The sequence below is a fragment of the Carex rostrata genome, chromosome 26, assembly GCF_964058835.1.
Source record: "Carex rostrata chromosome 26, lpCarRost1.2, whole genome shotgun sequence".
Taxonomy (NCBI): domain Eukaryota; kingdom Viridiplantae; phylum Streptophyta; class Magnoliopsida; order Poales; family Cyperaceae; genus Carex; species Carex rostrata.
Genome location: NC_135943.1, coordinates 3,263,413 through 3,407,591, shown reverse-complemented (window position 1 = coordinate 3,407,591; position 144,179 = coordinate 3,263,413). Strand labels below are relative to the sequence as shown.

Below are 144,179 nucleotides of genomic sequence, written 5' to 3'. Positions count from 1 at the left end.
TGTTAGATTTATTTTTAAATTGGTTAGATTTATTTTAAAAATAGTTAGGTATGTTAGTTTTATTTCTAATTGGTTATATTTATTTTAAAAATAGGTTATATTTATTTTTAATATATTTTTTTTAGATTTATTTGTTAGATTCAGTTTATGTTAAATTTATTTTTATTAGATTTTGTTGAGTAATTTAAATTGCATTAGATTTAGTTTATATTCGATCTCAATTTTGTTATGAAGGCATTAATATTGACCTGTTAAATTAAGTAATTAGTAGATTATGTACAAACTTTGAACGTTAATTATAAATAATAAAATAATGTATAAATTTTAATTTTGCAGGATTCATTTTTTCACTATTTTATTTGTATTAAATGTTATTAAGTTTAAATTTATGCAGAACCGACACTTTTGTTAAATATTTAATTATAAGTGGAAATAATGTACATTTTTTTTTCTTATAAATCATAAATCATAGACAATTTTAAATTTATATCAAGTTTACACTTTTTTGCCATTTCGTGTATGCGTATCAATATTTTTGGTCGGCAATGGGGTGATGGGTTCTTTTTATATGTTTAATTATCAAAATAAAAAAAAACAAATATCAAACTATTATGTCAATATTGAGAATGATGTTTATTCGTGCAATTTTTTTCTTCTTTTAAAGTATGTTTAGATTTTTTTTTCCACCATTTTTTATGCACCGTCAGATCCTTCGAAACCAACAAATTAATTTGAAACAAAAAAAAAGTTTGATGGAATAATAGTAAATTGAATAACTAAGAATCCGGTTTTGAGCTCTCCCACTATTCTATTACTATTAAACTAAATTTTACTGTTTAAAAAACGCTTTTAATGCTAATAGGCTATTTCTTAAATTTTGTTAAGATTTTAGTGCTCTTAATCTGATTGTAATCAAATATACTGAAAAAATGACATCTAAACTTGAAGCAATTAAAAATTGAAGTACAATAACTTGGACTTTTGCTTTGTCCTCATACATCGCACTGGCTACCTTCCAATATACCATCACTTGACTTTGACATTGGAAGGCAGCCAGAGCGGTGTATGACATATTTAACATAACTATCAATTGTGAAGATGGAATAAACTTTCTCCTAAAAAGATATTTTTAGAAAAAGTAAAAGATTTTTTAATGAACTAGAAAGATGGATTTTTTTTTAGTTCCATAGAAGTTAGTTAATGAAAATTGCTTCCATAAATTTTTTTTAATTCCATAGAATGGAGCTTTTTTTTAATTCCATAGAAATTATACAGATGCTCTTTTAAGTATGCGATTATGCTCGTTTGTTGTGATTCAGCGAGTGCTGGGCTGACAACAGGGGAAGCTATTGCGACTGTTATTTTGGAGGTGGGGTTTGGTTGTTATTTTTAATTTTTTTGAGGTTTGGTGGTGATGTTTGATTCTATTGCATTTTTTTTTCCAGTGGTTTCGGTTGAGGTTGGGATTGGGTATGGTAAAGGTGCAGAAGAGAAGTTAGAGGATGGTAAATATCATACTAAATATTTGCGCCATACGCTCATTTATGAAAACATGACTGAAGTTGGTAAATAATTAACTTCAGTTAATTTAAAAGGGACATGTGAATAAATAATAAAAAAGATAAGACATAATTTTACTACATTTCTCTCTTCTTCTTTCAAGATGGTATTACTTTTTACTGTTTTAACTTCTATAATTTGGATGGTCAGTGAAGTAATCACATGAATATGATTTTTTTGCAAATTTGATAAGGTTATATATAATGTCAGAGATTAGTTGCTAGAGTATGTGTTTAGTGCACATTATAATGAAATGTGCACTTGTGAAATACAGAGAAATTTGATAAGGTTATATATAATATCAGAGATTAATTGCTAGAGTATATGTTTACTGCACATTATAATGAAATGTGCACTTGTGAAATACTGAGGAAGCTTATTTAATTTGCTCCAAAAGAACAGTGCTCGGTTGGATTGGAGTATGTGTTCTTAAATGTTAACTATATGCGCAGGTTGCAGATTTTGGGATGTCACGGCTAAAGCGGGACACCTTTCTGACAGCCAAAACGGGGAATGGAATTGTGAGTACTTCCTTCAAACATTCCATCAAATTTATCTTCTACTAACATAAATTTTTATTTTTGTTGTTTATCTTTCTGTATATAATTTCTCATTTTATTTTTAAAATATATAGCCTCAATGGATGGTTCCAGAAGTACTTCGCAATGAACCCGCAGATGAAAAGTAGGTCCATTATCTCTGTTGTATTAATAGTTACAGATAAAAAGTTATAAATTATTGCTCTAATATAATTTTAATTTGTTTGGGAAATTGAAGGTCAGATGTGTATAGTTACGGTGTTATACTGTGGGAGCTTGTAACTCAGAAAATACCTTGGGAAAATCTCAATTTCATACAGGTACCCTTTTGCTGTAATTTTAAACATTGTGTTTTCTGAAGAAATAAACTAGATTTCTAAAGCATCCAAATTGATATTTTCCATACAGGTGATAGGAGCAGTAGGTTTTATGAACCAGAGACTGGAACTCCCAACTGATGTATTATTGATTGGTTTTACCTCCCGAATTTAGATCCGGCACAACAGCTGTTAGTGGTGTAAATTGTAAAAAACAGGGGTTAGAAATCTGTTAGTGCTGCTGTTGTATGGCAGTAGAATCGACATGTTTTTGTTTTCAACCTTTACAGGATTTTTTTTTTTTTCTGTTTTTGAGGTGTTTAACTGATAAATAACTGTTTCTTGGTACTGTTTTATGTGAAGTATTTTAATGCAATTTGGTGGAATTCAACAGTAAAAGAATATTCGTCTGGTCCCGGGAAGGGGATGAAGCACAATTCTCTTTAATTTTGCAGGAAACTAATTGAAATCTATAGATTTGAGATCCATATTGTATACTATGCACCTCTCAAAATTTATTTGCACTTATCATTGATTTATAGCTATATATAAGCCCTTAATTTGTATTATATTACAAAGAACTTTAATGACTGCACTCTGCCATTTGGTCTCATTTTCTGATTTTCATCCATTGTTCATCACATTATGTTAACGTTTGCTCTCTAACAGTGGTGGGTTCGGGTCTCGGGACGAAGAAAAAGAGAGGTAGGCCAAGGAAATATGGGCAAGATCACAGCTTGATAAGACCACTAAACTCCCATCTCAGCCTCGGTCCCAACTGGAGGGTTTGAGTATACCCAACAACACATGTAGTGGCTGCCATGAAACGGGTAGAGCGCAACCACTGGACTTCACTAGTCGACAGCAGTATAGCAGTGGTGGTGGTGGTGGTGGTGGTGGTGGTTTCTGACAGGAAGGCCTAGGTATGTTTATTCAAACTCTGGAAGCTTTGATCGTTGAAATTTCGAATTTAGTGTATATTTTGGATTTTCATTGAGAATGTATGGTGGCTTTTGGATATTAGAATGGAAGTTTCGGTGGGACCGACCAATTGTTGATTTGGTGCCATGTGAGATCTGATTTAGCGTCTTTTATTTGTTTCATTCTTAGTTTTTTTTTACTGTGGTAGGTTCCCTATGTTTCATTTTTGATTCAGAAAGAATAGTGGTTGATGGTGGTATGATTAGTTAGATACTATGTCCAGTTACTCTATTATTAGGTGTTCCATTTCTTAGTCTAACTTTGTAATTCTATTCCTAATTTTATGTGGTTCAGCTAGTATTGGTGTTACTCAACTGCTATGAGTAACAAGTGGTCCTGTAATTTACCAAGGCAGATTGAGCTTGTATTAGTCCTTATTTGCTAGCTGACGTGGCTGAGTGGTTTGTTTACCAAGTGTATATCAATTTGCATCTATTTCTATTCATTTTGTGACATTTCTAGCTTAAGTATTATGTTTGTGCAGTAAATTTGTCATGTAAGTACAGAGGAGGAAGAAGACAATTAGCATGATATCTCCGTTTAAAATTAAAGGGCATCTGGACTAGTGCATATTAGTCAATTTAATTTTTGAAATAATTAAAAATAAAAAGTTAAATAAAAAAGAATGTTAGGTTTTTGTGAGGATATTGGATATTATGGTGTTTTTATGGGGAAGTTGACTATTTCAAAAGTTTATATGGGCACACTGTAATTTTTTTTCATTTTTCTATGTTTTTAAAATCACTTGAGACATTGAAAAAATTTGGCGGTCCACATATGCAATGCACCAAAAAAAAAAAATTGATTGATTCCTTCAAGGCTTCAAGTTAGTTTTCAAAAAGCTTTATGTGGCTATGCTTATAATCTTTTGCTCTAAAGACATTTGATTGACAGCATACGAGTAGATCGGCACAGCATATTATCCATATTTTCTCTGAGGCAATAACTTATTTAACTAAATGGGTCAGTATGCTGAAAATTTCTATGACATAAGTATACTTTTTTTAATAAGATGACATTGATAGACATAATTTTGTGTTTCATTTACTGCAGGACCAGTGCAGGCAAACCCTTCCAAGTAAATTTTCCTGATAACTGTGTACAAAAGAGAGCTCTAAAGCTGCAGAGAGATGGACGTATTGAGCAATTTGCCTGATCCATTACTCCATCACATGATGTCCTTCCTTGGGGCAAGGGAGGCGGCCCGTCTTAGCATACTGTCAAAGCGATGGAAGACCCATCTGGCTCACTTTGCTGTTTCTGAACTTCGACCAATCGGAGTTCTTTTGTCAAGTGTCGCAGGAATATGAAATTGACAAGTTAAAGAATTTTGTGACCGAAACATTGTTCCAACATTCCCATGTCCCCAATCTGCACACGTTTCGGCTTTCATGTTCGTTTTTGCAAAACCAACTCTTTTGTGCACGCATCAAGTCGTGGCCTCATGGGTTTGCTGTGTTCTGGAGTGCAATCCACGAGTTCTCCAAATCTCCATTGATTCTCCTGTTCAAAGCATCTTGCCTCACTATATTTCTTACCCTGCACCTTTTGACTTGTTCATCCCTAGGTAATTTTGAGTTATTGACAGTCTCTCCTCAAATTTTGAGAGAGAAATGAGGCTCCACGAGCCTAATTCTGCCTGATGGATTTAATCAAATAATTATTTTGACATATGTAAAGTCCAAAGGGAATATGTTAGATCATAAAGGTCAAGGGAAAGAAAGGGAGGCCAAACCAACTCTTTGGATTGAACTAGAAGCAAAAATAGCATGCTGAAACTTGATTATATATAAGACCATAACCAAAAAATCACGGTTAATCCAAATTCGCATCCTATAGATATCTCAAACTTTGAGTTGATCTGTGAAAATCCAGGCCGTTTAAAGCTTTTCTGCACGAATATGTTGAGCAGCCTCTGGGGCAGTCAAGAAGGACATAATATGATGAAGTAAAACAATCCGGAAATTACTTATCATGTCTCCGTCGCCTCTCCTCGAGTTCTCAGATCTTTCATGATAAATGGTTCTCAGGAGAATTTAGTCGAACACTTGGTGTGCACTGGTCCTGTACCCAACAAAATCGCCAATTAAAACAGTTTTTTCAGAATTCGTATCCCCTCAGGTTACCTGACTGAGTAGAATTGAATCGGACGGTCCGAAAATGGATTGGCACACATCTCAAAGCACAAATAATCCTGCCCCTCTGTCATTCCGAATCCCGACCGGCTGAGAGTAAATCTCAGCCGTCCGTTTTAATTGTGTTGAGTCAGGTACCTGGGAGGATACGGATCCGTTTTTTCAAGTATTTTCTGAGTTCGCATAATGAGAGAACTGGCATTTTGTTAATGTTAATATATATTTTTAATTGATTAATCAAAAAATATAATATTGATAAAATAAGTGAATTTAGTTGAGAAAATAATTAATTTTTAAAATTTTAATCAATAATTATCTAAATTATGAAATATAGCGCGTGTGTACATACATATAGAGTATGGTGTTTGGTGAGCTTAATTCCAAAATTTGTTGTATCGGATTCAAACGACAAATTCAAACCGTTGAAATCTATTTATTTCACAAGTGATAAATTTGCATGCAAAGTTTTATTTTTTTTTTAATTATTTTTGTATAAAGTCAAGCGGTCAAAATAAAATATTTAAAAATTAATTTTAGTGCATTTATTTTTTGAATATTTTTTATCACTTGACTTTATATAAAAATAACTCGAAAATTTTATAAACTTTTTATATAAATTTATCACTCGTAAAATGTATTGGTTTCAACAGTTTGAATTCATTCTTTAAAATTAATCTAATATTTAAGCTCAAACTAACTCCTTAGTAAACTCAAGAATATATAAATATAGAAAACAAAACGCAAGAACCGTAGCGTAGTAACAACTTTTTATCATTTTTGTCAAACTGAAAGTATGGCCCATTAATTGAAAATCAGATGAGTGATCTGATAAAGGTATTTTTAAACTTCAGCAATACAAAGAGAAGCCCAGTTCTTCTTAAAAAAACACAGAGAAGCCCAGAAAACCCTTGATTGAAGACCTCTGCTTTCATACAAATAAAAAGCGAATGCAGAACCTACAAAATTGAATTTTTGTTACATTATATTTGTGACCATTAAAGACTTCGGTGTCTAAAGTGATTATAGAAACAAAAAGATAAATATATATGCATCTTAATTAGAACGAAAAGCAATTTTAAGAGTAAACATAAATATGATGAACAACGGGAAGAAAAACAGAAAGTGGGACCAAATGGCAGAGTGCAATCGATAAAGCTCTTTGGAATATTATAATTTAAGATATACATATAAGAGTTTGGCTATTATGATATCAGTGTCATTTCAGCCTATATAACACTAACTCTAAAACATATCAAATTGACTTTGAATGACTAATCCAAACCGTTCAAACCAATTTACATTATGAGTGATGCGTTTACATACAATTTTTTTTTTTATATTTTTGAGTTATTTTAGTATCAAATCAAGCGGTAAAAATATTAAAAAATTAATGTATTAAAATTAACTTAAAAAATCACACATTTGACCGCTTGACTTAATACTAAATAAATTCGAAAAGTTATAAATTTTACATGTAAATACACAACTAATGAAGTAGATTAGTTTGAACGGTTTGGATTCACTATTTGAAGTCGATTTGATAGGTTTTAGAGTTGGTGTTATATAAGTTGAAATGACACTGATGTTATACTAGCCAATCTCTACATATAGATATGAATAATTGATTAGTACAAATAAATTTTGTGAGGTACAATGTACATAATATTAACCTCAAATCTATAAGTTTAATTAGTTTCCCTACAAAATTAAAGAGCATCGCACCTTTGTCTCCATTCAATTGGAAATATACCAGCAGAAAAGATCAACTAAATCGCGCTCTACTGCTTAAATATGTTAACAACACGTCAAAGAAATCGGGTAAAGATATTGACAGAGTAGTTTTTACTTCATTCAGCGTACGAGTAATAAGCACGTTGTTTGAACTCTATTATTTGTGCGCTGTATGAAGAAAAAACTGCTTTGTCAAGGAATCCTCAAGGTGAATGCAATTATGCAATGACGACTTCAGTGGCATTTGAGCTTTGAGAGTTGGTTTTTTGTTATTTGGAAAAGTAATAATTTGGTTATATTATTATGTGTTTTACAGAAAACTATAGAGAACTTTGTTCACAGAAAGCTGCATTAATTTAGAGAAACATTTTTTCTTTTTTTTGTGAATTCCACCTAAAATGAATGAAAAACCAACATTTCAGTCTCGTTTATATACTGAGTTGGAACTGTATAAAAATTTTAAAGAAATAAAAGGGAGGTGAAATTTTAAGATTGTTTGAAACAAAATTTCCAGAATCTTTATTGATTCTTTCAGTGAGCAAATTGAAATAGAAGCTGCCAACAAACTTAACTATCTTAATTTTATTATATGTTAATTGTTAGACTTTAGATTATTAGAATTTGATAAAAAAAAATTATTAATAACTACTAGTCAAAAATTATATTGATAACAACTCTTTCAAAAGTAAAAATATAATTTTTTATACATATATTTCTCAAATAAAAAAATTCACAATTGTTTTTACGGTACAATTAATTAACCATTTCATTCAATACATTATCATAAATAATTTTAGTCATCATTCATAAATATAGGTTCCAGAAATTAATTTACGAGATCTCATAACAAGACCTTATTTTATTACGGAGCTGATTAGACTTTTTTTTAGAAATCATAAATAAAAAAATAAATTTTACTAAACCAATTAACTTGATTGCTTTATTTTTTACAATAATCATAAGAACTGAGATGTCATTTCGGTGCCTTTTATTTTGGAGACTAAATTGTCATTTTGGTCCCAGCCGTTTTCACAAATTTTAAGAAAAAAAAATGCATTGAAAAATTGTGAAAATATCTGGAACTAAATTGTCATTTCAGTCCCAAATTTTTTTTTTCATTTCTTATGTTTTTTTTAAAAAAAGAATAATGATGTTGGTTTCATAAAAATATTTTTTTAATTATGGTTTATAAAAAAAAAATCAGCTGATTAGGCCGAAAAGTTTGACAAGGCATCTGTTGAGACTTGAGAGAGATGCTTTCCTCGAGAATGACTGGTTCAACTTGTTTGAAGTATCAGCATCTATTTTTTATGTCAAAGAAATGTGAGTTGTACATATGGCACGATCCGACAGAGATCCGAATATCCGATTCGTATCTGATTCGATCTCTTTTAATATTCATCATGGATAAATTGAGTTTATAACAAATGTTAGGGAATGATTTGGTTTCCAGTCCGTACGTATCTGATCCCACAAAATAGGTTCTTAATCCCAACTTCCAAAGAACTGGAATAATATATAGAGGCCACTATGCTATCCATAGCAACCCAGCCTAACTCTATATATATATATATATATATATATTTTAGTAGAAACCCGTACGAACTGGAATACCCTTAATTAGGGGAATTTGTATCTGCATTAACTCAAAAGGGAATCTTTTGAGTTAATGAAGTTCAACCATCCGATCTATTTTAAGATTTGTGCATACTAGATTCGCACTAATATTAAAGGGTCCACTAAGTTATAAACAGGAGCCGAATTGGCTCCGTTTAAAATTAGACGGTTGAGATTTATTAACTCAAAAGATTCTTTTTTGAGTTAATGCAGAGGATACGCATTCTAATTAGGGGTGTTCAAACAGTTCGGTTTGTTCAGTTTTTAACCGAACTGTCACACCCCCGATTGGAGGTGCGACGATACAGCCGCGTCTATTTACCATTCAATTATATATAACACTAGGCATGGATCTTTTTATGCATTGCCAATAGCATCCATTAATTTTTGCCACATCCCAATTTATTTACAATTATTATCTGACATTTTATAGTGGATGATGCTAGAGATATATTCTCTGCACCTTGTCAGATATAATAAACCAAAATCCCATACCTTTAGGTGGCCCTGCTGTCAATTACCCGGAAGCGCTCTTTATCTTCGTATAATAAACCTGTAACCCACAAGGGGAAATGAGTGAGAAATAATAAATTATTTCTCAGTGCTGATTGCCACTCAGATTATTGGATTCGAAGGAAATCCATATTCAGAATGAAATCACCGCACGAGAAACAACCAGTTCATTATATAATGACGAATGAAAATGCTCAATAACAATATCCAATTGAATAACAAATATTTCAGTAGTAAATAAGAACTCTAAGAATCTTATCAGCATAAATGGTTTGGGTCAAAATCTTTTAAACCATAAAGTCAGGTAATGTTTGGAACCTAATCTTTAGAACCATTAAGTCTGGTAACGTACGGTTTCTTAACTTTACAATATCTAGTCTGGTAGCACTGAAAGATATCATACATGTATCTGTCGTGTCATGGCTTATACCATTCTAAATATCCTGACACCTGATTAACGGAAACAATACGAAATCAATATCACAGTACTGTCATTATCGGAAAGAAAATCAATGATAAGACAATTACCACAGTTCATTAGTCTTACAGTCACAATTCACATTTATTCAATATCCCCTATCCAACCGGTACTGGATTCAGTTGGGGCCATTCACCATATGCGCATAAGGGTCCTGGAGTAAAGTCTAGTAGCTAGCTAGACTTTATGTATAATAATCATTTTTCTCCACTATATGGAGGTTCAAGGATTTCATTATTCAATATTCATTCAATTCAATCACTGTGGTCTCAATCAATCATTTGCAATAAGGATCAACCAATCGATAAACAATATCAACATGACAATCAACAGACTTACCTGTAATTCAGTTTCAATTGTATTGGTCTATGCATATGATGCAACAGTTCAATCAATGCAGTCAATCAAATATTCAAAATGCACAGCGAGTTACGATTTAATTCCTAATTATGAATCTCAGACTAATCCAATAACCTCGCACCTGATATCGTAGGGCAACAGGTGAGGTCGCTAGCAGTCTAATCTTTCTTGACAGTCTCGTCAACCTTTGTCATAATTATGCCTACGTTAACAACACATTCTAATCAATACTTATATTTAATTTCAATGCAACCCAATTAAAATTGTATACATATAATTAGATATTTTCACCTTAACCCATTTTAAATGCTCATTAATTATTTAAATTCAATTTCAGTCCAATAGTTCATATTGGGTCCAATTTCATTATTATAAATCCAACGGTCCAATTATCCAAATAAATCAAGGTTCAAGTCTGAATCCAATTCTAATTTCACATAATAATATCATTTCACAAATTTTCATAATATACATCATTTCACAAATCAAATTCGAACATCAGCCCCGCTATCCCATTAAATATACCCTCATAATACACTACTCAATTCAAACATCCAATTTGACCACACAACTCAAAAACACAGATTATAGAGAAATTCGATTACCTTATAGCAGTCAGTACAGAAATCCAATTCGAGTTACCACAATTATTCAAAATCAATGCAACGTAGTCAGAATTCCAATCGAATTACAAACACTCGAATAAATTTTTTTATGAGAATATATCTCTTTCTCTTTCTTTCTTTCTCTCTCTTTTTCTTCGGTTTTACACTTTGATTTTAAGTAATCATTTCTTTTCCTAATCAAATAAAGAGAGATAAATATGCTTTTATGGAATTTCTAACGGTGGTAAAAATTCAAGATGGCAAGACATACATAAGCCGCGTGGCCATAGTGTGCCACGTTATCAAATTTTACTTTTTACACTTTAAACCCTAAACTTTATAAATATTATATAAAGATCCAAAATAATTTTTAGAAAAAGAAAAAAAATATTTATCGGATGTTACACGAACCGAAAAATTTCAGTTTAAATGGTTCGGTTTTTCGATTTTAATGGATTAGTTCGGTTGAATTTTTGAATTATTTAGGTTTAAATGGATCGGTTCGGTTTATACTTTTCAAAACCGACTAAACCGAACTAACCGAATTATATTAATTCAAGTATGGTTTATCTGTTGTGTGGTTTAATCATTGCTTTCTTTTTTTCATTTTAGTTTAAATAGTTTGTAACATCTACATATTTTGTATGGAATTGAACAACTTGTGTATGAACATGTGTAATTTTTGTTAATAATAACATCAATAGGTTTACTTTGGTTTGCACCGAACAAACCGAAATTTATTTCGGTTCGGTTCTTAATCGGTTTATAAGTTAAATCGGTTTCGTTCAATTTTATTTTTGTTCGATTTCAACTGAAAATGACACCTGACAAGTGCAGAGGTGAATTAAAACTAATTTCTTTTTTTGGAAATAGATCACATATCCGGCCATTTTTATTAATAACCCAAAAAAAAACGTTTTTACCAAAATAACCTCAATTTTTTTTTTTTTAAATCTAACCAGACCGCCAGGATCACTGGCGGTCCACTTCCATACCAGACCGCCAGGGATCTAGGCAGTCCACTATGGACCAGACCGCCAGTGATCCTGGCGGTCTAGTATGCTGGCATATAACAACTCTGTCTCTCTCTCTCCAGCACACAGTATCATTTATTAAACCACAGAGAAGAAAGAGAGAGCGATTTTGGCGATTTTGAAGCGATTTTAGGCGATTTAGAGGCGATTGCTACAGGTATTTTATTTTTTATTTAATTATTTTCTGTTTACTTTTTAATTAATAATTATTATATCCGCAGTCTGTAAATACTATAAATTAGTCTTTAATTAATATTATAATTAACTTTTAAATTGCAAAAAATAATGAATCTATTATACTGTAATTCTTATGAATGTTTTTTTTAAATGTAGTTTGTTAAGGACAAAATGCTGGTTGCACTGTACATGGGCGGTAAGCTAACTAAGGGTCTAGAGGGCGTGTATTACTCGAAAGATGTCTCATTCGGCTTGCAGGTTAATGAAAGAACCACATTTATTGAACTTAAGCAACTAGTATACGAAAAGACTGGTATAAACCCCAACCGGTATGACTTAGAATTGGCTACCCGAATTGACACACAACGGGCTGGGGCGGGTAGACCTTACTTTGTGAGTTTTCCTATAACAGATGAGGAGTTGTGGAAGGTTGTGTACCAACAATTTGAGTCTAGGGGGGTCGCGATGATAGACTTATATTCCAGGAGGGTTCCCCAGGCCGGGGCTAGACCTTTTAGTGCGGCTGGGGCTGGACCTTCTAGGGCTCCCCCCTGCTGGACCTTCAGGTTATGACAATTCGGCTCATGACAGCCAGGGGTACCACCACTCCCCTCATGATAGCCAGGGGTACCACCACTCCCCTCATGACAGCTAGGGGTACCACCACTCCCCTCATGACAGCCAGGGGTACCACAGTCCCTGTTATGACAACCCGGGGTACCATAACTCCCGTGAGTTTACTGAAGTTGTACCCCCACCACCACCACCCAGACAGGCACCCATAATCCCTACATTTCCAGCTATACCAGAGTCAGTACCGATACAGTTATCCGTTAATCGAAATGATACTAATATTGATGTTGATACTATTGATGCCATACCGGAAAGAGAAATGGAAACTGGAGATGAATACCAAGGAATTTGGGAATCTGATGACTTATCAGATGGTGATGCAAATGTACCAGGTTTGTCCAGGGAAGAAAAATTCCCAATCAGGGGTCGGGGGAATCAGGGGTCGGGGGAATAGGCATCCTGTGGCCACATTGAACTAAGTTATGAATATTGGTGAACTTCAGTTGTATAATTGAACTTTAATTGTATTCGTGAACTTTACTTGTTAGACTATGTTAGACTACTTTAGAACTACAGTTATATTATCTAGCATATTCAATAATTAATTCAGAGATAAATGATAAATTGTCTGACAAGATGATAAAATACATTAAGAAACATCTCACAACGAAAAAACTAAATTGACGAATACAATTAAAGTCCTATTTCTTAGCAGTCGGCTTCTTACCAACTGACTTCTTAGCAGCCGGATTCTTAACAGCAGTATTCTTAGCCGCCGACTTCTGATTCGTGACACCCGACGATGTGCTCGCCTTACTAGTATGAGTACATGGAACAAAGTCTAGGGTTGGAGGGTCTTCATGAATTTTTTTTTTCAGACCATATCCATATGGATTTTCGGCAAAGTCATCGTCTGAAAGGGGTGGATTTTCAATGGGATATGGAAGTGGACCGCCAAGATCACTGGAACAAAGTCTGGGGCCGGATTAATGCCTAGTGGACCGCCAGGTTCACTGGCGGTCTGGTCCATAGTGGACCGCCCAGATTCCTGGCGGTCTGCTATGGAAGTGGACCGCCAGTGATCCTGGCGGTCTGGTTAGATTTTAAAAAAAAAAATTTGAGGTTATTTTGGTAAAAATGTTTTTTTTTGGGTATTAATAAAAATGGCCGTCACATATCATCATTCTACTAAAAAGAGAAGATGACACCGTACAATAAAAAATCAGATGACACCGCAAGACACGGAGCTGCCTTGGAGCGTTGTTACTATTTTTCGAATTCGTGTCATCTGAGATATCTCAAACTTTGCGTGACTTTATGGAAAATCCCAACCGTTTAAATACGTTCTGCACGAATCTCAAAGAACACGTAATACTGACCCCTACATCACCCCCGAATAGTGTTTGGTAAATGCCCCCGGGGGCTCAACCCGGACCGGTTCGCCCGTGCCTGTGCCCGAACCGGACCGTGCCCGTGCCACGGGTATGCATGAGTACACGGGCACGGGTATTAAACGGGCCGGACCAGGTTTTTTGAAAAAAAAAACCGTGAGAACCCGGACCCCCCATACCCTTGAACCATACCCGTGAGTCCGTGCCTGTGAACCCGTGCGCCCGTGCCCGTGCCCCTGGCCCTACCCGTGGCAGAATTTTTTATTTTTTTTTACTTTTGGTTTAAAATTCAAATTTTAAACTCAAATTCCCCCATGTCAAATGAATAGAGTTCAAATATAAGAAATTTAAGAAATCTATTGATTTAAGAAATTTATTGATTTAAATATTATTTTTTAATCTATATTTTAATCTATTGATTTAAGAAATTTTTTATTTATATTTTATTATAACAAAAATTATTGAGTTCAAATATACAACCATGTCAAATGAATTTTAATTGGTATGAATTTGGATTTATAATTTATTGGTTTTCAAAGAAAAAAAAATCGAAAAAAAAATCGGATCCGGACCGCCCGGCCCCCCGTACCCGAACCGTCCTGCTCCTGAACTTGTGACGGACACGGGTATTAAACGGGCAGGCAGGATTTTTGAAAAAAAAACCCGTGATGCCTGGCCCGTTGTACCCGTGTGCCCGTGACCGTGGCTACCCGTGCCGGTGCCCGGGTTTTGCCCGGACCGCTCAGCCCGGCCCGTTTACCAAACCCCGAATAGGCACCGGACACGTCAGTCCCGCAAAAGTTGAGATATCTCAGAGAATACGCACTTCTATTTTTCGGCCTTGGTACAAAGGGATCAAAATCTGCTGTTATTCTCGTGCATGAACAGTGTTCCTGCTATCTCTGATTTTTCAAATCCAGTCATTGAATTGTTTTGAGATACGTTCACAGAAAAGTTTTGAAAAAAATTGCTTTGAGATTCGTTCCGAAAAAAAATTGAACGGTTGAATTCGAAAAAGTAGAAAAAGCAGAGTTACTATTTACGAGAAGAGAATAACAGCGGATTTCATTATGGTACAAAGAACACAAGCCCAACTAGGGGTGTTCATCGGTTCGGTTCGGTTGAAACCGAACCGAACTTGGCAAACCAAAGTTATAATTCGGTTTTAAAAATAGAACCGAACCGAAGTTTTATTTCGGTTTGTTCGGTTCAAACCGAAATATATTATTATTTTTATTTAAAACAATTGATTTATAATAAATCAAAGTATATTAAGAAATAAACTGGAGTATTAAGAAATAAACTAAGATATTTAGAAATAAACCAAGTATTTAAAACAATTGATTAAGAAATAAACTGGAGTATTAAAAAATAAACCGGGTGGTTCCGATCAAATTCATATTATATGATAGTTCGGTCGGTTCGGTTATTTCGGTTTTGAAAATTTTCAAACCGAACCGAACCGAAGTTATAATTCGGATTTGAAAAACCAACCGAACCGATCCAATAAACCGAAATAACCGAACCGTTTAAACCGAACTAATTCAGTTCGGTCCAAAACCGATTAAACCGAACCGTTTGAACACCCCCAAGCCCAACGACAACAAAAATAAGAATAATAGTCACACGACACTATTTATGCGGTAACAACAAGATTCAAGCATAGTCATTGTACCAATAATTCGGTGTGATTCTAGTGGCAACCGATCCACCATTCCACCTCCACGGATTATTAGATGCCATTTGTCGCGAATAAACGTACCCCAGAGGGTTTTCTAAATGAATGGTATCAGATCCGCTGTTCACACAAAGAAGGATTGATTTGTAGGGTTACTTTTTTCAACGACAATTATTGCTTTTATGAACTTTGTCTCGTTCAATAACGAAGCTTGGATGTGATTTTGGAACTGGTCAATGTATCGAATCAGAATTTTGATTTATAAAAAACCGAGACTGACATGAAACTATAGTGACAAGTTCGATGTATTTATAAAAAATAAAAAAATTATAAATATATAAATAGTACATAAATAAACTTGTCAAAGTTGGATAGTAAAGCGTTTAATTAATCTTGCTCAGTTGTTATACTTGAAAAAAAAAATTCAACAAAAAAGCAGTTACCCCCCTTGCCACACACCAAAATTTTTAAAAGTACTATTTTTAAAAAAAAATGATAAACTAAAAGACCACGATTATGTGAAATTTTGAAAAATAGCATGGCCGCATCTAGAAAATGCAACCACTTTTCTGGTGGCCGCATCTAGGGGATGCATCCACCTTTTTTTTTTTTTTTTTGCCTTCTCGTACTGTAGTTCAACCTGAAGAAGAAAAAAAGAAAAGAAAAAAGGGTGGCCGCATTTAGGGGATGTAGTCCGAAAAAAAGGTGGCTGCATCTAGGGGATGCGGTCCGAAAAAAAAGGTGGTCGCACCTAGGAAATGCTGTCATGCTATTTTTCGAAATTTCATAGAATCGTGATCTTTTAATTTATCATTTTTGAAAAAAATGATACTTTTGAAAATTTCGGTGCCACACATTATACAAACGGCCACATCATTTATGTAGCATTTATTTGGTAACTGGATTAAAATCTCAGTTATGGATTTTTTTTTTTTTTCATTTTTTTAGTTGTATCCGAGATTAATTTCTGGTTATGGGCATCTTTTTTCATTTTTTTTTTCTTTGTTTTTGTTGGAATTTGTACTTCATAAAGCAATTAATCAAGATTGAAAACATCCTCTAACTTTCCACGAATTCAGATCCAGTGTGATACCAACAAAAACTAAGGTACAGATTCTAACAAAAACAAAAAATATTGAAAAAATAAATAAATAATATATATATATATATATATATATGAAGGTAGAAATTGCTTAATAGAACAAAGGTTCAAATCACACTGTATCACTACCTCATTTAATTGCTTAATAAAGGTACTGATTATAAAAAAAAATGACAAAAAAATGCCCATAACCGGAAATTAATCTCGGTTACAACAAAAAAAAAATTGGAAAAAAAAAACATAACCGATATTTTAATCCGGTTATCAAATAAATGGTGAATAAATGATGTGGCCATTTGTATAATGGTGGTAAGGGGATAACCGAAATTGTTGTTTAGTTTTTATGATTTTTATAATTTGTGAAATAATCAATCGGTTTTGTGATATTTTATTTACGAGGAGAGTTCAAATGTCTCCATTTTTTGTGCCTCTACCAATGCTTCCATTTTAAAAAAATTTAATAATTCAAAATTTAAAACTTAAAAGTCAAAATAAAACCGTTGGATATGATCTACATCATTTTCTTTATGCATGTGTAAAAAATTATGACATTTTAATTTTATTTTGATTGTCATCAAGAGCTTGTAAAAACGAACTAATGTGGATGATTTCTAGACGTTGATTTTTGAACTTATTGATTCACATATAATCAAAATTAAAATGTAATAGTTTTTTACGAGCACATACATAAAATAACATAAATCACATCTAACGGTTTTATTTTAACTTTTAAATTTTAAATTATTAAAGTTTTAAAAAATAGTAGCACATTGAAAGTACAAAAAAATAAAAGCATTTGAACCATCCTCTCTATTCATTTACGTTTTATAAAAAGAAATCCAACATTTTATCCGCAGCACATTGCGAGAAAATGATTGATTGATTTGATAAATTATTCAAAAAAAGAGACAAGGATGGACAAAAAAGCAAACACTACATCACTACTATGGAAAGTAGCGCATTAAATGAAGTACATATGTTCTCTTTCCTGGAGAAGCTCGTCGCGTGAAGGCAAGTAAACAAATTAATTAGATTACTCCGCAAAGTACGCTATTGGCGAATAAAACGCGTTTTATACGTACATTTTGCTCTATTCGGCGATTAATTCGTGTACTAAACAAATAATCGCCGTATTATTCATCTATTGCTAAAAATAGAATATTCGCGAATAAAAGGCGAATTTCGTATTATTCGCGCACCTTGTCATGAAACAACTTGTTAATTCTGTTTTCAGCAGAAAATTATGACAGTTTTTATTTTGGGGGGAATTTGATGTATATCCTTAAAAATTATCAAAATTACATATTTTCTACTCTAAAATTATTAATATCATATTTATTCTTGTAGATTTAAAAAAGAGAAAAGGTAACGTCCCCCGGGCTACAGTCCCCTGAAAATCCCCGCGTATAAAAGTATTTCCTTTTTAGCTTAGTTCTGACGTGCTTTTAACTGCCATAATTTCAAGTACAATATGTATGTTTACAGGATAATATGTGTATGTTCACAGGATACTATGTGTATGTTCACAGAAGGTGATCCCCAACAGCTGTAACGCGTTTTCAACAGCTGTCACGCATTTTCAACAGCCGTCACGCATTTTCATTTGGGACCACGCAGTTTCATCTGCAGAACATCCATTGAACTTGTTTATAGGATTGTTTTCATAGTATTACAGGATCTAATGAACTTGTTTATAGGATTAGTGTAAAAAGTCCGGGAATTTTCGGGGGACTGAGGGCCGGAGACTGTTAGATACTTCCTTTAAAAAACTCACAAATATATCCAATTTATTTGACTTCTCCATTAAAATTTATTTTGAATTTATAAAGTATCTATTTTATCATTTATTAAAAATATTGTAGTTTTTTAAAGAAAAGTATTTATCTTCTAATTGATCGATTGTGAGAGCAAATAATGCATTTTCTTACTTGTGAGTTGTGATGCACTCACAAGCGTATGCCTAAATGCTACTATGCATTCGTTACGAGTAGAAAAACGAACCATATATCTTGAAAATGAACAAGTTAGAAGACATGATATTTATCTTATACATACTACATTATTTTTTTTTTTAAAAAGGTAATTTTTTACTTTATATGAAAAAGTAAATAAATTGGATAAATTTGTGTGTTTTTAAATTTTAAAAGTGTAAATATGATATGAGGTACATACTACATTATTTTTTTTTTAAAAAGGTAATTTTTTACTTTATATGAAAAAGTAAATAAATTGGATAAATTTGTGTGTTTTTAAAATTTAAAAGTGTAAATATGATATGAGGAAAGCTAGGGTGTCTTGTGCTTACCAAAGGATTTGATGAGCATAATAACTTCAACAATCTATCATATTGACTTCAAACGAGATGAATCCAAACCGTTGAAACTCATATACTTTACGAGTAATGTGTGTTGTATATGCAAAACTTTGAAATTTTCGAATTTATTTAGTATAAAGTCAAGCGGTAAAAAAATATGACTTTCTATATGTAACAAATGAAGTTTTACAAGTTATTTTGATGCATTCATTTTTAATCAATTTTTCACCGCTTGACTTTATACTAAACGAATTTCAAAATTTCAAAAAAAAATTTAGAAATAAATCTGAATTTGTATACTTTAGATATAAATCGGTTTTAACGGTTTGAATTTGTATTTTTTTTAGAAATAAATCTGATATATTTTAGAGTTATACTCACCAAATTCTTTGATGAGCACAACACATCCTAACTTTGTTCAATATGATATTATCAATTAGAGGATAAATACGTAATTTCAAGTTTTTGAGTTGTAGACATGAAATTCCCCCTTTATTTTTCCGGAGAAAATGACAATAGCGAACTAGCGGTTGATCATATTTCGCCTAAGGATGAACTTTTGTAATTTAGCCCTTCGTTTATGAATTATTTTCTTCAACTTTAAGCAATGAGAGGAGACGCCAAAAAAAATGTTGAAGAAGATATAAAGTGACGTGACGTAATCCATCCTCTTAAGATGTCAATAATGTGAGTTAACTGTTCTGCACTTTTTTTTTAGAAAATCACGTTTAAAATTGTAAATGCTATTTCAATGTTACTAAAATTATACGTATCGTCAATAGACAAGATCCAGTTACATATAAATAATGAAATTCTACTTCTTTATTATATTATATTTATGTAAATTTATTTTCTAATTCAAGTTAACCATGAATATTTAAATTTTTGGTGTCTATTCACTCATTTAAAAAAAAATAATACAAATATCTTAATAAAATGTCTTAAAGTGAATGCATGCAACAATGAGACAATGACTAGCTGAATGCATGAATTTAGGACTGTTTAAATCTCCAAATACCCAATATCACGCGTTCACTGTTTATCAGGAACGCATGCATTTAAATAATTCTAGATGGAAGCGAATAAATTTACTCTCTCAACTAAGCACTTATGACTTTTTTTTTTTATACTTTAACAATTTAACACGTGTTAAGATAGAGATGAGAGGGAAGGATATCGCTATGCCGAAGAAGAAAAAATAGAAGTTGGACAAGTAAAATGGAGAGAGATGGAGGAAGAAGAAAACGACGACAGTTCGAGTTTCTTCTTTTTTTCTTCTTGAGTGAAAAGAGCCGACTCTAAAAAACTATTCTTGATTGAATATCATAATAAGTATCATGCATTACAAAAAGAAATGAAAACTCCAACTTCTTGTGAAATTCCAAAATTTTTGTTAAGATTACAAACACCACCTATTACAAAGATCAGCTTTTTATAAATTATCTGATAAAAAAAAGTACTTCCATACAAATACACAATTATAATAAGTAGAAAAAAAAAAGGAAGGTTGATGATCGACTATCACCATGATAGAACTTGGAAAATAAATCTGCTGTGATTTCAATGGAATAACATAGTCCTGTTGTTCCAATCTCAATCATTAAAAAAAATTATGTGCGAATTTCAATAAATTTTGTTTTTTCATACACAAATTTCAACGAAGTTGAATAGTTAAAGATCAGAATAACAGTACCTGTTATTCCATTGGAATCATAGCAGATTTATTTCCCAGAACTTGTCATCTTCAATAGATTAGCACTGACACATAAAAATAAAAAAATAGGAAGAAGAAAAAATGATCGACTTGCAAAATAAGAAAATTGAAAATAGTTCTTCAAAATTATATTTTATGAAGAAAAGGGGTACAGACTAAAATTTCTGAGATGTAAGACGTAGCATTACAGACATGGGAGAACAAGGGTACATTTTGGGTTTATACAAGGGCGCTCTTGCTCTGCTTGCCTCCGCCTCTCTTCCTCTTTCTTCCCCACAAAACCCTCCAAGCCTCCACAAAGCACTGATTAAAGCATCAAAACCCTGCTTGTCTACTCGCTTACTTCGTGATATGAACAAATTATAGCAATTTACTGGAAACCCTACTTCTCTCTCTCTCTCTCTCTTTCCCATCGCTCCAAATTGGCTCCTCCAGTCTCGTCTCTCTTCCGGAAAAGAACCCGAGGAGCACCATGGATAGAGATCCGAGCGAGGGACCCGTACTAAGAGACAGAGTCGAAGAAGAAGAAGATGACGATAGTGATGACGAAGAAGAGCTGCTAGTAGAGGAGCGAGAGGCTGAGATGGTTTCATTTCTCAATCCAGACAAAGTTACGAAGAGGAAAGCTTGGTTTCTCGTGTCCACTGGTAATGTCTCAAAAACCACGCCTCTCGTCCCTTCCAATTACAGTAACCCCTCTATTGTCGCCATTGAAGATCCCAAATTTCAATTCAAAGGCTGGTGCAGCTCCCCGCGCCAGTGGGAGCAGTGGGTCGCTAAGCTCCTGCCTAAATTCGGTCAAATCTGGAAAAAGGTTGGGATCTTTGACGCAATTCTGATCTCTACTTACCGAATTAGACGGGACCCATCTTCAATCTTTGCCCTAGTTTCCTACTGGTGTGAAGAAACCAACACCTTCCTCTTCCCCTGGGGTGAGGTAACTATAACCCTAGAGGACATCATAATTCTTAGCGGGTTATCAGTCCTGGGAGAACCTGTTAAATCCCCAATGGCTGAAGAGATGAAGGAGGTCGACTCGAGATTAAATGAAGAAAGGCTAAAATTTAACCGAAGTACGAGCAAGAAAGCACACCATTCGGCCTGGATGAAGGTTTTCATGGAGAGAGATAGTGATGAATTGGAGCATGCAGCATTTCTCTCTCTGTGGCTGTCTCGGTTTGTGTTCCCTTGCCATCCTGAGATGACGATCAGGCCACATGTATTCCCCATTGCCATTCGGTTGAGCTACGGTCAGAGAATAGCACTTGCTCCATCGGTCTTAGCGAGCATTTATCGTGATTTAAGAGAGATGAAAAGGTGTTTGGTAAACAGAATCGGTGGTATGAAGGATGGGCCTCTGGTTGTTTGGGCCCCATTTCACATACTGCAAGTCTGGATCTGGGAGCGGTTCCCTGGCTTGAGACCCGAGACCCAAAATCTGGTAAAGGACGGTGAGCCTCGTGCTGCCAGGTGGCATGATGTTGGTAAAAAGCTCGACCTCGGACTGGTACAGTCAGTCTTTAGCAATCCAAACTCATTTAAATACCGACCTTATGCAATAAGCTCCTCAAACTGGTACAAGGAGGGGTGTGATGAGCTAATTAGAGATGACGAGTTGAGATCATTTGCCCAGTGTTTGTGCACATGCGAATTGGTTGGAGTTGAAACAATTGAGCTATATTTACCGAATCGGGTTGCAATGCAATTCGGGTTTGACCAGGATTTACCTGACCCATTTTCTAGGGTCTGTAATATGGGCTGGGAGGCTGCTTGGAGAACTTATGAAATTACTGCAGATAACATTGGTCTTTATGTGCCACCTCAGCCATTTGAACCTGGAGTTACTGTAAATTATTTTAGCTGGTGGAGAGAGTATATGCTGGCATGTTGTAATGCCGGTATTGGCGATATGGGAGCTGGTATGCCTCAGGTGATGGTAACAAGGGAGAATAGTAGAGGAAAGAGTAAGAGTGGGAGTAAAAAGGCTAGGGTTTCATCACCCGGTGATAAAAAGAGGAAGATTCAGGATTGTTATGACTCGACAGTGTCAGATTGGGTAGGAAGTAAAGTACGTGATATTCGTGAAATTGGGGCTAAAGGTGTGAAAGGCACAAAAGGAGGTAAGAGTCTTAATCACCATCTTTCATTTGAGGAGATGAATAATATGGTTTTGGATGGTAGTGGATCGGGTCCAGACCTGTTAACCCCAGCAGATGTAATCATGGAAAGAGCAGATGATTTGCCGAGTCAAGTGTCTGGTTCCGTTGGAGATGGAAGAGGTGTTGGTTTTCTGGAGATGAAAAGTATCACGGGAGATATTTTGAAAAAGGTGATCAAAGAAGATACTGCTATTAAGCAAGAGAAGGTATTTTATAAATCATTACTTTGTCCTATGCCAGGTTGTATTATACTAACTGGTTAGTTTCTGTCCAGGTGCCACTTGTATGGTAAAGTGACTTGGTTTCTTTTACTGGTACCAGACTGACTGATTCCTCCAATATTATCTGCTGGTCTCATTTGTACCAGATTTGTAAAGAAAAACGTATGTATAAGAATAGAAGCACCAAGCGGGAATTTGATAATTATCTTTACTTGGTCATCTTCTTTTTTTCTTCTAAAATTTATTAATTAATAAACTTCTTGCTATATATGCAAAATTACAAACTACTGTTCATTTGGCAAGGCACAATTCCCTATTGATATTCTAAAAAAGAAATAATTTACCCTCTAAAATTAATTATTTTTATTCTTACCATATAAAACTCGTATCTTGTAATAGAGCACATGTGGTTAGGTTAGGCATGGTTGGATGCAATTACTCTCATGTCAACTGCATGTCAATAATTACTTGACATGCGAAGAAAATTACAAACGAGGAACACAATCCTCATCATTTAATTGATTGTGTGAGAAGCTGTTTTAGGTAAAATCTCATGTACTTCATACACTTTTTTTCTAAAGAAGGACACAGAAAATATACAGAATCAGGCAACTTACTGTTTTTCACCCCTACATAATGCCATATTGTTTGTTAACTGTAGGAAATAGAAAATACCCAGAGTCTTGTAATGCAAAATTATCAGCTGCACATGCCCCTTCAATCATATTAGGTTAAGTTGGCTGGTTGAATATTGCAAGTATTATATCTAATACTATATCTAGTACTTATTACATAAGATGGATGCAATTTAATTTGAACTAATGTTTGGAGGGAAATGGTTATCGAGATTCAAGACTATTACAAGAGTTGTATACTAAGAAATAAGGTTCAATTTCTTTTTTTTTTTGCAACTTTATATACTGATTGAATTACCTAAACTCATTATTCATTTGCCTTAAGGTAACTGTTGAGGTTGGTGAAAGAAGCCAAGAGCAAGCTGTTACTGACAGGCGTGAAGGATGCTATCCCTCACAACAGGAGACTGTGACAACCCTGCCTGTTAGCACAGTCACCAATGCAGGGCCAAAAATGATGCCCATTTTGTCTGATTCAAATCTGCAACCCAATAAGGGTGCAAATATCAAGGTTGATAAGGGAGTGTTAGGGAATCTGAATTTGAGAACAGGGGGTGATAATACCGGGGCAAGAAATCTAAATTTTAAATTGGATGGCATGGTCCCTGACGGAGAGGCAAGAGTTAAGCTGACATCTATTCAAGAGAAAAATAGTGAAGAATGGGTAAAGATGGCCAGTGGTGGGTTGATTCAAGTGGCAATTGAGGGGTTGCCCAATCATGCCAGGACGGCTGTCGAAACACAGGTCGAGGCAGGAAAGGAATCTGAGGGAGGAGAGAAGATACAATTGGATGGGAGAGAGCAAGTACAGGGTTCACATCATAATGTAGATAAAGAAACAACTGTTAGTGAGTCTTCAAATGCTGAGTTAACATGGAAGGAAGGAGAAGAACAAAGAAAGGCTGGAGAAAATGAAGTGCTTATGGAAGGTCTGGTACCAGTTGTACCAACTGAAGCTTCTGAAGAGAAAAACAGCAGCAATCCTGAGAAGGTTGTACAAACTGATGGGTCAGTTGCGCCAGTGGTCCCAACTGAAACTTCCACAGTGAGGAATACTGATGTGTCAATGAATGAAGAGAGAGAGGGACCTGTCGAGCCTGCTGTACCAATGCATCCTTCTAGAGTGCCAGAGGATTCTAGGGAGAGGAACCCTAGTGCAATACCTCACAATGAAAGAGAACTGCTCTCTCCCCATACTGTGCCGGTGCAAGTGTCTAGAGAGAGACTCTCAAGCAGAGAGCCACCCCTTGCACCAGCTGATGCTGCTGTGCTGTCACCCCAGGGAGGGGTTTCTAGAGATAGGAGCAGTACACCTGCAGTGCATGGCCGTGTTAGCATGGGGGTAAGTAGCATGGACCGATATGCGGCAGAACTGCGCACACAAAGGGCCAATAAAGAGGCAAAGGAATTAGCAGAGATTAAAAAATTAAAACAGGAAATTAAGGATATGAAGCAAAGTATCATGATGTTAGAGGGGGGTCCTAGTCTGTCTTAGTTGGTGGTTTGGAGGGTCCCGCAAGCCAGTCATAGTCACTAATCTTCTGTAATAACTTCTTCTGGGTGTTGAGAGATGGTATTTAACATTAAATGTGCGCAACCTTTTTTCACTTGTTTGGCAATTGAAGGGGTGGGAAGAGGGGGGTTGTTAGTTGTAGTGTTGTTATTTTTTAGGCTAAAATGTCGGTAACTTTATTATTGTTTTTCTTGGGTCCTATGTTTACTGTGTCATTTGTAGATGAAATTGGTGTGGTTTGTTGTAGGTGATCCTTGTGTTAGTGGAGGTATTTGTAGAATACATTGGTGTGGTGTAGTATTATTAGGGAGGAGTTAATCATGTATCTCATGTGTCTTTTAATATTAGAAAGGAAAAACTTGTCCCAATTTATAAGTTGTTCATATTCCATCGTTGTTAGATGTTATTAGAAATTTAGAATCATCTGCATCACTGAATTTGTGCAGCAAGTATTAACAATTTTTCTTTTTTTGTTTTTCCTTTTGAGAAAACCTGAAGCATATCCAAGAAAGGGATGGTTTAGTTTAGCCTGGCACTGGCTTAACCGCATGCAACTTGTAATATTGGGATGTTCATTTTTTTTTTTTTGGTTGTAATAGGTCATGTTTTTGGTTTGAGATAGTCCAAAGGGACAAAAAGGATTTATTCAAATTTCAAAACAATCAACCCATTTAGCGCGTTGTAGCTTGGATATTACAGTAATCGATGTCTTTAACTAGATTAAACTTTTTTGTATCTAATTTTCAATTAAAACCTTTGCTCAATTCAAGCCATTTTATATTGAGTCCCAATAATGCTGATTTGGAGTGAATTCCTTCTATTCAGTGACCAATAGAAAAACACAAAATGTTTCTCCTTGCAATGTAAATTTTTCCATTTGAAAGCAACAAAATAATATTATACCATAGATAAGCTCATAAGCATGAACACATGATGAACATCAATCGAAGTTACCAGGTATGTGATTGATAGACAAAAGTCATCATAATTACCATTTTTTACACTTGTATATTGAATTACGCCATAAATTATTGGCATAAGCGAGTTGAGACTCGAATATAAGAACCCAAAAAAAATTAAAAATAGTTTCTATAAAAACCTGAGAAATGAAAAATGACAGACTGACAGTATCAAAACTAAGAAAGAAAGAAATGATAAATAGCTTTTGTTTGGATCCTCTTCTGGGGACTCCAGCTCTCATTTCCCATAGTGAAGCCACCTGTACCCTTCGGTTCCTCTGCCATACCAGAAACCTGGTTACAACATTTGATTAAGATGTTTTCTTGAGCCTCAGTATATTAGAGATTACTGTTTCCTAATTTGTATCATACCTCCATATTTTTTTCTGAGTGGTGGTTTTTCAGTGAGTCCTCTCCTCTTCCTCGGATTCCTCATCTCGTCGCTCTGTTCGACAAAAGTATCTTTTGCAAATTAGCTAATATGTGGCGACTTACCACACAATTTCATCTAGGAAAGGTGCTTACTGTTACACTGTCTACCAGTCATAGAGAAATTATCTAGATCAATACAATCATTTCTTAATTTGAATAATTCTTGACTTTTCTTTGCTTTTCTTATAAATTTGTTTTGTGTAGTTTTGTACAGTAAATATGGATTTGATTGAATATATGATCAAAATGACCTGAAACAGATTTGATTTCTCCGACCCTGAATTTGTTTTGGGTGTAAATGTGCAAATGATTTATTTTATTGAACTAATTACTAACAATTGAGTAAAAGGGTAAATAAAAAAATTAAAAGGTCAAGCAAGAATCGAACCATATCAGAATCCATGTCACTCCTTGTGCATTGGTCCTTTTCTGATGCAATAGAGTAGTCTCTCCTAGAACGAACACGGAATCCACCTTTCTGACGCGGGTATTGATCAAAATATCTGATCTAATAAAACAAACAAGCAAAATTTCTTCCTTAAATTTTCTTGTATATAATTGCATGCTAATCATAACTCATAACTAAACCTGAGTTCCATTGCTAGAATTAGAAAGGCAACTTACTGTTCTGTACGCTGCACTTTCTGTTCCATATTCGACAATTGCATGAAGACCTGACAGTGTTCTCTCAGAACTCCAAAAGCTCTAAAAGGGAAATAAATTTATGTTTTATGAAACAATAACATAAATTTCATTGCCTAGCTATTTTCAATGGCATTAAATAGATCAAAATTGGTACCTCTTTAATTGTTAAGACATCGCTTGAGCAACCAGCAAGATTCGGGTCCTGTGGATTTCTTAGTCTAAAACTCTTTACACTGCATACATATTGTTGAGAAACACGATTATTAAGGGACTAATTAGGCCTCAGACCCGTTAGGGTTATTTTCGTCATTGGCTTTTTTAGGAAAAGGAGATGTCTTAACCTTCCAAGACAACGAAATAGTTTTTCTAGGTCTTCCAACTGATAGTCTACCGGAATGTTCTCAGCAATGACGGTACGAGCCTGTCAGAATATTAAAAAAAAAAAATCATATTTTGATGCCATAACTTATATGACAAAAAATAATCATCAAAATGATAACCTGAAGTTCATCTTCGGTAGGTTGGTCGTCAATGGCCAGCAGGTTTCTCATCTATATTTAGCCAAATTATATCAACTAATTACCTTGATAAAATATATCTTAGTTTGTTAGGTTCAGTAGCTGCAATATACATAATCAGTTACTGACAAGTCGGAAGTATCAGCAATAAAAACAATGAAGAAAAAAAAAAAAAAGAAAAAGAAAAGAAACAATGAAGTGATAATGAAAGTTGAAAACTATTTCAAACGCCATTGATAAAATAGAACATTGAAAAGAGAAACTTACAGTCATGAGATTAATAACATTTTTTCCAGGAAATAATGGATTTTCTGAAATATCAGGCTTTCTTTTTGACAGAGTTAGCATTTTTCTTGCTCTTCTCTTTTCTATTGGGACATAAGATTATTAAAATATAGTCGTATATATTCTCATTTTTAATTTAGCAAATATAGGTCTCCTATATATTACATAAAAATGCAAAAATAGGTTGTGTTTATAATATTCTCATTTTTCTTTTTTTCTTTTTTTCTTTTTCCTTGTTCGCTGTTGAAATATTCTATTTTTTTATTTAGTTGCTTCTCCTATATAAACGAGCATCTCTCTAAATAGAGTTGGCTTAAATAAAGTACCAAATTTGGTTTGCTTTTAATAGTTTATCTTTTCCGTTGAACAATTGTCTTCCCCTTTCTTCCGAATTTTTTTTAAATACCATAATTAAAAAAAAAAATCAAAACAATCTAGATTTGAGAGATTCCACATTTACCCTAGCTGCACAGTCAATCTGCAGCCCATTTATGGGAGGCCGCAGATTAGCTTAGAGGTCCTTCAAAACTTAAATATATTTAACAGCGTATTTTTTGTGCTTTTGGGAACCTCTAAGCCCAAAAATATGGAAATATGGAAATTCCAAAAATTTAAGATGTTCTGGTTTATTTTTTTTTTATGATTATGGTAAAAATAAAAATTTCGGCTCTTTCTCAAATCTTAATTGGAGTAATATTGTCATGAGACATTAATCAACTTTTCGCTTGTTGCAAATAGTTCTTAATTTTCTATTTATGATAATTATCTCCATTAGTCTTAATTTTAATTAACATTATATGTTCTTATTTGATTTTTGTATGAATTTTATCTCTATATTTAGTTCAATATTGATTTCAAATTAAGAACACATACTTGTTTATATTTTCATATTAATTATAACATAATAATAATTTTATGTTTTTGTTCTCATTAGTTAGAATCTTTCTATGAAAAAATTATAAAAATATAAAGTGAAATATAGAAAGTACTTATCACAAGCAAAAATTCCAGGATTTAAAGGCTAGTGGCAGTACCGTAATTAAAAATTACGAGCTATTTTCGTTATGCAATTTTAGAAATATTAAAAGCCTAATATTATATTTTATCCTTATGATTTTTATATGAATTTTAAGATTGGTTACGGACTGAAGCGCCTAAATAGCAAATGTATTAAAGCATTATAATTCTTTTTTATTTATATTTAGGAAGCATTATTTTTTATTTGATTAAAAAGGAAGTTGTTGGTAACACACATCACATGAATATAAATAATCAGCAATTGTTAGCTTAGGTATTGGATGAATTTTTGAAAATAGAGACTTCAGGTTCAAGAATTCATATCACCTAAGTTAACAAAATATTTCTGTTTGAATCTGAACTGTTCAATCAAAATCCGCGTGCATTCTATCTAAGGTCAGATTGGTCCAAATTTTGATCGGACAGCCTGGATCTAATCAGAAATATTATGTTTCCTCAGAGGATTTGACTATCAGTTCAAGCCCTCTCTCAAATAAAAGATAGTAATATAAGATATTAATCGTTTATGATTTAAATTTTAAATCATTTATTGTAAATATTGTGATTATGATTTGACTATCTAGTTAAATTGTTTGGACAATCATTTCTCAATTCACATGTGAATCTATTGTCTATAATTTGATTAGACTAAACATTTTCTATACCGTCAGATCTCTGTCAATATTCGTGCCAGATGTGGTCGCTTATGAAATGACGACTTTATTACTTCGTCAACGAAGCGAAGGGTTTATCGGGTAAAAGTTTTAAAGTAGTTTTGGCTTCATACAGCGCACAAACCATATGTAGTGTTCTTTTGATTCTGTAGTTTGTGCGCTTCATGAAGTCGAACCCACTCTGTTAAAATGTTTACACTGTTTATTGATAGAGAACTATTTCTTCGTGCTCTCTCCGGCACCTCTTGTTTCGGAAAATCCAGTGCTCTCTTTCGGAAAATCCAGTGCTCTCCTTTCGCTTTTTCTGCGTTGGATCTATCGATCTGCCTATTTGCACATCAGCACATGTAATGAGAATAAATTTCTATATTTGTATTATCTTTAAATTTAATAATTTCAAAAAAAATTGTCAAGTACAAATTACTTTGCAAGTATACAAGTTTGTGAGTGCTTATCTTAAGCATTCAATATTATTATTTCAAGTAAGTGTTATGCTGCTCGTATGTAGCCTAGTTTATTGCTTTAGCTTCTATTATGAGAAATCATTTCGTCTGACAAAATGATGAGAAATGATTTCGTCTGACAAAATTCATTTTGTTAGAGAAAATTATTATTTTTTTAAAAATAGAAGGATCACAATATTTTCTGTATTTATCTAGAAAAAACTTTTGAACCGGAATCAATAACTCAGATTTAACATCTTTTTTTTTCCAATAATATACAAAGAAATATTTTAATTTTTCTTATAGCTGCAAAAAATCCGGCCTAAAAAATATTGATCCGAGTTATTTGTCACAATCTTTCTAATAAATCAAATTATATAATATTCCATCTATTTTCCAAGAAAATATATAAGATATTTATAATATTTCAATATAAAAAATAAATAAATCATAACATTTTCTATTTAATTTTAAAAAAAAAAACACATTCAGAAAATAAGTTTTCCGGAAAGTAGGCCTGAATTCAAAAATTTATTCTCCGAATTGAACATAATTCGAATTTTTCCGAATTTAATTGTAGAATGTTAAATTCTATATTATTTTTGAATATTAATAAAAATTTCGGAATATGCAGGTTTTGTATTAATAGTTTTACTTAATTGATATCTGGCATAAATAAATAATATTTGGACGCAACAACAGTTCGCGCGCTACTTTTTTTTTTTTTTTTTTTTGAAAAATAGTGGTATTTACCACCGATTTTATTGAAATAAAAAACCATAACATATTTGACCAAGTACCTAAAATTGGTATCAAATATGGCAAGTCTGTACAATTATTCAAAACATAAGCAGAAACAATAGAAAAAACCAGAACATCATAACATGCCCACAACAAAGCTAGGCAACAACATAAGAAAACACCAAAACATCATAACATACATAAAACTAAGTATTACAAATCTAATAAGTCTTCATCATCTTCCTCGTTGTCAAACATTGGATATGGGGGTATGCCATCCCCAGAACCCTGCTCTAGGAGGTCCAAAGCTTGGGTCGTATCTGGGCTTCTTTCTTCCTCCAACAGAAGGAAGGAGATCTGGAAGATTCTTAATATCGAAAGGCATTATAAGATTTAATTTAAAGAATGAATCATCCTCCCTAGATTTACACCAAAATTGAATCAAATAAATAATCTTAGCACCAATAACCTTAATAGAATAAGGAGAACTAACATTAAAACATAATCTATTGCGTTCTAACCAAATAGTCCATAGAACAACACATCGTAATAATTTAATTAATAGTCTATCTTTTAAAGAAATAGAAGCATCAATCATCCAAGTTCGCGCGCTACTTGAGACGAGACGCATTTAATCTGTTTTCATCCTCAACTTTTAAAAAATATATATATATATGAAAATTAAACGTTTTAAATTTAAGTGTTCATTGTGGAACCTCTTATTTAGATTTTGAACTTACTATTTTTCACCAAAAAAAGTTTTTTTTTTTGCTACTATATTAAAAAGCTGATTTTATTTTCACCTTCAATTTTATTCTTAAATTATTTCAGTTAGGATATGAATTCTGTCTGTAAAGAGTCAGTGGTGTGGCAGGCAGCCTACGATTTGAATAATTTTATTTTATAAATTTGTGAGATGTTGCTTTAGGTACAAGAAGTACAATCAAGGTTTTGAACTTTTCTCTTCATTGTCTGAAGAATTAAAATTTACTAACTGTATTTCTATTTTCTCAAATGCATTTAGTTTTTTCTATAACATTTGTAATAATAATATATTAAGATGGATTTAATTTGGCAATGCAGACAATGTCCATAATTAATCCCTAAATTTATAATCGACCATTTCCATACAATCTATGTAATATACATATCCTGCGCAACAAAAACGATGAAATGAAATATAAATTATGCATGTTTAATTTCATGTAATACAAGAGATAAACTCAAAATAGGGGCCATACATAGTCTTAATTCCAATGAATGGGCACCAAAGCTGTTAAACTTGCACATATGTGAAACTAAGCTTAAAACCTCTAACTGAGTGAGGGAATTAGATATTTACATTTGGTGCATGGTTTCTTGGTTTTTTGAAGTACTTGGCACAGAATGACTCGCCGTGCTCCGGGTTACTTTGCTTAACAAAGTTCTCCAAGCATTTTATGTATGAGAAGTCGATTACGGTCCCATCAGATGACACTGCAAAAAAGCACCTGGTCATCTGGTACTCCTTGTGCTTGTTAACCTGCCAAAGTTCAAAATGTTAAGCTTTCTGGTAAAGTACATTCAATCTCTGGCATCAATATTTAATAGTTACTTTGGAGAGTGTATCTTACCATGATGTGGTCCATCTTGTCAGTGATTTTGGACTGCTTATCTGGGTGAAACTCAAAGACATTCTCAGTTACAAACTTGAAATCTTCATCAGCTAGTTTCTCACCGTCACTATATATTTTACCAAAAAACAACAGACTTTATTAGTTAATACAGACTTTATGCACAGGTCCAATATCAGACAGTTTTATGAGCCCATCTATCAGTGGGGTTCTGATCCCACAAGTCCCACACGAGTGAGAGAGAGAGAGAGAGGGGTTGGAGGTGCTGAGAGTACCAACTGGTACAGTACTGGTAAGACAATCGGACGGGACCGTAATTTCAGGGCTGTATTCAGGGTGTAGTTGGTACCGGTAGGTGGCTCAAGTAGGGAATATACCAGTTTTAAACTTACTGGTGAGCTGCTGGTATGTAACTGGTACGGCAGGACCCGCATGAGGTGTTCAAGGAGAAGATGAATTGGTCTGCTAAATTTTTGTTTAGAGATCAAATTGTTGTAATTCTTAGTAAGTCAGGGGGCTAGATGTAATTTTTGTTCTTTCGAGCTATGCTGGCTGGTTTGGGGAGTTTCTTTGATGTTTTGGGTGATCTTTTATGGTTCTGATGAATAGTTTGAGAATTTAGATTAGAGATTGATGAATGAACACTACTTCTATTTTTCAATAAAATGTGTCGAAGCCTCTGTCAACTTTCAGAAAAAAAAAAAAAACAGAGAGAGAGAGACATCATACATGGCTTCACGCAAGATTCTCCTGATGTTCTGGACCATTAGCTCAATTTCTAGAAAAATCTTTTCCTCTTCAGGAGTCCAGGGGTCTGGTGGAGGCCTACTGAAACCGCGTTCTCTCCCCTCTGGCCTCCTAGGCTGCCGCCCACCACGGGTACCACGTCCACGACCACGGCCAGGGCCACTTCCACCACTGTCGTTCGGGTCATTATTCCATTTTGTTGATTTTGGCCCACCCCAACCATCATTACTTCCTCTTACACCAGGAGTGCTTCTATTGCTAACTAAGTGTGCGCTCCACCCATCATTCCCAGCCGTAGATACAGCCTCCTTGCCCCAATCACCACCCTCCGCATTACCAGCCAAGGGGGTTGCACCACTTGTTCCTGCGGGTACCTTGGCAGCTTCATTTCCACCCCAAGGTATGTTTTTCTCCTTTGGAGTCCCTGAATTACCCCAAGGATCATCTGACCCAATTTTGACTTTTTCTTTGCTCTTATCTTTGGCTCCTCCATTACCCCATCTACCCCAACTGTCTCCACCAGAGTCAGCAATGGGCACTTCATTCATGTCCCAGCTGTTATCCTTCCCCTTTCCCCAATCAGTTTCTTTGACAGAATCCTCAAACGTTGGTTTCTCACCAAGCACATCAAACTCAGGGGAGGGGCAATAATTGTCATTGTTATATCCATTTGGTTCATAGAGGTCATCAACATCTTGTAAGCATGAACCATTGGCGTCTTTTTTGGTTGTGGTGCGAACCAGTGAGAGGAAGTCATATAGACCATTCTCAGCACATTTGTCAGAAACCAACTGGAAATATAATGGGTATGGGTTAGGAAAAGGAAATAGTTAGAGGCAAATTACAAGAAATAGGAATTGAAGATAAGTACATAGCCAACCTAAGGGTATTTGCAGAAAATTGGATACTACTGATCACTATTAGAACAAAGAAAAGAAAGTGCAAAATGTATCACTCTTAGGTATCCTTGATAGTATTAGTCAGGTATGCTGTTTGATTAGAAACCGTACTCCGATACTAATCAGGGCTTAAGTGGCCATGAAAAGTGTATGCAAAAAGTTTGAACTAGTGATTCGCCTATGTAAAAGTTAGGGCTTCGACAATTCTAATAAACCGTACAAAGTGACAAACCTGCTTTTTATCCCACAGAACTTGAAATGCTGATCCAGTGCCAAGCGCCACATGCTTACCCCATGAGCATGACGAGACCACACTGTCTAATGTATCAGAGTAGCATTTCTCAGCTGCCCAATCAAAGCATTTCATCGGAGTCTGCATTATAAAGAACAAAAAAAATGTAATTAGTAAAATCATCATTGCTACTATATTAAGTCCTCAACAAGCATTTAATTAACATTATGCCAGGCTTTTATTGGCGGGTTTTCTTGGACAAATTAAGACAGCATGGGTTATTATTGGAATGTGAAGTTGAGCAGAAAAAAATAAATCACAGCAAAAAGGAATATTACTGACATATAGAGTTGCTTCAGTGAAAGGCACTTGAATTTTCAGCGATTGGAGCATCGTTTTATATCCAGCGATGTTGAAGCCATTAAGATTACCAGTGAATGTCATGTTGTTGGCAACCACAATCAAGTGATCTTTCATCACACCTTTTGCAACACCGCTGACCGCGATGAATAATCGCTGAAAAGAAAAATGAACGGTACAAGAAGAGGAAAGTCAGTAAATTTACCCGCATCCAAAATGTATGTACCATTTTGTAAACCAGTCAAGACTCCCAACTGAACAGATGATATGGTCATAGTCAGATTTCAACTGGGTTTTCAAAATGGTTATGGTGCCAATAAGCGAACATATCTAAATAACAGTAGAGAGGGGAAAGATTAGTCAAACCTGAACGACTTGCTCAAAGGCACAGGAGATTCCAAGGAGTTCTTCCGCCTGTGGGATCCCATAAGGAGTAGACCGCCTTATGTCTATGAGGTCTATCACTGGAAGGCAAGCATCTATTGTGATTCCCAATGCATCCCCACTTGTCAATGATGTGTCTTTCTCTATAACAACCTCTACCGTCACTTCCCCATTTATGACCCGGTTGTAATTCCTCACCCAGGATATTTCTTCGGGTCCCATCCATACAATTTTGGCATCACCGACTCTTGGATCGCCTGCATGTACAATCAATCAAGTTGAAAATATGCAAATATCTTTCTAGAATTTAGTGTTTGACTATCAACCATCTTCTCTAGTTTTGATTATCTCCTAATTCTCTTCTGTTTACATTAGGACCATTTATTACATGAATAATTTAGGATTCCAAATTCCAAGTAAAAAAAACTGATTGACGAGCACAGTAAGCCGTAATCTGAAAGTGCTTTAAATTAACTTGATTTGCTCATGAAATTGCTTTGGGTCAGCTTTGCGATACATACAAAAGACAGAACTATAAAGGAAAAATATGGTATGGTAAACAGAATATGATCACACCTTTAATAATAGTGTCCAGGAGTATCGGGGAGATGCTGTTGGACATAGCACGCACTAATTGCTCAAATGTTTCACAAGTAGAAGTTGAGCTCACCTCAGAGAGACAAAATTGCAAGCATGGTTCATTTGCATTCTCCAGACCACAACATTTGCTACAAAATAAAATAGTAACAATAAAATCTTGTTCAAAATATATTAAAAATATCACAGAATAACACAATGGACTCTAGTCCAGAATAACACATGGTGATGTTATTTAAATGTATAACACAAGGTTTTATTGTAGTATTATAAGGTCCATGTTCATAAAATATGAAGTTAAAAGCATATCGGATACAATAGAGCTGGTTTGCTTAATAAGGTACTATAAAATTTTATCATAACAATAACAAAGAATTATGCATCTACATAAGGCCAGCAAGAAATAAAATATCCTAAACACTATAATCAGTCATCATCAGTCTTACTATGTAAGATAGCTTGTAAGTGAGAGAGAGAATTTCTTATATTTTATTTGTTTTCTGTGTGTGGTTGGTACCTGGCAAAAAGAGATAGCTTTCTAACTAATTGGCCAAGTGTACCCTTCTTTTTGTTCTTCTCAATAGTTTCCTGGCACCTCTCAAGAACATCATCTATACTTATGTTTAACCTCTGAAGCTGGACCTGTCTTAAGCTGAGTATTAATACAACCAATCTAGCAGAACGATGCTTTAGGCCATGTAATTCGCACTTAAATTACAACAACAAATTTAACAACCTTGTCAAGATGGAAATGACCCACAAGAGATGGAGTTGTTTTTGCAATCTTGTCCACTGTGGTCTCCTGATGATACCTGAAAACATTGTGGGATAGAAATAGAATACAAATATAAGATTGGTTAAGAAGATATATGTAGTGGGGCCCATTCTAAATGCCACTTGCATAATAGAAATATGATCTTTGTTGGGGTGCAAATAGAATACAAATTGAAAAATAAAGACAAGGTATCATAGTGGGGCAAATTGAAAAATAAATACTTAATCATCTTTAGTACATGTTATTTGCATAATAGAAATATGATCTTTGTTGGGGTGGGTATAATATTGCAAATACGACATCATTTTATTATTTTATTAACCGTCATCATGGGGAAAAAAATCTTCGCTACTTTTCTTAAGCAAGGGTAGGGTGAATGCATTACCCCGGCTCTGCTCCACCCCTGTTGGTATCAATTAGGTTATCTATTGAGTCTTGCACATCTTCCAAAAATTTTAAAAAGGAATAGCAGAAAAAATTAAAAGCATACTCTATTGATAAATTTGTAGCGCAATCCTTCAATTTTACTTTTTTGAGGCAACTTTGAACCACGAGTGCCGCCCTTTCCTTGCAGAACTTCTTTCCGCAGAAGCAATCATTCATGAAAAGTATTACACGCCTACCATTATCCTCATTCTTGTAAGCTACATTGGTCAAAAGCACTTCCTGTTTTCATTCAAAAGAAATAGCAAATTAATCATTTTGTTGTTCTTTGATTATGTGAACTTTATTAATTTTTTTAGTACTCTTATATTAAAAGACCTTCACAGAAGATCTCATAAATCTGTACACATCTAACAGTGTAGTTTTGATGCTTACTAAGAAAAGATAAAATAAAAGAAGTTTCACCTTCATCAGTTCCCAAGAGGTGTTGTAGCTTTGGGATGAGTCGAGCACTGCATCATACGCCGGTTTTGAAATCGCTGTAGCTGCAAGCACACCGACAGGTTCACCAGGTGGTGAAAGCTTAATCTGAGCCTCATCTGTCCCCTCGCTGTAGGCAAACTGAATTATAGAATTGCTACACATGTTTCGCACGGTTCCATCATAGCAGATCACTACATCCCGCATCACCGCCATGAGATTCTTAAAAAGTGTCCCTGGCTCAGTCAGGCCACGTGACGACCGAGCTATCACCTCCCTGGTTGAGATAGCATGCACCAGTTCCTCAAAAGGATTCAAACCCTCGTAGAATGAGCTGCTCACTAACCCATATGCCTCTGATGGATACTTACTGGGATCATCAACAGAGGGAGCAAAGCGGTTTGCATAAGTGGACAGACAATCTTCTACCAGGTCTCTTGAGTAAAGCCGGTCCTGGCGATAAAGTTGAAGGCCAAGGAATCCAAGCTGCTGAATGACCTTTGTTATAGATGAATCTGACTTTGTGTCCATTAGGTAAGCAAGCGGTGAACTGATGATTGCGTCCAAAATTGCTTGCTTGCATAACCGCAAGCAACCCTCCACGCCAACCATTGGTTGGTTGGGGTTGGGACTTTTCTTCGATAACAGGTATGCTTGTCTCCCAATGCTGTTCTTGACAGATTGAAGGGTTCCCTTTGGCATGTTGTAATCCCTCAAGCCAACACTAAACCCTTCAAGATTTAGGAGCTCCATCATCATTAGCTGGACAATGTCCATGAACTGCAATGCCTCTTTAGAACCTCTGGAGAATACAGAGGCAACAATTTCTGAAAATGCCCCATGGACGTAATCTCGGTCGAGGTCCAGCCTGGTGATTTCTCCTCTTACAACCTCATGTCTGTCGCCATTCGACTCAAAAAAGCTAGGCAAGGCACTCTGTATCAGCTGTTCCATTTTATAAAGGGGCCCACTTTGACCTTTAGGTGATTTGAGAACAGCTGGGGGTTGCAGCCGCAAGGGGGAAGAGTGCATAGCAAGTTGTTGAGCCATGGGCTTGCTCAGGAAGGAATGTTTCATGAGAAACTTCAATCCGAGGAGAGAATCATGTGTCACTTGAAGGCTGAGGGTCCCATTGTACGAATTAATCAACTGCTTCTCAACACTAAAGAGTTCAAGTGCCTCAGCTTTTGCGGGGAGGGATTGTGGATAGAATATGTGAATGCAGTCCCCATCAAAATCTGCACCAAATGGAGAGCAGATTAACGGGTTAATCTTCACCGTATGGTCGTCGTGCACATAGACATAGAATGCTTGAAGAGAGTGCTTGTGAGTACATGGGGGACGGTTAACAAAAATCAGATCCCCATCCATGATTCTCCTGTTGACTATATGGCCAACTCTAAGATTTTTATAGCCCCTAGCACCAGCTGATATTGCATAGCTGGTGGATCCTTTCTGGTAGGTGAAATATAGCCGCTTGTCAACTATGTCTTGCAACCGAGCAATGTTGTGCGCCGTGACCAGCTCTGGAAAAGTGACATGTTTTGCGATCTCTGATGGGAGACCAATAACATTTACGCCAATGTAGGGATCACCAGTGATGACACTGCGGGAAGAGAAGCTAGAAGCCTTGCTGAGGAAGAGAGTCTTCATCTTCCCAAGCCATTGTTTGGTAGACGATCTTTCACCAGCTTTGTCAGTATTTTTCCCAAGTACATATCGCCTCCTGTCTTGGGGTCCCTGCATGGTGTCATAGATGAAGATTTTCACAAAGAAAGTTAAAATAAATGCTTAAAAAGATCAACTGCCAGAAAAAATCAGAGTAAGGAATTAAGCTACAATGGAGTTCTACAAACTAATCTAGCACATTACTGTAAATGCAATTATGTTGCAACTATGACACCATGTATCAGTCAAGCAATGTTGTGCTAAGATAGCTGACAGAAGACTGGCAAAAATACTGAAGTAAGAAAATTAAATAACTACACGAAACAAGCCATACCAGATGCATAAAGCACCAGAATTAGCAAAATGTGACCAAATACCAAATACCAAAACTTGTTCAATAGTACCAAAAATGCAACCTCCACTTATCTAGAGATGAAATAACATTGAAAGTGAATTGGGGCAGGAAAAGGGGTACATTTGATTCCTTTCATGAATTTTAGTGGTATATGACTATATGTTTTGCATCACATGATTTGGAGGGACATATGTTATATATTGCATTTTGCAGAGATGTGTGTGATATTTTTGAAAATTATACTATTATAGGACTGCACATGGAGACGGGCGTAAACTACAATAATACAATCCACAAAATAAGCAGTGACTGGCGATTAAGACACAACTAAGCAAAAATGCAAGCCACAAAGAAAACTGTTACATCACTGACCCTCATACTCTAACAACCAGTACCAAGAATTAACGCTATGATCCTTAAATACAAGATAAACCCTCAAATACTGGTTACCAGATAAGCAATATTTGAACATCATCAGGAAACATACTGTAGTGCTTCCTCTAAGATTCAAATATTGCGTGATTGCTAGTTGAAGATCACTCGATTCAGCTTCATGCGACTCAAAATTAGGGGTTCCTGACCTCGACCTCTTTATCGATTTAATCTTGTTAAGAACTATCTTAAGCAATGTATGTGACACATCCTGTGAAAAGTAGTAGTGACAGAATAAGGATCATGTGAAGTTGGGTACTTTTTCTAAGAAAATTTCTATTGAGTGAAAACAAAAGATAATTCGTAATACACTAAAATTAAACCAGATGTGCCAAATATATATGATGGGTTCCTGCTCAACTTCCAGCTCCGGCTAATAGTATACATCCGTGCTGCAAACGAATCAAACTTAACCCAGTTTGAGTTCGAGTTCGTGAAACTTCGAACCGAACTGGTTTGAAATTGAAGCAGGGTTTCGAAACTGAAAAGAAGAGTTCGAGTTTGATTCCATGTGATTTGAACTTTTTACCTCTTCCAAGTTCCAACAAAGGAGGAGATAGTCAGACCCAGTTCGAGTTCAAGTTCGAACCAATTTCGAACCGAGTTGGTTTGATTCATTTCCAAACAAACTTCAATCAAGCGTGTTAATTGCAATTTTTTTTCAAATCGAACTCAATCGAATCACGAGCTATGAGCTTTTTTGCCAACCCTAGTATACATCTTTATAAATTTCAGTTTTACTTGGAAAATATTGAAAATGCAATCAAAATATGTCCCAACCTACATATATCACAAATATCCAAACATATTTCTAACAAATAGAAGAAAAGCACAACTAGCATAAAATAGAACCAACCACTCACATTGGAAATTATGCTTGGCCCATCTGAGAACTCAGGGATCACACGTAGACAATTGGGAGGCACTGGAAGATGCAACATTATTGCGCCAGGTTGAGGGAAAAAGCCCATTGCAGCGATTTTCTTCTTGGTTTCTTCTGGGATTGCTCTCAGGATATTCAAAACCTAAAGAAAAGAAGTATGTAATACTATCGGAGATTAGAAGCCATTTAATAACAAAAATATTGGCCACAATTAACAGATTACAAGGGTACTGAACTCCGGTGGATTTTTTTATATATAAAGAGAGATGGAGAGAGAGAGAAAGACCTCAATTGAAAGGAGGGGGCGGGAAGTGCCCGTACCATATTGGAACCCATATCTATCAAGGAAGTTCCAATATCCAGATGATATATTTTTTTCGGATGTTCTCAGCTCAAGAGACACAGCACCATATGAATTTTTTACCTCAACACCAAGATCCTACTACGCATATAAAAAGAATTTCAGAATACAACCATTTGTCCGGCAATACCAATAAGATTTGACAATATACACGAGGATCAGCAGTAACACAGCTCACATAGATTAATATGTTGCCTTATTATTTACAATGTTCTAGATGAACTTCTTTTTGAATAATTACCAAAATTTACAAACTATAAAGAACTTTGAATTTTTCAACACGCCAAATCATACGGAATGATGAATTTGTTACAATGCATATTTAACCGGTATAGTGCAAACTAAATAGGGCTCTTTCGTAGAGGTTGGGTTTACACAATTCAACCATAAACTAAAAACTATGTCAAAATAATTCACAAATGAAAAATTATGAAACAAAGCAAAAACATAAAAAAAAATAGGTTCTAAGGTTCAAAAGGGGACATCTTGTTACCTTACAGTAAAAACATGGTATAGTTGAGACGCTCTCTCCTCCTTTGTTGACATTAACCTGAAATTTGCCAGAACGGAAAAGAAAAGTATGATAATAGGAACTAGTAGTTACAGAATGATCAAAATCAACTATTCAAGAAAGCATTGAACAATGCCAGCAACAGGCACTAGACCTGATCAGCATGCAGCATTTCAGGTTATAGCAAGCTTTAACGGTGCAAAGGATCTTGCCATAACCTGAAATGCTGCATGCTGAAATATCCCCAAAATAAGCATAAAAAATATGCTGAAATATTTGTTTAAAGTACCTTTCCCTTCTTCACACGGAGACATTTTAGACAAATGACACTGAGAAGATGCCTCAGCTCGGAAACATGCATTGGGTGAAATACTGGCACTGGCAACTCTATACACCCAAAATGACCTAATTGCCAGTAAAAATAGAGGAGGGTTCAATTGCCTCCATTTTTTGTGCCTCCACTATGCCCCCGTTAGATGTGATCTATATTATTTTTTCTATGTGCTCATAAAAAATTATCACATTTTAATTTTATTTTCATGTTAATCAATAAGTTGAAAAATCAACATCTAGAAATTATTCACATTAGTACGTTTTTTATAAGCTCTTGATGATAATCAAAACAAAATTGAAATGTCATAATTTTTTACACGTGCATAAATAAAATGATGTATATCATATCCAATAGTTTTATTTTAATTTCTAAGTTTTAAATTTTGAGTCATTAAAATTTTTAAAAATTGAGACATAGTGGAAGCACAAAAAATGGAGGCATTTGAATCCTCCTCTTAAAAATATTATATGTTGGTCAATACCAGATAAACTGCAAAAATCCAGATGATTGCCTAAAAAAACCCAATGATATAAAACTGTGACAACAATAATTCAAAAAAAAAAAAAATATTCTAGCTGCACCAACTGAGACCATGATGATCAAATTAGAGCTGAAACTTCAGAAAATTTGTTTGATTCACCTTAAATTAACCTTTTGCCCTTACTCTGTCAACCAATAGCATGCAATAAAAGCAACCTTTTGGGGGTGAAAAGGCAAGAAATAATAACAAACCTTCACACTGGCCAGGCTCGGCAGTCCCACATGATTTACATGTACCAAACTCCAAAGGGAGACCCAGAAATGTGTCTCCTAGCTGGCTAGTATTTGAGATTGGGCATTTATTAACAGAGTAGGTGCACTGAAATGCAAAAGGGAGAACATAATTAAATTTTTTTTTCTCCTACAACAATGGCGCATGACTAGTATTAATCACATGGAAATTAACAAGCGGCCTACTGAATTTGTAACGACCGAGGGAAAAAACCCGGTCGGTCGGTTCAGATCCGAATGGTGACACCCGTGAGACCGGACCGAACCGGGGTCTAAACCCGTGTCAACTCATACCAGAGTCATGGGATGGGTCTAGCTCGGGTTTTTGATGGTTTTCTCAACTAGAACCGTGCCAATCTGTCTGAATCTGAACTTGTGGACCGAGATAGTCCAAACCACGAAAAATCCAGACCAGACCGCATTAACCCGCCCCACTTTACGAGAGCTAATTAACCGTGACCAAACCCCAGTAACCCGGCAGAAAAATTCAAATTCAAAATTCAAATTCAAATTATAATAAAAAAAAAGCTAGTCCCCCCCTCCCCTAAAACATCTATAAATACAACTCTCTCCTCTCATTTTCACATCAATTTATACTCACAATTTCTGACACTCTTATACTCTCATTATTCTCGAACTCTAGTTGTTTTCATAATTCTCAAATTTTAATTTCATTATTAAAAATGATTTAGTTGTAGATTCATTTTCATTCCGCAAAGGTGCAAACGAAAGTCTACAAACTTCGGCACCTTCCACAAAATTTGAAGGTTAGATTTTTTTTTCATTATATTTTGTAGAGTATTTTAAAATTTAAATTGAAAGTCAGATTTATTTTATGTTAGATTTAGTTTATGTTAGATTTTATAGTATATTAAAATTTAAATTGAATGGTAGATTTAGTTTACGTTAGATTTATTTTTATATTATATTTGTAGAGTAATTTAAAAGGAGCTTGATAATTATGCCCCAAACGAAATCTCCGAGCGCGTTCCCTAAATAGTTTAACAGAAAAAACTATCAATATTATCTAACTTTCATTTGCAACGCTAATATCTAAACATTTAAAGCTCTGTTTATAACATTCATTTAAATCTCTATCTAAAAGCATTTCTAGATAGTTTTAACTCTTAACTATTTTTGTCTTCAAGCCAAAAAAAAAAAAAAAAAAAAAAGGATAGGGACTGAGATGCTCTACAACTCAGACCACTTCAGGATTCAGACATTAGATCTGAAATCAGAGATAAAACATGCCAATTTTGCATCATTCTAAACAGGCATGGTTGATCCACTAAGCAGCTTAACATGGGACATCTATGTCCTTTCTTCACAAGGCTGCCTCCTATTAGATATTACAACTTAGATATGTAATTTTAATTTTCTGTCAACTGCTTATTTACTTTCTGGCTTTACTTTTCTGATACTTTAGATGGTCGTAACAGTAGCTTGCAATTACATTCCAGTTTAAATTCAAAACAGTAGTACTTTATGATAATGATAGTTGCCTACGGGCTATTCTTGAGTTTTACAACAATTGGTAATAGTCAAATTAATACTAGGCAAAAAAAGAAAGACTCTTAAACCTTTATCTGAAAGTATTAACTACTTAATTTTGTGCAAAGCATTGGTTTAATTGGTAATGGTCAAATTATTCAAACCCCTCTCTCAATAATAACACTACAGTGCATGTACAAAACATATAAACCTCATGTACAAAGTCTTAAAATTTTAATGGTTGTAGACTGAGATTTAAAAACTTGAAAATTTAAAGTGCTCATGAGTTTTACTTAAAAAAAAAACAAATGACTTCAAAATTACTCAAAAGTATTTCTTCATAGATCTTATTTGAAAGATAAAATTTAATAGAAAACGTTCATATTTTTTAGATTCATAAAATTCATCATGGATGGTCGAAAAAATGAATTAGAATGATCAGAGAAAAATAAAAATAAAAAGACTGAGTGAAAATAATATTTTCTTTTTTGGCTTGAAGACAAAAGTAGTTAAGAATTAAAACTATTTAGAAATACTTTAAGATAAAGGTTTAAATGCGTGCGAGCAACATTTTAAAATGTTATAAACATAGATTTAAATGTTTAGATATTAGCACTGAAAATGAAAGTTAGACAACATTGAAAGATTTTTCTGTTAAACTACTTGGAAATGCGCTCGGAGATGATAGCTCGGGGACCAGAACATTTCTCAATTTAAAATTCAAATTGAATGTTAGATTTGTAGATTGTTAGATTTGTAGAGTAATTTAAAATTTAAATTGAATGTTATACTTATTTTTATGTTATATTTGTAAAGTAATTTAAAATTTATATTTATATTATAGTAATTCAAATTTAAAATTTGTCAAAATTGAACAGAACCAAACAAAATTTGTTTCTTACTCCGTCTTAAATAAAAAGATAAATAATAGGAAAGAGACTATTACTATTTCCTCATCACTGGAAATGCTCAACTGAATGCTCTTAATGCATCCGACCAACACCAGTGGAGCATTTTCTGTTTGCTCTTCCATTTTTGATATCTGTAAATAAGGAATTAGAATAAAATAAGAAACATTGCTTGGGCTTAATAGAAAAAATGGGGAAAAAACTAAATAGAAAAATAAATAAATAAAATCTAAAAAGGGGTATGATTCTATGAAATCTCAGTTTATAAGAAACTGGATTGTTTATCCCGTCAGTTAATCTAACCATAACGATCGTTAATTAGCAAAAAAAAAGAAATGACAAGTACCAATAAGCTTCTAGTTAATCCAACTATCACGAATCTAATTGTGAAAAAGGTTAGAGAATGATGTATTAGAGTGTTTAAGAGTGTAAATAAGTAATATTATATGGTGAGAGTAGTTTAGATAATTGAATGAGAATAAGAGAGTTTAGATTTATGAATTAGAGTTATTTTACTTGTTATAAATATATTTTTTATTAATGAAATTGTTAGTTGACATTTAAATTCACTGACTTTCAAAAAGAAAAACCTATATCTATTATTGAAATTATAAACAAAAAGAGAGGAAGAAATTACAAACAAAAAAAAGGAAGAAAATGCGCTACAGTAGCTGAGGAAGAGCAGGATTGAAAACAAAGAAGAGAACTCCGTTTCTTCTCTTTGGCGAAATGGAACCAAATCCCTGCTTTTCAATTATCCTGCTCTCCTCTCTCTCTCTCTCTCTCTCATCCTCTTTTGAAGAAAGAGAGAAAAGATACATTGATATTAGAGGAAGAAAAAGAGACGCAGTGTGAAAATTGATATTGTATACATTGATTATCGGCCTCGGATAGCATTAACTTTGGTCTTAATTATACCCAGTATTTTGGTGTCTCCACATATTTTATTATATTGTTTCGATTTCTCATCATAAGTTAGAAAAGTTTAATTAATTTGTACAGTTAAAATGTAATGATTGTTGGAAAACGCATCGTACGTAGCGCTACAGAAGTTATTGTCTGAATGTTGTTTTTAATAAAATTAGAATCATCCAGTTACGTTGAACTAGTATATTTATACTCGGGCGGGTACGGGTATCCCGGGTATATCCGGGACGGGTACGGGTATACTCGGGTACAACGGTATACGGGTACGGGTATGGCGGGTATAATTTTCAAAAACCATACCCTACCCGTCTTATACCCGTACCCGTGTACTCTTGACGGGTAAGGCGGGTACGGGTATTTTTTTTATTTTTTTTTTTTGCTGTTTTTTTTCTGGTTTTTTGCTGTTTTTTTTTTGGTTGGTTTTTTTTTTGGTTGGTTTTTTTTTTGGGGGAAAAAACAGAAATTTTGAAATTTGAAATGGCAATGAACAATAGTCGGGTATACGGGTACGGGTACTCGGGTACAGGTAAAGTCGGGTACGGGTAAACTCGGGTAGGGTATGGTCGGGTATTGGTCCAAAAATGTAAGTCCGGTCCTATTTTTTCCTCTACCCGCGTACCCGCGTACCCGACCCATACCCGGGCTCGGGCACGGGCGGGTAGGGTATACCCGTTAAGGATATTGTTAATACTCTACGTTGAACCACCATCTTCAACATAAAGTGTGTCTCAACCATCGAAAAAATATATTTTTTATCCTAAAAAAAAAAAATACAAAATTCAAACAAAATATTAGATTTCCAAAATTTTATAAAATGAAGTTAGCAAAATGATTGAACCTTTATTAGGGGTTTAAACGGATATGGATAATCCGCTTCGTATTGAGAGATTATCTGAATCCGAATTAAACGGATACAGATATAGATAATTTTTGTATATAATGAAAAGATGGCAAATATGGATACGGATAATTTTATGAAAGTAAATATTCGGATTCGAAATTACTCCAACTAGCTTTGACTTTACTACTCCGGATAGAAGTTGTTAAATATTATTTCATATCTATTTCAGTTTTAATTATAATATAAATAATAATTCAATATGATTTTCAATTTAATCTATTTTTCGCTGGTGATGGTGTTACAATAATACAATTTCATTTCTTTTTTACTTTTATTTCTTCACTCTTCATTCTTTTTCATTCAAGACTTTAGAACGTGAATGTAGTATGTTTTTAATTTATGCTAAATTGGTTTTATTCATTGTTTTAAGACAACAAGTCACTCTTTTATATCTTCAAGTGCATAACTCAATTATCCGGCAATTATTCATTTCGTATCCGTATTCGAATCTGTATCCGTAGATTATCCGCTCTGTATCCGTATCCGTATCCGTATCCGTATCCGTTTAAGACGGATATAGTTATAAATTTTGATATCCATTTACTATCCATATCTGTATTCGCTCATTAAAAAACAGACACAGATATAATATTAGCATTATCTGCTCCGAATCTGCTACATCCTTAGTTAAATGTCTTTGATTTTGAAAAATTAAAATTTTCATTCTCATAAAATTCTTTGTAATATGTATGTTTTTTTTTTTTTTTAGTGATATTCTCTGTACTGTATCTGTCGCTATTTGAGTATTAGTACTGTAGGTTCATTCATACGACGAAAGGATAGTGTGACTTTCACTTCTGAAATTTTATTTGGTCAGTATGGTACCTAGGAAATTGTTATGTCAAAGCTAGCGTAGGTAGTTGTCGGTTGTCATACCTCAGCTTATGTCATTCTTTCTTTTTTATATTTACTGTGTTGATACCTCAGCTTATGTCATTCTTTTTTAAATTTTTTTTATTTTTTTACATGATAGAAGTGTATTTTCTAATCTGACATGAGTGCGTATCCTCCTATTTATCAAAAAAATCCATACTCCTGTCATCTCGAGTACGGATTTCTCTGATCAAAAATATCTCTCTTAATTATTTATAAATTTTTTTTCTTAGTTAACAATACTTGCTGTTTTTCTTATATTTGCAGGTTCTTTTATTTTCTTTTTTCCTTACAAAGGAAACAAGATCTAGCGATGATATACTCTATGTATATGTTTACTAGAACTTATTCTAACAACTTATGTATTTTTAATTTATTTTTAATTTGATGATAAATTAATCTAACTTAAAGAAAATTTTAAATGGATAAATATTTTTGATTTCCAGTGGAGATTAGGAGTCGATGGGCTTTCCATAGAACTTATTTTATTCACAGGCTTTATTACTACTTTAGCCAGTTTAGTGGCTTGGCCAATTACTCGAAATTGCCTAACTCAAAAAAGGAATATTTTGAATTAATGAATATGGACCATTTGATTTTAAACAGAGCTAATTTGGCATCTGCTTAGGATATAGAGGTTCTTTAATATCAGTGCAGATTTAGTTTGTGCGAATTTTAAAATATATCAGATGGTCAAGATTCATTATCTCAAAATATTCTCATTTGAGTTAATGCAGAGGGTACGAATTCATCTGACATATCAACAAAAGAAATTTATATTGGTATAACTCAAAATTGAATGATAACTTGGTGGTATACTTCTTTTTCACACATCAATTATACTTATTGCAATTACTTTCTCTTATTGTAATATAAAAAATAAATATTAATTGTGTGCAGTTTATTTACCACCCAACCTCAAGCAAAAGAAATTATATTAATTTGATTTTGTTGACTTAAATATAATTAAACAACAAATAAATAATTATTTATTTAGACTATCTAACAAAAAATTGATTTGATAAATTATATTTAATTGTATGACAACAAAAGTATTTTGTTCGAACTAAATCTTCATTTTTAATCTACCGTCTTAATTTTAAATTAATGCCAAATCAGGCCATGATCCTTTAATTTCAAAAAAGAGATGCATCTCCGTTGGTCAAAAGTTCCAAAATCCGAATAACGATACACAAAACCAGTACATGAGAATAAAGATTAATATAGCGAGAGACATATAATTGCAATCTCGTTGTCGGAAATCAACATGCCATCATACGATACATATCTTTGTGTTGCAAATTTTGATTAGTATTTATTTTATCTTACGAATATCTCAACAGTAGCAGAAAAGTTGCATACGTCGTTAATTATGTGTTTGACGCATGTTTTATATATGAGGAGGGATCCGGTTACTATAATTTTGAGTTATTACAATTATTTTTAATATTTTCAAAGTTCAAATCGTTGATTCTAATAGTTCAACATGACCTCCACAATAAAATGTGCTTCCATATCAAATATTACATTTTTTTTAATTTTTTACTATTTATTAATTAGAATGGGTACAAAAATTAGTCAAATTCAGATTATTGAATTTTGTACCATCTTAATAATAAATAGTAAAAAAAATTAAAAAAAATGTAAAATTTTATCTGGAAGCACATTTTATTGTAGAGATCATGATGAACGATTTGGATCGACGATTTTGGCTTTGAAAATGTAGAAAATAGTTGTTGTCATACTGCTAGTTCTTGTATAGTAAAATATCTCTTTTTTAGAAGATTTCGGACCATCCAAAAACTATAATTTTGTACCTATTTAAAATAATAGTAACAAAATAATAAAGAATAATCTCTAAGTATATTATAATATGGAGATTATTTTGAGTGGTTCGAATCAACTCTTTGAACAATAAAAACAGAAATAATGATGCGGTTCGAATCAACTCTTTGAACAATAAGGATGTAATGTAATTAAATCACTCACACTAATCTAATTATTCACATTCCCCTATTACTCGCTAAGTAATAACCCTAAACTCTACTTATTACGAAGTAATAAATAAATTCCTAATTATAATTCGAGATGCTATCTAACCTATATCCTGCCAAGGGGTTTGAGCCACTGCCGAGCCTTGTTTAGGGTTTATGATTTAGGATTTAGGGTTTAGGGTTCAGGGTATTAATCCAATATGGGTATATTTGAATTTTTTTTTTTAAAGTGATGATCCAGCTGAAATGATATATTTGAATTTTTTTTTAAAAGTTATGTATTCATTTTTTAATGTTATAAATAAAAATTTAGGTTGTAATTTAGTACACCTAAATATAAAACTATAATTGCTCGAGAATTTTGACATAAAATCAATATTTTTCTCAAAACTCTATAAAGTATAAATCTATATAAGAAAAAAAAAATGAATAATAATAATAATAAAATATTATTTTCAAAAAATTTCAATCCTATATATTAAAAACAAGACGAATGAATACTATTGGCAAAAGAAAATGAGAATGTGATACCTTGACATATGGGAAAAGAAATAATAAAATTGAATGAAGGAAAACATTAGTTTGACATATGTGAAAATGATTGAAGCTTAATTAACGAATAGCGATATATATACTGAATGGGTTTGAAAAGGAATTTTTTTAGAAACCATAAATAAAAAATAGATCTTACCAAACCAACTTGATTGATTTGGTTTTTATAAAAACCATAAGAACCGAGATGCTATTTCGGTCCTTTTTTTTTCAGACCGAATTGCATTTCCGTTCGAGCAGTTTTCACATATTTCGTAAGAAAATGAGGTTGAAAATTTGTGAAAATATCTCTGACCGAATTACCATTTTATTCTCGAAAAAAAAAATTCAGACTAAAATGACATTTCAGTTCTTATAATTTTTGTTAAAAAAAAATTCTTTGAAAAGTGTAACTTGATAATTCACCAATGTTTTTCTTTTCATACTTTATGGATTTGCATAGCGGATAAAGAAAAACTGAGCCAATACGATATCATGAAGCAACACATTCGTCACACAAAATAAGAAGCAGAATACCAATGTGAAGTATACGAGACTACGAATTCCAAAATTTTAAAATTAAATATAGGAGTGATATCTCCATATTATGTCTAATTTACAGCCCTAATTTGCACTTAAACCTGTGTTTTAAAGCCTATAAATGTGGACTTTTTACTTGTATTTCGAAGAAATGTGGTACTGCTATGTTTTGTTTGGTATTTTGCAGGAAAAAGGGCGAAAAACTGGATCTGACAATTTTTCATACGGCCCGTATGATATTCCCTACGGGTCGTACAGGATCTGCCCAACCACACAGAAGGTTCCACAACAGAGGCACGAAGTCTCCAAGACAAAGCACAGGCATACGGCCCGTACGGGGTCCCCTACGGCCCGTACGACGCTAAATTGGCAAATCTAGCTGGAATCTGAAATCAGCTGAAATTAAGGAGGCCGAAAAGGAAGCCTCTGCAGGCGCGATCTAGGGCATTAAATGAGATATTTCCACACCAAAAAAAGGGGATTCACCACTGGAACTTGGACAAGCTTTCTTGGAGCAAAAGACAAGAGGAGGAGAAGAAGAAGAGAAGTGAAAAACGCGAGTTTGCAACGGATCTTCGGATTTCTCCACTGTTTTGTCATGAACTCTTTTATCTCCTGTTATTTGTGTTATCTTATGAACATGAGTAGCTAATTTACTTTGTTTCTAGGGTTAAAATGTAGTTTCTAGTTTGGTTTTGTTTGCATGCTACTTGGATTTTGTGTTGAATGCTTTGTTTTTACCTTGTTGAGTAGTATTTTGATTGCTTTATTTGTGCTTACTTGAATTGATTAGTCATCCCGTTAGATGAATGCGCACATCTAAGTGTTAGGAGCCAAGTCTATGACATTTAATCCAACCGAATAAAATATATGAAGTAGGGTGAAACCAAGGAGTACCCGAAAGGTGAAACTTTCCTTGAGGCGAAAGTCCTTGGATACTTTTAGTAAACCAACAAGTAACTTAGATAAATTAGGCCAAAATGCGAAAGTTGAGGTTTAACGCATCTAAGAGGGAAGTATTTGAGTCCGGTAATCGGGTACTAGGACAAAATGCGAAAGTTGAGGTTAGGTATCTAGATCTGGTCGATATAAACCCTAAACATTAGTATCAACATAGAAAACAGTAGCTGCAGCATTAACTCGGGGTCCCCTACGGGCCGTACGGGAATCTGTACGGGCCGTATGCCTCGGGGCTGAACAGAAATGAAATATGAACCCTGGAAACGCCTTTTTATTAATTGAAAACAACTTTAATTCTCTTTATTGTCTTTTAAACTTGTCATAAATCATTAGAATTGTCAGAACCAAACCAAACCAATTTTCTCTTACTTCTATAATCTCAAGTAATTTTAGGATAAGTCCGGTCATTTTCTTCCGTCCCTGTGGATCGATACCTGAGCATACTCATCGATAGGATAGTGCACTTGCTATCTGATTTGACAGAGTATAACAAAGTTTTAAAAGGTATAGCTTGCTATACTGAAACTTTATAGCATATATTCTGTGCGAACAAGGAGACTACGAATTACGATAGATGTAAAAATGAATCAGTGTGCATCAATCAGTTGATGACATTATCTGATATCATAAAAGTTCGATGAGAAATAACATCTCTTAAATAATATTTTTGGTTCATTTTGCTAGAAATTAAAAGAAGCTATCATAAGAGTTTATATTGTATTATGCTAACAAAGGCAGCCAGTTTTGTTTTCAGGATCCTCGGTGCAGCGGAGATGGTTGTTTTATTCAAACAACATCATGAAGAGCTGTCTGACGAATCTCCTCCTTAAATTCGTTGTTATCTTCATATCATTCTCCTGTTCAACAAAGACATGTACATTTCATAACATGCATTTGTATATGATGTGCTTCTATCTGGATTTTAAAGATGTCTTTATGAAGGGTATTTTTTATATATTATATATCCGACGAGAGATGAGCTACGGTGAGTTGCGAAGTAAAGCGACTATTTTACTTTACACTTATATTTTACGATTTTAAAGTTCGAAACGTCGATGCGAACCGTTCATCTTGTTCTCCATATTGAAATGTGTTTGGAGACCAAATTTTACATTTTTTGAAATTTGTTTACTATTTATTAAGCCACTTTGAAAATCGCCGATCCGGTGGTTCAGAAATTTTTACTGTTTTTACCGTTCACTCGGATTTTCAGATTTTCAAAGTGGCTTAATAAATAGTAAAAAAATTTCAAAAAATATAAAATTTGGTCTCCAAGCACATTTCAATATGGAGATCACATCTAACAGTTCGGATCAACGTTTTGAACTTTGAAAATGAAGATATTGCGTGAAGTAGAAACACGTTTTACTTCGCAACTCACCGTAGCCCATCTATACCTGACGATACAATTTTTTATGAGGAGGGATCCAATTACATCCTATTTTGGTGACACCGTACCGGATTACACTCTATATTTTCAAAGTTCAAACAGTTGGTCCAAACTGTTCAACATGATAGATATATTAAAATGTGCTTGCAGATCAAATTTTACATTTTTTTTTATTTCTTTACTATTTATTAAGATGGATACAAAAATTCAATGGTCTGAATATAGCGATTTTGTTAAATACTTAAAAAATAGTAAAAGAAATTTCAAAAAATATATAATTTGATATGTAAGCATATTTTAATATATCCATTATGTTGAACGGTTTGGATCAACTATTTGAACTTTGAAAATTTTGAAAATCGAGAATGTAATTCGATGGCACAAAAAAAGATGTAATTTGATCCCTCCTCTTTTTTATATCAAAATGTTTGTTTCTCCGATTCAAATATTATTATTTTTCTCTTTTCATTTTTTTTTAACTGACATTTTGCATCATAATACAGTTCTATATGTTGAACTATCAAGGGTTCTATCAGAAACTTAAACAATACAGGAATAAGAGAAGGATCACAAACAATTTATCAGGCCTCAGTACAGTGTAATGCATACCAGAACAGTAAAATCAAATTGGAAACTTACAGCATGATCGAGATCACATTCTGATGCGACACAGTAGTAACTTTTAGGACGAACACTCCACTTTCTTCCCCAAGGGGAATTGATCTGAAATGACACAAACATAAATCATATTGTGAAATCAGAGAAAATTGAAGTTTGATCCCTTTTTTTTCTAAGAAGGCCTAGCTACTTACTGAGCTTCTTGCTTCCTTTGCTGTATCATATTGTACAATGACATGAAGACCTAAAACCTCTCCGTCGGGGCACTGTCCGGGCTGAACAAAAAGTTTTAAAAATAAATAAAAGTAGTATAATTGTTTCTAGAGGAGGGTTTCAATGCCTCATGTCTTTCATACCTCATCATACTTCATATTTTATATTTTTGTTTTCAAAGACTAAATTGTCGATCCGAATCGTTCAACATGCTATCCATACTAAAATATGGTTAGAGATGAAATTTTATAATTTTTGGAATTTTTTTACTCTTTTTTAAGATGGGTAGAAAATCACTGTTTTTTTAACGGTCCAAAAAAAGTGATTTTGTACCTATCTTAAAAAATAGTAAAAAAATTTCAAAAATTATAAAATTTCATCTCCATGCATATTTTAGTATAAATATTATGTTGAGCGGCTCGGATCAACAGTTTGGACTTTGAAAATAAAGATATAAAATATGAGGTATGATGAGGTATGAAAAATATGAAGTATAGAACCCTCTTCTCTTATTTCTATAATGGAAAAAATATATATAGCTTGATACAATGCTATTTACAGATTTATGAAAGGGCTCTAGCAATTGTTACCTCTTTCAAAACATCAGTGGAACAACCAGGAAGATTTGGATTTTTTGGATTTGCCACCCTAATATGCTTTACCCTGTAAATGAAGTTTGTAAAAAATATTCAACATAAATTGCAATTGTAAATATAGAATAATGTAGGATTATTGATGCTAACCAAAATAAAATTTTCTTTAAAGATTATAATAATTTTTTGTGGCTAGTAAAAAGAAAAAAATTCTGAGTAACAATAATCTTACAATAAGAGGTTAAATTGGTGATGCCCACAATTCCTTTTGTTGTTATTACAGAGGAAGTGTGAGTGAAATAGCGGTTACAAAGAGGTTAAAAATTCTGACTAACAATAATCTTACAAAAAGAGGAAGAGTGGAGAATTATGACGGAATAGTAGTCGAACATGAGTGGAATTAAATGAAATAAAGAAAAGTGAAAAAGTGAAATTATGATGAAAATATGCAATCAAACCCTTTTTTTTTACACTTTAGTCTCTCTCTGTTACATCTCACTATTCCATGGTAGAGGTGAAATTAAGGAATAGTGACTTTTTCACATGTGAGAATTAGCTCAATTCCACTCTTCCACTATTCCAACTATGCTGAATATGATTGAAATTGTATGAAATAGAAGCATTTTCCCTTTTCCATTCTTCCACTATTCCATGCATTTGCCGAATGGGCACTAGGTGATGTTTTGTTCTACCTTAGATCAGGTAATGCTTCAATACTAGATGGTTGGTACCAATATTTGTAATGAACTATATTATTTTTAATATAAAGTGGTGAATTTAGTTCCACTTTTCTAAAAATAATAATAATAATAATAATAATAATAATGCTAACCTTCCAAATCGACTGAAAAGTTTTTTTAAAAGAGCAATCGGATAAATACAACCCAGCTCCACAATTACAGTGCAAGCTTCCTGAAGAAAAATTAAAACATACATGTTTCCTTCAATTATTTTTGTTATAAGAAAAGAAACCAATAACAGAAGTTCATTTTATAATTAGTCTTATTTTTGTTGGCATGTACACATCTAAGGTTTCTTTTTGGCAAAGTCATGTCCAAGAAAGAATTGACATTGTCAGAAAAATTCGGTCCTTCGCAGAAACACTTGCAACTCATGATTTAGATTGTGCAAAATAAACGAATTTAAATTGTGCAATTGTGTAAATTCCATATAAAATAACATAAGACGCATGCATCTCAGCAAGAAATTATGTTTCACATGACAAGATAATTTTTTGAGAAATCAATCGAGTAATAGAATTATATCAATTGTTTCTTTGATCCTTTTGCATCAATCATCTTATTATGAAGCTTTATATTCAATAACAAAGAGAAAGAACTCTCTACTGCGACTTCTTTCTATCGTAGTAGATAATTTGAATTTGATTATTCCTTTTATTTAAGACTTCAGACTAAATAAAATAATAACCTCCATTTCCGCTTCGGTTTGTCGGACACGACCTCCCTTATGATTTCCGACAATATCCTGTATTCATGTCAAACCAAATTGCAAGATAAATTAAAAAAAAAAATGTGAGATTCAATAGCTTCAATATAAACATAACATATTTAATTTCTTATACATCTTCCTGAGTTTTATGTAAGAAATATTATCTAAAAATGATATTTACCATAAGTTATTTGATTTGATAGCTCTATGTGACACATTTTTTCATATAATTTTATGTGCTATAGGACAAGAAAAATTACTATAGTAACATAGTTTGGTCTGCTTTTTAGAAATTTTGTTCAATTGATTTGGGAGAATTAAAAAAAAAAAAAGACTTCGAAGATAAGCAAAATTTTCATTTGTGTAATCCAATAGCTTCAAGATACAAGTACTTTAATAGTTGTGAAAGTTCATAAAACAAAATAATATAGAAAAATATATACATATGGTGAAATGATTTACCAGCATGAAATAATTTCCAGTAATTTGAGAGAAAAATTTTCTTACCAAAGCAAACATCCTCTAAATTATCTTGAAAATTTCTCTTCCCTAATTTTCTTTCTCCTTTGAAACAAACTACAAGCTTGCGTATTTCTGTTTTAAACTTTTGCAATTTATTGCTGAGATTAGTATAAATATAAATAGCTCTTCCCTAATTTAAAACATCTAATGTCTATTTATTGTTTTGTTCCTATTTATACAATAAAAAAAACAACATGAAAAACTAAAATAGAAAATAAAGTGCTATTTATATTGCTCATATTAGTTTTGGACTTCTAATGCCCAAATACAATCGGCCTAATTAGGCCCAAAAGTTATTTACAACCTTCCAATGTTCTCCATTTTGGAATAAAAATTAGTTTTGACTTCTAAGGCCCAAATAGAATCTGCCTAATTAGGCCCAAAAGTTATTTACAAGCTCCGATCTTCTCCATTTCGGAATTAAAATGGAGAATAGTTGTTGACTTCCCTTCTTCCTTGAATTATACACCAACCACCTTTTCTCGCCCATGTAGCTTACTCTCAGAGTCTACCATTATCAAATCCAAGAAAAGGGGATCCATAAAATTCAAGGAGAGAACAAAGAAATGCGAAATTCATGGAAGAGAGACAAAGGATCATATATGCCTTCTCAGAAAACCCTAATTATTCTTCTTGCCCTCTCTCTCCTCCTCCTCGTGTTCTCCTTTTTCTACCCCAACTCAAACCCTAGCCAGACACACAAAACCCTAAATGTAAATCTGAAAACCGTTAAGATCCAACCTTTCGACTGTTACGCTTCACCACAAGCCTCCCCAGTGTTTGCTAGCCTAGTCGAAGGCGTCAAATACCCATTTTTGTTCTCATTATCGGATTTCGGATCTTTACCTGATAAGCCTCATAAGAACATTCAGCGTTTGCTAAAGGGAAAGCTGTTTAGAAAACCGGATATATCAGGTACAATACAGGATTTGCTAGAAGGAAAGCAGAGAGAAAATGGGTTGTTTGTGGATATCGGGTCCAATGTGGGCATGGCCTCATTTGCCGCGGCGGTAATGGGCTTTGAGGTGGTTGCATTTGAACCCATTTTCGAAAATTTGCAAAGGATTTGTGATGGGGTGTATCTCAACCGGGTGGCGGATAGAGTTACATTGTTTGCTGCAGCAGCTTCAGACAAGATTGGGAATGTTACAATTCACAAGGTTATTTCTATTTTTTTTTACTGAAAGGAGTCTATGTTACAATTTACAAGGTTATATCTCAGTTATTTGGTTAAGTGCTAATTTAATTTGAAGCTTGTTCCAGTATGGATGTTGTTGGGGATTTGGGGTTAAAACAGTAAAATTACATTGTCTCTAACCTCAATTAATGCTCATTTGGGTAAAGCTTAATTTTCTGGATATCTGAAATAAACATGAGTACACTCAAGTAGGTACATGTCGAACTAGATACTGATCAAGCCAAAAAAAAAATAGGTAGTAAACAAACGGTATACTTCTTGTCAGTTTCATTTCTGTGCCAGTAGGTACAATTTAATCTCAGTACAGCATAAACCCTTGTTTAAAACTCAATGTGCCACATCTGTTACACTTGGAGAGTATGTGCAACTTATCCATTATAATCCAAACAACAGAATTATATAAACATCAGAAAAAAAAACTATGCAGGTGATTGGCCGGCTTGACAACAGTGCGATATCTCAAACAGGTGCAAAGCTGGCATTCAAATCTAACCAAGAGGTAGCTGTGACTGTCCCCACAATACCTCTGGACGAAGTAATTTCAGATAATCAGAGGGTTTTATTGATAAAAATTGATGTGCAAGGTTGGGAATATCATGTGCTGAAAGGGGCCTCAAAGATTCTCTCCAGGAGAAAAGGTGAAGCACCATATTTGATTTATGAAGAAGATGAGAGGTTGCTACAGGCAAGTAATACCAGTACCGATGAAATCAGGGGTTTTCTTGGTAGTGTTGGCTACAATAGTTGTACCAAACATGGTACTGATGCGCATTGTACAAAAGGTTGATCGTTTGTTTCACAATAGTTTCATTTATTATTATTTTTTTCTCTTTTATGAGGGGTGGGATGGGATCATAGGGTGGGCAATTTGCAATAGTTCAGTTTTGACTTCCAATACAAAAGGGGATTGTGCAGATTTGAGATTTCTCAGTTCCAATATAGCAACAACAACAAAGCCTTTTGTCCCAAACAAGTTGAGGTAGGCTAGAAATAAAACCCAATTGAAGCTAGGGTTTCATTTCCATAAAAATGTTGTATTTGATGTTGGCTTGCCTCGCATATACAACCCTCTTCATTTTTCTAGGCTTGAGACAGGCTGGGTAGAAACTACACAGAAAGAGTTGATCATTTTATTATATTTTTGTAGGTCTATGAAGCTCAGTTAATCTTTTTTTTTTTCTTTTCTTTTGTGATTAAAATATCTTGTTAATTTTGGACAATTTTGTTGAGCTAAGTTGTAGCTATTGTATTTCATTTTTTATGCTCTATTTCATAAAGTAATGGTTATGATTTTTCATTAGTAACTTTAAAACTTTTGGTAGGGAAATGAAAATTCAAAACAATGGGATGGAGCGTTGTTTAATTTCGGATAGTTTTGGTGAGAGAAAAACAAACGCTTGGATGCTTAATTGCAATTGAATGGTCATGTTTCAAATTTGGTTAGCTTCATACTCGAATAATAATAAAAATCCAATTACTAAGCCGAGACATATTTATATTTGGAAAAGAAAAAAAACATAATTCTAACATGTATCTAAAAATACATCCAACTCTTATGATGCATATAGTTAAAAAGTTAAAATTATATATATATTCTATTATTTAGATAGTTTGTGTATTAAATCTGAGAAGTTACATGTTAAAATCTGGTTGGAAAGTTTTTTATGAATATTTAATATTGGAAGACTTGAATTTATTTTATCCCAAAAAAAAGATTATACAATAGTGTTGCGTTTTATATTGAAAGTTGCAAATTTGAAGTCTAACCGGATGATTTCTTCCAAGTATTTAGAGTTAGAATACTTAACTCTCTCATTTTTATTTTAAGAATAAACAACATAAAATGTTGTTAGAAATTAAAGTTCTGATATTTACTGACGGAGGGAGAGGGGCTGAACCAGGGAACATGTCTGAGCTTTTAAAAAAATTATGTATATTTTATTTACTTATCAATTTGGTCCATTTTTAGTTGAAATTGTGTGAAAAATAATATTTTATTAATATAGACTTTACAGCTAATCTTTATCAATTCAATAATTGTTAAAACTATAATATTAACTATTACGTACAATTCTACAATTCTAGCAACTTTCTCTTAACTAGTGTGTATTAAAATTTATAAAATAATTTTCAATGAACAAAAATTTATGAAATCACAGTTGCGAATTGCCAATCTCAAATACTGAAGAAGTTCAACAATGACCAAATCTCTTAGTAAGGTGGCAAGATCAAAGAAACTTGTGTGAAACATATGTTGATTAGTTTCAATTGGATAAATGTTGCAAATTGTACATTCACATAGGGCTGTTCATGAGCTAGTCCGGCTCATGAGCCAATAAGTTGATCAACTAAATATTTTATATTGAGTCAGACTCTAAAATGAAAGAAAACTCGACTCTACTTGACTCCACTCAAAATTATCGCTTAAACAAGGCTGAATCAGAGCCGGACCGGGCCGGTTCATGAGCCCATTGAATTAGAACTGGACTTTTCTTTTTCCTTCTCTTGCTCTCTCACCTCGCGGCTCGCTATCTCACCTCGCTCTCGGTCCTTCTCTCGCTCAGTCCTTCTTCTCTCGCTCTTGGTCTTTCTTCTCTCAAACAGGTGAGTACTGAATCACAATGAGCGCCCATCAATTTTGGTATCCTCCAATAACTTAATTATGAACATATTAGTTAGTCCTAAGACAATTAACATCATCATTTAGTTATGAAACAATATTCTATTTTTTATGCATGTAATTACCAGTTTTATGGACCTACATTATTTTTCTAAGATGAGATTTTATGTCTCAGATGCAATGCTGTTTAAATAGTAGAATTTTGAAAATTTTATTTCTTGAGAAGTGCAGAAGTTTCATTGAAATGGCATGTATTGAAAAGGTTTCATTTACATGATTCTCTCAATTTGGTTGCAGTGCATAATTTGCATTTGCTTAATCACATAAAAGGAGCGTATCATACAATTTTGAAAGCCAATAAAGTTATTTTCATGATTTTGCTCTGGAAATTAAAAAGTTTCTATTAAAAATATATGATATTCTAAAATAAGACAACTTTCACAATAAATTGTACATTCAACAAATTTTAAAAATAAATAATTATCCTTTTTAAAAGATAATATTTTGTATAATGAAAAATAAACACTAATTCATGCGAGACTTGATGCATAGAAACACAAAAAGAATTGAATTAGCTTAAGTGTATTGTTACATCTTAGTCACATCAAACATATTTTTCCTTTAAATGAGAAGATAAATAAAAAACTATGAGCCTTTTAATGAAAATAAATATTGGGTGAAGCATGATCGAACTATTAACAACATATATGAATGATGCGGCATATATGGCTAAGAACTTTGGACATCCAAACCTAATTATGTGTTTATAATGATAATTGCTACTTCTTGTCCAAAAGTACGAGGAAAATCCGATAAAGATTTTTTTTAAAAGATAAAATTAAATCTTTCTATTTTAAATATTTATAGAGATTTTCTAGCCGCATTTTGAACGTTAACCTTTAAAATAAAAAAAATATATTATCTTAACAACTAAATAAATAAATAAAAATATATTATCTTAACATCTAGGTTTAGGTATCTAAAAAAAAGTCACAACATGATCAAATACCACACGGCAAGTGTGGTCGCATTCTGTTACTTGTGTATCTCGTGTCATGATCATTCGCATGATGTGACCATCTTTTAAAAATTTGACATAACACAACACACGTCATGCGAAAGATTTGGTCACAGCACGACACGTGATTCTGTTTAATTATGATCATTAGATCTTGATCAAATGGTGAATATTTAATAAAGTAAATTAAAAAAATAGTTAAACGTGACCAGTCACGATGTGACTAACATATCATGATTATCTTTTCAAATTTAATCACGATACAACACAATATTTATAAATTTAATTTGTTTACGACACGACACCATACGTAATCCAAATCACGACACGTCATGTATGACGATGACCCTTATATCGAGTTTGAAGAATTCCCAAATCTGGAATATCCTACACATCAAGTAGGAGGAGAATTAGCAATACTACTAGAAGAAGAAGAAGAGGAAGTAGGTGATGAGGAACAACAACAAGAAGAGCAGCAAGAAAATTGAAGAAAGAAGAGACTGTTGTATGGGATAAAGTCCGACCCTGTGTCGGTATGGAATTGCGGACAACCGGTGAGGTTCAGTGGATTTAGTGGGTGGGGCAGGTTTGGAGAGAGAGGAGGTGGGCGATAGTACGGTATTATCTAAAGAGAATCGAATGAAATTGGGAGAAAGAAGGCAGGAAAAAAAATAAGAAGAGACGGCTCCTTCAAAAATTAACGGAAGCAACAGAAGTGCTCTGTTCGACATCATTCAGCGCCATCATCTGACACGAATCTTGATACGAATTCAACGTTTCATATATCAAAGCATAGCAAGCAGTGTACTTGGCCAAGTACCATATCCTCACTCTAAATGATCACTTTAAATTCGTTTATTTTGCACAATCTAAATCATGAGTTGCAAGTGTTTCTGCGAAGGACCGAATTTTTCTGACAATGTCAGTTCTTTCTTCATTCTTGGACATGATCACTTTGCCAAAAAGAAAACATAGATGTGGTACATGCCAACAAAAATAAGACTAATTATAAAATGAACTTCTGTTATTGTTTTTTTTTCTTATAACAAAAATAATTGAAGGAAACATGTATGTTTTAATTTTTCTTCAGGAAGCTTGCACTGTAATTGCGGAGTTGGGTTGTATTTATCCGGTTGCTCTTTTAAAAAAAAGCTCTTCTTTTCTCTATTCAATACTAGTTTTTATTAAAGATTAATAACATACATATTATTCAATAAATCAAAATTTGCAAAATGATTGCTGAAAATTGCCAATCTCAAATATTGAAAAAGTTGAAGACCGGTTTGCTGATCTCCAGCTAAGCTGGCAGGAGCAATGGAACTTGTGTAAAACTCGAGTTGATTAGCTTCAATGGTAGAAATAGTGCATAGTTTACGTTTAAACTGGCAAACTCCTTATCTCAGTGAGCACAAATCAGTTTTGGCCTTCTCCAATAACCTAATTATCAAGGTATTAGTGAACATCAAAACAATTAACATCATTTAGTTATTTAGTTATGTTTTTGTGGATGCATGTAATTACCGATCTTAGGGACCTATATATGTTATTTTATAAGATGCTTTATGTCTCATATGCTTTAAATAATTTGGAAATATTTATTGAGAAATGCACAAGTTCCTTCAAATGGTGTGAACTGAAAAGGCCTACGTGATTATCACAATTTGGTTGCAGTGCACTGTTTGCATTTAGTTGATTACATCAAAGGAGTGTATCATACAATTTTGCAAAATCAAGTTGTTTTTCAGACTTAAAAAAAAATTATCTAAATAAATTAAATTTTAAATAAGGAAAACTTACAAAATAAATCTTATATTCAGAAAATTTTGAAGACATAAACAATTTTTAAATAATAAATGATAAAAGAAAAGTAAAGTATTACTGCATAGGAATACAAAACAAGTTAGACAGTTGTACCAAAATTAAGTATTGTTTGGCATCTTAGGCAACTTTTCCTACACAAGGAGAAGTATATTTAAAAATATAAGCATTCCCATCAAAATAAATACTAATAAAAAGAAATCTGAAAATTCGACTCTCTATATTTACAACTATAATTGTAAATTCTTGCACAAAAACACAAGGAAAATCCGGCAAAGAGTTTTTTTTTTTTTTTTTGAGATAAGATAGAAATTAAATTAACCTTTCAACATTAAATATCCACAGAAATCTTTCAATCGGATTTTATAAGTTCTTATAAATTAAATATTATCTTAATTCATAAAAAATTAAAACTAAAAAAAATTGCTCAAAACTCTTTTCCTACTCAAATGTTTAAGGGACGAGAAAAAATTGATACCAGTAGACAGATGGGAGAAATCTGTGTTACCCTCTCATTAAAAAAAAAAAAAAAAAAAAAAAAAAAACTAATTGCTCTATCCACCGTCAATTAAGAAAACTTTGAAATTGATGTTTAAACATTCTTTATCAGGATATCTGCATTGTAAATTGGAATCTAAGGGTTACAAAACTAGAAAGCTCTCACACAAAATGCCATCATGTATCCATATTAACTTAAGCCACAAGGGTGCTGGCAGTGGTAGACTCACTGTGAAAAAAAAAAAACAGTAAAAAACAAGTTAGTCTTGTATGAGAAAGCAGATCAAAGCAGGAGTAAATTATTTACCGAAAAGAAAACATAATCACAACTAAATAGATATTTATATGGGTTTTGTTAACCTGATTATTAGTGTGGAAAAACAGTATAAACTGATAGCCTCATAAAAGTCTGGACTACAAATTTTGATAAAGATCTATGAATTAACTCAGAACAAAGTAAAACATGGTAATTCATTTTGTGACTTAGTCACTATCACCAACATCGATCAGTGGAATGAATATTCTAAGAAAAATACACATTGAAGTAATAAGTGCAACTATGCAACCAATTTCAAAGGCTGATGTAATTACAACAGCAATTGAACATGTTTAGAAGGGGCCTTTTTAAGGAAAAAAAAATTAGTTTGACATTGTCAAATTGTTGTCTTACACCCTAACAGACCTAATTTAAAAATGCAAATATGTTCACCAACCATTTTTCTAATCATTATCAGGAAACCTTGATAACAACTTCAAATGAAGCAAATCATCATCAGAGAACTAATAAAGAAATGATAGCAATGAAAATGGAAGGCACTAACTATTTCCAGACAGGAGGGAGCTTCTTGGTTCGCTTATAGTAGCGAGCGAGGCGGTGGATCCTGCTTTCAACAAGAATAAGCCTGAACTTGGAGTCTTTGTCCTTACGGTTCCTCTCAAGATGCTTCCTGATCGCCACTGCCTTCTTTATCAGGTGGTAAAGGTCCTCTGGAATCTCTGGCGCCAACCCTGATTATGGATATAGAAAGCATTTTGCTATTCAGGTTATTACAGGAACAAGAATGATGTTACAATACTAAACTCTCAAGTAGTTTTCTTTAAAAGACTAATAGACTATCATACACAGCAATGGAGTAATATTAATAGCAGCATGTTCTAACATTTTCAATTTAACACTGTAAAGCCAAAACATAAATCAGCATGATGCATGAAGAAACTGTTTTATGGAAAACAGATTCTTTTTATCATTACGCTAACTGTCAATACCAGCAAAACATGGGAAATTATATTTTTCACATTGCATTGTTACTACTTACTATACCAAAGTTAAAACAGCTTAAGCACCAGGATCCTACGAAAAAGTAAGTACGGAAGAGAAACAAACCTTGCGCCTTAAGGATCCTAAGGATTTTGCTCCCTGTTACGCTCTTTACTTGAGCGATACCATGCGAGTCACGAAGAATCACACCAATCTGAGATGGGGTCATGCCTTTCTTGGCAAATTTGTGGATGCTCTCCTCCACCTAAATTTTTAACAATGCGGATGAATAATATAAGTCTTATCGCCTTCATTATCTTGTTTTTAAATTTTAAATTTAATCCAAATGCTTGAAATTTTAATTAACTCAATGTTCAGTTATAGTATGGATTAACAATTGGTTTCCTCAACACAGCATAGAATCCCACCAAGTACCAATTAAGGTCTTAAATAGACAAAATTTATTGTTCTATCCTCAGAAAAAACAGTAATGGGTCACATGTTGAAAAATTATATTAAAAAACTGACAATTCCAAAATCCTCCGCATTGCTAATCAGAGATAATCAAGCCAAACAAAGACAGCTAATTAACAAAAGGAGAAGCAAATAAATCGATCTGAGAGGAAGAAAATGAAGAAAAAACATACATCCTGGGAAGAGATCTTGAGCCAGGAAGGCGGGGTCCTCTTGTACGGAAGAGCTGATGCTGAGATACCTTTGCCTCGACTGTGCATGCGACCCATGGCGGCGGCCTGAGTTGTAGAATCGGTGCGACAAAGAGGTTTTGAAGAGTTACGGCGGCGGCGTGAGTTCGAGAATATGTGCGTAAAAAAGGTTTTCGAAGAGGTGCGAGAAAACAGGATTGTTGCCGATTTAAGAGAGCGAGTGAAGTGAAATACCGATAGTACCCTCGACCGAGGGATAGGTTCGTGCGGCTTTTTGTGGGTTGTATTTGGATTTGATTTATATTTAGATCATGAAATGTTTTTTTTTAAATAGAATTAATTTTAATTATTTTAATTGAACAAGTATTATTAATTGAATTTTTATTAAAATTTTAGCATCGATGGAGAGAGAAATAAGTAGAAATGATCAACACACATTTTTTAAAATAAAATTTAAATTCTCCCTCAGTGGAGCCGCTTTTTATAAAATTCAAATCAATAATTCTTATTTTATTTCAATAATTCTTACTTTATTAAAATAATTAAAATTGATTCTATTTTAAAAATCTGTATATGTAGTTGAACAAATGAGATTTTTCTATTTACATACTCAATTTACCCCTCTTTAAAATCTCTTAATTTTTATAAAATCTTTTATATGGAAACTATTAATTACTATTAAAAGAGAATACAATATAACTTATTATATTACCTTTTTTATTTTATTTGTATATTGGCTGGCCATTCTGAACTCCATCTTTTTTTTTATATTTTTAATATCAAACTTGTTCGTAATTTTTTTTTTTGTATCAGTGTATTTAACATAAAATATGGTGTATGATATAATGTATTACAATCTTTTTATATTAACGAAGAGATTTTAATTTGTAAAAACCTTCTTACTAATTTTTTTTATGAAGAATATAGCTTAAGAATATGTTGATGGTGACTATGAAAATTCAAACCGTTCAAACCCATATATTTTCATTAGTTGCGGTTACATAGCTGAAATGTAGCTTAAGAACGGTTTTGGAATTGGTGTTATATAGCTGAAATGACACTGATATCATACTAGCCAAACTCGAGGTTGAAGTATGTAAAATATGAGTTTTACAATCAAGAAAATATTAGTAAAGTATGATTGGATGGTTGATAATATAGATAATGCGACATTACTAAGAAGCTTGAAATTTGAATCTTTTGTATTTGTAATTAAAATTGCAACTCCTTGCACAAAAACACGAGGGTTATCTTGAGATAAGATGGAAATAAACATACCAACTTTAAGTATTCGTAGAAATTCTCTAATCGGATTTTAAACCTAGAAAATTTTACACCTAACATATTATCTTAGTTACTAGATTAAAAAAAAAAAGACAACATAATCGGATAAGGACTATTTTTATAATAACCTATGTACATTTCTCTCTTTTTCTGCAGATATGTTACCATGCAATTAGTACTTGGAAGTTATTTAAATTTAAGCTTTTATGTCAGATTAGACTTGATTAATTATTAAGAATAGAAGCTATTCTAAAATAGGGGCTATTCGGAATAGCAATGTACATTCAAATAACATTTTTATTATTCAGAATAGCTAGAATAGCTGCTATTCTCTATTCCTTGTGAATGTTAGAATAGATAGAAAAATGCTTTCTTCTCAGATTTCCACCAACACAGTCTCGAAATGATAAAATTGACATTACCTATATTATCTCTATGTCACGACAATTCGTTTGAGATCTCACTTACCTATCTTTCTTCTTAATTAGCACATTATTAACACTAATTTTTATCGGTCACAGGTATTCACTAAAATATATAATTCAGGCAACATTTTTACTAATCCGAATAGCACCAATTTCACATTAATCTAAAAATCACTATTTTTTTTCTTTATTCTCATTCACTATTCTCAAATTTCACTATTCTAACTCCCATCCAAATGTACCTTATCTAGTAGCATTGCCATTGAGCCAGTTGTCATATTGTCGGCTGGATGGTGGATGTGGGGAAGAAAATTGGAGATGGTTATAAGGACAGACTGTGAATTTAGGATGTACTGAGAATAGCGAGAATAGCGCTGTTCCGGTCCATCCAAACATACTCAATTGCTATTCGGAACAGCGAGAATAGCGCTGTTCTCTCTATTCTCACTATTTCTACAAAAAATTGGAATAACAATTGGTGCTCTCTCAAATGTTTAATCCCTCTATCGCTATTCTAAATGTTCAATCCAAACAACACTTTCGCTATTCCGAATAGCACCAAATCAACACTATTCTCACACTCTTCCAAAAATCACTAATTTCATCTACTATTCTAAAACAGGATCTTGCATTCAAATATTTGTTTTTTAACAACTAGTAAGCATAATTCACTAAAAATAAAAAAGATTACAGTTACATAACACAAATCATTAAAGAGAAAATAAGAAATTCTTACTCCATTCACAACTAATAAAAAATAAAGCTAATTACTATTCCTTGTGCTCATATGATTTTATGTCTCAAGCAGTGTTGCAAAATGCGGTATGCGGAAGGTATGCGGAAGGGCACCGCATACCGCATATACGGTATGCGGCCGCATATGCGGATTTTTATGCGGACTAATATATGCGGATTTTAAAATAAGAATTCATATATAATTTGTATCATTATATGCATAATCTCACACCAAAAATAAAAATACAAACATAAAAACACAAACAACATAATACAAACATATCAAAGAACATAAAATAACATAATACAAACATATCACAAGTCAGTTATCACAACATAATACATAAATTTTATAGCATACAAACATATGCGGTTCTATGCGGCCGCATATGCGGAACCGCATATGCAGAACCGCATAGAACCGCATATTAGACCGCATATGTTTTTTCCTATGCGGTTTCCAACCGCATACGCATATGCGGCCGCATATGCGCCGCATAGAACCGCATTTTGCAACACTGGTCTCAAGTGATACATAGCACTTGTTTTGTTAAGTAAACTAATTACAATTAAGATGGATCCATATGTTTTGGCCCGGAGTGGAGCAACAGCTTGCTTGTCTTTCTGGGGTTTGACTTTAAAATAATTGAAATTCAATTTAAATTTTTTAATTTTCACAATTTCACTCGATGTCATTTTTGTTCTGTTTTAATTAAAAAAAATTATTTCAATCAATTCAGCCTTGCCTCTAAAAGCCCTCAAAAGTGTACTAAAATTTTCAACGCATTATTCGTTGGTGGGTATTTTAGAAGGATTTTCATTATGTTTACCAACCAATCCGAAATAAGAATATCAAAAGGAAAAAAGAAAAACAAATGATTCTAAGGTTACATCTAATTTTTACGGTACGGTCTAAATCTTATAATATTTATAACTTCAATTTTTTTTAATTAATTATTGATTTGTTTTCAATTATTTAGATAGTGCGTGTATTAAGTTTGAAAGGCGTATGTTCAGAGCTCGAATTAAAAATATTTTATGAATATTAAAGTTGGAATGCTTGATCTCTATTTGTTATCTTAAAAGATAAAAAATAGACAATACATTCATCCTCGATGTGTGAGAGGTTACAAATTGGTAACTTGACTGAAAAATCTCTTGTATATTTAAAATTTGAAAACTTAATCTTCATTTTTATCATAAAATACAAACACAAAAATATTCATTTTTTTTACAAAAACGTAGGGAGTTGCAGAACCATCTCTCTCTCCACAAAATTCGGTAAAAATATATTTTGTTAATATTTATAAATTAAAAATTACAAATAATCTCAATCAATTTAATATTTACTAAAACTAAAACAAATTATAATACTTCAGAGCCTTCCTTTTCACTGGTTTTTGTTTTTTCATTAAAATGATTACCAAATGTGAAAATCGTTATAGAAGATCTATTCCAATTTCAAGACCGAAGATCTTGAGGATTTGTGAAGTCTCTTGGTGCAATGGCAAGAGCAGCAATTTTGCCTCAGTGAAACCTAATTTGATTATTTTTTATGATAAAATTGATACATATTGTACGTTCAGATAGAATAGCTACTATTTTAAAATAGACGAGCTACAATTTACAGCGAGCGCATGTCAATTTTAGCTTCCTCTAATATCTTAATTAATTATGAACAAATTAGTGTGTCTTAAAATAATTAACATCATTATATAGTTATATATGCAACAATATATTTTTCTAAGATGGTTTATGTCTCAGATGCAATGTGGTTTAAATAATAGAATTTCGAATTTTATTTCTTGAGAAGTGCAGAAGTTCATTCAAATAGCGTGTGCTGAGAAATTTCAGGTTTCATTTACATGATTCTCTTAATTTGGTTGTAGTGTTCTGTTTGCATTTTCTTAATCACATTAAAAGAGCGTATCATACAATTTTGCAAACTAAAGATGTATTTCAGACTTTCAAAGAAAAATATTTATCTAAAATAAGTAAATATAAAATAAGACAACTTATAAAATAAATCTTACATTTAGAAAATTTGAAAATCAATAAACATCTTTTTTTTTTTAATAATAAATTATATATGACAAAAGACAACTCAATAATCCGCACAGGTAATTCTGCAGAGGAACACAAAATGTAGAATATGTGCGACAAAAAGGTTTTTGAAGAGGTGCGAAAACAGGATTTTTGCCAATTATTATGAGGGAGAGGAACGTGAAATACCGATAGTACCCTCGGCCGAGGGATTGGTTCGTGCGGCTTTTTGGAATGCGTATCCTCTGCATTAACTCAAAAGAAATTTTTTGAGTTAATGGATCTCAATCGTCTAATTTTAAACGGAGTCAATCCGCCCGCTGCTTATGATATAGGAGGTCATTTAATATTAGTGCGGATCTAGTCTGCACGAATCTTAAAACAGATCGGATGGTCAAAATTCATTAACTCAATAGATTTCCTTTTGAGTTACTGCAGAGGATACGAATTCGGCGTTGTATTTGGATTCGATTTATATTTAGATCATGATTTTTTTTAAAAATAAAATCAATTTTAATTATTTTAATAGAACAAGCACTATTAATTTGATTTTTATAAAAAAAATTAGAATCGGTGGAGAGAGAAATAAATAGAAATGACCAATGCAGATTTTTTAAAATAAAATTCAAATTCTTTCTCAGTGGAGCTGCTTTTTATAAAAACCAAATTAATAATTCTTGTTTTATTAAAATAATTATAATTGATTATGTTTAAAAGATCTGTGTATAGTTGAACAAACAAGATTTTTCTATGTACATACTCAATTCACCCCTCTTTAAGATCTCTTAATTTTTTTATAAAATTTTATATCAAATATTTATATGAAAACTATTAATTACTATTAAAAGAGAATACAATACAACTTCAGAGGGACGTCTAACAGGAACCATTCTTCACCTCTCCAAAAAAAAATTATTACAGTTCTATCATTCCAGCTACTTTATCTTCAGTAGTGTTTATTAAAAACAAACAATATATTATTCAATGAAACCAAATTTGCAAAGTCATAGCTGAATTGAAAGTTTGCCAACAAGCTAGAGTGTGTGAAAATCCCATGTTAATTTGCTTCGATCCTAGAAATGGTGCATTTTTTTCGTTTATATATATATACTTTTTTTTTGATGGTTAGTGGGGTACCCACTAAGAAATATATTGATGATAAAAAAGTTTACAGTGTCATGGCAGAGTCCAAGTGGACTGCTGCTATAACGGTCTTCTATCTATATATATACAATTACTATTTACATCATATTAAATTTGAAGGAGGTCCCTTAAAAATAGATAGGTTATCCAATTGTCTAAGCCTCTACTCTTTTTCCTTCTAACCAAATAGGGTCCAGTTGTGGACATCCACTGCCACTGCATCTATCAACATATACTCTGGCATCCTCTTTTGAGAAAATGTTCTCCTATTCCGTTCCTTCCACAGTGCCCATGTGCCCGCTGCCCAGGCCACGTCCCAACGTTGCTTGTCTCTTCCTGACGGCGAGGACATGTTAATTTTGACCTTCTCCAATAACTTAATTACGAAAATATTAGTGAATCTTAAAACAATCAAAATCATCATTAAGTTATACAACAATATCTTTTTGTGAATGCATGTATTTACCAGTCTTTGGTAACCATGTTATTTTCTAAGATGCTTTATGTCTCAGATGCAATGCGGTTTAAATAATATAATTTTGAATTTCATTTATAGAGAAGTGCAGAATTAAGTTCATTTAAATAGCATGTACTGAAAAGGTTTAGGTTTCATTTACATGACTCTCTTAATTTGGTTGTAGTGTTCTGTTTGCATTTTCTTAATCACATTAAAAGAGCGTATCATACAATTTTGCAAACTAAAGTTGTTTTTCAGACTTCCAAAGAAAAATATTTATCTAAACATAAGTAAAATTATAAAATAAATCTTACATTTAGAAAAAAAAATCTGACAGTCAAACGAGGCATCTAATGTAATATATAACCTTCTGAGAAAAAGGTTAATTAAACATGAAATGAAAATTAATTAGTAGGCTAGATTTCTATTTCTATCTCAAACAAATCTTAAAAATATAAGCTATTGCTGAAGTTGAACTAATAATCTGACCACCGCTATTCAAGTGAAATTGAATGGAAATGCAAAAACTAGGTGAAATTGAAATTGAATGGACATTTCTTCGTATTTGTATACATTATTATCTACTTTTTAATCATTTCTTGGTAAGATTTTAGAAAAGAAACATAAAAAAACTGGCATGGCACGTCTAGATACAGCCGTGACACTCCAAAACACATTTTATTTTATCAAACTGTGTCATGCAGGTAAATGTGTTGTATTCATTTTTATTATGGTGCAGTATGACATGTTTTCAAAATTTATAAGTATTAGCATAGTAGGATACATGTTTCGAACAATGACGTAGTTAGAAATTTTATCAGAAATAACGAACATCTATAAAAAAAAAAACAAATATAGTTGCAAAAAGCATCTGAACTAATTAGGAGTAGGCAAAATCAAATCCAAGAACATACAAGATACTTGAAAGAACTTGGTCGAAAACTTTTTTCTTTCATAGATAGATAGTCGTATACTCCTGTACTACAGTAGCTTCGCTTCTAAATTCGAACACGTCTAAACACAACACGACATAACTTCAAGTTCATTTGTCTCCGTTTGTGTACTAAGTATATCAACTAGAATTCATATCCTCCCCGGTATCATAATAGAGAATCTTTTATAATTTAATGATCTGGATCATTACTTTTAGGGGAAATTAGATTCATGCCATCTCAAAACTTCAAATTTAGAAATATGCCACCCCAAAATTTCAAATTAGATTTTTGCCACCCCAAAACTTAGAAATTTATAAAATTGCGATCTTTCTACAGCTGATATACCTATTTGATTAAAAATATTCTAAAAAGTAATGTATAAAAAATATATTTTTGTATTTCCAATTTTATCCTTCAATTAAACAGAGAAAAAAATAGATTCTCCAGTCCCTCTCTCAATCTCCCTCCTGTAATCCCTAGCACCCATCCTCTCATTCGCGATCTCTCCAGCCTTCCTCTCACGAGCATAAACAAGAACCGACGTGATTTGAAGAGATGGCGCTGTGAAATTTCTTGTTAAAGGGTTAGATTCGGTGTGAATCGAATTGGCACTGGCAAAAAACACGATTGTCCTCCTGTGTCTTCTTTTGTTACGTTTAAAAGTGGAGGTTGTGTCAAGGATTATACCTTCTCAGACACTCTAACAAAGGTGCTAAACTCTTATCTTTCCTCTGCGTGTTAGGTTTATCTTTTTCGCCTTATCTGTTGCTTTCTCTTTTTGTCTATACATGTAACCTTAGTGTTTAGATTTGAGGGCATGGATATATGAAACGTTATCAATACTTGTCACTTAAATACTTTTCAATACAATAATTTTTCGATCATGAAACTTCAATTCCAGATGAACTCCATGAAATGAATTTGTTGGATTGTTCCGATCAGGGTGTAAATCATTATGAATCAGCATTAAATCTAGGATAACAACCTACATTTATAAATAGGAAAAAGTGATAGATCAGAGGGGTAAAGAAAGGGGAAGAGGGGAACACGAACCCTTATATTTATTTATCCATGCACATATCTAGTCAACAATTACCACTCAAGGTGTAGAAATTTGGATCGGATCAGACTCATTAAAGGTGTAGAAATGTAAGGGTGAGGGTATTTGTGAAATGTACGAAAATATCACTCAAATTACAACATTTTATGTTTATTTTTTATTACAAATGTATAATAATTTGGTATTGGTGGCATAGATCTTAATAAGTGAGATTTGGAGTGACATTTAACAAAATCAAAACTTTAGAGTGGCATATTTGTAAATTTGAAGTTTTGGAGTGACATGATCTAATTTCCCCTTACTTTTAACTTGACACGAATCTCAAAGCTCAATAATATTGCCCTAGCACCTTGAATCCCAAAACGGTTGAAAATTAATTTCAAACTTTACAAGAAAATCTTTTACAAAAAAAATACTTGTCAAATCAACAATTGGACGGAGTGTCCAAACAAACAAAATACATGTAGAAAATAAAAAAAAAAAATTATGCTCAACTTACAATCAACTACTTTTCAAAACTAAACACAAAGATATGCAGCATATGCTTTCCAGCACATCAACGGGCCCGTCCATTTTTTATCAACTTTTGTCCAAATTAAGCATTCAACTTCCTATAAAAATAGGAATCTCGTTAATGGACCCGCAAAAAGGTATGCTTTCCAATTCCAGCAGCATATCAATGAATTCTTAGGTCTCATCTTTGGATCTTATGTGCATCTATCCAAATGGTGATCCATGTGGTCACATGATCTCTTCAAAATGCAAATCTCTAATATATATTGTCTTACTAAATCTCAAATTGATCTATGTGCTTACATTATTTATTCAAATCTTCTGACATCTTGAATGGATAAACATAATTATGTAAAAGTAAACATACTGACACACAGCCACACAGCCACACATGATCTCTTCAAATGTACTGCCCATTTTACATGAACGGACGCACGTAATTATTTAAGTACGTTGCCACACAAGATCAAAATATGGCTATCTTCTCAAAAATATAAAAAATAACTAAATTTAGACTGTTTTTTAACTGTGTAAGAATATAAAAAACATATATTCTATGTTTAAATAGGCATTGAATTCCAATCGTTCGATTGAGATTAAAATCTCAGCTTATTGGACCCACATACAAACTCCTTTTTTTTGAGCTTTTGATATTCTATCTTCTCAAATCTCGATTTCTTGCTAACGCTGTCAAGCCGACTAACCTTAAAAAACAAATTTGGTTCCCAGTTATGAAGTACTACAACTATATTTGCAAAAAGACTCGAAATCCCAGTAGAGAATTAAATTAAAATGAGTAAAATCTTCATAGTATCCCGTGTTAAGATTAAGGTCCTGTTCAGCCGTGTTACTGTTTATGTGGAAAAAATAAATTCAGTTCAACTGAATTTTTTTCTCTCACAAGAATAGTAAAAAACAATTCAAATTTTTACTTTTTCTATGTCCACACCCATTCTCATCGGTGCGTCGAATATGGCCTAAGAGTATGTGAATCTCATTTAATTTTTTTCTTTTCGAGTGATATGGAATATTTATAATTTCTCATTATAATTTTGTCTATTAAGATTTAGATTAAAAATCTTTTAAAATTTAGTGATTAAGACAATATCTTCTGTGTAAGAGGTTGGATCGATGTTCGAAATCCGACTAGAATTTTTTTCTGCAGATATTTAAAGTTGGAAAACTAACCTCTATCTTTATTTAAAAATATATTCTAAAAATAATTATAGTAAAATGACACTTAAATTATCAATTAAGTTCACTTTGTTGTGTTAATCATTAAAATCTACGGAACAATTATTTTATTAGTAAAATTAACAAAATTTGGATATTAATATGAAATTAAAGTCAACAATTTTATTATAAAGTTGGGTAACTTGATTGAATTAATCAAATTAGATGGAACGGGACAATAATGATCATAATAATAACTTAACGTACAGAATCATTAAATCAATAAACCTAAAAATAGATGAATATATAGAATTGTTTGGTGCGTAGTCATGATCAAACCAAACAAAAAATAATAAACTCGATAACAAATGAATTTATATAGTTGTTTGGTTCGTAGTCATGATCAATCAATCATAACGGAAATTTGATTAGGCTTTAAATATCCAAACTCACCATTGTATAGTTAGGTGAGTGCTATATTCAGGTCAATTATTACAAAATTAAGAGCTAAGAAGTTTTTTTTTTCTCTAAATACCGGTTGTACCCTTATGGGTCTACATGCAAGATCTCCAAACTCACTATTTTACAGTATTAAGCTTAATTTAGACTAAACTATATTAGTAAAATTAGAGTGTGATGTCCTTACCAAGAGTGATTGATGAGCACACCTTCAAAATGTTATTGGATTGACTTCGAACTATGAATCTAAACCGTTAAAATCCATATATTTCGTGAGTGATGCATGTACATGCAATTTTTTTAAACTTTTGAATTTGTTTAACACATGGTCAGACGGTCAAAACAATGAACATTTTATAATTTTTTTTATTGTTTTATGTATCAATTTTTCATTATTTTTTTACCACTTGACAATGTACTAAATGAATTGAAAACTTCAAAATTTTACATGTACACGTATCACTCACGAAGTACTTTAATTTCAACGGTTTGAATTCATAGTTCAAAGTTAATCCGATAATTTTTTAGATGTGTGCTCATCATCAACCTTCTTGGTGAGCACATTACACCCTAGTTTTACTCAAACTATATGTTTAATATATATGTAGGCTGCGGCTAATTTGTTGCCGGCAGTGCTGCCGCTGTTTTTTTTATTTTGTGATGTCCAAACAACAAATCCAAACCGTTAGATGTTTAATCTATATTATAATCTACTTGGAGACCAAATTTTACATTTTTTGGAATTTTTTTACTATATATTAAGCTGGTTTGAAAACCATTGATTTCAATGCTGTAGAAATTTACTGAAATCAGCGGTTTTCAAACCAGCTTAATATATAGTAAAAAAATTCCAAAAAATGTAAAATTTGGTCTCCAAGTAGATTATAATATAGATTAAACATCTAACGGTTTGAATTTGTTGTTTGGACATCACACGGCTAAATATAGTCCCGGCAACACCTCTGCTGAAATGCTGCCAGCAGCAATTTAGACACATATATATATATACACACACTATCATCGAAACGACAATCTAATAATAATAATATATTATTTTACAATATATATTTGAAACAAAATTTATCAGGATTGGATTGCAGCTTCTGTTTGACCTATGAGCAGGCGTTGGATCGCAATTTTTAATTGTGGGATTTGCGGGTGAATTGTCAATTTACGACCAAAGTGCTTTTATAATTGAAATAAATACAATGTAGGCTTTACTCATCAATTTTTTTTTTTTTTTTTTCAAATTGCTGATTATCTTTGACATGTATGCATTGGCAGATTCAGATTAACTATTTGTAGACAATTGTTTACTTTTGAATTTTAATTTTTTTTTTATGATTCAGTACTAATTGTTCGATGTGTCTATTTCTGGACTAATGCAGTGCCTACCACTGGTTCGAGTTAGTCCGATGCTTGAACCGATTCCTCCCAAACTTTCATTGATTCTATGCATTTCGTTTTTTATTTCGGATATGCGATGCTCTTTTCGTAAATAGAATGAATGAGAAGAAGAGAACAAGAGAGGAATTGTTTGACGGTGGGACCTATCATTACAGTTCTAAGAAAATGAGCCGGTCGAACTTTTTGGACCTTTTATTATTCAATATTTATATTTTGGTTAATTTTTTTTATCTAAGATTTTAATTCAATTTGTAAATTGGCCAATGACAGTCCCACTCTGAAATGTGCCAAATAATTTTTAATTAGCTCAAAAAAAATATATCAATGTTGTGTCAATCGATTTTTATAATTATAACATATTTTATAATTAGGAGGGTTCAAATGCACCCAAATGCACCCTATCATTTTTCTATGTTTTCAAAGTCCGAATACTCAATCCGAACCGTTAGATGCGATCTATATATTAAGATGTGCTTGGAGACCAAATTTTACATTTTTTGAATTTTTTTTACTATTTATTAAGCCACTTTGAAAAATCGCTGATCCAATGGTCCAGAAAATGTAAAATCAGCGATTTTCAAAGTGGCTTAATAAATAAAAAAAAATTCAAAAAAATGTAAAATTTGGTCTCCAAACACATCTTAATATATAGATCGCATCTAACGGTTCGGATTGACTATTCGGACTTTGAAAACGGAGAAAAAAAATTTGAAAGATATGGTGCATTTGGGTGCACAAAAATTTGAGTACATTTAAACTCTCCTCTTTTATAATAAACATAGTTACATGAACTGAGTTGCAATTTTATATCCGATAAATTAATTAATTTGAATTAAATTAATTATTTGAAACCGATTAATGTCGTATCGAAATCCTAAATCCGCACATGCATGACATAAAATTTGCTTGTTTTTGTTCCCTTCTCATGAGGTGCAACGTGATAAATATTAATCTGCTTCATCCTTTAATTAAAATTTGGCAACCTGCTCCACAAATGGACGGATCCTGTTTGATGCAATGGAGATCACCCTCTCACACTAAATAGCACTTGATGGCTTGATGCCTGCGGAAGTGCGGAGTCGCGGACTGCGGCCAACGTGCTACTAGTGTAGGCTGTACTGTAGCCGATGTTTTATTATTCTTTATTCCTTGTCGCTGTAGTGCAACTTTTTTGCCCCTTGGATCCTCTGAGATATCTCATATTTTGCGTGACTTGTTAAAATATCAAAACCGTTCAAATAAGTTCTGTACGAATCTCAAAGCTCAAGTAATACTGCCCCCCTGCGCTATCCCGAATAGACACTGGACACGTTGGTCACGCAAAATATGAGATATTTCAGAGGTCTCGAGCTCACTTTTTTGTTGTTGTTGTTGCCCCTACTAAAACTACAAATTACATAACCAGTCATTACTTTTGCGAGGCTATTACCCGCATATGAGAGAAGCTCTTCTTCTCTAAGTTGTTTCTTCTTCGTTAATCAACTAATTGTTCCTTACTCTATCAAAAAGAAAACAAAGTATTATTCTTTCTTCTCTTCGTTTGAACAGCTTGGCAACTGCGGCGAAGAAAGAGAGCCGAATCGTATTTTGCTGGTACTACCTCTAACTCCATTTTCGCTTTTTTCTTTTTTACTTATTTTATAATTTTCAACTATTAGTTAAGTCGTAAGATGACATTTCTTTATTATTGGTTTCATATGTAATCACCATCAAAGCCAATTTGCATCTTTATTTTGGATCTAAGCACAAGGAACATTTTGATGGTAGTGTGTCCCATGCCCCAAATCTCCAGCTTTTATTTATTTATTTATTTTTTTTCCAATTTAGAAACACACTTTTCTTTGTTTGTTGTCAAAAGGTAAACTAAAAGCCTATCTCCTAGTTTGATGCCTTATTACTTGTGGTTTAACTTTCTTGTATTTTATATGAACCATAACTTTCTTGTATTTTATATGAACCATAACTTTCTTGTATTTTATATGAACCATACCCGTGTACATAAATGGTCAAATTGGTGTTCTTTCTTTCTCTTCTTTAATCAGAAGTAAAATGTACAACCTCTATTTGTGTAGAAAGAAATGAACATTTTAAGGACAGTGCGCCTGATCTTTCTCCTCAGTTAATTCTTCATTACCATTTTGGAGTTCAGTATAACATTGGGATAATAATGGGGATTATTTTTGGGTCTCTTCATCATGGCTTAGATCTGGTATGATTTTGGTTTTTCAGCGGGTACACAACATTTTCATCTTGGATTGGTCAGATTCATGTCAGGTCAAGTGTCGCTTTCTGCTGTTTCATGTAATAGTTTAACAAAAAGTCAAAAAATTATGTTTCTTAGTTTGATTAGTTATGTTTGATTTGGGTATTCATGTTATTAATTAGCTCTATATGGTCTTGGTTTATTCATGTTTGAAGCTTCTCTGCTTCACACCTTTCCAGGTTAGTCCTTTTTGGTTGATCAGATTTTGGACTTTGTATGGTCACATCTGGTCTGGATTGTTTGATTGTTGGTATGATTTTCAATATGGTTGAGTTCAGATTTAGGCTGGTTTTTAGGTTTTATACTGAGATCAGTTACATGAGAATGTGTATTAACCTAAGCACCTCTTCCTGTGGTGCTTTGGTGTTGGTTATGTGTTCACAGTACATTTATAATGTTGTTATTTAAACAAAAATAAAATATATATATTGTTCCCAAATTAACGTGAAGAGGTCAAAATTTCCTTGCATTTTAGTAAATTGTTGGTATATCAAATCAAGGTCATGCAATGCAAGTTCTACATATGCACACTTCCCTGACATATTTGTAATTTGGCAATAGTCCAGTGAGGTACAATGTGGGTATAATTCATGGTACGGATATAATCGGGTATAATTCATTTTCTTATAAAGCACATAAATATACCAAAATGCTGATGTTTTTAAGAAAAGAAAACAAAATTCGAGAAATATTCAGGAATAATTCTCCAATAATCTGTAAAATTCGTCAAATTCAAGTATAATTAGCAAATAATTTGGGAATAATTTTTGAAATCCATTTAATTCATCTATTCATTTGAGAAGGTGCTCAAAACGAATAATTTGTTGACAACTTGCATGCGAATCTTGTTACTATGTGCGCACACACATCGTCACCCGCCCATTTACCCTAACACAACCTAGACTTGGTTAGTTACCTAATCAAGTTAGTCACCTCATCTAATGAGTGTTTATGCAAATCCCTTGAATTTTTAGCTAATTAACATATCTCCTTATGCCTTGTATTGCAGTTGCATATCAATACTTGAATGCCACTATCAACAACTAGAAGAAATCAATTATGCCTCGTGAAGCTGACCAAGCAACCTCCAAAGGAGATGCTTCAATCAAGGTTGGTTCAACTGGTACAGTTGGTGCCCTCATGTCAAGAGAACTAGGCAACACTACAAAAAATTTGACCCAACCCAAAACCTCTTCTTTTTCTTCCACAGATCAAAGAAAGAATCAAACAAGCCCAGTTGCAGTACCATGTGGTGGGATGAGAATGCTTAATAGAAAGATGCAAAGGAGTAAGACTATGCCAATTAAAGAGAAGCCGAGAGTAATTAACCCGGGAAAAAGTAGCCAAGTCCCGATTTTACATTCAAATGATATCATTGCAGAAAGGAGTACAAGTATGATAGACAAATCAAAAAAGAAGGGGCAAAATTGTAATTTCGTCCAGGTGGTAGATATTACATGTGGTGGTAATCCAATGAGTAGCCGGTTGAGAAAACTTGGTTTCTCTAAGTTGTCAGAATCCTTCTCTTAGGTCCTGTACTTATTATGGGAACAAACAGCTGCTATTCCAGTATAAAGATAATAATGAAAAAATGATTAAACCTTGTTGCATTCATGGATTGAACAAAAAGATGCTTTATGTTAAAAAGCAGCAGTTCAATTTGTTGCCTGGGGTTGTACTATTCCGGACTTGTTCTAGTACTGAGGCTCCTTATCATCTGGCAAATTGAAATTTTTATAACCCCTTCTCACTATTTTCTTGATGTGGATATTCTTAGCTATATCCACAGCTTTACATATGCTTGGAAGAAATTTATGGGAGGCATCTACTTTATTCTTCTTCTTATTCTTTGGTTTATTCTCCTTCTTGCCAAGCCTTAGAGAATTGAAATATTCAATCTCTTGTGAGACTAAAGATGCTATGGTGCCTCTTGATCCAATCTCTATGGGGAATAATGTTTCCATTCTCTCTCTCTCTCTCTCTCTCTCTCCTCTCTATGGATTAGGATTGTAATGGTTGTAAGAGCTTGTCCTTGGCCTTTAATTGATTGTTTAAATAGGTCTATTAAGGAGAAACAAGATGAGCGGAGTAGGTGAGATATGTGCTGAAATGTCATTTTCAATTTGTTTTTTATTTTTATTAAGAATTGTTAGATATGGGATATTTATATGTTACTTGTATTTTCTTGTACTAGTTATTTGGTGGTAAGGGGACTGGTGTGGTTGGTACCGTAAGCAATGTATTATTGCAATTTAAATATTGGTTACATCTGCTTTTACAATATACCTATAATTAAACTCTGGGATCATTTCAGGACTGTCTGTTTGTCTTATAGTTTAATTTTCTGGTACAAGACCAGTATTGCAGCTACTGCTGTATTACTGATCTAAACTTTTTGCTTATCTCTGTCTCCTATTTGTTATTCCAACATGAGTTTTTGATAGAACCTATTACTTTTGAAGGTACCTCAGACGCCAGTAGAATTCACCTGGCTATGTACGACATCCTAATGCAATTGCAACCAGTAAAATCATAACATTCATTGGATTCTTTTTAGTGTTATATTTGTTGGAAGCGAGTGGGGTCAGTTCGGTTTGGAACTTTGGATGGATCTACGTAGAAGAAGAATATTTATCTTCTATTTCAATCAAGTACTGAATGGAATGATTGCATTCCAATGTTAATTCAAGAAATCTATGGTCTCTATAGAAGACTGTACTATCTCGTTTATGCACAAGTTGCCAGATCGGTTTTCTAATTCATTAATAGACTAAAGTTTATGTCCTTAAACCCAAACCATAATGTATTATTACAACTTACAACAATCCGAAGTGGTAATAATAAGAATTGTTGACTGTCTACAGAGCAATTTAGGAACTTACCAAACATAAATAAATAACGAAACTGAAAACAGCAGTATCAAAACAAATAGAATAGGTCCAAGAGTACATAATCAGGAATAATCCTAAAGCAAGAGGGTGACAATGCGCAAGGGTGCACGTGCACGCACACACACACAAAACACATTAACAAGCTTGTAATGTTTTAACCAACTTATTTTGATGAACCGAGGCTCCGAGAGTCGATATATCTCCAGCGTACAGAAACCATGCACCATGAAAGAGGGAAAGACATCAAGTCTGAAATGAATAAAAAGAGGTTTCATTATTAGCCCGTCATATATATCAATATATTCTGATATAGCATTGCACATCATGTCCTATCATTTTTTGACGAATGTGTGCTTACTAATTACTAAATGCATGTCTGAGTTGCACAAATTACACATGCTATCTACCATGCTGCAGATTTTAGTACTTTTTGTTGGGATCATTTCGTACAATATATATAAATGAAGTAGTTTGCTTCAAAATTTCATTTTCTCAATTATTAAGATGTTATTTAATACAACTTGGGATTTTAAAGTTTGTTAGGGTCTTTTTTGCTTAAAAACTTGATTGCAGCAGTTGGTTTTGTAGAAATAGGCTCTCCTCAGGTTGTTATGCTGCTTTGTTTTTCTTGGTTAGATTGCTATGTTTTGTGTAGGTAGTTTGTGTGAGGTATGTTCTTCATACCTTGGTTTTGTAAGTCCTATGTTAGTGGTACCAGATAGGTAGTACCCGGTATCAAAACAATGTAAGGGTTTTCATGTTGAATGGAAATCGGTGGGAATCCCCACTTCTTTTCAAAAAAAAAAAAACACCAATCTCGACCTTCCTAAATTACGGCTTATTTTGTGGCCCTTGGATATAACCATCTTTTCCTACGGCGTGACCATAAAGGCTTGCCTTCCAGCAGTTCTGCAATATTAAGAAATTAAAATATTAAAAAATGATTTATATATTAAAAAGACATATTATAATGAAGTTACAAGCTGGATTAGTTGTTAGAAGAAGCCATAATTTTTAAGGTGGATATACATTTACATCATTAATGCGTGAAAATTTTGTTTTCCCATAATTAATTAGGAAAATCTTCAGAACTTATTAAAGAACTGTCATTAATTAGGTAACACAAATTAATTAGTACACACCATAAAGAAAATAAAAGAAAAAACAATAAACAATAGACTGTGGATATATATTAAGTTGAGTAGGTAAGAAGCGATCCATTTAGTTTTGAGGGTATAGTGATTAGTGGGCGTCTGTTTGGTAAGGAACAAGGAGAAGATCCAGGAAGAAATGAAGGAGAGGATAGCCACAAGGAGAGGAAGAAAATAAAGTAGAAAGACGAGAGACATAATTTGTAAAATCAGAATTTAAAAGTAAAGGGCAAAATAGTTCATTTTTTCTAATTAATATGAATTCACATTTTAAATTGATTGAATTTTAAAATTGGGGACATCTATGAGCCGGGGCGGACCTAGGATTTTCGTCAGGGGAGGGAGGCAAAACAAATATCGAATTTGATTTAAACTCATTAACTAATTGGGTACTCGATAAAAAAACAATGATTTGACTTATAATTTATGATCCTATAACTTATAATTAATATTACCAATCATAATTCAAGAAATTTATTTTGATTTTAATACTAAATTTAACCCGAATTACAAATCAAACATCTAGAGGGGAGGGGGTAAAAAAAAATTCCGGGGGGGGGGAGGGGAGGCAAAGTCAATCGGAACCAATAGATCACCACTAAATGATGGGGGAAATATCTAATTTAAGAACTTATGCTTGATTCTTCTTTCAGCAATGAAAAGAGTTGTGCACATCTCCTGTATAATATGTAAATTACCTGATGGCACTTTGCCATATATATCTTCACCTCTAGTCTCAACAAGCTTAGGACAGTTAAGAACAATGAAGCTATGCAGAGATGCAAAAAACTGGAGACCTTGGAGACCCCCTAGCGACTGTAACTTTGTACAGTTCCGAAACTTCATATTTGATAGAGATTTAAGATTTCTTGTGACCTCGGCTGGAACAGATACCAAATGTTCGCATCCACATATGGTCAATGTTTCCAGGGAAGTGAGGTTTTGCAAGCAACTGGGAATTGACTTTTCGACTTCACCGCATGATGTTATAAGATCGAGGTACTTGACAGTGGGTGGTAAGACCATAGCATTTGGGCTTCTAAGTTTGGGGCAACTATAAATTTCCAGCCGCTCAAGCGATACAAATCCTCCGAATGATTCCACAGGCAGTGATTCCAGTTCGTTGCACCAGCATATCTTAATATAATTTAGCGCTGGCAGGCAGTTTGGCTCCAAACAATTCTGAAGGCTTATTATTGCAATGGAGTTTTTTTGTTTCAAAATAATGTTGAGAGAAATCAGAGAATGAACTCTTTTATTTATTAATTATGTTGAGATAAAAAAATTAATTATTTCTAGCATAACATATTTATGTTGATTTAATGTAATTTTTATATTACCTTGTGGAATTTATGTTTAGATTATTTTTCAAAAACTATTCATTGTTTTTTTTTAAATATTGGCCATATATTCTGTTACTATGTAATTTAATAATTTATTTTAGCCTTATTTTTAAAGTTGAAGACAAATTATTAGTTAATATCATATACAAATGATTAAGATTAATTTTAGTCCAAATAAAAATTCACATAAGAATAAAATAAGAAATCACATACAAACGGTTATGATTAAGACTAAAGCTACTAAAAAAAATAAGATTCTTACTGCCAGGAATGATTGCTTGGTTAATTCTTGTAGCTATACGTTCAAATTTGAAAAAAAAAAAAAAAATTCCCAATAAGAAGATTTCATTAGGCGTTTAGTTATATGGAAATAAAATAAATAAGTAATGATTATTAATATAAAGAAAGTACATCTTAAAAAGATATGATATTTAAATAATAGTTAAGGACAAATTTGTCCATATAAGTAAAATATTTGAATTTGTTGTGTTAATAAAAATATTGATTGTGTTAGTATCATTGTCCGCTCAAATAGCTTATTTGTAATTTATTGCTGATGTGGCTAAAAAAAACTCTAAAATTATTTCAAAGATGTGAAAGTTAGAATCTTTAAAAACTTTAATTTCTAAAAGTGATTAACAGTTATTTAGAAAATTATTTGAGTTGCTAGTATGTAGATAAATATATAGATAAATATAGAGAAATATAGAAAATATTATGACCGGTGTACCGATCCTGTTTAATGACATCATTACTAACATCTCCGCAAGTCCTCAACATTTCTTTTTTGTAACTTCTAAAAATAAACTATGTAATTAGCGTGTAGATGTCTAATATTACATGAAGAGTAATTTTTTCGTAATTGTGAAGTTCTCTCTCATTATAAGTTGGGATCCTCATTAACCTTTCAAAACAAAGATCCATCCCTCTTGTCTGGTATTGTTTCTCTCAATCCATCCCTCTTGTCTGGTATTGTATTCGAAGACAAACTTGTAAGTTAGTTTTATTATTAAGCGTGAAAACAATTAGCATCATTACAACTGCATAGTTCTTCTTGATGACTATTTTTCATGCACTTGATTATTTGTCTGTTAATTGTGAAATGGCTTCTTAGAATTGATCATGGAGCATATGATTTTCACTTTAATTTGATATATCTGTCATGTTTCTTGTCACATCCAAAATAATTTGTACTCCAGACAACTGATTGCTGCTTGTGCTTTCTTTATATTGTAATTCCAGGAATTGTGCATGCTAGGTGTTTGAGGAAATGCTTGTTGGAGCAGGAATGATGAATATATCAGAAAGTCGTGGTGCCAGAAAGACCGCTGGAGTTGACCGGATTAGTAATTTGCCAGACTCAGTTCTAGCTCACATCCTCTCTTTTGTGAGCACTGAAGAAACAATACACACGTGTATTTTATCCAAAAGATGGAAGTCCGTATGGGCTTCTATACCAGTTATAGAATTTGATTTTGGAAAGTTCCTCGGAGATCGTAAGGTACAAACCGGAAAAGGATCTATGAAAAAAATTAAAGAATATGAGGTCAAGTATGTTCGGTTCGTCAAAGGTATCATTCTAAATCGGGAAGCACTGCTATTGGATAAATTTAAGCTGCATTGGTTTAATGGTAGTATGGATTATTATTATGCTCCTAAATCAGTTATAGACTTGATACCACATGCCTTAAAGTTCAAGCCCAGAGTTTTATCTGTTAAATTTCGTCTGAACAAGTGTAAGAATTCGAACATAGATTCAATTTTCACCTGTGCCTCCCTAGAAGATGTGCTTCTAAACTACAACTATGATTTGAATAAATTTGCTCCCAACTCAATCAACCTTCCATGCTTGAAGAAATTAGAACTCAAAGTGCTTTATATTGGTAATGATTTCTTGAATAAGCTATTCTTGGGATGTCCCGTCCTTGAAGAATTGTCACTGTGCGATTGTAGACTGTACTTCGATAGGATTGATTCTAACACTTTAAAGAAATTGACCATTAGTGATTCTTATCAAGAAGTTCAAAAATTGGAAATTTTTACCCCGGGCCTCTTGTACCTGGAGATCGCTAAATGCATGACTACAAATGTTTCAGTGAGAAACATGCCTTCCATTGTTAATGCAAGGATTGATTTTGGATGGTATGATGATTATGATGTAAGAACTGGTAGCGAGCTCAATTTTCTCGCTTGCCTTTCAAATGTGACAAGACTGAATGTTGCATTTATGAAATGTAATATCAAGGTACGTACTTCCTCTATGCATCACTAATCTTGTTATTACCTTACTCTTTGCTAAATCTCTGTGAGCCCCAAAAATATAGATGTGTTTCAATGTTGCCATGCATCTATGAAAGCCAGATTAATCGCTTTCTATAGGATGTGATCAAATATTTTTCAGTTGCTTTCCTGCAAAAATAGGAGTGTGTATCCTCTGAAATATCTCAACTTTTGAATGACCGACGTGTATGGTACCTATTCGGGGCGCAGGGGCGCAGTATTATTTGTGCTTTGAGATTCGTGCATAACGTACTTGAACGGTTGATATTTTCCAAAGAATCACTAAGTTTGAGATATCGCAGAGGATGTGAATTCCAAAAATAGTGCCTATCAATATTTAATTTCTATTGTGATTATTCAGCAAAAATATCCTCTGGATATTAATTTTGTAACCAATTGTTTTTATCTATAAATTAAAACTTGTAGACCTTGTGACAAATTTGTTGCAATTTTTACATGAAGGAAATGCTGAAGAATGCAGCTTGTAATTGCCCAACCTTTAATAACATGAAGAGCTTGACCATTTTATTGAGCGTAGATTACAACTTCGATTTGATTGCTTTTTTTCTCCACAATTCGCCAAATCTACAGAACATCACTTTGTTGGACAACATTGTAATCTCTCTCTCTCTCTCCATACTTCAAAGAAGGGTACTAACTTAAGCCTTCCCTCATCAAATGTGGAATAAAGCAAACATTTGAGGAACAATTCAAAAACCCATATAAGTTAGTTAAAAAATAAGAACTGTAATATTGAAGTTTTTGGTGCATATGACCTTGTTACATTCTTCTGAAACCAAAAAATATCAGTACCAAGTACATATATGACGAATTACCACTCAGTTAGCTAGGAATTGTAATAATGTATCTTCTTTCTACTATGAAGGTATGGAGCAATGGATCACCGAATTTAGGCCTGGAGGAGCCGAAAGATAATTTGTCCCCAAGGGAGCACCTTAAGATGGTCAGAATTGTGAACTGCAATTGCAAAACGTGGAAAATTAGTTCTATAACTTTGGATCTGCTGGTCAAAAATTTCTATGCCCATGTGAGAACCATTGGGAAAATTATTATTGATAATTGATTCAATTCTGATCGGTCTTACATTTTGAAGGGATGCTATATGGACCTTTTTTATTTTCAAACTGAACATCATTGTTTAGTTAACTGTTTTGGCTGCATGTCTATGTTCGTCAAAAGTTATGTTAATGCTGATAAAAACTATTTTTCTTAGATCTATTTTTTTTTTTTCCATGAGTGTGAACTATGAATTATTTCGGTATTTTCTTGTGTTGTAACTCGGCCTGTAAGTTTAGGAATTTGCATATAAACATAGCAACATGTCTTTGCTATTGCCGAATTATATAAAGATTTATTATAGAGTCCGGTATTAGATTAAGAGATGGGCTACGGTGAGTTGCGAAGTAAAGCAACTATTTTACTTAACGCTCATATTTTGTGATTTTAAAGTTCAAAACGTCGATCCGAACCGTTCACCTTGTTCTCCATATTGAAATGTGCTTGGAGACCAAATTTTACATTTTTTGGAATTTTTTTTACTATTTTTTAAGCAATTTTGAAAGTCGCTGATCTGATGGTCTAGAAAATTTTACTGTTTTGTACTGTTCACAGCAAAACAGCAATTTTAAAACATGCTTAATAAATAGTAAACAAATTCCAAAAAATGTAAAATTTGGTCTCCAAGCACATTTCAATATGGATTAAACATCTAACGGTTCGGATCGGTCGTTTGGACTTTCAAAATAAAAATACGGCGTGAAGTAGAAACGCGTTTTACTTCGCAACTCACCGTAGCCCATCTCTTAGGTTAATATGCTTATATAAGAATTTCAACACCATATGCTTATAATTTATTTTTGTGTTTTTAAAGTCCAATAGTCAATCCTAACCGTTCAACATGATATCCATGTTAAAATGTACTTGGAGACCAAATTTTACATTTTTTTTGAACTACTTCACTACTTTTTTAGATCCTAACCCTAATCATTGTTTTTTTTATGTTTGAGAATCTTCTAAATCAATTGATTTCACCTACCTTAAAAATAATACAAAAATTTCAAAAAATGTAATGCATAGCCATCTTTATACATTGGATTATAAATCACCGGATTCATAGTTCAAATAACCGATCCAAACCGTTCATCTTGTTCTCCATATTAATATGTGCTTGGAGACCAAATTTTACATTTTTTTGAAATTTGTTTACTTTTTTTTAGATTTATTGAAAATCATTGTTTTTAGACAAATCTGGACCATGAAAAACAGAGATTTCAATACATTCTGCTGAAAGTAAAAGAATATCAGTATACCAAGTACATATGATATGACAAACTACCACTCAGCTAGCTAAGAATTGCAATAATGAATTTTTTTTCTATTATGATGTACCACTCAGATGGATAAGACAGATTTAATTAAGGTCTTAATTCACTAAGCATGAATGTTTTTTGTTCTATGAAGCTCTGGGAATATGCATCTCCGAATTTAGGTCTGGAGGAGCCGAAATATGATTTGTCTCCACGGGAGCACCTTGAGACGGTCATAGTTTTGAATTGCTGCATGAGGGAAATTAGTTCTTAAACTTTTGAGATGCTAGTAAAAAATTTCTATGCCCATGTGAGAACCATTGATGATATTTGTATTCCTAGCTAGAGCTGGTTAAATTCTTAGTCCGAAATTTTGAAGGAAAGCATTTTTTTTTTTTTTCAAACTATACGTTCTACGTTTAGTTAACTGTTTTGGTTGTCAATGTTGGTAAAAAAAATTGTTATTGTTGATATAAGCTTATGTTCTTTTATCCTTATGTTATGTTCATTATTTTTATTTATGAGTGTGATCTATGAATTATTTGGTATTCTTTTTGTTAAAGTCTAACTCATGTTGGTACTCACCTAGCTTGTACATATTTGTTTAGTATCAATATATATCTTAGTTCTCTTCAAAAAAAAATATATATCTTAGTGTGGAACGTTCTCCACCAACCTTAAAAAAGAAAACATAATATTTAGAATGACAGCAGATTTATTTCCCAAAAAGTCGGATGAGTGGTTGTGGGCCTGCCTGATTAATTACACGTGTTATATCGTCGTATCTTGTATTATATATGTATATATATACTTGCTTAATGCATGCTCTTCTTGTGTTAATACCTAGCAATTACTTAAAATATATATTCATACGAAGTTACGAACCTACTTAAAAACGATATTCGATGGTCGGAACTCGGAAGTCGGAAGTATCAAAATAAAGTTACACGGTTTCTTTTTGTGAAGAATTATTGCATCAACCGAAATTTCCTTATTCTTTATCTACAAATAATAATTAATATTCAACTAAACCGGAAGGAACACAGAAAGACAACTCTCTTTCTCTCTCTGCTTCTTGTCTATATAAACATATATACTCTGAACAGAAATTAGAATAAATCAAAAGAAAAGAAAATAAAGAAGTGAGAGAGAGATCTAGCTAAATGGGTGCAGAGAACTGGGCAGGGATTAGCTCAACCATAGCAAGCTTGTTCTTCTTATATAACATGGTGAAGGATCACATCCCCTTCCAGGTCAGTGATTACGTGGCAGCCGTTGTCCACAAGGTATTCTCTTTCTTCAAACCCTACGTCGACATCACCATTCAAGAATACCACGGTGATGGCGAGTATTTCAAGCGTGACGAGCTCTACATTGCGGCCCAGGCCTACCTCAGCTCCACCTGCTCTTCTCGGGCTAGCAAGCTCAAGGCTGAGCTGGGCGAAGACAGTGACACTCCGCTTGTCACCATTGACAACAATGAGGGGGTCCCTGACTCCTTCCGAGGTGTCCAGGTATGGTGGTACGCCTGTACAGAGTCCTCCAACTCCCAAACGTTCAGCTTCTACCCCATTCAAAACAAACGCAAGTATGTCATAAGCATAATGTAAATAATTTTTCTAATTTACTGTATTCATTAGTTTTTAAGTAATGAATAACAACTTTTCGAACAATTATCAGGTACTACAGCTTAGCCTTCCACAAGCGCCACCGCAATCTGATCGAGGGCGAATATTTGAAATACATACTTGAGCAAGGACGCAATGTGATGCTACGTAGACGGAAACGAAGGCTCTTCACAAACAGCCCCCGTAACGACTGGGATGGCTCCGTCTGGAGCCAAGTTGCCTTTGAGCACCCCGCCACCTTTGACACGGTAGCCATGGACCCCAAAAAGAAGAGCGAGATCATAGACGACCTTGTCACATTTCGCGAGGGAAAAGAGTACTACAAGAAGATTGGCAAGGCGTGGAAGCGCGGCTATCTCCTTTACGGCCCACCAGGCACCGGCAAGTCGAGCTTGATAGCAGCGATAGCCAACTTCATGGAGTATGACGTGTACGACCTTGAGCTGACAGCTGTCAAGAACAACACGGACTTACGAAAGATCTTCATCGATACAACCGGAAAGTCCATCATAGTCATCGAGGATATTGACTGCTCGCTTGACTTAACTGGCAACCGCAAGGAAAAGAAGAAGGAGAAGGACCACAAAAAGATGTTGCCAGATATGGAGGAGAAGGATGAAAGTAGCAAGCTGACTCTTTCCGGGCTTCTCAATTTTATAGACGGGTTGTGGTCGGCGTGTGGAGGGGAGAGGATCGTTATATTCACAACAAACCATTTAGAGAAGCTCGACCCGGCGCTAATAAGGAGGGGCAGAATGGACATGCACATAGAGCTATCGCATTGCACTTTCGAGGCATTCAAGGTGTTGGCCAAGAACTACCTTGGGGTCGATAAACACGACTTGTTCGACACCATAAAAACCCTTCTTCGCGAGGTCGATATTTCGCCAGCCGATGTGGCGGAGGGGTTGATGCTAAAAAACTCAAGAAATAAGGATGTCGGCATATGTCTTGAGAATCTGATCAGAGTGATAGAGGTAGCAACAGAAGAGGCAAATAAAAAGGCCAAGGAGGAATTAGCAGCCAAACAAAAGGAGGATAAATCTAAACACAAATTAAGTTGGAAGAGGAGGAATTAGTGGGTTATTAAGTCTTAAGAGTTGTTTTAGTTAAGTCATTCCATTTTTTTATCCTTATATTTTGAATAAATGTTTCTTACATTATTTTTTCTCTCTTTTCAATTATAAAATATGTTTTTTTTTTTATTTGTTTAAGGCTAGGTGCGCAATACAATTTTTAACAATACAAAACTCTGTATCGATCTCTACTGAATTATCACGAGGTTAATCATAATAATTAGTATATATTTACCATTATATATTTTTAGAATGTTTCATATAAAATATATTTTTTGTTAAAATTTTAAATACAAAATCATTCTTTTTATTTAACACTTTTAGTAGATATTATTTTTGAAATAAAATCCAAAAGCAATCCTAATAAGAATAAATCAATTACCTCAAAAAGGGGTGTCAATGGCATCCTTTTTTTATCCGTTTACTTGACCCATACCATATTCAATAAGATGAGTATGGATAAGAATTTTCTTTCATAAACTTATCGGGTACGGGTAAGAGTAAAGATTTTTTTTTCCGTTATCAAAACGGGTAAGGGTACGGGTAAAGCCTATTTCGTACCCATTACCCGATTGGGTAATTATATAAAAAAATTTGTATGTATTATATATCTTAATGAGCATTTAATTATTATCCATCTCCAACAGCACAACTGGCAACTACTCTTGATCTTGGAAAACAAAATTTATTAAAATTTCTAAGTTGAACAATTGACAATTTATGTAACTATATTAAATATAATTCACCGTTAAAGCACTTGAACAATTGACCATCTTGCTTTTATTTGCATGCCTGGTTTTTTTTAATTAAAGAACAAAGATATTTTTTTGTTTGTTTTGAATTTGTGTTTTGATAAAAAAAAACAATATAGTTGGAATTAATTTTCATATTAGTAATGTGATTATATATGTGACAAATAAATATGTCTTAGTGTTTTATTTAATGAATAATAAAAATAATTATTACACACGTATTAACCGTTATTTACCCGCTACCGTTTTGTTATACAACAACTACAACGGCTAAGGGTAAGGTACAAATAAGACAATCTGTAACAGATAAAGGTGGGATACGGATAATGATAATTTGTGACGGGTACAGGTATGTACTTCCACCCGACCATTATCATAGACACCCCTAACCTCAAAATATGAAAAAGTAGGTGAGCGAATTGCAAACATTAAGACGAAAGAACCATATAATAGCGGAAATAAATCTGCTGTGATTCTAAAGAATTGTCCGTGCAATTTCAATTCTCACTATTAATTAATTTTTTAAAATGTATGAATCTCAAGAAAAGTTATTTTCTCTGCATGAACCTCAAAGCAAAAGAAGGGGCCGGTGAATGTGGAATCGCAGGATCTCTGCGATTCTTTGGATTCGCGGCAGATTTATTTCCATATAATAGTAGGCCACATTGCACCATTAGTTTCAATTCCAAACTAGATCGACTTGGAACAATCTTTATGCTTCAAGTCATGGAAATGATGCAATATAGAGATTCCCTTGTGTATATAAGTCGTCGTGCTCAATTGGGAATCAGATTCCTTTCGTGTAATCATGCTCAATCGCGTAATTCCCAAGCTCCCCCGGCCATGGAAATAGTTTTTGACACGATAGATATTCCTTACCGTAGAAATATTTGTTGTTTGTTTGTCCTACTCTTTTTGTTTTTTTTTTGCCGGAAGAGAATCTGACCCTGAGAATGAATAATAGATTGCTAGCTTTTTGGTGCAGATTTTAATAGATTGCTTTTTGGTGCAGATTTTATATACACACTTTGATGCAGCGTTGAGGTCGACAGAGAAACAATTTATTCGGACTGTATTGTCATTGTTTCGAAAAGAAAATATTCTCAATATTTAAATTTAGAAAAAGTAATATGCGTGATGTAGGGGTGCAAACGGATTGGATAGTGGTAGAACCATATTTTTTAGATACGGATTGAATATCGGATATCGAATAATATATAAATAAATATTTTCATAATATTTATTAAATTATATAATATATATTATTATTCGGATACGAATAATTAAAATTAAAATTATATTTGGATCCGTATCCATACGGATATTCAGATATCAGATATTCGTATCTAATTTTTTTAACACGGTCTAGATATAGTTGAATATTATCCGATCGATCTGTTTGCACATGGTATGAATAGTATTAGTAAAATCCCCACCCAAGTAAGAGTCTGTCCCTCCAGGTACTTGAGGAATAATTCATCCAGATCAAATATAATTCGGACCTATTGTGATTGTAGGGGGGTATGCTTTGAGATTTGTACCAAACTAAAAGAACGATCTAGATTTTCAGCTTGCACCTCAGGTACCTGGGGTGATACGGTTTCCCCAAGAAACCAACCAACTTGGCCAATTTGGATATATACATGTTATTATTCTATACCATGCATGGAAAAAGAATACATGTTTGTATAAAATATTTTTTATTTTTTTATAATATATCTCTATTAAATGTACGAACACGACTATGATACTAATATAAGCTAAATTGCCATACGTTTCGGAAAGGAAAAAAAAATCTCATTATGAATTAGTAGTTGAGATTGATATACGTACCATCCACAATTAGAAAGGAATGTAATAAAAATAGCAACAAGGACGGAGTCAGATTTTTAATTTATGGGAGTTAAACCACATAACGAGGATAAATCATATAAAATTTTTCTATAGAGAATGGGATCAATTTTATGAGTAAGGCTAGCGGAAATTTTTATGAGTATGATCTATGAATTATTTGGTATTCTTTTTGTTAAAGTCTTAACTCATGTGGATACTCACCTAGCTTGTACATATTTTTTTAGTATCAATATGTAACTTAGTGTGGAAGTTCTACACTAACCTTAAAAAAGAAAAAGAAAAAAAGAAATCTTTAGAATGACTGCAGATTTCTTTCCCAAAAGTCGGATGGTTAGTTGTGGGCCTGCCTGATTAGTACGTGTTTTATCACCGTATTTCTTGTATTATATATATATAGGAATATGCTAGCATGCTATGCATAGCATAGAGCCTCTCCAGGCAACGTCTTGGATTTCGACTTTTCAAAATTCTAACGGTCGATCCGAACCGTTTATCTTGTTATCCATAATAATATATATTTGGAGACCAAATTTTACATTTTTTGGAATTTTTTTACTATTTCTTTAGATTTATTGAAAATCGCAGTTTTTTTATGGTCCAGATTTGCTGAAAACAGCAATTTTCAATAAATCTAAAGAAATAGTAAAAAAATTCCAAAAAATGTAAAATTTGGTCCTCAAACACATATTAATATGGAGAACAAGATGAACGGTTCGGATCGACTGTTAGGATTTTGAAAAGTAGAAATCCAAGGCGTTGCATCGAGGGGCTCTATGCTATGCATAGCATGCTAGCATATTCCTATATATATATATATATATATAGAGAGAGAGAGAGAGAGAGAGAGATGGGCTATGGTGCATTGCAATGCATGGAGGGGTTTGTGCATTGGACCATAAATCTAAAATACAAATGATCGATCCAAACCGTTCATCTTGTTCTCCATATTAATATGTGCTTGGAGACCAAATTTTACATTTTTCTGAATTTTTTTACTATTTATTAAGTATTTTACAAAATTGTTGATCCAACGGTGGCTTAACAAAACAGTAAAATTAGCAGCCACCGTTGGATCAACAATTTTATAAAATACTTAATAAATAGTAAAAAAAATTCAGAAAAATGTAAAATTTGGTCTCCAATCACATATTAATATGGAGAACAAGATGAACGGTTTGGATCGGTCATTTGGATTTTGAATTTTAGATTTATGGTCCAATGCACAAACCCCTCCATGCATTGCAATGCACCATAGCCCATCTCTCTCTCTCTCTCTCTCTCTCTATATATATATATATATATATATATATAGTACGGCTAACGCGCTTCCTCTAGCATATGGGCCGAAATGTTTCCGGTGGAAATTTGAAATTTCAAAATCCAAAAAGTCAATCTGAACCGTTCATCTTCTTCTCTATATTAATATCTGCTTGGAGACCAAATTTTAAATTTTTCTGAATTTTTTTACTATTTATTAAGCCACTTTGAAAATCGCTGATCCAATGGTTTTACTGTTTTGTTAAGCCACCGTTGGATCAGCGATTTTCAAAGTGGCTTAATAAATAGTAAAAAATTTCAGAAAAATGTAAAATTTGGTCTCCAAGAAGATATTAATATGGAGAAGGAGATGAACGGTTCAGATCGACTTTTTAGATTTTTGAAATTTCAAATTTCCACCGGAAGCATTTCGGCCCATATGCTAAAGGAAGCGCGTTAGCCGTACTCTATATATATATATATATATATATATATATCTATTATATTATTAAGCACCTTGGGTGTCCGATCCTCCAACGGCTACGATTGAAAGATAAAATTTCGGATTAGATCTCAGCCATCAAATTGCATAATTTGTCTTGTTTTGATTAAATGCATATGTTTTATGTATAAAAGTCTAAATTTAGTTAAAAACATACTCACCACATGTTCTGTCACACGATACGTTACAATTAAAATTGAATAAACTCTGAAATTTAGCGAAATATTTATTTGTTTCCATATTTCTCCTCTTCAATTGAGAAGACTCCACCTTCCATTTTCTTATTTCTTTGTTTCCTTACTTCTTCTGCGTTTATATATGGATCACAATGGAAAATATTTTTTTATATTTCCTTATTTCTCTTTTTTTTGTTTCTATACATATTATTATGGGCAATTTAGAATAAATTTCCAATATAGAATATATCAATGTGTGTGTATTCTAAATTGGAAACAAATTAAAGAAGAAGAAGAATATAAATTGGAAACAAAGAAGAATATAAATTGCAACGTATGTGTGAATATATATTTCTCTTATAATATGTATGTGTGTGTGTATATATATCCTATACATACACACGATAACACTTTTTATTTATATTGTGTGATATCATATTATATGTCGATATTGAATTGTTGTACGATATTTGATTTTAGATTTGAATCAAGCTATTATTTGATATCATTGGAACTTAAAAATAAAGAATCATCACATCATCAAATTGTTATCAGAGATCACGATTAAAGTTAATTAAAAATACATAATCATATAAATTCTATTAACATGTGTCTTAATTTTTAAATAATTATTATTTTCATTGATATATATTTTATCTTATAATATGTCTCCGTTGCAACGCACGGGTATGATACTAGTATATATATATGAGTGAGTCTATGGTACTATGCATATCACGGGTTGTTACCGTGCTACGGCTCTATATTCGAGTTTTCAAATCCTAACACTCAATCCGAACCGTTCATCTTGTTCTCCATATTAATATGTGTTTGGAGACCAAATTTTACATTTTTTGAAAATTTTTTACTATTTTTTTAGATATTTAGAAAATCACTTGATCTGAAAATTCTGGACAATTCAAAAACAGTGATTTTCAATAAATCTAAAAAACTAGTAAAAAAATTTCAAAAAAATGTAAAATTTGGTCTCCAAACACATTAATATGGAGAACAAGATGAACGGTTCGGATCGACCGTTAGGATTTGAAAACTCGAATATAGAGCCGTAGCACGGTAACAAATCGTAATATGCATAGTACCATAGACTCACTATATATATAGAGATGGGCTATGGTGCATTGCAATGCATGGAGGGGGTTGTGCATTGGACCATAAATCTAAAATTCAAAATCCAAATGGCCGATCCAAACAGTTCATCTTGTTCTCCATATTAATATGTGCTTGGAGACCAAATTTTATATTTTTCTGAATTTTTTTACTATTTATTAAGTATTTTACAAAATTGTTGATCCAACGGTGGCTTAACAAAACAGTAAAATCAGCAGCCACCGTTGGATCAACAATTTTGTAAAATACTTAATAAATAGTAAAAAAATTCAGAAAAATATAAAATTTGATCTCCAAGCACATATTAATATGGAGAACAAGATGAACGGTTTGGATCGGCCATTTGGATTTTGAATTTTAGATTTATGGTCCAATACACAAACCCCTCCATGCATTGCAATGCACCATAGCCCATCTCTCTCTCTATATATATAGAGCTAGGCTACGGTGAGTTGTGAAGTAAAACGCGTTTCTACTTCACGCCGTATTTTTATTGGGAAAGTCCAAATTACCGATCCGAACCGTTAGATATTTAATCCATATTGAAATGTGATTGGAGACCAAATTTTATATTTTTTGGAATTTTTTTACTATTTATTAAGCATTTTTTAAAATTGCTGTTTTGCTGTGAACAGTAAAAAACAGTAAAATTTCTGGACCATCAGATCAGCGACTTTCAAAATTGCTTAATAAATAGTAAAAACAATTCCAAAAAATGTAAAACTTGGTCTCCAAGCACATTTCAATATGAAGAACAAGATGAACGGTTCAGATCGACGTTTTGAATTTAAAATCGCAAAATATGAGCGTGAAGTAAAATAGTCGCTTTACTTCGCAACTCACCGTAGCCTAGCTCTATATATATATATATGTAGAGTAGAACTAGGGTGCTCTTAAGCTTACCAAAGTTTTGGTGAGCTTAACTCTAAAACTCATCAAATCGATTTCAAATGACGAATCCGAACCGTTGAAACCCACCTACCTTACGTGTGATGCATCTACATGTGAAATTTGTAAAACATTCGAATTAATTTAGTATAAAGTCAAGCGGTCAAAAAAGTTCAAAAAATGAATGCACTAAAATTAATTTATTAACCTTCTAATTTTGACCGCTTGACTTTATACTAAAAAAATATAAATTTTAAACATCCGTGCTACGGCCTCAGAAAAAATATCATATAAATTTTAAACATCGATTTAAGTAGCTCAACAAATTAGTTATATAATAAGCTTGTAGAATACCAATTTTTACTATTTTGTTATGATTTATAAAAGGTGACAAAAAATAGCCTAGAATATTGACAATTTTCTTTTATTTTTAGGGATGTAAATGCTACATTATCTTGCCATATAAAGACACTACTAGAGTACTCTAAACACCTTCAATTGGAGTGTTTTATTAGAGTTGTAAATGCCCTAATATCTTTTCATACATAGACACTACTAGAGTACTCCAAGCACCTTCAATTGGAGTGTGGTATTAGGGTTCTGAACACACTTTTATCTTGCCATAAGGAGACACTACTAGAGTGCTCTAAACACTATCAATTGGACTGTTGTATTAGTGTAATAAATGTCTTATTATCTTGCCATATGGAGACACTACAAGAGCGCTCCGAACACCTTTAATTGGAGTATTGTATTGGGTTGTAAATGCCCTATTATCTTGCCATATAGAGATACTACTAGAGTGCTCCAAACACCTTCATTTGGAGTGTTGTATTAGGGTTGTAAATACCCTATTATCATGCCATATTGCGCCACTACTAGAGTGCTCCAAACATATTCAATTGGAGCATTGTATTAGTGTTGTAAATGCCCTATTATCTTGCTAGATAGAGACACTACTAGAGTGTTCTAGATACCTTCAATTAGAGTATTGCATTGGGGTTGTAAATGCTCCATTATCTTGCCACATCACTACTAGAGTGCTCCAAACACCTATTGGAGTGTTATAATTGGGTTGTAAATGCCCCCATTATCTTGCCATCTGGAGACACTACTAGAGTGCTCAAAACACATACAATTCGAGTGTTGTATTAGTGTTGTAAATGCCCTAATATCTTGCCATCCTACTAGATTGCTCCAAACACCTTCAATTGCAGTGTTGTATTAGTGTTGTAAATGCTCTATTATCTTGCCAAATAAAGACTCTACTAGAGTGCTCCAAACACCTTCTATTGAAGTGTTGTAATGGAGTTCTACATGCCCTATTATCTTGCCATCTGGAGACACTACTAGAGTGCTCGAAACACATTCAATTGGAGTGTTGTATTAGTATTGTAAATGCACTAATATCTTGCCATATTGCGCCACTACTAGAGGGCTCCAAACATATTTAATTGGAGCAATGTATTAGTGTTGTAAATGCTCTATTATCTTGCCATATACACTACTAGAGTGTTCTATATACCTTCAATTAGAGTGTTGTATTGGGGTTGTAAATGCTCCATTATCTTGCCACATAAAGACTCTGCTAGAGTGCTCCAAACACATTTCATTGGAGTGTTGTAATGGGGTTGTACATGCCCTATTATCTTGCCATCTGGAGACACTACTAGAGTGTTAGAAACACATTCAATTGCAGTGTTGAATTAGTGTTGTAAATGCACTAATATCTTGCCATATTGCGCCACTACTAGAGTGCTACAGACATATTCAACTGGAGCATCGTATTAGTGTTGTAAATGCCCTATTATCCTGCCATATAGAGTTACTATAGTGTTCTATATACATTCAATTAGTGTGTTGTATTGGGGTTGTAAATGCTCCATTATCTTGCCACATAAAGACTCTACTAGAGTGCTCCAAACACCTTCTATTGGAGTGTTGTAATGGGGTTGTACATGCCCTATTATCTTGCCATCTGGAGACACTACTAGAGTATTCGAAACACATTCAATTGGAGTGTTGTATTAGTATTGTAAATGCCATAATATCTTGCCATATTGCGCCACTACTAGAATGCTCCAAACATATTCAATTGGAGGATTGTATTAGTGTTGTAAATACCCTATTATCTTGCCATATAGAGACACTAATATAGTGCTCTATATACCTTCAATTAGAGTGTTGTATTGGGGTTGTAAATGCTCCATTATATTGCCACATAAAGACTCTACTAGAGTTCTCCAAACACATTCTATTGGAGTGTTGTAATGGGGTTATACATGCACTATTATCTTGCCATATAGAGACACTACTAGAGTGCTCGAAAGACATTCAATTGGAGTGTTGTATTAGTGTTGTAAATGTCCTAATATCTTGTCATATAGAGACACTACCAGATTGCACCAAACAACTTCAATTGCAGTGTTGTATTAGGGTTGCAAATGCCCTATTATCTTGCCATATTGTGCCACTACTAGAGTGCTCCAAACATATTCAATTGGAGCATTGTATTTGTGTTCTAAATGCCCTGTTATTTTGCCAAATAGAGACACTACTAGAGTGTTCTATATACCTTCAACTAGTGTGTTCTATTGGGGTTGTAAATGCCCTAATATCTTGCCATATAGAGAGACACTCCTAGTTTGCTCCAAACACCTTCTATTGGAGTGTTGCAATGGGGTTGTACATGCCCTATTATCTTGCTATATGAAGACACTACTAGAGTGCTCGAAACACATTTAATTGGAGTGTTGTATTAGTGTCGTATTAGTGTCGTAATTGCCCTAATATCTTGCCATATAGAGACACTACTAGATTGCTCCAAACACCTTCAATTGTAGTGTTGTATTAGGGTTGTAAATGCCCTATTATCTTGGCATACTGTGTCACTACTAGAGTGCTCCAAACATATTCAATTGGAGCATTGTATTAGTGTTGTAAACACCCTATTATCTTGCCATATAGAGACACTACTAGAGTGCTCCAAACACCTTCAATTAGAGTGTTGTATTAGGGTTGTAAATGCCCTATTATCTTGCCAGATAGAGACACTACTAGAGTGCTCCAGACACCTTCTACTGGAGTGTTGTAATTGGGTTGTAATTGCCCTATTATCTTGCCATCTGGAGACACTACAAAAGTGCTCCAAAACACATTCAATTGAATTGTTGTATTAGGGTTCTAAATGCCCTATTATCTTGCCATATTGTGGCACTACTAGAGTGCTCCGCAGATATTCAATTGGAGCATTGTATTAGTGTTGTAAATGCCCTATATCTTGCCATATAGAGACACTAGTAGAGTGTTCTATATACCGTCAATTAGTGTGTTGTATTAGTGTTGTAAATGCCCTATTATCTTGCCATATTGGGCCACTACTAGAGTGCTCCAAACATATTTAATTGGAGCATCGTATTAGTGTTGTAAATGCCCTTTTATCTTGCCATATAAGGACACTACTAGAGTGTTCTATATACCTTCTATTAGTGTGTTGTATTGGGGTTGTAAATGCTCCAATATCTTGCCAAATAAAGACTATACTAGAATGCTCCAAACACCTTCTATTGGAGTGTTGTAATGGGGTTATACATGCCATATTATGTTGCCATCTGGAGACACTACTAGAGTGCTCGAAACACATTCAATTGGAGTGTTGTATTAGTGTTGTAAATGCCCTAATATTTTGCCATATTGCGCGACTACTAGAGTGCTCCAAACATATTGAATTGGAGTACTGTATCAGTGTTGTAAATGCCCTATTATCTTGCCATATAGAGACACTACTAGAGTGTTCCATATACCTTCAATTACAGTGTTGTATTGGTGTTGTAAATGCTCCATTATCTTGCCACATAAAGACTATACTAGAGTGCTCCAAACACCTTCTATTGGAGTGTTGTAATGGGGTTGTACATGCCCTATTATCTTGCCATATGGAGCCACTACTAGAGTGCTCGAAACACATTCAATTGGTGTGTTGTATTAGTGTTATAATTGCCCTAATATCTTGCCATATAGAGACACTACTAGATTGCTCCAAACACCTTCAATTGTAGTGTTGTATTAGGGTTGTAAATGACCTATTATCTTGCCATACTGTGTCACTACTAGAGTGCTTCAAACATATTCAATTGGAGCATTGTATTAGTGTTGTAAACGCCATATTATCTTGCCATATGACACTACTAGAGTGCTCCAAACACTTTCAATTAGAGTGTTGTATTAGGGTTGTAAATGCCTTATTATCTTGCCATATTGGGCCACTACTAGAGTGCTCCAAACATATTCAATTGGAGCATCGAATTAGTGTTGTAAATGCCCTTTTATATTGCCAGATAGAGACACTACTAGAGTGCTCCAAACACATTGAATTGAATTGTTGTACTAGGGTTGTAAATGCCCTATTATATAGCCATATTGTGGCACTACTAGAGTGCTCCACACAGATTCAGTTGGGGCATTGTATTAGTGTTGTAAATACCCTATATCTTGCCATATAGAGACACTAGTAGAGTGTTCCATATACCGTCAATTAGTGTGTTGTATTAGTGTTGTCAAAGCATATTATCTTGCCATATTGGGCCACTACTAGAGTGCTCCAAACATATTCAATTGGAGCATTGTGTTAGTGTTGTAAATGCCCTTTTATCTTGCCATATAGAGACACTACTAGAGTGTTCTATATACCATCTATTAGTGTGTTGTATTGGGGTTGTAAATGCTGCATTATCTTGCCACATAAAGACTCTACTAGAGTGCTCCAAACACCTTCTATTGGAGTGTTGTAATGGGGTTGTACATGCCCAATTATGTTGCCATCTGACACACTACTAGAGTGCTCGAAACACATTCAATTGGAGTGTTGTATTAGTGTTATAAATGCCCTAATATCTTGGCATATTGCGCTACTACTAGAGTGCTCCAAACATATTCAATTGGAGCATTGTATTAGTGTTGTAAATACCCTATTATCTTGCCATATATCCTACTAGAGTGTTATATATACCTTCAACTAGAGTGTTGTATTGGAGTTGTAAATGCTCCATTCTCTTGCCACATAAAGACTCTACTAGAGTGCTCCAAACACATTTCCTTGGAGTGTTGTAATGGGGTTGTACATGCCCAATTATCTTGCCATCTGGAGACACTACTATAGTGCTCGAAACACATTCAATTGGAGTGTTGTATTAGTATTGTAAATGCCCTAATATCTTGCCATATTGCGCCACTACTAGAGTGCTCCAAACATATTCAATTGGAGCATCGTATTAGTGTTGTAAATGCCCTATTATCTTGCCATATAGAGACACTACTAGAGTGTTCTAGATACCTCCAATTAGTGTGTTGTATTGGGGTTGTATATGCTCCATTATCTTGCCACATAAAGAATCTAATAGAGTGCTCCAAACACCTTCTATTGCAGTGTTGTAATGGGGTTGTACATGCCCTATTATCTTGCCATCTGGAGACACTACTAGATTGGTCGAAACACATTCAATTGGTGTGTTGTATTAGTATTGTAAATGCCCTAATATCTTGCCATGTTGCGCCACTCCTAGAGTGCTCCAAACAGATTCAATTGGAGCATTGTACTAGTGTTGTAAATGCCCTATTATCTTGCCATATAGAGACACTACTTGAGTGCTCGATATACCTTCAATTAGAGTGTTGTATTGGGGTTGTAAATGCCCTATTATTGTGCCATATTGAGCCACTACTAGAGTGCTCCAAACACATTCAATTGGAGTGTTGTATTAGGGTTGTAAATGCCCTATTATCTTGCCAGATAGAGACACTACTAAAGTGCTCCAAACACATTCAATTAAAGTGTTGTATTAGGGTTGTAAATGACCTATTATCGTGTCATATTGAGCCACTACTAGAGTGCTCCAAACACATTCAATTGGAGCATTGTATTAATGTTGTAAATGATCTATTATCTTGTTATCTGCATACATTACTAGAATGCCCCAAACACCTTCTATTAGAGTGTTGTAATGGGATTGTAAATGCCGTATTATCTTGCCATCTGGAGACACTACTAAAGTGCTCCAAACACTTTCAATTAGAGTGTTGTATTAGGGTTGTAAATACCCTATTATCTTGCCTTTTTCGGCCACTACTAGAGTGCTCCAAACATATTCAATTGGAGCATCGTATTAGTGTTGTAAATGCCCTTCTATCTTACCATATAGAGAGAGACACTACTAGAGTGCTCAAACACATTCAATTGAATTGTTGTACTGGGGTTGTAAATACCCTGTTATCTTGCCATCTTGTGGCACTACTAGAGTGCTCCACACAGATTCAGTTGGAGCATTGTATTAGTGTTGTAAATGCCCTATATCTTGCCATATAGAGACACTACTAGAGTGTTCTTTATACCGTCAATTAGTGTGTTGTATTAGTGTTGTCAATGCCCTATTATCTTGCAATATTGGGGCACTACTAGAGTGCTCCAAACATATTCAATTGGAGCATTGTTTTAGTGTTGTAAATGCCCTTTTATCTTGCCATATAGAGACACTACTTGAGTGTTCTATATACCTTCAATTATTGTGTTGTATTGGGGTTGTAAATCCTCCATTATCTTGCCACATAAAGACTCTACTAGAGTGCTCCAAACACCTTCTATTGGAGTGTTGTAATAGGGTTGTACATGCCCTATTATGTTGCCATCTGGAGACACAACTAGAGTGCTCGAAACATATTCAATTGGAGTGTTGTATTAGTGTTGTAAATGCCCTAATATCTTGCCATATAGCGCCACTACTAGAGTGCTCCAAACATATTCAATTGGAGCATTTTATTGGTGTTGTAATTGCCCTATTATCTTGCCATTTAGAGACACTACTAGAGTGTTCTATATTCCTTCAATTACATTGTTGTATTGGTGTTGTAAATGCTCCATTATCTTGCCACATAAAGACTATACTAGAGTGCTCCAAACAGATTCTATTGGAGTGTTGTAATGAGGTTGTACATGCCCTATTATCTTGCCATCTGGAGACACTACTAGAGTGCTCGAAACACATTCAATTGGTGTGTTGTACTAGTGTCATAATTGCCCTAATATCTTGCCATATAGAGACACTACTAGATTGCTCCAAACACCTTCAATTGTAGGGTTGTATTAAGGTTGTAAATGCCCTATTATCTTGCCATACTGTGTCACTAGTAGAGTGCTTCAAACATATTCAATTGGAGTATTGTATTAGTGTTGTAAACGCCATATTATCTTGCCATATGACACTACTAGAGAGCCCCAAACACTTTCAATTAGAGTGTTGTATTAGGGTTGTAAATGCCCTATTAGAGTGCTCCAAACACATTCAACTAGAGTGTTGTATTAGGGTTGTAAATGCCCTATTATCGTGCCATATTGAGCCACTACTAGAGTGCTCCAAACACATTCAATTGGAGCATTGTATTAATGTTGTAAATGATCTATTATCTTGTTATCTGCATACAGTACTAGAGTGCTCCAAACACCTTCTATTGGAGTGTTGTAATGGGGTTGTAAATGCCCTATTATCTTGCCATCTGGAGACACTACTAGAGTGCTCCAAACACATTCAATTTAGTTGTTGTATTGGGGTTGTAAATGCCCTATTATCTTGCCATATTGTGGCACTACTAGAGTGCTCCAAACATATTCTATTTGGGCATTGTATTAGTGTAGTAAATGCTCTATTATCTTGCCATATAGAGACACTACTAGAGTATTCTCTATACCTTCAATTAGTGTGTTGTATTGGGGTTGTAAGTGCTCCATTATCTTTCCACATAAAGACACTACTAGAGTGCTCCAAAAACGTTCTATTGGAGTGTTGTAATGGGGTTGTACATACCCTATTATCTTGCCATCTAGAGACTCTTCTAGAGTGCTCCAAACACATTCAATTGGAGTATTGTATTAGTGTTGTAAATGCCCTAATATCTTGTCATATTAAGCCACTACTAGAGTGCTCCAAACATATTCAATTGGAGTACTGTATTGGTGTTGTAAATGCCCTATTATCTTGCCATATAGAGACACTACTAGATTGTTCTATATACCTTCAATTAGAGTGTTGTATTGGAGTTGTAAATGCTTCATTATCTTGCCACATAAAGAATCTACTAGAGTGCTCCAAACAACTTCTATTGGAGTGTTGTAATAGGGATGTACATGACCTATTATGTTGCCATCTGGAGACACTACTAGAGTGCTCCAAACACCTTCAATTACAGTGTTGTATTAGTGTTGTAAATGCCCTATTATCTTGCTATATTGAGCCACTACTAGAGTGTTCCAAATACATTCAATTGAAGCATGGTACTAGTGTCGTAAATGCCCTATTATTGTGACATATGGAGCCGCTACTAGAGTGCTCCAAACACATTCAATTGGAGTGTTGTATTAAGGTTGTAAACGCCCTATTATCTTGCCAGATAGTGACACTACTAGAGTGCTACAAACACAATCAATTAGAGTGTTGTATTAGGGTTGTAAATGCCCTATTGTCGTGTCATATTGAGCCACTACTAGAGTGCTCCAAACACTTTCAATTGGAGCCTTGTATTAATGTTGTAAATGATCTATTATCTTGTTATCTGCATACACTACTACACCTTCTATTAGAATGTTGTAATGGGGTTGTAAATGCCTATTATCTTGCTATCTGGAGACACTACTAGAGTGCTCGAAACACTTTTAATTAGAGTGTTGTATTAGGGTTGTAAATGCCCTATTATCTTGCCATATTGGGCCACTACTAGAGTGGTCCAAACATATTCAATTGGAGCATCGTATTAGTGTTGTAAATGTCCTATTATCTTGCCATCTGGAGACACTACTAGAGTGCTCCAAACACATTCAATTGAATTGTTGTACTGGGGTTGTAAATGCCCTATTATCTTGCCATATTATGGCACTACTAGAGTGCTCCACACAGATTCAGTTAGAGCATTGTAATAGTGTTGTAAATGCCCTATATCTTGCCATATAGAGACACTAGTAGAGTGTTCTATATACCGTCAATTAGTGTGTTGTATTAGTGTTGTCAATGCCCTATTATCTTGCCATATTGTGCCACTACTAGAGTGCTCCAAACATATTCAATTGGAGCATTGTATTAGTGTTGTAAATGCCCTTTGATCTTGCCAAATAGAGACACTACTAGAGTGTTCTATATACCTTCAATTAGTGTGTTGTATTGGAGTTGTAAATGCTCTATTATCTTGCCACATAAAGACTCTACTAGAGTGCTCCAAACACCTTCTATTGGAGTGTTGTAATGGGGTTGTACAAGCCTTATTATCTTGCCATCTGGAGACACTACTAGAGTGCTCGAAACACATTCAATTGGAGTGTTGTATTAGTATTGTAAATGCCCTAATATCTTGCCATATTGCGCCACTCCTAGAGTGCTCCAAACATATTCAATTGGAGCATTGTATTAGTGTTGTAAATGCCCTATTATCTTGCCATATAGAGACACTACTGGAGTGCTCGATATACCTTCAATTAGAGTGTTATATTGGGGTTGTAAATGCCCTATTATTGTGCCATATTGAGCCGCTACTGGAGTGCTCCAAACACATTCAATTGGAGTGTTGTATTAGGGTTGTAAATGCCCTATTACCTTGCCAGATAGAGACACTACTAGAGTGCTCCAAACACATTCAATTAGAGTGTTGTATTAGGGTTGTAAATGCCCTATTATCGTGCCATATTGAGCCACTACTAGAGTGCTCCAAACACATTCAATTGGAGCATTGTATTAATGTTGTAAATGATCTATTATCTTGTTATCTGCATACACTACTAGAGTGCTCCAAATACCTTCTATTGGAGTGTTGTAATAGTGTTGTAAATGCCCTTTGATCTTGCCAAATAGAGACACTACTAGAGTGTTCTATATACCTTCAATTACAGTGTTGTATTGGTGTTGTAAATGCTCCATTATCTTGCCATATTGTGGCACTACTAGAGTGCTCCAAACATATTCAATTGGAGCATTGTATTAGTGTTGTAAATGCCCTATATCTTGCCATATAGAGACATTAGTAGAGTGTTCTATATACCTTCAATTAGTGTGTTCTATTAGGGTTGTAAATGCTCCATTATCTTGCCAGATAGAGACACTGCAAGAGTGCTCCAAACACCTTCATTTGGAGTGTCGTATTAGGGTTGTAAATACCATATTTTCTTGCCATCTGGAGACACTACTAGAGTGCTCCAAATACCTTCAATTAGTGTGTTGTATTAGGGTTATAAATGCCCTATTATCTTGCCAGATAGAGACACTACTAGAGTGCTCCAAACACCTTCATTTGGAGTGTTGTATTGGGGTTGTAAATACCTTATTTTCTTGCCTTCTAAAAACACTACTAGAGTTTTCCAAACACTTCCAATTGGAGTGCTCCAAACACCTTCAATTAGAGTGTTGTATTAGGGTTATAAATGCCCTATTATCTTGCCAGATAACACTACTAGAGTGCTCCAAAAACCTACATTTGGAGCGTTGTATTGGGGTTGTAAATACCTTATTTTCTTGCCATCTGGAGACACTACTAGAGTTTTCGAAACACCTCCAATTGGAGTGCTCCGAACACCTTCAATTAGAGTGTTGTATTAAGGTTATAAATGCTAGGTTATCTTGCCAGATAGATACACTACTAGAGTGCTCCAAACACCTTCATTTGAAGTGTTGTATTGGGGTTGTAAATACCTTATTTTCTTGCCGTATGGAGACACTACTAGAGTTTTCCAAACACCTCCAATTGGAGTGCTCCAAACACCTTCAATTAGAGTGTTGTATTAGGGTTGTAAATGCCCTATTATCTTGCCAGATAGATACACTACTAGAGTGCTCCAAACATATTCAATTGGAGCATTGTATTAGTGTTGTAAATGCCCTATTATCTTGCCATATAGAGACATTACTAGGGTGTTCTATATACCTTCAATTAGAGTGTTGTATTGGGGTTGTAAGTGCTCCATTATCTTGCCACATAAAGACTCTACTAGAGTGCTCCAAACACCTTCTATTGGAGTGTTGTAATGGAGTTGTACATACCCTATTATCTTGCCATCTAGAGACACTACTAGATTGCTCCGAACACATTCAATTGGAGTGTTGTATTAGTGTTGTAAATGCCCAATATCTTGTCATATTGAGCCACTACTAGAGTGCTCCAAACATATTCAATTGGAGTACTGTATTAGTGTTGTAAATGCCCTATTATCTTGCGATATAGAGACACTACTAGATTGTTCTGTATACCTTCAATTAGAGTGTTGTATTGGAGTTGTAAATGCTTCATTATCTTGCCACATAAAGAATCTACTAGGGTGCTCCAAACACCTTCTATTGGAGTGTTGTAATGGAGATGTACATGACCTATTATCTTGCCATCTGGAGACACTACTAGAGTGCTCGAAACACATTCAATTGGAGTGTTGTATTACTGTTGTAAATGCCCATGTTGCCATATAGAGACACTGCTAGATTGCTCCAAACACCTTCAATTGCAGTGTTGTATTAGTGTTGTAAATGCCCTATTATCTTGCCATATTGAGCCACTACTAGAGTGCTCCAAATACATTCAATTGGAGCATTGTAGTAGTGTCGTAAATACCCTATTATTGTGCCATATTGAGCCACTACTAGAGTGCTCCAAACACATTCAATTGGAGTGTTGTATTAGGGTTGTAAATGCCTTATTATCTTGCCAGATATTGACACTACTAGAGTGCTCCAAACACCTTCATTTGGAGTGTTGTATTGGGGTTGTAAATGCAACTTTCCATATAGAGACATTGCTAGAGTACTCCAAGCACCTTCAATTGGAGTGTGGTATTAGGGTTCTGAATACCCTTTTATCTTGCAATAAGGAGATACTACTAGAGTGCTCAAAACACTCTCAATTGGAGTATTCTACTGGGGTTGTAAATGCCCTATTTTCTTGCCATATAGAGATACTACTAGAGTGCTCCAAACACCTTCAATTGGAGTGTTGTATTAGGGTTGTAAATTCTCTATTATCTTGCCATCTGGAGATGCTATTTGAGTACTCTAAACTCCTTCAATTGAATTGTTGTAATAGGGTTGTAAATGCCTTATTATCTTGCCTTTTGGAGACACTACTAGAGTGCTTCAAACACCTTCATTTGGAGTGTTGTATTAGGGTTGTAAATACCCTATTTTATTGCCATCTGGAGACACTACTAGAGTTTTCCAAACACTACTAGAGTGTTGTATTAGGGTTGTAAATGCCATATTATCTTGCCATTTGGAGAAGCTATTTGAGTGCTCCAAACACATTCAATTAGAGTGTTGTATTAGGGTTGTAAATGATCTTTTACCTTACCTTATAGACACACTACTAGAGTGCTCCAAGCACCTTCAATTAGAGTGCTGTATCAAGGATGTAAATGCTCCATTATCTTGCCATATAAAGACACTATTACAGTGTCCAAACACCTTCAATTGGAGTCTTGTATTAGGGTTGTAAATGCCATAATATCTTTCCATATAGAGACACTACTAGAGTACTTCAAGCACCTTCAATTGGAGGTGGTATTAGGGTTTTGAATACCCTTTTATCTTGCAATAAGGAGATATTACTAGAGTGCTCAAAACACTTTCAATTGGAGTATTGTATTAGGGTTGTAAATGCCCTAATATCTTTCCATATAGAGACACTACTAGAGTACTCGAAGCACCTTCAATTGGAGTGTGGTATTAGGGTTTTGAACACCATTTTATCTGGCCATAAGGAGACACTACTAGAGTGCTCGAAATACTATCAATTGGACTGTTGTATTAGTGTTATAAATGTCTTATTATCTTGCCATATGAAGACACTACTAGTGCGCTCGGAACACCTTCAATTGGAGTATTGTATTAGGGTTGTAAATGCCCTTTTATCTTGCCATATTAGAGACACTACTAGAGTGCTCCAAACACCTTCATTTGGAGGGTTGTATTAGGGTTGTATTTCCCTATTATCTTGCCATATCGCGCCACTTCTAAAGTGCTCCAAACATATTCAATTGGAGCATTTGTATTAGTGTTGTAAATGCCCAATTGGAGTATTGTATTAGGGTTGTAAATGCCCTTTTATCTTGCCATATTAGAGACACTACTAGAGTGCTCCAAACACCTTCATTTGGAGGGTTGTATTAGGGTTGTATTTCCCTATTATCTTGCCATATCGCGCCACTTCTAAAGTGCTCCAAACATATTCAATTGGAGCATTTGTATTAGTGTTGTAAATGCCCTATTATCTTGCCATATAGAAACACTACTAGAGTGCTCCCAACACCTTTAATTAAAGTGTTGTATTAGGGTTGTAAATGCCATGTTATCTTACTACTATGGTGCTCCAACACCTTCAAATGAAGAGTCATATTAGGGTTGTAAACACCCTATTATATTGTCATCTGGAGACACTACTAGAGTGCTCTGAAGACCTTCAATTAGAATGTTGTATTACAGTTATAAATGCCTTATTACCTTACCACACTACTAGAGTGCTCCAAACACTTTTAATTGGAGTGTTGTATTAGGGTTGTCAATGCCATATTATCTTGCCATCTAGAAACACTACGAGACTACTCCAAACACCTTCAATTAGAGTGTTTTATTAGGGTTCTAAATACCCTACTATCTTGCCATATAGAGACTACTAGAGTGCTCTAAACACCATAAATTGGAGTGTTGTATTAGGGTTGTAAACGCCCTATTATATTGTCATATGGAAGTACTACTAGAGTGCTGCAAACACCTTCAATTGGAATGTTGTATTAGAGTTGTAAATGCCTTATTATCTTGCACTACTAGAGTGCTCAAAACACTTTTAATTGGAGTGTTGTATTCGGGTTGTCAATGCCCTATTATTTTGCCATCTTGAAATACTACTAGAGTGTTCCAAACACCTTAAATTAGAGTGTTGTATTAGGGTTGTAAACGCCCTATTATCTTGACATCTGGAGACACTACTAGAGTGCTCCAAAAACCTTAAATTAGAGTATTGTATTAGGGTTTTAGACACTACTAGAGTGTTCCAAACACTTTTAATTGGAGTGTTGTATTATGGTTGTATATTGATGTCTCGCTATTTTATCTATATTCCGACCAAACTTTGTACCAAAACCTGTGCCTAAAACTGTCAAATCGTGTCTATTTCATTTAATATTTATCGAATGTGGTACTGCTGCGCTTTTATTCTTATTTTGCATAAAACAGGCGAAATCAGGGAAGATTGTGGAATGTGAAGTTCTTCACGCGTGCCGCGTCACATCCGAGGCGGGCCGCATCACACCCTGACGCGACCACTGGCGCGACCTGTATACGATGCTGAAATTTCAGGACCTGAACTTAAAACAGTCGTAACTTTTGACTCGTAACCCTGTTTTGAGCATATGATCACTTTTCGGAAAGCTTGTGAGAAGATCTACAATCTGAGTTAGAGACCTAGCCACGCAGGCCGCGTCACATTCCACGTGGGTCGCGTCAGACTATTCTGGAAACATAACAGAAATGAAAACAGAGGCTCAATGAAGGAAAGGTCGGCCAGAATAGCTATATTATGGGATTCCTTGCTACAAACCAATTCATCCTGCATTATTGAGAGCAAGAGAGCAATTCATAGGGTTTGGACTTGACGGCTTGCTTGGAGACGAAGTGGAGAAGCAAAAAATGAAAGTTCTTCACGGATCTTCTTTATTCTTTTGGTTTTGTCATGGCTATTTCTTATATCACTTGTTTTATTTGCTTTTTTATCATGTATGAGTAGTTTATTTAGTTTCTAGGGTTACGATGTAGTCGGATACTCTATTTTATTATGCATGTTGTTTGAATCTGTGTTGAATATTTGTGTTTATTTGTTTGAGTACTATTTTAATTGCTTAGTTGAAATTGTTTGAATGATTCTTGTTGTCTACTATTAGATGTCTATAGCATCTTTTCTAGTAATTTGGCCTTGATGTTTCTTTCAACTAAACTAAGTATCTGAGGTAGGATTTCGAGCCGTGAGGCGAGACCAAATAGTAATTGAGAGGTGAACTTTTCCATTATTCAAGAGATGGTGGATGTCTTTAGTAAACCTGACAAATAACTTAGGTTGAATACCAATAAACGAGAGTTTAGGGTTGAAAATCTAAGAAGGTGAAATTGCATTTCCGTTACCAAGGTTATTAAGCCAACAAACGAGAGTTGAGATTTAGGAACATTAGGTACGGTCAGTAGAACCTTACATAAAGAAACAACGCAGAAACAAATGTATACTGTATTAACTCGAGGCCCATCCGCGTCGGGTGCCGAGAGGCAGAGTTGAAGATGAAATCTGAAACCTGGAAACGTCTTTTTATATCTGATTTAAAACCAAACTTTACTTTCTGTCATTTATTTCTCTCAATTGAACTTAGGAAACTAAACAAACCAAATCAACATTTTCAAACTTCTAGTACTAATTAATTTAAGTAGAGTCCAGTTTATATTTGAACCGTCCTGTGGATCGATACCTGATTTTAGTATACGATATGATGGTGCACTTGCAGTCTTAATCGGAAGTTAACTCAAGGTTTAAAAGGTACAGCTTGCTGTACTGAAACTTTGTGATATACTTTTGTGCGAACAAGTTTTTGGCGCCGTTGCCGGGGACGGCATCATTTATTTTCTGAATTTTTGCTTATTTTAGTTAATCTAGATTTTAACTTGTATCTTTTCTTTTATTTTTCTCTCTTTACAAGAACAAGCTGGCTTACGTACCACCTCCCACAGGTGACTACCAACTGAGGAGCAAAGGACCACTTTCAGCACTAGAGTCTCCTTCAGACGCCACTGTTCTTGCCCATCCTCCTCTCGACGCGACCCGCATCACAATAGACGCGACCAGCACAACTGTCCGTGTGTAACCACTTCTCCACGGGGTTCGTACGCTCAGCTCCTGTATACCCAGCATTCAACGTAGGCAGTATAGAAGACACGCGACCCGAACAGCATTCAACACCTTCAATTGAAGTGTTGTATTGGGGTTATAATGCCTATTATCTTGTCATCTTGAGACACTACTAGAGTGCGCTAAACACCTTTAATTAGAGTGTTGTATTAGGGTTGTAAATGCCCTATTATCTTGTAATCTTGAGACACTACTAGAGTTCTCCAAACATCTCCAATTGATGTGTTATATTAGGGTTGTAAATGCCCTATTTTCTTGTCATCTGAAGACACTACTAGAGTGCTCTAAACACCTTTAATTGGAGTGTTGTATTAGCGTTGTAAATACCTAATTATCTTGCTATAAGGAGGCACTACTAGAGTGCTCCAAACACTATCGATTGGAGTGTTGTATTAAGAAGTACCATGCCTGGTATGTGATACAGCAATAGAAAATGAGAGATGGCTTCAGAATTCCTAGTGTAGAGTTACTAGGATTGAATTGGTGACCGTTTGCAGTTGGAATTCTTCACAATATATGGAATAAGGAGGTGTGATTTTTATATATTTCGGAACTTTTTGTAAATAGACATTTTTCTATCAATATATCCGAGGATGGCAACTTGCCAACGTCCATAAAAAAAATTAAATAGTTTTTACATTTACTATTAGATTTATTTCTTTACTTTTATTTTTTATCGTCGTGATTTTCTTTAATTAAGTAAAACAATAATGCAGTGTTATAGAGGTCGTGCTTGTGGTGGGATGTTAGCATCTGCTTCTGTGGGCAAAAAAAAGAGATCATAAAAAGAAGAGGAATTCAGGTATATGCCCATCATATATAACTTCATCAATTAGATATTTTTTCATCAGAATGTTAAAATTAGTTATTTTCCCATCTAAATTCACATATATTATTAATGAGGAGGGTTCCAATACCTCATCTTTTTCATACCTCATATTTTATATCTTTGTTTTCAAAATTCAAATTATCGATCCAAACCGTTCAACATAATATTTATACTAAAATATGCATGAAGATGAAATTTTATATTTTTTACTATTTTTTAAGATAGGTATAAAATCATTGTATCTGGACCGTTCAAAAAAAAGAGATTTTATACCCATCCTAAAAAATAGTAAAAAAATTCCAAAAATTATAAAATTTTATTTCTAACCATATTTTAGTATATATATATCATGTTGAATGGTTCAGATCGACAATTTAGACTTTAAAAATGAAGATATAAAATATGAGGTATGATAAGGTATGAAAGACATGAGGCATTGGAACCCTCCTCTTCTCAAGATATGAGACATGAGACTTTAATAATATACCCATTTGTTAATTTAATTACATAAAAATTAAAAAAAAATTAATAAACAATTAAAAGGACATTTTTGCCCCTAGTTCAAACTTCTGACCCTAACACCTCCCTCTTCTCAAGATCGTTGTTTTTCTCTTCAGAAGCTTCAGTTGGTACCACTGGTACCAAATCTTGCATAAGCACTTCATTTGAAACTTGAGTATACAATTGAAGTCCTGATTTCTTCTTCTCTTTTAAATTCTACTCCCCTAGTCCCCTGCTCCATCCTGCTCCTGTACTAGTGATTTTAATGTAAGACTGTTCCATTTGCTTAGTTTAATTAATGTCCAGGTGCCCAATTTTTACTTTAGGTGACAATTACTATTCTTATTTATTGTTTGTGATTTACTGTGAGTCTCTTACTTACCTTTTTTTTCTCTTAATATTATGGAAGTATTATTGATGAAGTATTATATTGATGAATTAAGTCTGCCACCATTTTGATATGTTAAATTGTCAATTCTTTCTTTTATTTTGACAGCACTCGTTCCTCCAATTCCCACCTTTATGTTACAAATTAATTTTCTTATTTGTTCCTTCTTTTTTTTCCTATTATGTCTTGCTTTTCTTTCTTTGGTTAAGGAGCACATTGTCTTTCATCCTGACTCCTGAGTTGGCAATTTCTTTATAGTTCAAATTTGTTGTCACAGAAACACGATCCTGATTTTGTTAATCCAAAATTTATAATGCTTGCTCTGTTGTTATTGTTCGCTAAGTATATGCTCTTAAAGAGAGCAGTTGTTTACTTGCCTATCTCTGAAAAAGAAAATATTTTCTTTTTGAAGGTTTCTATTACCAATTTTTTGAAGGTTGAAAAAGAAAATATTTTAACCTTGCACGCCCTTTAAAATTGAAATGAACAAGTGGTCATCAAATTAATTTGATTTAATAAAAAAAAACATCTTGGAAACTATGCACGTTAATTAATTTCCCCATGAAATGCAGTGTCTACTTAATTATCTAGTCATGCCTAAGGTATATGTATTATAAGATGGGACTATTGAAGGTAAGGAAGAACTGGGTAAGAAGGGAGGTGCACGGTAAGAGGAGAGAGGAAGGAGAAGAGCACATAAAGGGTAAAACAGTCATTTTATTTTTAAATTAATAATTAACTATATATTTAAATGCTTGAAGTAAGAAATGGGTATATTAATAAAATATGTAAGTTTATATGGGGAAATAACTAATTTTGAAGTTTTGATGGGAAAATATCTAATTTACAAAGTTATGATGAGCATATATCTAAATTTCTCTAAAAAGTGAGTACTTCTAATTGACCCTAATGTTAATTATCTTTGAAAGCTCTTCTACAGAACTGTTGATACTATAAAATAGAGCTTAAAAGAAGAAACTAAAACTTGAAATGATGTTGAAAAATTAAAGTTATTTGTCTCTCATACATGAAACAAATACCGTAAATAAAGAAACTGCATACATTTTTTTTTTAGTGTAGGCAGTAGACTATCTTAATATATTTAGCACTTTTGTTGCTACATTATAATATATGATTGTGTTTTATTTAATTTGAACAATTAGCATTCAGTAATTAGCAATGGAAGATTCATTTCAATTTTCCTGTTAACTTAATTTCTCCAGTTTCTAGCATCTACGATCTATCTATCTAGCTGCTAACTTAACTTCACGATATAGGAGAGAGAGGAAAAAATAGGAAAGAAAAAAGAAAAACTAGGAAAGGAAATAAATGGGGCAAGGGGAGGGAAAGAAAGGAAAAAAATGAAGCTCACAAGAATATTTTGTTAATAATTAAAGAAGAGGAATATTTTGTTTGATGATTTCTGAAAGATTGATATTTTGTAAATATTTCCTTCTTTTTCTCTCTTAGAGCATCTCCATCGGCTTTCAAATACACTTGCAAATCCGACGTGTCATTTCATTTTCGCAAGGGCAGGGATGTAGAGTGAATTTCACAAAAGAAAGCTTGCAGGATTTGCAAGCTTGCAAATCGCTTGCAAAGCGCTGAAAATTCCCGTTCGTCGCCGAAAATTTTAGGTCACATGCACTCAACGGTACTGATCTCGCTGCTCTTCCCCTACCTGTCCCCATTTTAGCCTCTGCCAATCTCTCTTTTCACCGCCGTTCTTCTCCATTTCAGCCTCCTCCAAGCTTCTAATAATTTCTACCAATAAAAAATTCTTCTGTTATGTGAGCACGTACCAATATCATAGCCTACTAATCTAGCACTCTAGCCTTCTGCTTTAACTCTTAAGCCGAACAAGTTCATAAACCGGTTTTTCGAGTTAGCGATTTTTATCAAAACTGGTTAATTAATCCGGTGTTAGCATATTTAGAAAACCTTGTCAATTCTTTATGCTAACATAATAATGTGAATTATTACAAAACCTGATAGAGATAAGATAGAGAAGAGATACAGAGAGCTAGACTGAATAGACTGAATAGAGAATGATTTGTATTGATTTCATCAGTTTTTAATTACAGACAGTACATCTATATATAGCGAATACAAGAAGAGATGACAGCCTATCACTTATTGTAACTAACTACTGTTACATGTAAACAGAATTAACTAATAGTTGTTAGAAGTGATTGACTGTTGACTATCTCTAAGAAAACCTTGTGCATATTTAAACCGGTTTTGATAAATATGCTGACACCTTTAATTCACATTATTATGTTCCTTTAATTTACATTACTCTGTTCATTTAATTCACACTATTCTGAAAATATGCTAACACCGAATTATTTGCATTGATTTGATTCGCGCTTTACAACTGTTTTATGCCTGCATGGAATAGCTTGATATATGAGGTAAACAAAATTTCTGTGTGCATACTCACAAGAAAGTTTAATTCTTTTAATGTTCCTCTTAAAAATATTTTTTTAGTTACTAATGACGGAAAAACTGACTAACAAATAATTATAACTTTTTTCTCATGTTATGTGGCATGACCAAAATTACGAAGGACAATCACATCATATCAATTGTCACACCTTAACCGCACACGATGAGAACAAATGTGACGAAAAGTTATCATATTCAATTTTTTTTTTCCAGTTTTAAATTATTTCATAAAAATTATTGTAAAATGAATTAAAATATATAATGTTGAAAAATTGATCACGCAAGATAGTCACGTGATATTACATGACTAAATCAGTTCACATGACATGATATGACGTAAGGGAGACATGTCATGTGACACGCAAATCACATCACGCGACCAAATACATACCGTGATATGCCGTGACATATCCTGATGAAACGACGTAATTAGTTTTCTTCCCTATGACTATAAACCCGAGAGTAACTAGTGAAAGAAAACGAGAAAAGGAGAAGAATAATTTCCTTCCCTATGACTATAAACCCCAAACCCCAGAGTAAATCGTGAAAGAAAACGAGAAAAGGAGAAGAAAGCATTAATTACGCCACTTGCCAAAATATACACAAAAATATCAAACAAGGAAAATATGTAAACCCTCATCCTCGAACCACTTCCTTTGAAAAAGTTTAGTAACATAATTCACAATTTCTTCCTCCATCCTTATTATACGGCCAACAAGGGCGGACCCCTTGATACTTCAAAAGCTCATGCTATACACCAAGAAATGCCAAATCAGCGGGTTTTAAGCGTTCCCTACAAGGGATGGGCATGACATTAAAACAATAGGAACAGAGTACATCATGATAAGGGATTTGATTTATGGAAAATGAAACTACTACCTCTGAGCTGGTGCGACCATTTCCATTACCTGCCTTATCAGATATGGTGGGGTCACTATCGCACGGCAATTTCTCAGATACATGATCTGGGCACAACACGCAGTAGTTTACCTAATTCATTGAATTCTGTATATTAACATTTAATCCTAATCGAAGATAAATAGATATTAATAGCCTATAAGAATCAGTCCGGTACAGGTTCACAAAAGAAAAACCACATTTTTAAGCTGGGGGTTTCTTCAAGGCCAAGGAAACTACAAGTGATAATATCCAGACCACTCTACTAAAATACCCTTTTAGGCGGCATTAGACAAAGTAAAGTAACATTGATTAACTTCTCCAAAATTGTAGCACATACTGTGTCCCAGCGGCACCCATCAACTTGGTATGCACAAGGCGGATGGTAGCTCTTAGGACAATGCTCATAGAAACAACCAAGGGCTGCCCCATTGAGGCCACATTTAGCACATCTGAGCTTGGAGCTCCGCTCAATTTCCCTCCTTAAGTTCATGAGCTCGTCACCTTTGTAATATATCACAGGATCCCTACAGGTTGGAATAAAAAAATTAAACTGCTGGTGAGCAATACCATTTATCTGGTTAGTACAATATATTGTGAGATATATTTTGGGAGCGCTTGAAATTGAGAAACTCATCAACAAGATACTGATGGGTATTCATTGGCTAAGTTAGTTGGATAATAAAAGCCCATCAATGTGATTATTGCTTTATGATGTTTCAGTTTTTTTTATGCAAGAAAAGTGTGATATACATCAAAAAAGGAATATGCAAATAAATAGAACAATTTAAATTCAAAACTGTCATCCCTACATTTCCAGAAAAGAAATAAATCACAAATTAATACAAATAGTATGTACCATAGAATGCAATTTTCATGAGCATAAATAACTTTGGCTTTGCTGCTACTATCTGGTCCTGTCACCACCTTCCCCCTTTGAATACAAAGAAGATCGCCATAACCCTGAGAATAACAACATTATTAAACATAACTTTGTTCCCTTCTAGACAGAAGTATTGTATTTGTAACTTTTCCTTGAATAAAATTTATATTGATGTCATCCAGGGTGCAGGTGCAACGATAGCTCTGTGCCAATTCTGGATTTTTGCGATTATTAGTGCAACAAGTACATCTTATGGAAACATCACAAATTAATGTTGTTCAAAATACTAACATTAGATTGCCCCCATACACTTGTTAGCATGCTAAATTGCTAATACTATGTTATCCTTTTATAAAAATACATAAGCCTGCACACATGTGGACACACACATGCACGCACCCAAAAGGGGTTCTAAAGTTACCTCCAAGTTACGCCTAAATGAATGGCAGAAAATGCATTCATCCTCATATAAGCCAACTGGAATTCGGAAAGAGGTCAACTTTAGCCTCTTCACAGAGGACCAAGCCAATTCTTTCCTCTCTGTTTTCTCATTCCTGTGTGTACTAGGATTCGTACAGGGTGCTGGGCATGAACCTTTGGTGCATGACGTATTGGCTACCTGTAGTCAAAAGTATTATACATCTAAATGTCACTGTTTTAAATGGAATGATTAAATATGTATGAACAAGCTTGTCTATTGTACTACTAACAAGTCTGCTGCATATACTCTGGATATAGAACATATTAACGACTGGAGGATTGGTAAGAAGTACCATTTTGGAATTAGGAGGTGGTGGCAGAAACTCGATGTCCCCAGCAGGTACATGGCCTTGAGATGGAACAGCTGTAGTTGAGGATTTAGACGGGGTTGAAACAACTGCAGGAGAATCTCGAGCTTCTTCCCTTGTCAATTTTGATGATAGTGTGTCATAACTGTTGATACCCAATCCACGGACTCTCTGTGGACGACAACATTTTAAAAAAAATTGAAAGGCATGTACATAAAATTTGTTTAGATGTGTATGTCCACTTGATTAGCAACACTAGCACAATTGAATTTGAGTTTAGAATCTAAGAATTTTCTTTTCAATTAAATAACAATTTAGTTACACTCATTCGTGATAATGAAAAGTTAACAATATTGTAACTGATTAAGAGTACCTTTTGAAAGACAGGAGACGCTTGCTGACAGGACTTGTTTATCAGCAATCCATTTCCTTTCTGCAACAATCATGCAAAAGATACTTCTGATTGACGACAAAATTCAAATATTCATCACTGTTTACTGATTCTAAGACAATTAATATACCTGAATGCTCTGGGGAATCAAAATGAAGCTGGATTCTCCAGTAAATGAGTCCACTTGTGAGCCATTGTCACTGTTTTGGATTTTTAAAGTAGCTTCCATCTCTTGATACTTCTTCAGCATCTCCTCAATGTGTACAGCCGGTTTAAGATCTGGCAAAAAATTAAAAACAAGAAGAGAGAAGCAATTGAATTAACAATTTATATGTTGGTTGTATTAAGAACAACAGCAATAACAACAACAAGATAAAATCATTCTTTTAAGTAATTTCCAGTTAGAGACATACTCTTTGAAAGAAATCTTGCTTTACATATAGGGCAAACGCTGACCATATATTTAGGTATACATTCCCTGCAAAATACATACTTTCTAGGTTTAACATTTCAGAAAAAGATACTACTCAATTGTTAGATCATATAAAGCAAGCGCATCATACTTGCAGAAGATGTGGCCGCACGTCAATGAGGTTGGTTGTTGAAGCATTTTTTTGCTGTAAAAAAATATATATAAATTGTTATTGAAATTCCAGTAACTTTAACTAGATCATGTCAAAAAAAAAAAAAAAAAAAACACACTAATACGGAAGCAGGACAGAGCACCCAACAGAAATTATAACACGCCACAGAAAATGTTTGCGAAAACAGTTAAAAAGTCTACTCACAAATCACAATTTTGATATGATAAAAGATGAGAGTATTGTATATATTGACATAGAGAAGTAGAAGCATGTTTGATTGTGTGAATGTGTGCCTTTCTGTGTGTGTGTGCATATGTGACAGAGAGAGAGACCTGCTAACCCCAGCCTTTTTTGAAAAAAAAAGGGGGCAAAAGATATAATTTCTTTCTCAGTTCATTTTTATAACTGAAGAGAAAATAGAAAAGATTTGAATTATTGATCTAAAATTCTTAACAAAATCTACTGTATTAAAGCAGGAGGCACTTTTATTCACTTGTTTTGCCAACATTTGTAAATGACTAAATGGACTGTTTATAGAAATTTTAATTCCAGATGGAATCAATTTTATGCTCTTTCTTTGCTCTCTTTCTTGAATAAAGTGACAACCTTTGTCAAGCTACTGAAAATAGAAAATACTCAAAATAGTAATATTCCCGCAGAAGATTTTTGCGAAACAATATTTGTCCCTCACAAATCACAATTTTGATGTGATAAAGTTGAGAGAATTTTGTATATACTGACATAGAGAAGTAGGAGCATAAATTACTCAATTCCCATAAAAAAAATGTAAAAACAAACCCTGGTACTAGATCAAACTTCCAAATTATGACACCTGACTAAGGAATTTGGAAAAATAATAATAATATAAACTCAATGAGAAAAAATTCCATTACCAAACGAAGCACTTCAGCTTCTCCTCCATATCTCTCAAGTCGGAGAGTGAACTCGATGATCCGCCATTGTTATTCCCGCGCCCCGCCATCTCTCTCTCGCTCGCTCGCTCGCTCTTCTCCCTCTTCCTTCTCTGTCTCAAGTCTCTCTCTTTCTCTCTCTCTTCTCTCTCTCTTCTCGTCCGGCTTTGCTTCGGAACTTGACGCTGCGGAGAGGCGGGCCAAGCAACCGTAATGTAGTGGAATTCAATTAGGAGTGTACTGTGTAACGCCGGGCAAATTTCACGTATACCCCTCAAACATCAAAATTACTATTTTACCCTCTAAACATCAAAATTACATATTTTCCCTCTAAACTTTAAAAGCTCACAAATTTAAATTTTAAATTTATAAAATATCTACCCTAATTTTTTTTATAAAATATTCAATTTACGCTTTATGCATAAAAAAATTGTAACTTCTTCAAGTTAAATATTGTTCCAAAAAGAGCTAGAATCAAACAAAGATGCGACAATGTATATAGTTATACTAGTTTTATAAGATATCCAATATACCCTTTATTCTTTACAAAATACCCATTTTGTCCTAAAAACCGATCAAAATATAAGACCTACATTTTTCTTAAATAAGCTACAAACTTTCTATGCTTTTAATAAAGAGTAAAATGGGTATTTTCTGAACTTAAAATGAGTTTCAATATAAAAGACAATAAAATGAATAAATTTGTGAGTTTTAAAAGTTTAGAGAAAAAAATACGTAATTTTGAAATTTAGAGGAGAAAATACATAATTTTAAAGTTACTGAGAGGTACACATGAAATTCTCCCGTGTAACGCCATTTATCATGAGAAATGGCTCCTTAAAATTTAAATTCTATATATTTGCCCTCCAAACAAAATAACATCTTGATAAAATCTTATAGTAATTACAATTACGCACAACTAATTTGATTAATTTGTACTTTGCTTCAGCAAGGGCGGGAGTTTTCCTTTTTATTCCTTTTTGAAAATTAGGACCGTAAAAAATTTCAAAATTAAAAACTTTCCTATCTAAATTTCAAATTTATATATTTCCATCCAAACTTGAGACCATTTTATATTTTCGACTTTGCTTTAACAATAGCATAAGTTTTCCTTTTTATTCATTATTTTTTCTAAATTAGAAGATCCATATAAAGTTTGAGAATTTTCCATCTAAATTTCAAATTTATATATTTCCATTCAAATTTTAAACCATCTTATATTTTTTGACTTTGCTTTAGCATGGGCGGGAGTTTTCCTTTTATTCCTAAAAAAAATTAAAAGCTTAATTTAGCACAGGTTGGGCTTTTCCCTTTTTTTTCTTTTTCTTTTTAGAAATTAAAAGTATATCTGTAAAAAAAAAAAAAAAATCAAAACTAAAAGCTTTCCCATCTAAATTTCAAACTTAAATGTTTCCATCCAAACTTGAAACAGTCTTATATTTTCGGTTCCCCGTTCTTTGATAAAATAATCTTAATAATAGTTGTACCTCATTCATAATTAATTGTTTATAATTTTATATTTTGTAATTGTCGTTATGAAATGTCCGACCCTGTATTCGGATCGCAAAATTGGCTTGTGTGTCTCTTTCCGTGGAAGAATCGAATTGGTAACAAACTCTTATAAAAGGAAAAAAAAAATGTTAAGAAAAAAGTATATAAATTGGCAGATTTGTGTAGGTAGATAGAAATTTCCATATGGAAACAATAAACCGTTGCGTTTCCTTCTGCAGAGTAGATGAAGGAATGGGAGGTAAAGAATAAAAGGGAATGGAATGGAATAGAAAGGAAGATTAATATATTCAACTTCTTTATGTTTGGATGATTAATGAGAGAAAATAAATTTAACTTTCCTTTCCGTCTTATTTCTTGTTTGGTTAATTAAAATTTAGGAGGTTAATGAGAAATTCGGTGACTGTTGTAGGTTTGAGAAAAAAATCTCGTATGAGAATTATATATATAAGATATAGGGTTGGGTATTTGTGTAATTTTTTCTAAAAGTATTTGTAACAGAATTTATTTCCATCCGTTACACTCCAATTTGGAAGGAAAATTGATTCTATTAATTATAATGATACAAGGTTAAACCTTTCACCTCCTATACCCTTCACCTCTGACATAATTTTATCAACCAAACACGATTCTACGAAAAGTTTTTGTTCCTTTCCATTCCCTCCCTTTCTCTACTCTCCATCCAAACAAGGTGTTAAGTTTTGTCCTTTACGTTTCTATCTCCAAATTACAACAATTTACAAAAATAACTTCTAAAAAGTGCTACATACAATTAATAAAAAAAAAAAGAGAGAAGTAAAAAACCGTAAATATCCAAGCAATGGGAAGCCCATTGTTAATCGTATTTTGGGCCAATGGGTAATTAAGGCCCAGCCCACCTCCGACCAATTTCCCACAACAAATTACAAATTATTGATTACATGTTAACAAGAGCAAGAGCAATATCAGTGAGCTGCTTGGCAGTTTCATCCTCGTTAGCTAAAACCGGAGGAGCTTGTTTCTTAGAAAACGCATCGCCGCAATCACACGGTGCATCAAAAGCGGTGCTGAGGTACGTCTTGGCATCGTCGTAATTTTCTGAATTAAGAGCATCAGCGGCTATCGAGAGATAATCCATCATGCGCGAGTACAAACTTCTGCAAGTGTGTATCTCAGGCATGATATTGCCATACGCTGCGTCGAGAAGCATTTTATTTATTTTCGCCTTGGTGGTTTTTGCATGTTTCGAAGCGAGGCCTACCGCAATTTTAGCAAGACCGAGTGAATTGGTCGAGCTGCTCGTTGAGTCTGATTGTAGAGACGTTATGCAGAAATTGAGATTGATAGTTGGACTAATGCGGGTTGCCGCTTTACAGGCATCAGAAGCAGTAGCATTGTTGAAATGTGGAAAGGAAACAAGCAATGCTAGAAAAAAGAGAACAATTGAAGGAGAAAGAATAGTCATGGTTTGTTGATGGAACAATTTTGTTGTGAATTTGAAGTTGGATATTTATATGAATTTGGTTTACTTTAAATAGGTTGTCAACATATTCCAACCGTTTATTCCAACGGATGAGAAATCTTCTTCTGAGTTGATCTTCATTTTAACCGTATCCTTCAGTTTACTATTTCCAGAACATTTTTATTGTCTCTCTCTGTAACTCCTTTAATCCTGTTAGAAACTCTATACCGATTTCTTTCTAGAAATTCTATTAATTTCAATATTTTCTTATTATGATTTTATAACAATCAACATAAAATAATAATTAATTAAATGTTGAGTTGCTGACCGAGCTCACGGAACTCATTGGTTCCAATCCAAAAATAATTTATTGATTTCTTTTCCATTTGAGTACTGGATGCTTCTCTAAACTGAACAATATATTTTATTAGGAAAAATTAGTTGTTTGTCACTCCAAAACTTTTAAATTGTAAAAATGTCACTCCAAACTTCATTAATTTGTAATTTTGTCACTCCAAATAATTAATGATTAAAATGCTCTCCATTCTTCTTCTCCTGCCATGGAGGAAGGCTCGTGAGGTAAAAAATCGAAGCCGTGTTGCACAGCAGGTTGGACTTTGATTTGTTTTTGACAACTCAAATTTCACCTTGTCTTTTTTTTTTCTGGTTAAGGATGAGATAGGAGTACCAGTACAGTTTCACCTTCTCCCGCTCCGGACTTCAAAATCTTCAGAACCGGCTCTATAGTTGCCTAGAGCAATTAGTTCACTTTTTGAGAAAAAGAATACTATGCTAAACTGCTAATATCTGTTTGAGCTTGTTGGAGACTTGAAGGCTTGAAGCAGTGCTTTATGTGAATGTCTGATCTTAGGTTGTTAATTTACGAGAAAAATCACTGTTGATTAATAAATCAAACAACAAAACAGTGAAAGAGAATAATGCCAGCTTTTAAGATGTAATTTTCTCTCAAGACCCTTAATAAACCAGTAATGATTGTAGCATATATTTTGTTGCACTAATTATGAAATTGGTAGGAATCAGGAAGGAGTATGTCTAATTCCTACATCAAACTTAAGTACAAAATAGAAGTTGTAAAGTGTCAATCCAACTTTGATTTTATTTTTCGTGAAAAATTGTTCTTATTTTTTGTTAAAAATTATTTGGAATGGCTCTAATTCTCAACTTGATCTTTTGTTCTAAACTTGTGCAATTGGAAATGTTATTTTCTTTTCTATAGGCAATATAATTGGTCTCAAAGGAAAGAGGATTGCAAAGCAAAACTACAAAGATAAGGTCCAGATGAAGAGAACGTAAGAAAAATCTTGATCCATGTAAAATGATCATGAATATCTGGTTTTTCTTTTTTCATTTACAGCAAATTATCATGAAGTGTTATATTAAGATAGGATAACTCAACTCATCAACAGCTAAGAAAAATGTGAGAAAAGATCAAAAGAATAATATTGGGTATTAAAATCGTTATGTAATTTCTTCATGGGAGATGCAACAACGGATCTGCATTTTTTTTTTAATTTACTAGGTAACTCCACTGGCTCAGCCATGGCAGGAGAAGAAGAGGAGGACATTTTAGTTATTAATTATTTGGAGTGGCAAAATTACAAATTAATGAAGTTTGGAGTGGCATTTTTACAATTTCAAATTTTGGAATGACATTTTTACAATTTGAAGGTTTTGGAGTAGCAAATAACCAATTTTCCCATTTTATTATATGATGCTCATCGCTCACCTCATTTCCCACCACAAATAGCAAAAAGATGTTATTTTTCTCATTATTAATGTAGATCGAAATATAGCTGCAACGCCAAAATTCGGTGCAAAGAACCAACCAATTGACTCAGTGGATAAATTAGGAATACAAAGACAAAAAACAGCGATTGGACTAGAGAATTTAATTGTATTATAAGGTCACAATTGAATTGATAGAGCAATTTTGAATTGACGTAACATGAAACCTATTAGTGCTAAAGCATAGTGGAGGACAACAAAAATCCACAGACCTCCTAATTAACACAAGCGGATAAAAATCTCCTTGTGCTTCAGGGCCTCGTAATAACAACAAAGAATGTGCTAGACTATTCGCACGAGTAGAAACTGCCACCTTATTTCTTTCATTCCATGATCAAACTTAATTGAGCAAAACTAGAGTGTGATGTGCTCACCAAGAGAGGTTGGTGAGCACACTTCTAAAAAACTATCGGATTAACTTTGGATTATGAATCTAAACCGTTGAAATCCAAATACTTCGCGAATGATGCATGTACATGCAAAAATTTTATAGTTTTGAATTCATTTAACGCATGGTCAAACGGTTGAAAAAATGATGAAAAATTAATATATAAAATAATTGAAAAAATAACTTATAAAATGTTCAACATTTTGACCGCTTGACCATGTACTAAATGGATTCAAAACTTTAAAAAATTTGAATGTACATGCATCACTCACGACGTACTTGGATTTCAACGGTTTGGATTTGTACTTTGAAGTCAATCTGATAACTCTTTTGAGGTGTACTCACCAACCCCTCTTGATGAGCACATCACACCCTAGTTTTGCTCAACTTAATTAGCAAACACTGGGCCCCACTTTGAATTTTCTGAATCGGGACCAATAAGTCTAATTCAAAATTTGAATTGAAAAAATAATTCGGAGTCGAGGGTGTTTGACAATGAGACTTAGAATGTTGCAGCTTAAGAGTTTAAGCTGTGCTAAGTGTAAGTTATTCGACTGACAAAGGCTTAGAGCAATGAAGTTTAGAGTATATAAAGGTGCTAAAAAGAGCTGTAAATCTAGATTTTTATCAGTTTAAGAATTTGTTCTAAATGTTTTTAAAAAGACGCTCTAAATCTGTCTAAAATATAGTTGTTTGACTAACTTAAACAGCTAAAAAAAACTAAAGCCTATCTAAAAAACTAAAACTTCGCAGCCGGACATCCACGACATTTTGAATGGAAAAAGTTAATCTCGCCATTTCTACTGATGATATAACCAATGAACTCTTCCTATTTTCTTACCTTTTTTTTATTAATTTCTATAAATAAAAAATTCTCCTTAACAAAAGCAAGTTCCGTTTTTCTTTTCCATTTATTTTGAATAACTCGTTACATGTAAAGTTTGTGGATCTACTCGAAGGCGGGTCAAAAGTCCCTCCTCAGCCATTCACAAAGAGGCTACACGGAAGAGTACAGATTAACGTAGCAAAGAATTATAACATCCCCGACACCCCACGTGGCAGTATCCAATTTGGAGGCCTGCTGTAGTGTCACTGTGTTAGGGTCCCTCAACCAGTTCAACCAGGTAAAGGAAAGAAACTTTCCGATTCCCGATCAGGCGGCCCAAAATAGTTTATGTTATCCAGTTGATGTTATTTAACGGTCTAGATTGCATCCAGTTCTTCTTCGGTTGTATAATCCGAGGAAATAACGTCAAAGGCTGCTGACTGTTCTTTTAACGTAGCACGAATTTCAAAGCATACCCCCCTAAATTCTCAAACTCTCAGTAGGCTTCGGATTGAATTTGGACTGGCTGAGATTAATCTGGACCGTATGTTTTTTCAATTATATCTCAGGTGCCTGGGGGGACACGGACTCGAGAAACCGCAGTCCAGAGCTGGGTGTATGGTATGATTTGAATTTCAAAGAAATCGATGACAATGTTAGAATTTGCAAATATTAAGATGGTAACAACAAAAAGTCCTAGAGTTGTTGTACCCAAAGGTCGAGAGTTCGATTCTCCCTCACGATTTCGCAGCTTCTGCAAAGATTTTCAAAAAAAACAACAAAAATTTCGGCACATCTAATTCACGAAAAAAAAGGAGCTTTCGTTGTTGCTGCGACGGTGCGGCCAAGTGAGACATGTCATCGCACGTGGTTATGTATTAAAGAGTTAAAAGTTTTGCGATTTATTTACTAGGTCCTTGACTCCTTTCTTAAACAGTTAAATTTTTTTTGAAATCATGGATTGAAGTCAAGTCATCCAATACACTTTCAAACTCCTATATATATTATAAAAAAAAAATTTCACTTTGTGTCTTTGCCACTAGACTAAAGACAAGTTCTCTTGATAAACAATTAAACTTGAAACTTCAAAGTTCCCATGGAGCGTCCCCAATTGAGTTGAGTGGAACAGTCGTAAACATGGAAGTGTAGAAAAATTATTTAGGTTTCTCCGTTCAAACTTCTTTTAGATGTAATCAAAGTTTTAAATAGCGATTATCACGTTATAGCGGAAAGACTAAAAAAAAGCTATTACAAATAGCATAGCTATAGAGATCCTAAATAACATTTTTTTTGTTTAAAATATTATATTTTATATTTTTACTAATTATCAACATTATCTAAAATCTCATAGAGCAATAAGTAATACAAAATTAATTAAGAAACTAGAATATTCATATTGAACTAGTACAAAGTCCTAATTACTATTCAAAATATCTCTAATAATATCATAAAATATATATGTTTTTTTATTCAAAATAACCTAAACATTATGGTATAAACTATATTTTTTTTCTATTAAAAAAAAACCTAAACATCATGGAATAAATTATCTTTTTTTATTTAAAAGCAAAATCAATCTGGATCTTGAAAAAAATGATCTTTAAAATTAATTTTCAGTTGGATCTTTATATAAAAACCTATGTAGCATAGCGTGCGCTATACCATGAGCTATAGCGTGCGTTATAGCACATAGCATGTAGTGTTGATAGCAGACCGTTATTACCGCTATAGCGCTCGTAACTGAAATAACATAATTTTATCTCATAACTTAACGTTAAAGGTCCGACGAGCTATTTAGAACATTGGATGTGACCGATTCCGACTTACACTTTTTGGTCATGTTTGATTGTGAAGTAGAATTAATGAGGATTAAATTGCTTATTTCATTTTACTGCACATATTTTACATCTCATTTGATAGTTTAATTCATGATCTAAATTAATTCATCTAAAAAAGTAAGGTGCTGGCAAATAAATATCTACCTATAACAATGGACCCTTGAATAAGTTAATCCACGTACAGAATTAAAATAACTTAATTCGTATTAACTCACCTCCATCTTACTCTTCTTTTATTCCTTTAATTACTTCAAATAAGACAAAACTCGAGTTCTTTCTCTCTCTTACTCCACGACCAAACAAAACGTGGCCTTTAGGACAAAACTTTGGTCTCCCAATTAGTCGAACGAACCGAATTGAACGACAGAGAGAGAAAGAGATAGTGGGGCTGAGAATAATATCGATCTTAGATCGGCTATACAAGTGAATCCAGTCAAAATTAAGTTTCACTACAAGTGTTGTTCTTTTTTTGATCAGATCGGAATTTGTACCAAAAAGATGGAGGCTTTGATAGGAAGAATGGGGGGGGGGGGGGGGGGGGGGGTGGGGATTTACTGGTGAATTTAGCCCCATTGCAACTCGTCAGAGCATTCAGGTATATCAATTTTCTTAGAATCAGTAAACATAGAGGAACATTCAAATTATGTTGTTGACCAGAATAATGCCTCCCATTATTGTTCTAAAATCGCAATTTTTAATCCTTTAATTATAATGATATTCCAAGTCTGGAGTATATACAACATATTTAAACACTGGTAAAATGTGAACTCAAGCAAATTAACAAACCAATTATAGACAATCAAACACATTTTAATGGTAGTGACATTTAGAAACATAATACTCATGGAGAGAGCCAATACATCAGGCATGAAAGATGTGTGATCCCGTACACTACACGAATCCTAGTACAAGCAGAAACAAGAGAGCAGAGAGGAAAGAGTTGGTCGAGCCCGTTGGCTTATATGAAGATTATTGCATTTTTTTTCATTCATTTTGACTCACCTTAGAGGTAACCTTACAACCCGCTTATGTGTGTCAGTGTGTGCAGTGGCGGAAGAATGTGGAGCCAAAAGGGTGCTAAGCACCCCTTATTAATTCGAATTTGTTAATTAGTTTTGCCCTTTAAAATTTTTAATTTTTACAAAAAGTTATACTATTTTTCTTATTCAGCCCCTGAGTGTGTGTGTGGGTGCGGGCACATGCCCTGTGCAGGCTTATGCATTTTTTTTTTGTGGTGAGCAGATAGCTCAACAACTTTGTATTGAAAAAATATATAAGTCTCTGCAACACCTCACTATGTGCCTCCAGCACCTTCTAGTACATAGTTTTAATAAACCTAGTAAATAAATAAATAAACAAGACAAGCCACATAGTTTTCAATTACAATGAGAACAGCACATAGGCTTATGCATTTTTTTAATAAGATAATCTTGTCTTAGCATGTTAATCAGTTTATGGAAGTATGTTGAACAAGTATTAATCAATAATGTTTCCACGAGATGTACTTTTTGCAATAAGCATCGCTGGTATCCAGAATATTTGAGCCCTATTACTCGAAGGTTTATGAGGATTACTATAAAAGTCAAACTTGCTTGATTATGTTCTTCAACATGTGTCCTAGCTGATAGAACAAGAGTATTCTAGTGGAAACAGTTCGTAAATATAAAATAATATCAATGCAAGGAATATTCTTCCAAAAAAAAAAAGAGGAAAGTCAATGTAAAGAAACTTAGCTTCCTACATTTGGTTCGAGTTGATTAATTCTGTTGTGGTCATGCAGTGGGAAAAAATTATCCGGTTGCTTTTCTTAACAAAAGTGTTAAATTTGTTTGGAAGTTTGGTTTGTATTTTATTCTGACATTTACCATGGATCTTTTTAACTTAGTAGGGCTTTAATTGCTAGTGTTGATTTATTTTCCTTTTTTTTTCTAACCTGCTTTCTTTTGCACCTTTTTGGATAACTTTAATAGTTGTCACCAGCTTTCATCCGAGCCGATGATAGTCATTTATTCTTTTATTTTAGGCCATTGATGGTTTTCCTAGGGTTCCAGGGGGCTTTGAAAGCCCATGGGAGCATCGCTTTCATCAATAGACATCGAAAGACATCGAACGGTGGGTTTCATGGTCTGTCAAAGTTTTCACATGGTAAGAACTTACTAATGGTACTTGTGGTACTGAAATCTGAGACTGGAAGCTTCTCAATGGTTAGTTTTTCACTTCATACAATGTCAATTTGAATATACAATTTGTGAATTTACTTATTTACCCATGTTTTCCCTTTTCTTTACGTAAATTCTTAACAAAAATATGAGATACTGATTTTGACATCATTCTTAGGAGTTTATGAATTTTTCTTTAACAAAATACTTAAAATGATAACTCCATTGAGTCTTAGCAGATCATTTGAAGATGGTTTCTATCAGGTTATTTATGAAAATATTATATTATATAAGGTGGTCCTTTTTTTTTATGTTTTTTGCAGAGAAGTAATGAATTGCGGATGAATAATTACTGTCACCAAGACATGAATCATTGTGGTAAAGTCGACGAGCACCTACCAGAGACCGGGAGTTCACACCAGTTCCTTTGGGCTTTGAGAAGGTACTTTTCTCAATCGGTTATGATATTGTGAACTTCTTTTTTTCATGATCACAGGCACGTAGAACCTAATGGTTAGTTAATTGAAGTAACGATATTTTTAAAGATTCTTAAAGTAGACTTAGTTATCTTAGAGATGTTTATTAATAGTACGTCTACATCTGAATTAACAAATTATATATACATGCTAGATCTGTGTATCAGGACCAGAGGGAAATCACTTGGTTTTCCCTGTTAGAGGGTTTAAACATGGCAGCCTCTGCCAAGGTTTCAAAAGAGAGATAGAGAGAGAGAGAGAGACGGCTTTTGGGGGGAGTGGGAATAACCATGGCGGATCATTGAGTTCACTCTCCGACTGGAGAGACATGGAGGAGAAGCTGAAATGCTTCATGTGGTATTAATTATTATTTTTTTTCAAATTCCTTAGTCTGGTGTGATAATTTCGAAGTTTGATCTAGATGCTTGGGTTTTTTTTTTACGTTCTTTTTATGAGGATTGAGTAATTTATGTGATGCAGATGGAATGAAGTGAAGTTCAAATTAAGTTTTCTATTTTCAGTAGCTTGACAAACTTTGTCCCTTTAGTCAACAAAGAGAGCAAAGAAAGTGCATAAAAGTAATTCCAGCTGGAATTAAAATTTCTATTTTCAGTCCATTTACAAATGCCATGTTTTTCTTCGAAAAGAGGCAAAAACAAAGTGAATAGAAGTGCCTCCTCCTGGAATACAGTAATTTTGCTCAGAATTTTAGATCAATAATTCAAATCTTTTCCATGTTTCTCTTCAATAATAAAAAAGAATTGAGAAAGAAAATTATATCTTTCGCCCCATTTTTTTTTTTTTAAAAAAAGGTTGCGGTTAGTAGGTCTCCCTCTCTGTCGCACACACATTCACACATGCTTCTACTTCTCTGTGTCAATATATAGAAAATTCTCTTAACTTCTATCATATCAAAATTGTGATTTGTGTGGGACATTTTTTAATTGTTTCACAAAATTCTTCTGAAGAATATTTCTGTTGGGTGCTATGCCCTGCTTCTGCATTTGTTCGTATGGTAGGAAATATCAACATACGACTTAAATTACTTTTTTTTTACATGGTCCAGTTAAAGTTACAGTAATACACTAACAATTTATATTTTTCTTGTACAGCAAAAATTTGCTTCAACAACCAACCTCTTTGACGTGCGGCCACATCTTCTACAAGTATGATGCATTTGTTTAAATAATCTAACAGTGTATTTTTTTTCAGAAATGATAAACCTATAAAGAATGTAATTTGCAGGGAATGTATACCTAAATATATGGTCAGCGTTTGCCCCACATGTAAAGCAAGATTTCTTTCAAAGAGTACGTCTCTAACTGGAAATTACTTTAAAGAATGATTTTATCTTGTTGTTGTTCTTAATACAACCAACATATAAATTGTTAATTCAAGTGCTTCTCTCTTCTTGTTTTTAATTTTTTGCCAGATCTTAAACCAGCTGTACACATTGAGGAGATGCTGAAGAAGTATCAAGAGATGGCGGCCATTTTTATTAATATCCTAAAAAAAATGAAAAATTTACATGTTTATTTTTTTTTTAAAATGCCCCGATTACTGGGCCCACGGGCGGCCCGAAACTCCCACCAGACCCCCCCTCCGGAGGTCCACTATGCATAGCAGACCACCCCCCTGCAGACGGTTCACTATGGATCCCTATAAAATTTCATTTTTTCTCTCTTCTGTCCACTCCAAACCTTTCTAAATATTCAAACCCGTAAATAGAAGCTGTGTACAGTAATCAGCGATAATTTTGGTGATTTTTGGCGATTTTCAGGCGATTGTTACAGGTAATTTTTTTTTAAATTTAAATATTTTTTAATTAGTTTATAATTAGTCATTGATTACTGTACCTTTAGTCTATAATTACTAAATATTGTTTTTTAAATGTAAATATTTTTTAATTAGTTTATAATTAGTCATTGATTATTGTACCATTAGTGTATAATTACTGTACACTTTGTTTTTTTAAAATTTAAATATATTTTAATTAGTTTATAATTAGTAATTGAATATTGTACCTTTATTCTATAATTATTGTACAATTAGTTTTTATCTACTATAATAAGTAGCTTTTAAATTGTTTTGTTAGAATCAATCTTAATCATGCAATTCTTATGAAATTATTTTTTAAATGTAATTTGTTAAAGAAAAGATGTTAGTTGCACTATATATGGGCGGCAAACTAATTAAGGGTGCAGATGGCGTGTATTACACGAAAGATGTCGCATTTGGCTTCCAGGTTAATGAAAATACCACATTTCAGGAACTTAAGCAACTAGTATATGAAAAGACTGCTGTAAATCCCAACAAATATGAAATAGAATTGACTACACGGATTGACAACTCACAAAGGGGTGGGGTGGGGGGGGGTAGACCTTACTTTGTGAGATATCCTATAACAGATGCGAATTTGTAGAGAGTTGTGTACACTCTATTTGAGTCTAGCGGGCTCCCGGTAATGGACTTATATTCGAAGAGGGTTCCTCGGACTGGGGTTGGACCATCTAGTGTTCCCTCGGTTGGACCTTCAGGTTATGAAAATCAGGGGTACCATGACTCCAGTTATAACAACCAGGGTTACCACCACTACCCTTATGACAACTAGGGGTACCACAGCCGCTTTGGTTATGACAACCCGGGGTACCACAACTCTTATAAGTTTACTGAAGAGTTACCACCACCACCACCACCCAGACAGGCACCCATAATCTCTAAATTTCCATCTATGCCAGAGTCAGAATCGGTACCCGTTAATCGAATTGATATTAATATTGATGTTGATGTTATTGATGCCATACCAGAAAGGGAAATGGAAACGGGGAATGCATACGAAGTGATTTGGGAATCTGATGACTTATCAGATGGCGATGCAAATGTACTAGGTTTATCCAGGGAAGAAAAATTTCCGATTGGAGGTCGGGAAAATAAGCATCCGGTTGTCACATTCAATGATAACACAGCTTTTTAAGAGACATACATTAGTTTCTTTGGTCTTCGTGTTGAATACAATCACGAACTTGCCGCAGGGCAACTTTATACCAACATAGATGAACTTATAAATAAAATCAATGAGACTCATGTTCACGGCAACTGGGAAAATAAAATACACAAAGGGGACTGAACAAGGTTAGTTGTGTTATGTAAAACTCACCCGCGCTGCCAGTTCTTCCTTTTTGCAACTCCCGCGGGTTTAGGGAAAGCACGAATAATTAAGAAGTGTGAACCACTTCATACATGCAAGTCTGCGTCCACAAGGACAGACCATTCACAACTGACAGCATCACTAATTGCAGATGCAATTGAGGAAGACATTAAGGAGGACCCATCAATGAGTTCTAAGGCGATGGCTAGGACCGTCAGACACAAATACAAATATGCAACCCCAAAATACAACAGGCTGTGGAGAGGTTGTGAACTTGCGGTTTGCAGAATATTCGGTAGTTGGAATGATTCATACAACTATCTGGCACCATTGCTTCTGGCCATGGCAAATACAAATGTCGGCACTGTATATGAGCGGTGGCATGACCCCATTTTTGACCGTCAGGAAGTACTAATAGAGGGAGCTCAACAATTCAAGGGCATAATATGGGCTTTTGGGACTTGTATCCAAGCTATGCCATACATCACACCCGTTATCAGCATTGATACATGCTTCATGTCTAGCCGTTATGAGGGAGGCTACTAATAGCATGTACATATGATGCTGAGAATCAGTTGTTGCCTTTGGCCTTTGCAATTGTTCAGAAAGAGGATGGGAAGAACTGCAGATTCTTCATGCAGTTTTTAAGAAGACGGGTGGTTGGGCCAACAAAAATTTTATCTGTAATATCAGACCAGTACAAAGGAATCAAACATATTTTTGATCGTGAAGAATACGGTTGGTCAACACGTACTGCCGAGTGTGTGCATAGGTTGTGGAGAACCTTTACAAGGCAACCAAGGGCGATCCGTGGGTTCTAGAAACATTTAGACGAAATTGCAGAAAGAAAAAGCCGAGACGGGTGGAAGAGATGACTAGAAATTTTGCAAAGGTATATATATTTCATTTGTTTATATATATTATTGTATTTTACGAAAATGATTTTTTTAGTACAATTGTTTACTTATATTATTTTATTTCCTTATTTTTCTGTAATACATGCCAAAAATAAATCTCTACTTAATGAAGGTGGACAAAAATAATCCCAGAGATGTCAACGAGCCACCAGCATACGAGAAAATATATCAAGCACATGATGGAGGTTGGCGTTGGGAAATTATTACCGCCAACGGGTCCGAGTCGCTGAATGCAGTCTTCAAGCAGAGCCAGATGTTACATGTGACTGAAGTTGTAGATGACACATTCTACAAGTTAAATGCATGGTTTCAGGAATGGGGTGCTAATGCCGTATAATTAATAAGGAGGAATCAAACATTTTCAACAAGGGTGGAGGAGAAACTAAAAAAAAAATAAGGACAGAGGTGCAACTATGATCGTGATCCCGATGGGTAATGATGGTACATAATTCGAAATGCAAAATTCAGCTGCGTAGGTTCCTACCAGCCGTACATCAGATGGCACTATAGAGTTTGTGAAGAGGGATTTTAAGTACGTAGTTAAATTCGAAAATTGCAGGGAGGTAAAATGTACATGCCAAGGACCCCAACTAGCTCACATACCCTGTAGTCATGTGATGGAGATATGCCGAGTGAGAAACTACTGCGAGAATCACTATGTCGTTGACATGTATCGTACCGATTACCTTGTTGTCACTTGGGGTGGATATTTCCATTCTTATCCCAACCAGCATGAGTAGCCTGCATATGTCGGTGATAGAATACTTCCTTCTGAATGATGGATAAGAAAGGGGAGGAGGAGACATAAGCGTGTTGTAATGATCATGGACGAGATGAGTGGTAAGCAACCGTTGGGAAATCGTGCTCGCCGGCTTATGGCAAGTGTGTAGCATTGTACAAAATTAATTTATGATTTTATTATATTAATAATTGAATTGTGTTGTTATGTTCAGATGTTATAAACAAACACAATGAAAGAGAAAATGCTAGAGTTATTGCTGAAGCAATTGGTAGAACACAACCCCTCCCTTTTGTGAGTCAATCATCTAATAGTCAAGCATCTACAAGTAATGCCGCTTGGGCCACGGACGGTCTACTAAGGTCCTGATCGCTTTCTCCTTTCTCTTCCCCAAAAAAATATTTAAATTACCTGTAGCTGTAGTCGCCCAGAAAATCATCCGAAATCGCCAAAAAAATCGCCTCCAGCTCTTTCTCCCTTCTCTCTACCTTTGAGGTGGGTGGTAGAATGAGTTTGGAGTGAGGAGAGAGAAAAAACGAATAAATAGACATCTTCAGTGGACCGCCTATGGCCCAAGCAGTCAAGAACCTAGCAGACCGCCCGTGGCCCAAGCGGTATTACTTGTAGATGTTTGGCTACTAGATGATTGGCTCGCAAGAAGGTTGTGTTTTACCAGTTGCTTCAACAACAATTTTAACATTCTCTTTCATTGTGTTCGTTTATGGCATCTGAACATAACAATACAATTCAGTTATTAATATAATAAAATCATCAATTAATTTTGTACAATGTTACATACCTACCTTGCGCCTGTCAGAAACAGAACGGCAAGCCCGATTTCTCGACGGTCGCTTACCACCCATCTCGTCCATGGTCATTACAACACGCTTGTGTCTCCTCCTCCCCTTTCTTATCCATCATTCTGAAGGAAATATTATATCACCGACATATGCAGTTCACTCATGCTGGTTTGGATAAGCATGGAAAGATCCACCCCAAGTGACAGTAAGGTAATCGGTACGACACATGTCAACGACATAGTGATTCTCGCAGTAGTTTCTCACTCGGCATATCTCCATCACGTGACTATAGGGTATGTGAGCTAGTTGGGGTCCTTGGCATGTACAGTTTACCTCCCTGCCATTTTTGAATTTAACTACGTACTTAAAATCCCTCTTCACAAACTCCATAGTGTCATTTGATGTACGGCTGGTAGGAACGTACGCAGCTGAATTTTGCATTTCGAATTATGTACCATCATTACCCATCGGGATCACGATCATAGTTTCACCTCTGTCCTTGTTTTTTTTTTTAGTTTCTTCTCCACCCTTGTTGAAAATGTTTGATTCCTCCTTATTAATTATACGGCATTAACACCCCATTCCTGAAACCATGCATTTAACTTGTAGAATGTGTCATCTACAACTGCAGTCACAAGTAACATCTGGCTCTGCTTGAAGACTGCATTCAGCGACTCGGACCCGTTGGCGGTAATAATTTCCCAACGCCAACCTCCATCATGTGCTTGATATATTTTCTCGTATGCTAGTGGCTCGTTGACATCTCTGGAATTATTTTTGTCCACCTTCATTAAGTAGAGATTTATTTTTGGCATGTATTACAGAAAAATAAGGAAATAAAATAATATAAGTAAACAATTGTACTAAAAAAATCATTTTCGTAAAATACAATAATATATATAAACAATTGAAATATATATACCTTTGCAAAATTTCTAGTCATCTCTTTCACCCTTTTCGGCTTTTTTTTCTGCAATTTCGTCTAAATGTTTCTAGAACCCACGGGTCGCCCCTGGTTGCCTTGGAAAGGTTCTCCACAACCTATGCACACACTCGCCGGTACGTATTGACCAATCGTATTCTTCACGATCAAAAACATGTTTTATTCCTTTGTACTGGTCTGATATTACAGATAAAAATTTTGTTGGCCCAACCACCCGTCTTCTTAAAAACTGCATGAAGAATTTCTAGTTCTCACCATCATCTTTCTGAACAATTGCAAAGGCCAAAGGCAACAACTGGTTCTCAGCATCATATGTACATGCTATTAGTAGCCTCCCCTCGTAACAGTTAGACATGAAGCATGTATCAATGCTGATAAAGGGTGTGATGTATAGCATAGCTTGGATACAAGTCCCAAAAGCTCACATTATGCTCTTGAATTGTTGAGCTCCCTCTATTAGTACTCTCTGCCGGTCAAAAATGGGGCCATGCCACCGCTCATATACAGTGCCGACATTTGTATTTGTCATGGCCTGGAGCAATGGTGCCAGGATAGTTGTATGAATCATTCCAACTACCGAATATTCTGCAAATCGCAAGTTCACGACCTCTCCTCAGCCTGTTGTATTTTGGGATTGCATATTTGTATTTGTGTCTGACGGTCCTAGCCATCGCCTTGGTGCTCATCGATGGGTCCTCCTTAATGTCTTTCTCAATTGCATCTGCAATTAGTGATGCTGTCAGCTGTGAATGGTCTGTTCTTATGGACGCAGACTTGCATGTATGAAGTCCTTCACACTTCTTAATTATTCATGCTTTCCCTGAACTCGCAGCGCGGATGAGTTTTACATAGTACAACTAACCTTGTTCAGTCCCCTTTGTGTATTTTATTTTCCTAGTTGCCGTGAACATGAGTCTCATTGATTTTATTTATAAGTTCATCTATGTTGATATAAAGTTGCCCTGCGGCAAGTTCGTGATTGTATTCAACACGAGGACCAAAGAAACTAATGTATGTCTCTTAAAAAGTTGTGTTATCATTGAATGTGGCAACCAGATGCTTACTTTCCCGACCTCTAATCGGAAATTTTTCTTCCCTGGATAAACCTGGTACATTTGCATCACCATCTTATAAGTCATCAGATTCCCAAATCACTTCGTATTCATTCCCCGTTTCCATTTCCCTTTCTGGTATGGCATCAATAACATCAACATCAATATTAATATCAATTCGATTAACGGGTACCGATTCTGACTCTGGCATAGATGAAAATCTAGGGATTATGGGTGCCTGTCTGGGTGGTGGTGGTGGTGGTGGTGATGGTAACTCTTCAATAAACTTATAAGAGTTGTGGTACCCCGGGTTGTCATAACTGAAGCGGCTGTGGTACCCTTAGTTGTCATAAGGATAGTGGTGGTACCCCTGGTTGTCATAACTGGAGTCATGATACTCCTGGTTTTCATAACCTGAAGGTCCATCCAAGGGAACACTAGATGGTCCAACTCCAGTCTGAGGAACCCTCTTCGAATATAAGTCCATTACCGGGAGCCCGCTAGACTCAAATAGAGTGTACACAACTCTCTACAAATTCGCATCTGTTATAGGATATCTCACAAAGTAAGGTCTACCCCCCACCCCATCCATTTGTGAGTTGTCAATCTGTGTAGTCAATTCTATTTCATATTTGTTGGGGTTTAGAGCAGTCTTTTCATATACTAGTTGCTTAAGTTCCTGAAATGTGGTATTTTCATTAACCTGGAAGCCAAATGCGACATCTTTCGTGTAATACACGCCATCTTCACCCTTAATTAGTTTGCCGCCCATATATAGTGCAACTAACATCTTTTCCTTAACAAATTACATTTAAAAAATAATTTCATAAGAATTACATGATTAAGATTGATTCTAACAAAACAATTTAAAAGCTAATTATGACAGTAGATAAAAACTAATTGTACAGTATTCAATTACTAATTAAAAAAATAAAATTAAAAAAAAAATTTTAGAGTAATTATATACTAAAGATACATTAATCAATGACTAATTATAAACTAATTAAAAATATTTAAATTAAAAAAAATGTTCATTAATATTAGACCAAAGGTACAGTGATCAATGACTAATTATAAACTAATTAAAAAATATTTAAATTAAAAAAAAATTACTTGTAGCAGTCATCTGAAAATCACTAAAATTATCGTTGATTACTGTACACAGCTTCTATCTACAGGTTGGGATGTTTAGAATGATTTGGGGTGGGCAGGAGAGAAAAAAAAAAAAATTTTATAGGGATCCATAGTGAACCGCCTGCAGGGGGCAGTTTGCTATTGGTGTGGCCCGTCTTGTGGGGGGCGGTTTGGTGGGAGTTTTGGTCCGCCCATGGACCCAGCGGTCGGGGTATTTTAAAAAAAAAAATCAAACACGGGGATAGTTTTAAAATTTTCTTTTTTTTTTAGAGTATTAATAAAATGGCCGAAGAGATGGAGGCTACTTTAAAAGTCCAAAACAGTGACAATGGCTCTCAAGTGGGCTCATTTACTGGAGAATCCAGTTTCATTTTGATTCCCCAGAGCATTCAGGTATATTAATTGTCTTAGAATCAGTAAAGAGTGATGAATATTTGAATTTTGTCGTCAATCAGAAGAATCTTTTGCATGATTGTTGCAGAAAGGAAATGGATTGCTGATGAACAAGTCCTGTCAGCAAGCTTCTCCTTTCTTTGAAAATGTACTTCTCTTAATCAGTTACAATATTTTTAACGTTTCATTATCACAAATGAGCACAACCAAATTGTTATTTAATTGAAAAGAAAATTCTTAGATTCTAAACTCAAATTCAATTGTGCTAGCGTTGTTAATCAAAACAACTGGACATACAGATCTAAACAAATTTTATGTACATGCCTCTCAATTTTTTTTTTTTAAATGTTGTTGCCCACAGAGAGTCTGTGGATTGGGTATCAACAGTTATGACACACTATCATCAAAATTGACAAGGGAAGAACCTCAAGATTCTCATGCAGTTGTTTCCACCTGATCTAAATCCTCAACACAGCTGTTCCATCTCAAGGCCATGTACCTGCTGTGGACATCAAGTTTCTGCCACCACCTCCTAATTCCAAAATGGTACTTCTCACCAATCCTCTAGTCATTAATATGTTCTATATCCAGAGTATATGCAGCAGACTTGTTAGTAGTACAATAGACAATGCTTGTTCATACATATTTAATCATTCCATGTAAAACAGTGACATTTAGATGTATAATACTTTTGACTACAGTTAGCCAGTACGTCATGCACGAAAGATTCATGCCCCTGTACGAATCCTAGTACACACAGGAATGAGAAAACAGAGAGGAAATAATTGGCTGGATCCTCTGTGAAGAGGCTAAAGTTGACCTCTTCCCGATTGCCAGTTGGCTTATATGAAGACGAATGCATTTTCTGCCATTCATTTAGGCGTAACTTGGAGGTAACGACCTCGAGATTCTCCTGCAGTTGTTTTGACCCCATCTAAATCCACAACTACAGCTGCTCCATCTCAACGCCATGTACCTGCTGTGGACATCGAGTTTCTACCGCCGCCTCCTAATTCCAAAATGGTACTTTCCAATCCTCCAGTCATTATGATGT

The 144,179-nt window shown here is 34.0% G+C and overlaps 11 protein-coding genes and 1 long non-coding RNA gene across 12 annotated transcripts; 7 read left to right on the top strand and 5 right to left on the bottom strand.

The window, feature by feature from the left end:
* Positions 1–1,552: 1,552 nt before the first annotated feature.
* LOC144544021 (serine/threonine-protein kinase EDR1-like) lies at positions 1,553–2,591 on the top strand. The gene is made up of 5 exons (XM_078292443.1): positions 1,553–1,561; positions 2,013–2,081; positions 2,195–2,244; positions 2,338–2,419; positions 2,508–2,591. Exons 1-5 carry the CDS (start codon positions 1,553–1,555, stop codon positions 2,589–2,591), a joined length of 294 nt encoding a protein of 97 aa, XP_078148569.1.
* An 18,432-nt stretch (positions 2,592–21,023) lies between these two features.
* On the top strand, positions 21,024–25,717 carry LOC144544295 (uncharacterized). Its single transcript, XM_078292750.1, has 2 exons — positions 21,024–23,184; positions 24,160–25,717. Exons 1-2 carry the CDS (start codon positions 21,292–21,294, stop codon positions 25,327–25,329), a joined length of 3,063 nt encoding a protein of 1,020 aa, XP_078148876.1. The 5' UTR covers positions 21,024–21,291; the 3' UTR covers positions 25,330–25,717.
* Positions 25,718–26,483: 766 nt separating this feature from the next.
* LOC144544089 (uncharacterized) lies at positions 26,484–27,693 on the bottom strand. Its single transcript, XM_078292507.1, has 6 exons — positions 27,665–27,693; positions 27,538–27,616; positions 27,363–27,443; positions 27,127–27,246; positions 26,679–26,751; positions 26,484–26,584 (listed from the first exon to the last, which is right to left on the bottom strand). The coding sequence occupies exons 1-6, from the start codon at positions 27,691–27,693 to the stop codon at positions 26,484–26,486; spliced, it is 483 nt and encodes a 160-aa protein (XP_078148633.1).
* Positions 27,694–31,274: 3,581 nt separating this feature from the next.
* Positions 31,275–45,443, bottom strand: LOC144544088 (DNA-directed RNA polymerase V subunit 1-like). Its single transcript, XM_078292506.1, has 19 exons — positions 45,285–45,443; positions 42,809–42,935; positions 42,032–42,147; positions 41,725–41,781; positions 41,157–41,309; positions 40,851–41,012; positions 40,043–40,198; positions 37,518–39,272; positions 37,159–37,334; positions 36,630–36,705; positions 36,411–36,535; positions 35,873–36,024; positions 35,279–35,553; positions 34,895–35,068; positions 34,553–34,693; positions 33,404–34,212; positions 32,675–32,783; positions 32,404–32,583; positions 31,275–31,418 (listed from the first exon to the last, which is right to left on the bottom strand). The coding sequence occupies exons 1-19, from the start codon at positions 45,369–45,371 to the stop codon at positions 31,275–31,277; spliced, it is 4,974 nt and encodes a 1,657-aa protein (XP_078148632.1). The 5' UTR covers positions 45,372–45,443.
* An 11,814-nt stretch (positions 45,444–57,257) lies between these two features.
* On the top strand, positions 57,258–59,217 carry LOC144544687 (FkbM family methyltransferase). Its single transcript, XM_078293241.1, has 2 exons — positions 57,258–57,917; positions 58,383–59,217. The coding sequence occupies exons 1-2, from the start codon at positions 57,324–57,326 to the stop codon at positions 58,740–58,742; spliced, it is 954 nt and encodes a 317-aa protein (XP_078149367.1). The 5' UTR covers positions 57,258–57,323; the 3' UTR covers positions 58,743–59,217.
* Positions 59,218–63,966: 4,749 nt separating this feature from the next.
* Positions 63,967–66,026, bottom strand: LOC144544337 (small ribosomal subunit protein uS15). The gene is made up of 4 exons (XM_078292825.1): positions 65,815–66,026; positions 65,294–65,432; positions 64,731–64,917; positions 63,967–64,138 (listed from the first exon to the last, which is right to left on the bottom strand). Exons 1-4 carry the CDS (start codon positions 65,908–65,910, stop codon positions 64,105–64,107), a joined length of 456 nt encoding a protein of 151 aa, XP_078148951.1. The 5' UTR covers positions 65,911–66,026; the 3' UTR covers positions 63,967–64,104.
* A 12,880-nt stretch (positions 66,027–78,906) lies between these two features.
* On the top strand, positions 78,907–81,973 carry LOC144544692 (uncharacterized). Its single transcript, XM_078293245.1, has 2 exons — positions 78,907–79,059; positions 80,739–81,973. Exon 2 carries the CDS (start codon positions 80,789–80,791, stop codon positions 81,257–81,259), a length of 471 nt encoding a protein of 156 aa, XP_078149371.1. The 5' UTR covers positions 78,907–79,059; positions 80,739–80,788; the 3' UTR covers positions 81,260–81,973.
* Positions 81,974–86,358: 4,385 nt separating this feature from the next.
* LOC144544630 (putative F-box protein At1g58310) lies at positions 86,359–88,695 on the top strand. The gene is made up of 3 exons (XM_078293170.1): positions 86,359–87,359; positions 87,857–88,009; positions 88,281–88,695. The coding sequence occupies exons 1-3, from the start codon at positions 86,385–86,387 to the stop codon at positions 88,476–88,478; spliced, it is 1,326 nt and encodes a 441-aa protein (XP_078149296.1). The 5' UTR covers positions 86,359–86,384; the 3' UTR covers positions 88,479–88,695.
* A 2,115-nt stretch (positions 88,696–90,810) lies between these two features.
* LOC144544644 (AAA-ATPase At3g28580-like) lies at positions 90,811–92,443 on the top strand. Its single transcript, XM_078293194.1, has 2 exons — positions 90,811–91,309; positions 91,402–92,443. Exons 1-2 carry the CDS (start codon positions 90,885–90,887, stop codon positions 92,426–92,428), a joined length of 1,452 nt encoding a protein of 483 aa, XP_078149320.1. The 5' UTR covers positions 90,811–90,884; the 3' UTR covers positions 92,429–92,443.
* Positions 92,444–119,666: 27,223 nt separating this feature from the next.
* Positions 119,667–123,670, bottom strand: LOC144544533 (BRCA1-associated RING domain protein 1-like). Its single transcript, XM_078293057.1, has 11 exons — positions 123,539–123,670; positions 122,625–122,678; positions 122,475–122,539; positions 122,192–122,340; positions 122,044–122,103; positions 121,656–121,841; positions 121,304–121,501; positions 120,859–120,962; positions 120,340–120,526; positions 119,982–120,092; positions 119,667–119,895 (listed from the first exon to the last, which is right to left on the bottom strand). Exons 1-11 carry the CDS (start codon positions 123,625–123,627, stop codon positions 119,875–119,877), a joined length of 1,224 nt encoding a protein of 407 aa, XP_078149183.1. The 5' UTR covers positions 123,628–123,670; the 3' UTR covers positions 119,667–119,874.
* A 2,311-nt stretch (positions 123,671–125,981) lies between these two features.
* LOC144544087 (putative invertase inhibitor) lies at positions 125,982–126,509 on the bottom strand. Its single transcript, XM_078292505.1, has one exon. It carries the CDS (start codon positions 126,507–126,509, stop codon positions 125,982–125,984), a length of 528 nt encoding a protein of 175 aa, XP_078148631.1.
* A 16,512-nt stretch (positions 126,510–143,021) lies between these two features.
* LOC144544252 (uncharacterized) lies at positions 143,022–143,551 on the top strand. The gene is made up of 3 exons (XR_013508187.1): positions 143,022–143,125; positions 143,214–143,273; positions 143,487–143,551. It is a non-coding gene; the product is annotated as an uncharacterized LOC144544252 (long non-coding RNA).
* The last annotated feature ends 628 nt before the right edge of the window (positions 143,552–144,179 follow it).

Coding starts and splice junctions, on each gene's coding strand:
- LOC144544644 (XM_078293194.1), top strand. CDS start 90,885: ATGGGTGCAGAGAACTGGGCAGGGATTAGCTCAACCATAGCAAGCTTG. Junction 91,310..91,401: donor CCCATTCAAAACAAACGCAA/GTATGTCATAAG, acceptor AACAATTATCAG/GTACTACAGCTTAGCCTTCC.
- LOC144544692 (XM_078293245.1), top strand. CDS start 80,789: ATGCCTCGTGAAGCTGACCAAGCAACCTCCAAAGGAGATGCTTCAATC.
- LOC144544687 (XM_078293241.1), top strand. CDS start 57,324: ATGCGAAATTCATGGAAGAGAGACAAAGGATCATATATGCCTTCTCAG. Junction 57,918..58,382: donor GGAATGTTACAATTCACAAG/GTTATTTCTATT, acceptor AAAACTATGCAG/GTGATTGGCCGGCTTGACAA.
- LOC144544087 (XM_078292505.1), bottom strand. CDS start 126,509: ATGACTATTCTTTCTCCTTCAATTGTTCTCTTTTTTCTAGCATTGCTT.
- LOC144544295 (XM_078292750.1), top strand. CDS start 21,292: ATGGATAGAGATCCGAGCGAGGGACCCGTACTAAGAGACAGAGTCGAA. Junction 23,185..24,159: donor CTGCTATTAAGCAAGAGAAG/GTATTTTATAAA, acceptor ATTTGCCTTAAG/GTAACTGTTGAGGTTGGTGA.
- LOC144544089 (XM_078292507.1), bottom strand. CDS start 27,693: ATGACGAAAATAACCCTAACGGGTCTGAG. Junction 27,617..27,664: donor ATAACCCTAACGGGTCTGAG/GCCTAATTAGTC, acceptor ATATGTATGCAG/TGTAAAGAGTTTTAGACTAA. Junction 26,752..27,126: donor GTGACATGGATTCTGATATG/GTTCGATTCTTG, acceptor TTTGTCGAACAG/AGCGACGAGATGAGGAATCC.
- LOC144544337 (XM_078292825.1), bottom strand. CDS start 65,910: ATGGGTCGCATGCACAGTCGAGGCAAAGGTATCTCAGCATCAGCTCTT. Junction 65,433..65,814: donor TCAAGATCTCTTCCCAGGAT/GTATGTTTTTTC, acceptor TTAAAAATTTAG/GTGGAGGAGAGCATCCACAA. Junction 64,918..65,293: donor TAGGATCCTTAAGGCGCAAG/GTTTGTTTCTCT, acceptor ATCCATAATCAG/GGTTGGCGCCAGAGATTCCA.
- LOC144544533 (XM_078293057.1), bottom strand. CDS start 123,627: ATGGCGGGGCGCGGGAATAACAATGGCGGATCATCGAGTTCACTCTCC. Junction 122,341..122,474: donor AGCAAGATTTCTTTCAAAGA/GTATGTCTCTAA, acceptor ATTTTTTGCCAG/ATCTTAAACCGGCTGTACAC. Junction 121,842..122,043: donor CGTCTCCTGTCTTTCAAAAG/GTACTCTTAATC, acceptor TGTCGTCCACAG/AGAGTCCGTGGATTGGGTAT.
- LOC144544088 (XM_078292506.1), bottom strand. CDS start 45,371: ATGGAAGAGCAAACAGAAAATGCTCCACTGGTGTTGGTCGGATGCATT. Junction 34,213..34,552: donor TTCTGTGGGATAAAAAGCAG/GTTTGTCACTTT, acceptor TTATATTTCCAG/TTGGTTTCTGACAAATGTGC. Junction 32,784..33,403: donor AGAATCTTGCGTGAAGCCAT/GTATGATGTCTC, acceptor TAAAATATATAG/TGACGGTGAGAAACTAGCTG.
- LOC144544630 (XM_078293170.1), top strand. CDS start 86,385: ATGCTTGTTGGAGCAGGAATGATGAATATATCAGAAAGTCGTGGTGCC. Junction 87,360..87,856: donor TTATGAAATGTAATATCAAG/GTACGTACTTCC, acceptor TTTTACATGAAG/GAAATGCTGAAGAATGCAGC. Junction 88,010..88,280: donor TCACTTTGTTGGACAACATT/GTAATCTCTCTC, acceptor TCTACTATGAAG/GTATGGAGCAATGGATCACC.
- LOC144544021 (XM_078292443.1), top strand. Junction 2,245..2,337: donor AATGAACCCGCAGATGAAAA/GTAGGTCCATTA, acceptor GGGAAATTGAAG/GTCAGATGTGTATAGTTACG. Junction 2,420..2,507: donor AAAATCTCAATTTCATACAG/GTACCCTTTTGC, acceptor TTTTCCATACAG/GTGATAGGAGCAGTAGGTTT.